Source organism: Vipera berus, assembly GCF_964194415.1.
Source record: "Vipera berus genome assembly, chromosome: 1".
NCBI lineage: Eukaryota > Metazoa > Chordata > Lepidosauria > Squamata > Viperidae > Vipera > Vipera berus.
This window is the reverse complement of record NC_138202.1, coordinates 117328276-117472454: the sequence shown is the minus strand read 5'-3', so window position 1 is coordinate 117472454 and position 144179 is coordinate 117328276. Positions and strand designations below refer to the sequence as shown.

At 40.6% G+C, this 144179-nt stretch overlaps 5 protein-coding genes, 1 long non-coding RNA gene and 1 pseudogene across 11 annotated transcripts in view; 3 read left to right on the top strand and 4 right to left on the bottom strand.

Moving 5' to 3' along the window:
- LOC308667429 (snaclec purpureotin subunit beta-like) overlaps nt 1–494 on the top strand; it is a 7941-nt gene extending 7447 nt beyond the window's left edge. Inside the window, exon 7 of the mRNA XM_081326639.1 lies at nt 261–494. Within this exon, the coding sequence (XP_081182765.1) occupies nt 261–288 (28 nt within the window). The 3' untranslated portion in view covers nt 289–494. The remainder of the gene's footprint in view (nt 1–260) is intronic.
- Nucleotides 495–8593: 8099 nt separating this feature from the next.
- Nucleotides 8594–36321, bottom strand: OSBP (oxysterol binding protein). The gene is made up of 14 exons (XM_081312664.1): nt 35413–36321; nt 24739–24947; nt 22487–22737; nt 19014–19212; nt 18787–18889; nt 16096–16150; nt 15381–15512; nt 14928–15173; nt 13908–14028; nt 13327–13430; nt 13029–13124; nt 12544–12722; nt 11255–11475; nt 8594–10923 (listed from the first exon to the last, which is right to left on the bottom strand). The coding sequence occupies exons 1-14, from the start codon at nt 35763–35765 to the stop codon at nt 10781–10783; spliced, it is 2412 nt and encodes an 803-aa protein (XP_081168790.1). The 5' UTR covers nt 35766–36321; the 3' UTR covers nt 8594–10780.
- An 8275-nt stretch (nt 36322–44596) lies between these two features.
- On the bottom strand, nt 44597–64845 carry PATL1 (PAT1 homolog 1, processing body mRNA decay factor). 5 transcript variants are annotated; one of them, XR_014026733.1, is made up of 20 exons: nt 64703–64845; nt 60316–60427; nt 59579–59793; nt 59394–59471; nt 57147–57341; nt 56733–56834; nt 55736–55825; nt 54635–54840; nt 54445–54534; nt 53400–53583; nt 52469–52592; nt 51072–51169; nt 50837–50896; nt 50291–50439; nt 49424–49583; nt 48275–48430; nt 47065–47156; nt 46596–46745; nt 44986–45842; nt 44597–44865 (listed from the first exon to the last, which is right to left on the bottom strand). XR_014026733.1 is itself a non-coding variant. In XM_081329873.1 (19 exons), the coding sequence occupies exons 1-19, from the start codon at nt 64715–64717 to the stop codon at nt 45821–45823; spliced, it is 2298 nt and encodes a 765-aa protein (XP_081185999.1). In that variant the 5' UTR covers nt 64718–64845; the 3' UTR covers nt 44597–45820. The 5 variants fall into 5 exon arrangements, 4 of the variants coding, with proteins under 4 accessions (XP_081185999.1, XP_081186000.1, XP_081186001.1 ...); XM_081329873.1 differs by having other exon boundaries at nt 44597–45842; XM_081329874.1 differs by having other exon boundaries at nt 44597–45842; nt 59394–59468.
- On the top strand, nt 64716–85420 carry LOC308671267 (olfactory receptor 10V1-like; annotated as a pseudogene). The gene is made up of 3 exons: nt 64716–64807; nt 80142–80273; nt 84729–85420. The product of its transcript is annotated as an olfactory receptor 10V1-like (transcript).
- A 6759-nt stretch (nt 85421–92179) lies between these two features.
- Nucleotides 92180–95737, bottom strand: LOC308659983. The gene is made up of 3 exons (XR_014024659.1): nt 95580–95737; nt 94567–94745; nt 92180–92570 (listed from the first exon to the last, which is right to left on the bottom strand). It is a non-coding gene; the product is annotated as an uncharacterized lncRNA (long non-coding RNA).
- Nucleotides 95738–95847: 110 nt separating this feature from the next.
- On the top strand, nt 95848–136402 carry STX3 (syntaxin 3). Its single transcript, XM_081314159.1, has 11 exons — nt 95848–96166; nt 117966–118043; nt 118905–119004; nt 119770–119844; nt 120751–120818; nt 121395–121503; nt 123216–123289; nt 124118–124252; nt 126025–126135; nt 131025–131139; nt 133663–136402. Exons 1-10 carry the CDS (start codon nt 96137–96139, stop codon nt 131106–131108), a joined length of 864 nt encoding a protein of 287 aa, XP_081170285.1. The 5' UTR covers nt 95848–96136; the 3' UTR covers nt 131109–131139; nt 133663–136402.
- Nucleotides 136403–140245: 3843 nt separating this feature from the next.
- Nucleotides 140246–144179, bottom strand: part of MRPL16 (mitochondrial ribosomal protein L16) — a 4256-nt gene continuing 322 nt past the window's right edge. Inside the window, exons 2-4 of the mRNA XM_081312798.1 lie at nt 143561–143626; nt 141704–141852; nt 140246–141524 (exon numbers count right to left, since the gene is read on the bottom strand). Of these exons, the coding sequence (XP_081168924.1) occupies nt 141039–141524; nt 141704–141852; nt 143561–143626 (701 nt within the window). The 3' untranslated portion in view covers nt 140246–141038. The remainder of the gene's footprint in view (nt 141525–141703; nt 141853–143560; nt 143627–144179) is intronic.

Below are 144179 nucleotides of genomic sequence, written 5' to 3'. Positions count from 1 at the left end.
AATTCCATCTCTTTTTTCTTCTGCAATGATGACCAGCGGTATCACCATATTCCTATCCGTTTGTGTAAAATGCTTTAAGTTTTGCACTTGGGAACAAGATTATTTTATTCTGCACACTGGGGCATCTAGGAGTCATTTGCTCCAGTACAGGAAGGATTATTTCTAAATACACAATTTGCATAGCAATATATTGCACAAAGCTGATGTAATATATGTGTTTGTGGTTTGTTTGACTGTTAGCTTTTTTCTTTCCTAAACAGAGGATGCTCTTCCTGTGAGGCAATATGAGAGACAAATTCACAAAATGCAGAAGGCTTATTTCTACCCTGTAGGATAATTCTATGATGTTTTGCTTTTCTATAGCCACTTTCTAAAGAAACTTGTTTCCAGGCAAATCAAATTGTCCTATCCTGTAGAAACAACTGGATTTTACCACTATAGATTCTTTTAAAATCATTTTTATTGAGATGCAAATAAAAATTGTTTGTTGCTGATTCTATGGCTGCTTATTGCTATAACATGTCATTATTTGGTTCAGGTACTTACAACTTTATACTGTGGACTACTGCTAATCCTGCTGAAGATTAAGGTGTAAAATTACCCAAGGATTTAATAATAGCAGTGAACCTGAAATAATAGCCATACATATTAAGTTCATCCTTTTTAATAATCCCAGAACACTTGGATTCCAGTGAACTCATTGAAAGTACTTCTAAGGCAATTTATATAAACTAATTAAGTATCTAAATGAGCAAATTAACAATTGTTCTGTTTATTCCGTAATCCATTCCATTATTCCTGAACTCTTTGATGGATGATAAATACCTTTCTTTCATGTACAAAAGTTCAGATAACTTTTTGTGTGTGACGGCAACAGTGGACTCAAGACAATTTTGGAGAGAATGATTAGTACAATATTACGTTGCCAAGAGGATTAATACCTTTTACATGAAGCTTGACTCAAAACACTCCAAAATACTGTACCCAGAACTCAGTATTACCTTTGAAAATTTCTATGTGTTATTCTGTTCCGGATAAGTTGCCATTCACAGGGATGACAACCTGACATACCACTCACAGAATCCCTTTTAAATCCTCTGAGTTGTTACTTCCTAAGCTAAGCTACACTAAGCCATTGGAAATTGGCAGATAGTATGTGAAATAAGGTTGGAAGTTTTAAAAAGAATCTAAGCATCTGCATGCTGACTTGTCTAACATTAAGGCCTGGTGAACAATAGTACTTTTCTGGAGAAAGATGTACAGAATCTTCCTGCTGTCTTAAAAGAATCCATAGATGGTGATATGTAAACTATAGTTGAACTTAACATGCTATAAGAATCCAGCCAATGTTTATTCATGATCATTGATAAACTACCTATGTTATTAGGTGTCATCAAATTGTTAACTCAGTGACAACATAGATTTTCTTCAGATGATCGCTCCGTAACCTGATCCTTTAGATCAGCAGTCCCCAACCCCGGGGGCCATGGACCAGTACCAGGCCACGGCATGCCAGCAAACAAGCAAAGTCCCATCCGTGGGATGCAGGCAGTACACAAAACCATGCACTCTCTGGTCTGTGGAAAAACCTTCTCCACAGAACCAGTCCCTGGTGCCCCAAAAGTGGGGACCTCTGCTTTTAGATCTTCAAATGGTGCGCCCATCACTGTTGTAATTGAGTCCAACCACCAAATGTGTTAATCCTTGGAGTTTAGTATGTAGAAATTTGTACAGGCTCTCTGAATTGCCCAAAGCACCTTTTCCTCAAGAGTAATAGCAGAGTTTTCCCCGTTTCATATTTCATCTCAAAGATCAAGAACTGTTCAATAAAGCTCTTGATGAGAAGTTGGGCAGTTGAACTATGGAGTTGACGGAGGCAGAACTTAGAAGAATTAACTTCTAGTCTGCCACAGACGTTAAATCAGATCTTCCTACACGTAGGAAGAGGCTCAAAAAATGTCCATAAAAGGCTCGGGGGGGGGGAGGAGAATAATAACCTGACGTTTCCCACCGGGTTGGATTACAGCTCCCATAATCCTCAAACGTCGTGGAGGGCCCTGTGTTGGGGAAGGCTGGAATATGGGACAGGGGCAAGAAGGCGAGCATCATCCTACCGGAGCCTCTTCTCAGAAATTAAGCCCTTCGGAGTTGCCGGCAATTTCTCCGCGGCGTCATCAGAAGCGTCCGAGCACCAGACCTGGGAATCCCCTGTGCAAAGAGATGCTGCTTGCTCAAATTTATTTATTTATTTATTTCAATTCCATTTTATATCCCGCCCTTCTCCGAAGACTCAGGGCGGCTTACAAGCTTAGCAGTAGCCTTCATTCTATGTATATGCCTGCTTATTAGGGCTTTCACACACACCCCAAGCGGCATTATTACAAAGTCAGCTTAATTGCCCCCAACAATCTGGGTCCTCATTTTACCTACCTCGGAAGGATGGAAGGCTGAGTCAACCTTGAGCCTGGTGGGATGCGAACCTGCACTAATGACAGGGACTCCGAATCAACCATCGAGGGCGACTTCTAGCAAGGTAGAAAACCCACAAGTTCAGGCAGTTTGGCTTTTGTTGGGATTCACCGTTTTGAGAGAGAGAGAGAGAGAGAGAGAGAGAGAGAGAGGGAGGGAGGGAAGGAGGGAGGGAGAGAGAGGGAGAGAGGGAGAGAGAGAGGGAGAGAGGGAGAGAGAGAGAGAGAGAGGGAGAGAGAGATTTCGAGACATGGAAGATTGTGAGAAATCAGGCTACCTCAGATAACGCCCAAAACACACTGCTCCAAGCATCGCCATTAATCAAATCGATTGGAAGATATTCGGCATTGAGGAAAGGGGGGGGATGAAAAAAAAAGGCTCCTCGCTACCAGAAGTGGGGTTCGAACCCACGCAGACTCGCGTCTATTGGAACTTAAGTCCAACGCCTTAACCACTCGGCCATTCTGGTAATTCTGATGGAAGGGTTTGGAAGTCTTGGGAACAAAGCGACATTGCAGTAACATTTCCCGCCAAGCCGAGCGAGCAGCTGCCGCAACTCCCTCCGCCCAAGCTCGGCTTTAAGCACTCCGGCGCGCGCAAGCCGCGCTCCTCTAACGTCGGCCCTTAGGGCGCTAGACTTCGCCTGCTTGGCAACTTCGCCCCGCCTAAATGAGGAACCAGAGGAGGCAATCCCCTCCTACTTGGAAGCGTCAGCCAATACGCTCCGCGCTTCCCGAGCGGAGGCCTCCCCACCCTCGGGAAATAGGACACGCCCTCCCGGGGGCGACGGTCTCAGTGGCCGCGAGATTAGAGCAGGGGTCTTCAAACTTGGCCCTTTTATGACTTCTGGACTTCAACTCCCAGAATTCCTCAGCCAGGCACGCTGAGTTTGAAGACCCCTGGATTAGAGGGTGGGGTCCGTCGGTGGGGGATCTCTCTTCCGAAGGGAAAGAGGCAAGCGGGGTCCTCCGGCTCCTTTCCCTCTTTCCCCCTCCCCTCCCTGATTAGGAGCATCCTTTCTTGCCCCGCAAGTCCAGACAACCGTTTCATTCCGGTCCCTTCGCATTAACCAATTAGCTTCTTGGGCCCCTGGACCCGATCCTTCTTCCCTCGTATCCATTCAGACAGCAGAGCGTGCGCGTGGGTTAAGCAAAAGTTGCGAGGGGGATCTCGAGACGGTTGAGGTCAAGCACGCTTTGCCTTGATGGTCGTCGCGGTAATTCTGGCAGGGGCGGAGCTGGCACCCTGCTCGCTCCCCCCCTCCCCCCCCCCCGATCGGCCCTGTCGAAAGCATTGGCCGCAGGAAGCGCCGCTTCCCAGGCCCTTCACCTTCTAATGCAGGGCTCTGCAACCTTGACAACTTTGAAGACTTGTGGACTTCAGCTCCCAGAATTCCTCAGCCAGCATAGCTGGCTGAGGAATTCTGGGAGCTGAAGTCCACAAATCTTAAAGCGACCGGACCGGTTGCGTGATTTTAGTTTCCGGTAAACGACAAAAACATTTATTTAGGGTAAAAAAAGTTATTTTTATATTCTCATTCTTAACTTTATTTCGGAAATTTCTATTTTATTTATTTATTTTTGGATGACCACCACTTTGCTCCGAATGAAACTGCAGTTCTAAACATAAAATAACTGCTTTGTTTCCTTTTTACATCCCAATAAACATGTAGGAACTTACACATTTCAGAGACAAAAGACAAAAAGAATTTTCAGAGCTTTGTGGCAGACTTCTGAAGAACCCTCAGATTTGCAAGTAATAGGTTTGAGTTTCACCAGAGGCTTTTTTTTGTGCGTGTGTACACAAATGAAAAGTATGTAATGAATTTGTTACAATAACCTAATGATTAATTAGGAAAGATTGCTTTGGAAGTAATCTTCCCAGTTTTGTTTTTTAGAATTAGGTATAAAGGTGTTAGCCTTTTTTTGTACCAAAGAAGTTAGAGATTGGCTTGAGGTTCCAGTCCACAGATAAGCCAATGTAAGTTCCAGGAGGATCCCCATGGTCACTCCATATTTTGCTCCTGACTTAACAGGCTGTGTAGCTATATTTCATCAGAAGATTCAAAAATTTACAGCATCCTCATATAAGGGAGTCCAAAGTAGCTTTAAGTTCTGATAAGCAGACTTAGTGCTGCAGCATTAACTACCTTATTACTGAGTTAAGTAAGGTCATGAAAATCAGTAAGATGGTCCAAAGTTGTGTCTGGATTGCCAAACAGTTTGCCATCTTATGTAGGGTCTTTTATTACATTTTTTTAAATAGACATTTTTGGCTTTTCCAAAATTGCTCTCACAAGCAAAATGTTATATAAAGTCTAGTACAGAGATCCCCAACCTTTTGGGCACCAGGGACTGGTTCTGTGGAAAGAGGTTTTTCCATGGACCGGAGGATGCGTGGTTTTGTGTGCTGCCTGCATTCCATGGATGGGGCTTTGCTTGTTTGTGTGGACCGGTTGCTGGCATGCCGTGGCCTGGTACTGGTCCATGGACCAGGGGTTGGGAATACTTCTATTCTTCAGCAGTACATAATTTGCAATTATTAAAATTTGTAGAATTTGATTAAAATCACAATTTTCTTGATGAATTTTTGCAATGAAGTGAGTATAGATCCATTTTCTGGTTCTAATGGTATCATTTGCTCACACATCCTGTCTATATGCACAGTTCTAATGGCATTGGGCTATTTCTAATATTTCCCAGTGGCGTAGCGTGGGGGGTGCAGGGGGGGCCGGCCGCACCGGGCGCAACATCTGGGGGGGCGCGCTCGCACTCGCAGCTCTCTGCCCCTGCCTGGCTCACTCACTCTCTCTCACTGCAGTGCTGGCTGTGCGAATCCGATCCGAGCCGCCGGGTCGCCACCCACTGTGGAGGGGGGGGTGCCAGGCGTGCGGTGCGGTTAGGGGGCGCAAATTACTTGCCTTGCCCCGGGTGCTGACAACCCACGCTACGCCACTGGTATTTCCCACTCTGTCAGAAATTCAGTAATCTCAAATACCTTAACAAAAGTATTAGAGCTAGAAGTTTTTGAAACTGGATGAGGCAACCTCCCAACCTGTACCCACTGTTGGATAAATGACCCCAACAGAGAAAAAGGCCTATCAACTTAAAAGTATTTTCAAAGAAAGGTTAAAAGTTGTAATTATTGCCTCTGAAGCTGTGGACTTGGAGTTCTTGATTTTCTAAATATTCAGTGTAAGTGGTCAGAAATTGCTTTATGTTCAGAACTGAAGAACAGGTTGCAGAAAAAAACTTAGTAGTAGTATTTCCTAATACAGTATTGCTTAACATTACAAGTTTAATCAGTTTGTATGCAGAATTTTAAATTTTTCCACCCTCATAAATACAATTGTCCGCAAAGGAGTCCAGATTTTCTTTAGAATCCTGAGATTTTACTAAGTCATGCTTGTATTTTGCCTGAAATGTGAGGAAACTGGTTTTTTTTTCTTTTACATTGTAAATGCAGTCTAATGTTTTATATGTAAAATTTATGCTGTCTTTCTAAAATCTATTTTACAAATGCCTTCAAATTCTGTATTTAAAATTTGGGCTTACCAGTTTCATGGATAAAGCAGGATATATCTCCAGATTACAATGAAGTATATTTAGAGTAGTATGTGCTACAGAGGCTTGCAAAGGTTTATTATTTTTCTCAGAACAAGTGTGAACCTTGTTTATATGGAACCTTTCGTATCTCTTTGGGAAAATGTTACTAGGTTGCCCTGCAAATATGCAGCTACTGGTGCAATGGGGTCGATTCAGCTTTTGTACTTCAGCCAAGAGGCGACCAGTGCTCAAAAAATAGAAGCATGTGCCTGACACTTAAACCACATACAGTATGAAACAGAATTGACATCTCGTTCTCTTTCTGGGTGTCAAATCCCCAGCTGCCTATATCACTTATTAATCACCCTTGATCTAGTGTTGGTTTGAAATGGACTTCTAGCAGATACCACCATCCAAGGAAGGCCCCAGAAACAGGTTCAACTTGTTTTATCACCTGAAGCAAAGAACATAGTGCCCAGTACTTGCTGTTTGAGGCAAAGCCCAGAGGAATCAAGTTGCTGCAGAAGATTCAGAGATGGGTGTGAGGCATTATTGAGGGCAAGAAGAAAAATGTAGCTACCAGGCAACACTTGAGCCACACCCATGCAATTTAAAGCATCCCACAACTAAATACAGCAGCAATGAAGAAAGGCACCTGGGGTAGTTTTTTAAAAAAAAATAACAAGGAAGGCTTAACATCTTTAATGTTACAGATTGGAATCAGGGAGAGCTTTAGAAAGGCTTCTTTCAGTTGCAGGATTTCAGTTTAGAAAACTCGCCATCGTTAACTTATTATTTTAAGGAGAGAAACTACAAATCATTTGAAAAGAAAGTAGGCCCTCTTTGATTTCTATGGTTTTACATATCGGGACTTAGAAAAAAAAATCATCTAAGCAGTTCTTAAAAGTAGGAAAATGCAACCTCAGATGAACAATACATATTACACCATGTCATCATTTATTTTACAAAAAGAAAGTCAAAGTATATCTTATAATTCAATAGCTTGTAGAACTACCATCAGCAGCAATAAGTTATCATTTTCTGTATGACTTTCAGTCTCTCTCACATCGTTGTGGAAGGATTTTGGTCCACTCTCTTTACAACATTGTTTTAGTTCATTGAGGTGTGTGTGTGTGTGGGGGGGGCATTTGTTTATACACAGCTGTGTATAATCAGTTTGACTGGGCCAGTGCAACACCTTGATTTGTTTCCCCAGCCATTCTGTTGTAGATTTGCTGGTGTGCTTGTCCTGTTCCATGACACAATGTCACCAAGCTTTAGCTGTCAGACAGATGGCCTCACATTTGACTCTAGAATACTCAGTGACTGCAAGGTGCTCAGATCCTATGGTGGTAAAACAAGCCCAAATCATCACCCCTCCTTTTGATGTTTGGTATGTTTGTGCAGATAGGCTGTTTGGTTTTTGCCAAATGTGGCACTGTGCATTATGGCTAAACATGTCCACTTTGGTCTCGTCTATCCAGAGGACAGTGTTCCAGAAGTCTTGGGATTTGTTCAGATGCAACTTGACAAACCCAAGCCTTGCTGCCGTGTTCCTTTTAGAGAGAAGAGGCTTTCTCCTGGCACCGCTTCCAAACAAATCATACTTGTTCAGTCTTTTTCTAATTGTACTCTCATGAACTTTACACTTAACATGCTGAGGCCTGTAGAGTCCAAGATTTAACTCTTGGATTTTTTTTGCAATTTCTGCACGGTCTGACCTTGGGGAGAATTTGCTGTGACATCTACTCCTTAGGAAGATTGGCAGTTGTCTTGAATGTTTTCCACTTGTGAATAATCTTCCTCACTGTAGAATGATGGACTTAAAACTTATTTGGAAATGGCCTTATAACCCCTCAGATTGATGGGCAGCAACAGTTGTTTCTCTGCTGATGTCTTTCTTCTTTGGCGCTCTCAATACACACCTCAGTGCTGCAGACTAGCAAACTTCTAAAACTTCAGCTTTTGTAAAGGTAGTCACACTTGCTGTTGATCAGTTGATCGAGGGCACTTGGTTAGCAGCATCTGGCAGCTATTTAGTTTCTTCACACCTATGGAAGCAGTAAGGGTGTACTTGGTTTTCCCACACATGGCTTCTCCATTTCGGCTTTCTTTTTGTAAAATAAATGATGACATAGTGTTATATATCATGTGTAATTGTTCATCTGAGTTGTATTTACCTACTTTTAAGAACTGCTAAGGACCAGATGATTTTTTTTTACTATGTCTTGATATCTAAAACTAGGTACAGATAACATTTCTTCTTAATCAGACAAAACAAGTGAATGAAAAGCACTCCTCCTGCCTGTGTATAACTGATTTTAAACAGGCCTGATCACCCAGTTGTTTTCATGGTAAACTTGGATAATATGTTTGTCCACTGAATTTTGATGAAAAGTAAGACCTAGAGGTATCATTAGAGTTAGAGAAACTAGGTTCTTTCTTTTAGGCCCCTCCAAATATTTTTCTCTTACCAGTTGTTGATTAATACAAGTTCACAGGATCTGCCTGTGTGTATATATCTGCCATGAGTAGAGATCTTTTAAGAGGCAAGATATTATCCCTAGAGGTGGGCAAAAAAGGAGCAAGAGTCAATACGCTTGTACGATACTGCCAGTCATTTCTCATTAAGTATTAATACTTTGAAACAGGTAAAAACTATATTGCTACAGTGATAAAAATGGCTTATTAGTAGCTTTGACAGAACATTAACCTATCTTTTCTTCTGCTCTTCCTGTCCATTGTTCATTCGTTGGGCCCAATCAAGAGCAGAAAGTGTTCACTGTCCAAATTTCAAGGGGGTTCCCTGCCAGCCATTTTAAGATGCACAAGACCCAAATGCTGAAGGAAGCCCTAAGTACAGCGAATTCCATGTTTTTTGTCCCCCAGTCTCAAGGACTAATGTAAACTGGAAAAACTAGGAAGGGCAAAGGATAGTTCAGATGGCGTATGTTATTTTCAACACAGAATCCACCTGAAGAAATTTTAAAAGGTTAAGGCATGAGGCCAAACCACCTCAAGTTTTGATACTTAACAGAAAGGCACAGATGCATCTTTGTGAATATTTCAGGTTTTATTATTTAATTTAGGGTTTTTTTGAAAAAAAAAAAAAAGACAGTAACCCCCCCTCCCCTCAAAACAAACCCAACCACAATAGAATTGCAAAGATAGTCTCTCTCCCGCTTTTTTTTAATATTTTAAAAAAAGCCCACCATTCTCCCACTCAGGGAGGTCCTGGCCTCCGTCCGCTGCAGGAAAAAAAAGAGGCTTCCAATAGGGACCAAGCCACAGTGTACCCACTGCACCCCCAGACCCAATTTACTTCTGCTGAGCAGCACAGTGTTTTGCTGCCTGGAAGGCAGGTCTCATAGCCTCATTTCTCCCAGCCAGCAAGCACCACTGTTGCCTCTTCTTCTTTACAGGCTAAAGTTGAAAGGTAGAGGGATAAAACAAAATAAAACGAGAGAAAACACAAAAGGAAGGCACCTCAAAGTGTGATCCTTAGACAAGGGCAGGGGCTGTCTTTGCCCCCGCCCCATCCCAACCTACATGTCCACCTCGTCTGGGCAGGCTCTATGCGCTTTGCCACTTCTACTCAGTGGCAGCAGTTTTTCACTCAGGATCTGGTTATGGCAGCTGTGACTAAACGGCCCAGACCAGTTTGGGCTGTTCCCAGTCTCCTCATTTTACAAAGGAATCAATGAACTCCTGGCTTGAGCTGGCATAGAGTGAGGAGCTTTATGAGTGATGCCACTCAGCTCCAACTTTGCCTATGTAGAATTATTCATTATTTTAGAGGCAAGACGATCTGTTTTTAGGTAATGGTTCCCGCGCGGCATTTCCGTGGATTTGGGGCCCAGTGGAAGTAAGCAGCAGGGGACTAGTGTTATCAAATAGGGGTCTAAAGGAATGGAAATCAAAACAAAAATTAGATCTCTCTCTACATATATATAATATACATATAAACAGATGTGCATTGAGCCAGAAGTTGCTTTAGAACAGGGAGGCTCTGCTCTATCTTGCATCGTTGCCCATCCAAGTGCCCAATTTGGGAGAAGGTGCTAGGGCCTGGTGTGAAGAGTAGACCTGAAAAGGGAAAACTGCATCTTTGACTTTGCAACACCAAGTGATCCTCAAAGAAAAAATTGAACTCTTTGAAGATACAGCTAATTGCTTTCCTATCTATGTGAACTGAAAGCCACAACAGACATGGTTTCCATCTTTTCCCTCCCTTCAATATGGTTAGGAAGTCTTCCTTGTCCTAAGGATGATATACAGAGTTAGGGCAGAAGAAATAAGAAAACAACCTCCTTGGTCAAAATGATAGGTCTTCTTATTCCTTCTCAACCAGCTCTGGGCAAACATAAAGAGTCTTGGTCTTGCTGCTTGCCACTGCCTATGAACGTTGAAAAGGGGGTGTAATTGTTACAGCACCAGAAAGCTGGAAAAGAGGGCAGGTGTCAATCCGTGCATTCTCTTCTTCCTCCCCAAACTACCTGTATGAGCAGGGAAATGGAAGATGCAGTCCTCTATATCTATTTTTCCCTAGCCATCCAGGAATCCAGACACCAACTTCAACTTCATTCAGCTAAGGCAATCCAGCCAATCACCACTGCTGGATTCTGGTTTGGGTGATTGAGTCAAAACAATTGATTAAGACAGACAAGTCAGTGAAAAAAGCACGAGCCAAGAAGTCACATGATCAGCTGCTTCCCTCCACTCTTCGTCCACTACCTCTTCCTGGGAAGAGTCCCGCTGCTTCCAGCTCAGAAGATATCAGGGCACATGTGCCAGTCCTGTTTCTCTTTGCTTTCCCAGTATCCTCCCCTGTATACGTGGGACACCTCCTTGGTGTCAGGATCCTTTTTCCGCTCAAACCACAATGCCTTGTAGGGATCGTACGGGGTTCCTGCGCAAGGGAGGCAGCAGAAGAGAAGAGTGAGAATTGTCAGATTGATGAAAAAAAAAAAGGTGTCAGACAGGCTGTTTCTCCTGAGAATACAACACTAAAGCTTCCATCTTAGGCAATGGCCACAGTTTAAAAGCAATTACACCTCCACACAAACAGCATCTTAGCTAACAGGACTAGAAAAGATTTTGGCCCAACACGTGGAGGAAGCACTGCTAGTGGGGAGCACAGAACAATGGACCAGGTGGACCATTGCGCAACTGTAAGTATAAGGTAGCTTCCTAAATTCTTAAAACGCTTCCTAAATGGAAGAGGCCAACGAGACACTTACCATCCTCTGTCGCCCTCATGGCTTCAGCTTCGCGTTTTTTGCGGGAAAGGCGCTGCTTCTCCTCTAAGCGCTGTTTCTCTGCATTGGCCTCATCCCAGCGCCCATTCTCCATGAGTCTCTGGTCAGGCCGGAGTCTGCTGTCCGTGGGAGCGGTCCCGTGCTCTGGGGCATTGAGAGTCAAAGCCAACTCTGAGAAATAATACATGTTCTCTGCATTCTTCCTGTACCAAAAGAGGAGAAGAAGAACAGAAGCGCTAGCAAAGCTCACAGGTAAGGCAATGACACATATTCATCTTCTCTCTCCCACCCTTTTATCCCTCGCACAAGTGCCGTTTCATTGTCACTCTCCGCAGAAGTAGCAACTCTTGACCCTGGGAAGTTAGATGCATCACCCATTGCTTCAACAGAAGGAAAACAGTGATCTGTTGCTCACCAATCAAGTGAGTAATGAGAAAAGTTACAAAAAAAAGAGATAACCTTTAGATTAGATTAGATAACCTTTATTGTCATTTTTTTCCCTGTGGGCACAATGGCACACATGAAAAATGAAATTTGGTTGCTTGCTCTCAAAGTATACACATACATAACACACATTTAAAACATACTACATACAACACATGTATAGACCTACACCCTTATTAATCACTGTCCACCTTGAATACATAAAGCATCTCAGATGTGTCTTAATTGCTTAATGTTTAATGAATCGGACCATTTTAAGCTGGATTTCAAGTCTATGAGTATACCTATCCATAACTGACATTTGCATTCAAAACGTTATTTCCATTTGAAATAACTGTCAATGGTACATTCAACAACTGGTGAATAGGCCTTAAAGCAGGGGTGTCAAACTGCCGGCCCGCGGGCCGGAGCGTCACGGAGAAACCGCGCCCATCCCATTTTCGGCAATGGGAAAAAGTTCCGATACGTTGCGCGACGTCATGTGACTTCGCGAGTTTGACATGCCTGCCTTAAAAGTGTAAGGGGAGAAAGAGGATGGATTATTCTGGGCTCTCCATTCTCTGACCTACACCACTGCTAGCAGACACCCCTCTCCACAAACTTCATAATGCTCCATCATTTATTTTAACAATCTCTTTTGAATGTATTTGTTGAATATAGAAAACAATACTGTCTAGTGGTGTGATTTAAACGCTATCGCTATCTATTTCTCCCCCCCCCTTTCAACCAAAATCAACTGAATCCACGGAACTTCCTCTTTAGTCAGCAGAGAAAGCGTCTTGGCTCCCACAGCTCCCTGTAGGAAGCAAGCTCCTTCCGTTACTTACGGGAGTGGGTTCCTCTTCCACAACACCACCCTGCTGTCCTCCGTTTCATGTGTTCTTAGACGGCTGTCACCACCGTTCTCCATGCTGGGATTCACCTTGAAGCAGTCAATCTTCTCATCCCAGGTGCCCAACAACATAAAATGCGCTTTTCCTGAAGGATCCAATACCTCGCCCGTGACCTGTTATTAGGAGTTCAGGAGAATCATGGGGCAGAGTTCTACTTTTTGCTGCTACCTTTTCAATAAAGGTAAACAGGAATCTACATACAGGATAAAATGTGTTTGAAGAGTTTCCAGACTCGCACATGAACTGAAAAACACTCGTCCTGACTACTCCCCAGAATATTGAGCAACTTTTACATACAAGAAGGATGTGTCGGCCTGGCTGCAGGAGGAGTGCTGTCCATGGAGCCCATTAATTTTGCTAGCATACAGACCCATCCTTGCCACCCCACTTGATAATAAATAAAGCATAGTGTTTCCTACCTTTCTGGCCACATCTCTGGAGAAGTAACTATAAGGAACAAATTTGAGAATACATCTCTCATTCGTTTTATGGTTCAGAATCTCGATTTCACCAGACTGGGAAGCAAAAAAGAAAGGGACAAAATCAAGCAGGCTCAATACTACCTATGAAAAATTCTAAAAGAGTTATATAATTGTTGTTGTGGTCATCAAAAGATGAAGGAACCACTCTCCAAGGCTTTGGCTTCTAGCACTATGCTCCAACCATTCATTTGACTGCAACATCATCCCACCAAAATGTTGCCTTACTGTAACTCACCTGGTCTATCCATAATTTGCCCACAATTATGTTGTGCACTGTGGTGGTGACTTTTTTCCATGCATAATGATTGCCGGTTGCATGGAAGATACAATGGATGGTACCTAGAGATAGGAAGACGATACATTTAAGGTAGTCCCACAGTGTTGGAAGACTTCTTGTTAAGGTTCAATGGAAATTATATCATGTTCAGTGGATGTAACTATTAGGTATGGACATGGAAGACTTTAATTCTTATCCAAGGGCTCATAAAATGCATGCATGGAAAGAATAGCAACCTGCTATTCTTTCCATGCATGCATTTTATGAGCCCTTGAAGTCTGCATGTATTCTAAATATCTCCAGCACTGAGATACGCAGCACAGATTAATGCATCCTAAATGCTGCACTTAATGGCAAATATTCAGCGTAAAGGCTTGCTATCTTTCTCACACAGCCTAGGTCTAATTAGCAAAAAGCTGGAAACACACAGACTTTGTACTAGGTTGGGGAGCAAACATGATTATATTAGCTGTTAGTTTTATTAATTGGCTGTGCCCTCCTACAGGCCACAAAAGGGATAGTCAGTGACCAAGACTTACCAAGCGGCATGATTGAGAGGTATTTGCCACGGAACTTGCTGGTGATTTTAATTTCCTGCCGAAGGGTCCAACCATGTCTGGAATCGGCATGGTGAGCAGCAGCTGGAGGATGGTGGCTCACCTAGCAAATAGGACACACAGGCAAAAAGGGCACAGTCAGTCCTGGAATGAAGGGCTCAGGGCTATGCATCAGAAGAAGAGATGAAAACAGACTCCAGCAATGTATTTTACTAAGTCTCGAGGCACTTTCATATGAAAGTAAACTCCGCTGGTGACAGAGACAAGCAGGCAGGCAAGCAGACATAATTTACCATATTTATAAGCCAATTCAATCAACTGTAACTCTGGGTAATGAATATACACAGCGTTATATAGTAAAGGTAAAGGTTCCCCCGCACATGCGTGCTAGTCGTTTCCGACTCTAGGGGCCGGTGCTCATCTCCGTTTCAAAGCCGAAGAGCCAGCGCTTGTCCGAGGACGTCTCCGTGGTCATGTGGCCGGCATGACTAGACGCCAAAGGCACACGGAGCGCTGTTACCTTCCCACCGTAGTGGTCCCTATTTTTCTACTTGCATTTTTACGTGCTTTCGAACTGCTAGGTTGGCAGAAGCTGGGACGAGTAACAGGCGCTCACTCCGTTACGCGGCACTCGGGATTCGACCCGCCAAACTGCCGACCTTCTGATCGACAAGCTCAGCGTCCTAACCCACTGAGCCACCGCGTCCCTACAGCGTTATATATACAGAGTTAAATTAACACAAAGTGCAACCAAATAAAAATAAACTATATAAGAGGCACCAGGACAAAGTAGGGTCTGTGTGTCTGCTGGAACAGCATGGCTTTAACTTGCCTCCCAAATAAAAAGAGGGAGAAGGCCATCCTCATATCCATGGGTAAGGTCAACCAAAGAGTAGGAGCCACCACTGAGAAGGCCTATCACTCCCTTACTATACAACACTAGAAGTGACAGAACTGTCCTGGAATCAAGGAAGAGGACAGGAGCACGCTCTGCTTTTTTACCTGCTCGCAGATGGAACGGTAGCCATTTTCTTCTAATCGGTCTAGCTCAAACGTTTCCCCTAAGAGAGGGTTGAATGGCTTGCTAGTGCGGAAGACAGTCGTGGAGTAGGATGATACAGTAAAAGCAGCCACGTAACAAAGCTGCTCCAAGGAGTTTTCACACTTGGCAGCCCGGTCCAACAAATCATGGTATTCCAAGTCCTCTGTGAGACGCTGCAGCATGGATAGTGGCTCATTGAAATTAACCTGGAAGCAGAAGAAACAGGTGCTAAGCAAAAAAAAAATCCTTTCTGGGGATAAAGTATCTGATTCAAAGCTAGATATATCAATCACGCCCCAGTTTGTGCATTGAAATTAAACTGTATGTTGCAGAATGAAGTTTGGCACAATTATGCTTCTTGCGACTAGCTGGCTTTCTACCTTTCTCCAAAAAACAAGATGAAAGCCACTCACCGGCATGGGGATCTTGGAGAGCTCCTTGCCAATGCAATTCTTCATGATGCTCCATAAATTCAGGCTGTAATTTGGTTTGTGTGGAATCCGAGTTCTCTTCTCCTTCTTAGTATCCTCTCCCTGATGTTTGCACTTCAGGAGAAAAAGAAGACTGTTGTAGTTATAGTCTTATGGAGAAGGGATAACATGCATATCAATTTCTGAGCAAACTCCCAACAATTTCCACTTTACTTTGCTGAAAGTTTAGAAGTAAAGTTACTCTAGTGTCAAATATTCACATCTAACATATCAAAATGAAGACAGCTATCCCAACAAATACTGCCTCTGGAGCCCTAAAATCTGCATGCCAAATAGCAAAAAGATGGGATGAGTGAAGCTGTGGTCAAGTTTACGCTTTTTTCCCCCCTGGTCTTCAATAAGCTGTATCTCAAGTTATGCCTTAAATTCTTTCACTCTTACGCTAGAATGAGAAGCCTAGGTTGGAGACGGGCAATATGAAGCTTCAAGATACTTTGGATTACAATTCCTGTGATTTTTGCCACTAATCACGATAACTTAAAACTGATGGGATTTGAGAGTCAAAACACTTGGAAGCCGTTCCTTAGCCCTGATCTAGGCCTTCAACTACAGTGAAACCTCGATCACCCGATAGAATCTAATAAAAAGAGCCACGTCCCTTTCCCTCCTCTCAAACCAAAAAACAAAAGCAAAGTACCTGCTCATCAAGACTGATGTCACTGCTGGCACCACTGATGTTGCTGCCTGTTCGTCTAAAGGAGTTAGAAAGACACACCATAAGAAAAAAAGGAATTGGGATGCTCCAGCTGAGATGTTCTGGCCAAAAAGCTGTTCAAAAAGCAACGCAACAAGCCACTGGCAGAGCTACATTACGCTACTTATTTTGGCAGAATTGGAAATCATTAAGAACACTGTCAAATATGAAACATTTATGATTCTTGTGGGCAATTAGGGCTAAAAACGTTTTCAAAGTCAGAAGGGGATATGTAAGCGCTATACAATTCCAGATAACTATTTTGATATAGCATTTGTTATTTAGGAATTGGTTAAATCTTCCGGTTTTACTTCCCCCAATTGTTTATCATCTAAAACACTTTATCAGCATACTATAACAAAAACGGAGCAACAGTAGTAGTAAAAAAAAATTGAATATAATTCAGAAAAGTGTATCAGCTAATATAAAACGAATCAGCAAAAGTCACAAACATCTAAAACAGACACGTCAAACACAAGGCCCGGGGGCCAGATCCGGCCCGCGAAGTGGTTTTATGCGGCCCGCGAAGCCATCCTGGAAACAGGGAGGGAACGGCCCCCACTGCCTTGGCCCTGGCCCAGAGACCCCCCCCCCTTCTGCCAGAGACCCTCAGATCTGTTCCACTCCTGCCCAGGTCCTCCCATAGGCACCCTTGATGCCAACGATGTAGAGCTGGCCACGCCCACCCAGTAAGCCATACACACTCTAGCCACGCCCACCCAGTAGGTCACGCCTACCCAGGCCAAACCCACCCGGCCCCCTGAGGGCAACCGCAATGCTGATGCGGCCCTCAATGAAATTGAGTTTGACACCCCGATCTAAAACATTAACTTTAGCATCCAAATATTTAAATCCTTGCTGCGGACAGAATTGAAACGTTACAAAAACAATAAGAGCCTGGGAGAATTGAAACGTCTTTAGCTAGAGCCAAAAACATAGCCAGCTTCTTGGGAAAAAGAACATTCTGCAACTGGGTGACCCCATCCAAGACGACTCTCTCTTGAAGAGCTGTATTCTGAGCTTCTGACTGAAGGAAGACTCAAAGAGAGGCCTCTGCTGACATAATACACTAAACACTAGATCAGGGGTCTTCAAACTTGGCAACTTTAAGACTTGTGGATTTCAACTCCCAGAAATTCTGGCAGTTGAAGTCCACAAGTCTTAAAGTTGCCAAGTCTGAAGACCCCTGCACTACATATCTAATCCAAGGAAGTTTGTAGATCAGTAACAGGCCTGAACAACTGAGTGGTGATGGTGCAATTCTGGAAACACTACTGATCACGACTAGTCTGGACGGAGAAACCATCTACTAATGCTGTTTATGAACTGAGTTTCAATTTATTATCTTGCTACCTTTAGTGATTGGTTTCCCCATACCTGATATGCATCTTTCCCATCTCTGGATTATCTCTTCTGTTATTTCACATAGTTAGTGATCTATGTGACAAGTAAAGCAGAATTGTATGGGATATCACAGAGCTGAGACAAGTGCCCCAGCACCATCTTTTAATCATAGTCACCAGGGAAGTGTGAGGTCACCGCAATGCTATACAGATAGTCCTCACTTGATGACCATTTGTTAAGAGACTTTTCTAAGTTATGAAAGCACTGAATGAGGAAAAAACCTTGTTGCGGCCATCGCAGCACTCCTGCAGTCAATTGATTACAATGTGGGCTGGTCAACTAGCTCACAATTACAACAATTGCGGCATCCTCCAGTCATGTGATTGCCATTTGTGACCTTCACTGCTGGCCTTCACTAAGCAAAATCAGTGGGGAAACCTGCAGGAGATAATAAATGGTGATCACATGACATCCCAGTTTAATAGCTGCATGGGACTGACTTAATAGAGATAACTGGAACTGCCTCAACTGCTATCATAAGTTGATGTAGTCACATCTCATCATGCTTTACAACTATGTCGCTTAGCGCCCCCCCCCAAATCAATCAGACTCTACAGTCAATGGTATCAAAGTCTCTGAGATTATACAATGAATCAGCTGAATCACACATCCTCTCTTTCTTCCCCAACCATGGTCTTCTTACAAGGAAACCATGGTGTGTTTTGTTACAAATCAGATAAAAAAAACTTGGATGAAAACCAGATTCACTCTAGAATGTCTGGAATTGAGCGTCTCAAGTGTTTTATCACAATAACACTTGTGTAAGGTCAGTGCTTATCAGTTGCTTTATTTATTTATTAGATTTATATACCGCCCTTCTCCCGAGGGACTCTCCCACTTAAGATTTGCAACCACAAGAATTGGTAGGAGACAAATCACAGCTTCTTTGATCTTTAGGTATCTCCCCCTCCAGGTTTCTAGTCAAGAGAAACTAATGTGCTTTGGGCATAAAAGAGAGAGAGAGAAAAGATGATAAGGGAAAGGACTGCAGCTAAGTGTATTCAGTCAAGTTTCAAGAATGACTATCTGAACAACTTTACATGCAGTTTAGTGGATGATATCTCTCTCTCTCTCTCTCTCTCTCTCTCTCTCTCTCTCTCTCTCTCTCTTCACAGTGCTCTGGTTGCTCACAAGAGTCAAGAGATAAGGGAAATATTTCTATGGATCTGGCATTTAAAATGCCAAAGGCTGAAGGGCTAGAAGCTCTCAACTGAACAGGACATCACTCACTTGTGTCCCATGCTTTCGGGCATGGTGATGATCTCGGGAGCATCGAAGAACTCGTTATCATCCTCTTCATCACTCATATCACCCTTTGATGAGCAACACTGATCTGTAGAGAATTACACATCAATGTTACTTTTTATGAATTTAACTATCTGGGATTCTAGAACTTCAGCGGAAGACATATGACAAGAGACAGGCTGGAAGAACAGCTTGCCAAGTCTGACTTTTACCTTTCGAGGAATCCATGTTGCCAGGTGCATTGGCGGGTAGGACTGTAGCTCCACGGAAAGCTCTTTCCAGGTGATTGTGTTGCTTAGCCAGCTGTTCTAGTGTCTCCTCCAAGCGGATACGCTGGTCGCGCTCATACTGTAGAGATTTCTGCCATTTCTTGCTATGTGTCTGGGCCAGCATTAGGAAGTCTCGACAAGCCTAAATGGAAGAAGATGCGGTAAAATCATTATGCCGCTTTCAATATCATTCTCCTAAGGTGAAAGCTATACAAAATCTTGCCGTACTATTCTGGCATCAATTCCTTTTTGTATTAATCTGCTTCCTCTAAAGGATGTTACTGGGAAGAGGTCATTTTCTCTGCTTCATAACAGAGCCACCCAAAGTTAAAATACACTAGAATGCCAGTTATTACTACATTCAAGTGGCCAACAATGACCTCTTGTTGGACAATAGTAACTATAGAAGAGCTTACTTCCGTCCACTAGAATTTATTGGACCTAATAGATATTTAACAATTACCCAACAATTTCAAATATACGTGAACAGTTACACTTAAATATGCACAGCTACAATCATTTGGTTACCAAAATTCCAATCAAAATATTTCATATGGCTCTAAGTTCATTAATCACAAGAACATGGAGACTAACATTGACAGAAAGGGACAAGGAAGCATAAAGAATAAGGAGAATCCACCAGACAATATTCAACATTCAGAAACTTTAACCCACAATTTTTATCATGCACCTTGGAAAAGGATTTTTAGTGTCCCTAAATGTGAAATACCTAAGATTTTTAAAAGTGTCTTTAAGAAAAAAACCCCACTGGAGTATTTGTCTATTTGAAAAAAAGCATTCTGGATATCTGAAAATGGTGTTACCAATGAAGACAATTTTAAATATTCAGAATTTATAATAAAGTTGTATACAATTATGCTTGGTATGGAGAGAGGATAGAAAGAGTATTTCTCGCACACCCATGATACTAAAATCATCCGATGAAGTTGAGTCATGGGTAATTCAAGACAGATAAAAGCACTTCTTCCTATAGTATAAATTTAAACAATGAAATTCATTATCATAAAAACTAGTGATGACGACCAAAGCGGATAGATTTGAAACAAAATTAGACAAACCCAGAGAACTTGGTTCTCAAAGGATGATGTATGCTACTACTACATTCATGTAGTAGTGCCTGACTTGAAAATGCTTGAGTTGAAAGGATTGAACAGGGACACCACTGTTGCCTGGGGGATGCCCAGTTGGGGACTCCTTTCATGTCCCCATTAAGTTGCCCACCAAGGTGGTACCCATCTATCTATTTGTGGTGGTCCACTTTCAAATTGCTGGGTTGGGAAGAGCTGGAGCATCTGACTGGAGCTCAACCAGTCCTGCAGCAGCCGCCAGGTCTTGAATGAGACCCTGCTGAACAACAGCCCAGCATCCTGACCTCGTGAGCCACCACGCTCTTTTTAGGTTGATGTATGATAGCTACACATTACCTAGACTAGTTTAATCTAGTGGTTAGGGCACCAGGTTAGAAACTGGGAGACTGTGGGTTCTAATCCCACCCCAGGAATTAAATTCAGCTGGGTGATTTGGGGACAATCATTCACTCTCAGCTCAACCCATTTCACAGGGTTGTTGTAGGGAAAATGGAAAGGAGGAGTATTAGACAGGTTTGCCCCCTTATTTATAGAAACAATAAAGGCGGGATATAGACAAACAAACAACGAGGCAATAAACTTCATAATTCCAGGTGGAGTGAAGGGATGGGAGTGGGCAAATGAAGGAAAGGACTACTGTGCTCACGTCTTGCTTGCAGGCTTCTCACAGACATCTGACTTCTAGAGGAACAGGACTCTGGATGAGTGACCCGGCAGCCCTCTTAAGAAATCCCAGTAATACAAACATACGTGGGTGCCTTATTAATTTCTGTGAAAAGAAAGGTGTAGCTCCCGAGACATATTACATTTTGCTCCTAAACATGTACCAGGACAGTTCTCACCTTTTTATCTTCACATTTTGAATCCACTCTGAGATTTTTCTGCATACCTGAGGCCAACTACAACATTCCTAAAGGGCTAATTTTCATTCAAGCTATTTTTGATGCATAAAACCGTTTTGAAGCGAACATGCCCATTGTTTGAATATTGTGATGTCACTCTTTCTGCAGAGATCAGAATTCCAGCCTTGTACTTAAGGACACACCTGCTAGCCACAGGCAACAAGGAATTCCATTACAAGCCAATGAATGGCCTTGCCGAAGAGATATACATATCACTCAGTCCATCTGCCTAAAAGATGAGGGTAGGGGACGCTTTTGATCTCAGTGAAATCACAGGCCGATTACAACTGATTATGTGCCACCACATTGTTATCGGGTCTTAGCAATTATCTCCATGATGTTTTGTCCCTAACCTAGTCATTCAGCTCTTCCAATGGTGCACTCATCACTATCTTCTTAATCAGGGTAGTAAATAATTTTGCAAGCTGGTAAGGCTTTTTTTTATTTCTGTAGCATGCTTTCAATAACAGAAGGTTAGCCTACAAGATTTAATTACAGCAACTTCTACTGACTAAAAATAATACCAAAGACTGTATCTATTTGATCAGGAAGAAGAGAATGTAGCTGTTTAAGATTTTTTTTGTTTTAAAAATTATAGGTTCCTTTATTCAGACATATAAATCAGAATGTTGGTTGTACAGGCATATATCCAACCTCCCACTTTTAAAAGCATCTCCTTTGTACAAATGTTTTTTCTCAAGGTAGTTTCTCTAAGAGTTATAGCAGCGCTGGACCATAAAACTGCTTTTCAGACGTTAATGGGGGTTTGTTTAGCTCAACTTCTTATTTATATTTCCTTTAAGAAGATAAGGGAGATTGCTGCATGATGAACCCTGCACAGAAATTTATCCCACTGTGTTCAGTGAAGCCAAGCCTTTCCAAGATTCTGTTGATTCTGCCGTTTCTCAACCACCCCATCCTCCTTCAATTTTCATGCCCTCGTCTGATGGCAACAACCAGCAAACAGGAAACAAAGAATGCAATTGTGCTGTGAACCCTCATGATAAAAAGGTCACCAAATCTTCACACTGTGCTGTTAGTCTTATCCTAATTTTTCAGAAGATCCTTTCCCCCATATTAGTTTACTCATCTCTTCTGTTTCTTCCCAGTATCAAAAAAACCTGAACTTTTTCTTCTGATTGGAATATAGCATATGGCCATTGCAGGGAATTCAAAACAAGCAGGAATTGTGTGTGTGTGTACACTAACGCTATGTCTCGCCCCCTCCAGCTAAAGGCATTTACCAATCTACCCAAAGTCAAGGCAACTAAAAACGCAAAAGAAAATGTCATTGTGGTGCTCTAACCTGAATATAATTAAGTAGCCAGAGCATTTGAGCTAGAACATACCTGAGGGTTTTCTATTAGCTGCACAGGAAAAATCCAGAAAAAATCAAACCACTTACATTAATCATGGCATTGGAAGTGATACGGAAGAGCGTGGCACGCTCGTTGATTTGTTTGATCTTCTCATTGCTCTCAGCAGGTAGCTTCAGAGTCTCCAGTTCACTAAGCGAGCGCTGCAGAGCGGTTCCATGTTTGGCAATCAGATCATTGCATGTGCTGAGATCCTCCACCTTGCTGGAGAGGGTGCGCAAAGTATTCTGCAGTTCTGTCTTGTCCGTTTGGGATACAGATTCTTCATCACCTGACTCATCTGTAAGGAATAAGCTGAAAATGTAGTACCACAGGAGCCTATTTCTAAACCAGGCACACCTTTAAATTCTCTTGCTTTTCCAACATGGGCACTGTCTTTATAAGAACATAGGGAGGTGGTCACATAACAAAGGGGGACAAACTTTCCAATCAACCCTGTACAGATACTTAATATGATTGGGAAAATATACCTTACCCACGTAAGCAAAATAATTTCTATAGCCTCAATAAGCAAGCAAAGCAATTCAAGGCAAGAATGATAAAAATAAGAAAAAGCAATGACAGACCAGTAAAACAATAATAACACAAAGTTAGCAACCATAAAAATAAGGGTGTTCAAAAAGGATCGGGAAGCTCTATGCTGCAAAAGAGCCAGGATCCTTGATTATAGAAACACCTTTGAATATCAGATACTGGACATAGGTTTCAGATAAAGAATATTACTTCTGTGCTCTAGCTATGACTTCAAGAGTATAATGGCCAGAGTCTGTTCAAAGACAGAACGGTGGATTAGTTGGACCTTTGATTTTTTTTCTTAAGCTCTTCTTTAAAAAACAAACACACCCCAGATCTCTAAAAAAAAGTTGCATCACTCTTCTTCATCCTTCTCTACAAACAGTGACTCACAAACTGGAATGATAGTGAACTGTGAACAAACTGTGAGCACAAATATTTAAGAGTAAAGCATAGACATAGCATGAAAATAAATAGGACAGTACTGTGTTTGGAAAGATTTCAAATACTGTATATTACTCTGTAAACAAGGTAATGGCCATAAGAATTTGGAAGATCAAGGAGTTCCAGGACTAGCTTGCAATGTACTACATTTTTAAATAAGTACAATAATCTGTAGAATTAATGGTCCTATTATCGCCTTTACCTTAGACTACATGGAAAAATAAATAGTGGACTGAACATTCAACAGAGCTAAAGCAAAGCTAATATTGGCAACCTTCAGGGCAAACTCAAAAGATATTACTGGGCAGATGGCATTTTGCTTTGAAAGCTGCAAAAATGTTGTTCCAGGAAAATCTGCCAAATACCTTGTTTGTTTCCACAGCCAAGTTCTTAATACTACATGAAAATCCAAAAACTGTATAGGAGCTAGTGGAACATTTTTCATGTGTTTTTCCTTTCACAAATACAAAATAAGTACAAAATTCCAAAACTAGAGGCAAGTCAGCAAAGAATGCACTCAGGGCATACCAGGCAAGGAACAAATGTATTTTTAGAAATAACGTATCTAGTACAATCCTGTAAGGAACTGAGGATGTAAAGAGCAACTTCTTAATCACAAAATTTTCTTCTATACTGGAGTATCCATTTGACACTGACACTGACATTTGGGTATTTTCCCTAATCAGATATAAAGGAGTCAGGGCATTAGATGAACTATAGAGTCAATTCAATGGTACCGATACAAAATAAGTCTAACTTGTCCTGGGAAATCTGATGCTTAAAAACAGAACAACAATTTTGAGAGGTATCTTATATTCACAATAATTCAACGTGGCCAATGGCCTCAGTATGCCCTACACACAAATCAGAGGACATTGAGCAATTTAACTGAACAATAAACGGTTGGTGTTTGGCAGAAATTCTTGCTACAGGGAGCTGGATGCCTGAACAGGACAAACTGGAAGAACATTCGTAATTCCCAGCTGAAAATAAAATGGGAGATGCTATCTACAAATATTTTAGTTCTTAGTCACATATACAAGATAAACATATACATGATATATCTATCTATGCATCCATCTACTCATCCTTGAAACCACAGGAGAAATCGGGTATTAAAAATAATGGAGTAGGATGAAAAGGATTTGATGAGCTTCAGCTACTTTCCATTGGCAAGTCATAAATCATACAAATTCAGAGCTACTCACTGCCCAGTTTTTCACATTACTTCTCTTAGATGTTTCCTCCACAATAAGACTTTTAATATTCCTGCCCCTCCTCCACACCCTGCTTCTATTTCTGTTGCTCTTAACTTGTGCTTTACCTGATTCTGCCAGCATTTTAACTGCTTTTGCTTTGGCCAGCTCCAGGGCTGTGACCCAGCGCTGCCGCTCAACCTCTGAGCTGGCCTTCAAGTGGTAGGTTTGTGCCCCTCCATTGGAAATAATGAAATTACAGGAGTCCTCCACAGTGATGTTTGCTGTGGCCAAGTTGATGGTTCCACGGCAGGTGTGTCGCATCTCTGCTTTGGATCTGTGGGCAAGGTACATAGAGAGCATAGGAGAATGAAGTAATAAAAGCATCAGCAGTTTAGTCTGAGACAAAGAGTAAGAGGATGGGAAAATGTGACCCACACTTCACTAGAGACATATAGCCTATTAAGAGCAAGCTAGGAACATTATTAAAGGTAAAGGTAAAGGTTCCCCCGCACATGCGTGCTAGTCGTTTCCAACTCTAGGGGCTGGTGTACATCTCCATTTCAAAGCCGAAGAGCCAGCGCTTGTCCGAGGACGTCTCCGTGGTCATGTGGCCGGCATGACTACTTTACTTTACTTTACTTTTATTAAATTTATATACCGCCCTTCTCCCAAAGGACTCAGGGCGGTGAACAGGGCATATATAAATAACAAATACAAACATTAAAAAGGAATTAAACAAGTGCCCAATTAAAAAATACAATAACAATAAAAAACCCATTAAAAAACCCTAACGTCCCCCATCAGACTAGACGCCAAAGGCGCACGGAATGCTGTTACCTTCCCACCGTAGTGGTCCCTATTTTTCTACTTGCATTTTTACGTGCTTTCAAACTGCTAGGTTGGCAGAAGCTGGGACAAGTAACAGGCGCTCACTCTGTTACGCGGCACTCGGGATTCGACCTGCCAAACTGCCGACCATCTGATCGACAAGCTCAGCGTCCTAACCCAGGCTGTATCTAACTGGTCACTCAATTAATGGAAGGCTCTGTGACTTGGCAGATATTTTTGTCGGCAAGAAAAGGGAGGGAGACAATTTTATGCCCACCCACCCTGTAGTCAAACAACACATCATTTCCCACCCTTTTCTGAAAGTCACCAAATCAACAAAGACTAGCTGGGTAGGATGGTGGTGAAAGGCTGCAAGACATGAGGGAATCACGAAAATTCATCTCCCTCCATCCTCAATTAATGGATGCTCTCACTGAAAAAGTCACTCTATGACACCAACAGAACCCCAGCCATTTCCCTTAGGTATAAAGATCTTTTGTGGGACCAGGTCATATTTATTTCTGGGATATTTCAGACCATAGTAAGTGGGCATGGTTTCAAAGCAGATGGAACTAGGGTCCCTGGCCACTGTGAGTTCTTTGTTTTTAAAACAGTGTGAAGCCTATTTTAGGCTTACATGACTGTTTCTGTATCCATTTCCATTTCACTTCTGTGGTAAATGGGTGGAGGTTCTGTGGAATAGGGGGGGGGGAAGATGAGAGGGCAGGGCAGGGGAGGGAAGAGGCTTAGGCTGCCTGATGTCCTGGGGCAGTAAGTAATCTGCTACCGTTCCCACAAGAAGAAAGAAGTCTAGGGATTTCAGTGATTATAAATTGCTTAAGATTAATTACCAGATGTTGTGAACTTTCACAGAACTGAAACAATGAGCTGCCAATAAAAAAAAATGGGCTCCTAGTACATAAAGCAATGAGACCCAGGGTAGGAGCAGAATGCTAAAGCAGTTTTGCATATGAATATACAGAGTTTAAATTACATGATTAGAAGGAAAGTGGAATTAATCTGAGCTTCCAATTATTGAGCATGATGTTAATGCTAGCCATATTTCTTCCCCTCAGTATGTACATCTGCCTTTCTGATTTTCTAAGCCCTCCTCCAATTAATTAATTGCACAGCAACAGTTTTGTGAGGTCGATTAGTACTATTTACATTTTTCAAATGTGCAGCTGGGAATAAAAACTGGTTTAAGACTTTATGAATATATGGCAGCAACAATTCAAATTTGAAGTAGGGTAGACTCTTCAGTTATCAAGTAAAATGGAGAACAACTCTTTTTTATTTCATAGTTCTAACAAAGGTTTTGAGTAGTTATACATTTTAGAATTTTCCCTCTCATGAACAAATATGATTATATTTGTTTAATAGGTTCCTGGATAGTAACCCTACAGGCAGTAATTATATGACACTAATATGACTGTACACACCTACAAGTATCACTTACTCAAAAGGAAAAAAAACCCCATACTCTTTCATAGATATATTTGTCCACAGAAAAACAATGAGTCATAGCACACCCTTCCAGACAGTGTGAAATGGTACTGCCTAGAAATAATGTGTTAGTAGACATTTCACATATTTGATCATCCTAGCTATAGCCCCAAATTTCAGCAGTGTGTTACTCAGTACCTCCGAAATAACCAGAATGAAGCATCTCAATCTATCTAATCCAGCCTTTCTCAAAATGGTGCCTTCCAGAAATGTTGGTATTCTTAATTTCCAAAGTTTCTAGTCCTTACTTCTGTGCTATAATCCCTAGGCATTCTGGGGGTTGCAATCCCAACCCACTGGAAGAAAACATATTGGGAAAGGTTGAGCTAATTGCACAATAATTACACCTGGTGTAAGAACTCTAGCCAAATGAGTGTGAGAATTATGATTTGTGTAGGTTCAAATCCAGAACTATTTACAAGCTAGTGTTAATAGTTTTCACAAACTGTGAAGAGGACCTAAGTGGAAGTACACACATGCAGAGGGATCCATTTTCCCCCCCTACTGAACTGCAGTAAGTCTGGTCTGTATCAGTGGTGGCGAACCTACAGCACGGGTGCCAGAGGCGGCACTCAGAACCCTCTCTGTGGGTACGCATGTCACTCCAGCCCCGCCACCCCCCATGGCCTCCTCCTCACCAGCAGTCCCCCCCCAGAGGAGAGTCGCCCCGGGCACAGCCTGCATGGAGCAGCGCAGCCAAGGACACGGCAGCCAGGCAGCGGGGACAAGACTCTGCCCTCGTGCAGGGTGTGGCCGCCATGACGCTGCTGGGCTGCCTGGGTGATCTGCTGTGGCGGGCCGTGGTGGCGGCGGGTGGCCCTGTGGGCAGGAAAGGCGGGGGCAGAGTAGGGGCGAGGTGGTTTTGGGGCACCTGGTCTCTAAAAGGTTCGCTATCAATGGTCTATATATTCAGTATTGAACGTTGTGTGCATAACCACTTTTATGTATAGATGTATTTGTTATTCCATTTGAGCAGTTACATAATAAACATCATTTGTCAAAATGTACAAAATGATAAATATTTATTTAAAACATCTTTGGAGGTCTAGCTATGAACTGACTTCAGGGGAAACAAAGGTGGATTTAAGATGCCTTTGCTTTTTGCAGAGCCAATGACCATGGCAGAACAAGGAGCTCGCAAATAGATTAAGGCCTCAAATTCCTCCCAGGATAAATTGAAATTGCTGCTAAGTGCTTCATACAGATGTTCCTTGTGAGGAGACCATAAAACAGCCGTCTCCCGAGGGTTTAGAGCTCTGATTGCTGGGACAGTCTGCTTTGCCACAATCCTTGGTGCAAAAGGACATTGGATTTGCTCACAGTCATGTCTGAAAATGTGAAAGAAGTTATTTCACATATTAATTTTGTTCTAGAAGATGTAATGGTTAGGTAGGTGTTTCTGTTCTTTGAATTGGTAATAGAAAGTAACAGGGAGAAAACAAAAATGAAATACTGCATACTTTATCACAGCAAAACAAATCAAGATTAGGAAAGAAATTCTTCAAAGTTACAACAGTCTAAAATAATATGGTTCTCACTGTGCATTTTAAAAAAGCATTTTATAGCTGGGAACTTCAATCAGAGAACTATTTAGATGCAAATGCTCGCTTATATGCTTAATTTCTGATTTTTATTCTTGTTTTATTTTTTGTTAAATACATGGATTTCAATGATAACAAGAGATGAATACATATTATAACAATATTTTTACTAGTGGATAAGAATATTTTTTCCTTTAATTTTCCCCCCTTTTGCATACAGTATAAAACACTCATTATCAGGAGTCACAAAAATGCTCAGGTTCTTTCCTAGCACAGAAAATTGTCCCAAGATTCCCTTAAAAAAGAAAACAAAAAACAACCAACCGCCATTACATCTCTTCGTATGTTTACTGTGATGCATATCAGTCACAAAACCCAGGAATGAGGACATTTTAAATAGGGGGGGGGAGCAGTGGTGGAGGAAAATTCGCAGCTCCAGACTGAAGGAAAGAGAATATTGTTGTGGCATCCAAGGATACCGAGAGTGGGACTAAGCATAAGTTATCTACTGGTAAGTAGAATCTCTCTAATGCAGGGGTGTCAAACTCAATTTCACTGAGGGCCGCATCAGCATTGCAGTTGCCCTCAAGGGGCCGGGTGGGCGTGGCCTACTGGGTGGGCGTGGCCAGCTCTACATCGTTGGCATCAAGGGTGCCTATGGGGGCCTGGGCAGGAGTGGGACAGATCTGAGGGTCTCTGGCAGAAGGAGGGTCTCTGGGCCAGGGCCAAGGCAGTGGGGGCCGTTCCCTCACTGTTTCCAGGATGGCTTCGCGGGCCACATGAAACCACTTCGCGGGCCAGATCCGGCCCCCGGGCCTTGTGTTTGACACGTCTGCTCTAATGGAAATCAGTAACATATCTATAGTTACAAATACATTTATTTGTGCTTGTGTGCATGTTTGTGTGTGTGCATAGATATGTGTATAGCAGACATGTCAAACTCGTGACGTCACGTAACGTTGCGAGACGTATCGGGATTGTTTTGCCATTGCCAGCAATGGGATGGGTGCGGCTTCCGGATGATGTGTCCGGCCCATGGGCCGGCAGTTTGACACCCCTGGTGTATAGGAAGGGACTACCTGATAAATATGGGTGATGAAATCCAGCAGTAAGGAAGGACTAGTTTGGGGAAGTCTAGTCCAACATATATTATGTATCCACCTCTATGTTCCCCCCTCCCGTGCATGTCCTTTGACAAGAGTTCCAGAGCTAATCACTGTTTCATCTATGAGGTCACAATATTTGTGAGAGAGGCTTCATTTGTCAACCATACTACAATTCATTCCTTTCCTTCAATTCTCGCAAAACTGGCTGTAGATATTGCTGTGCCTCCTTGCCTTCCAAGTTTGCAGAAATAACCAACCACACATACCTTTGACATTCACCCAGCTCCTCCCCGCTCCAGCCTAAACGGAGAACAAAGTCCTCTTATATTGACCTGGTACCAGACAGAGCCATCTCTTTCCCGCTCAGAAGCTGAAGGACACAGAAACTGCCAACAAGTGTCACTACAAATGCCACTGGATTTCTACCTCCTCATCTAGAAAGTCTAGTCTGGAGAAAGCGACAAGCCATGCAGGCAGGCCTCCTTCTCAGCAACTTCAGACCACCAGGGAGATATGACCTCCTATTGCCAGCTATTCTTATCCACCTGAGTCTGGTTACTTCATGAATAATAAAGAGCTTGTGGTTAACAAGCAAGAGAGGTCTGCTGATTAAGGGATGGCATTTCATGTTTTCATGTTCCTTTCTACGGGGAGTCCTTGACTTACCACTGGCGGCCATTCAAAGTTACGGCAGACCCCCTTAAAAACTAGGTGCGAGTTGATTTTGAAGTTAAAGTAGCTGCATAGACCCCATGATCACGTGGTTGCATTTTGGGCTTTTGGCAAGAGGCTTATTTTTACAGTTGTTTGTAGGGTCCTGCAGTCACGTGACTGCATTTTTTAAAATGGTTTTTTTTTGCCAGTTCCTAGGGTTTACTTCTAGTTTCTGCCCCCCCCACCCCCCAAAAAATGCCCATTGGGCATAATGGATTTACTTAAGAGCCATGGTATTCGCTTCATAATCATCACAAAAATACCAAAAAATTGGGTCTGATGTCTCAACTTATGACCATAATTCTGGGCTCAGTTATGGTTATAGGTTAAGGACTTCCTATACTGAAGCTACACCTAACAGGAATTTACATGAGGATACCAGGAACTTACTGAAAAATAAATTCTGGAAGAAGGTATTAATCAGTTTCATACTGCTGCCAAGCAAACTACATGACCCTTTTCATGAAATCATCAGATGACACCATCAGACACACTGTGGAGTTTAATGAGGAAAAGCAGAACCCCTGGCTAGCCTAAATTTGGTTTGGAAACCAAAAGAATCTGCCAAATATCAAAAATACAAATATAAAGATGTTTGATAACCGAGATCCATAGTTCCAAATACAAGTAGCCCTCAACTTACAACCGTTCATTTAGCGACCGTTCAAAGTTACAGCAGCACTGAAAAAAGTGACTTAGGACCATTTTTCACACAATCGTTGCAGCATCCCCGGGATCAAAATTCAGGCACTTGGCAACTGGCATGCATATATCATGGCTGAGTGTCCTGGTCTAATGGTTACAGCACCAGACTAGGAAGCCAGAGAGACTGTGAGTTCAAGTCCCACTTTAGCCATGAAAGCCAGCTGGGTGACCTTGGGCCAGTCACTCTCTCAGCCCAACCCACCTCACAGGGTTGTTGTGGTGGGGAAAAGAAGAGAAGGAAGATGTGTTGGATATGTGTGCCTCCTTGAGTTATTTGTAAAAATAATAAAGATAGGTTACAAATTAAATAAAAAAATAAATTTGTAACCTTCCCAACTGGCTTCTGACAAGCAGAGTCACCGGGGGAAGCCAGATTTGCTTAACAACTGTGTGATTCATTTAATAACTGCAGCGATTCATTTAGCAATTGTGACAAAAAGGCTGTAAAATGGGGCACAATTCAGTTAACAACTGTCTTGCTTAGCAATGGAAATTTTGGGCTCCATGGTGGTCGTAAATCGAAGACTACCTGTATCTGCCCGAAAGACATTTTCAAATTTAGAGATTAGGTTTTCCTTTGGTGCCCCTCTTCCCATGCAAGATCGCTCAGGTGAAATCTAACTGTAGTTCTATAAATATCTACTCAGATTTAAATCTCATTGATGTAAGTTTGCAGATTTATGTTGTTTCCCTGCAGATTAACTTTGAAGCAATTCTCACTGAATCATTTGAATTTATTAACAAATAAGACTGAATATAGCCCAGCTTTACAAATTTTCAGGAATGTCCATAACCGAGTTCTTACACTCACGAAAGCATTTCTACTTGAGATGTATAAGGAATAATATCCCTGCTATTTCATTAGTAAGCATTTATAACTGAAAACTGAACCTGTTGCACTGCTCAGATAGCTGGAGGCCCTTTAAACAGTACATTATCTACTAAGCTCAGGAGATGCTTGCGTTTTAACACATCTCCTGGAAAACGGTGCCTTAAATATATTGAGAAGGACATTTACAATATGCAACATAGGTAATATATCCTGTACATAGCCCCAAATATTGAACTTAAAGTCATAATTCTGTTTAAGGAAAAAAACAGGCTTCAGCTCAATATGCTTACCATATAATTATGGTAAGAATTAACTTATCTGCTTCTATCAAATACAGCTTTCCTTTAACCATGCCATTTTTAAAGAGAGAAAAATGTTCCAAGACCAATAATGTCCAACAACCAGTTTCATCACCAAAAAACCTATTATTTTTTTGATCACATTTCTATTCTGAATTTTTCTCAGATATTTTAAGTTGCCTGACTTAAGACTATCACACATCAACAGTCTAGCAACAGAGTGACAACAAATTCAATGTGTAAGATAGAATAGATGAGGGGCAGATGATTCCATCCCTTCATTTCAGAGTACCTCTGAAGGTTTTCATCTACACTACAATGCCTGCTTTATAAAATGTTTTTAAAACAGAGTTCGATGCTTGGCAATGGAGAAGGAATTGCTAGCTACTTGGCTGCTAATAAAAATACACTATATTATTATTTACAGATCAGTAGTCTAGATAACACACTGATTTATTTCAAATGTCTTCGTGCATTAAACCCCAAATGAAACTGATGATGCGTAAGACTGGGTTGAAAATGGAACATCACACATAATTCAGTGGAAGAAATACTTCAAGTGTTAGCAGCTCTGCATTTTGAGAAAGATACTGGTAGCAACTCTTCTCTTGTACAACAATAAAATTGGTAGGTAAACTCAGGACAAAAAGAGAAACTAGTCTTCCTTTTCAAAGGAAAACACTAAGATTTTAGAATTCTTTAAACAAATTAGAATAACATTTATCAATACACAAATAAAGAAATCCTCTATCTTCAGAAATGCTCTTTTGATATATTACAATAATCTTTTTATCCTTTAATAAAGGAGTAAAGCCAAGGTCAAAACGCTCCACCATATCCAATGTTTTTCTTGTAGCTCTGTAAGGCACAGAATAAGATAAACATGTGAATTTCTCCATATATTTTCTGAATTGCTTCCCCTCTAACGGCTGGTCTTTTCCTCTGGAGTTTTCCTCTGGAGTGAGAGGATCATGTTCCTTTAGATCCTTATCCTGTCCTGTCCTGTCCTGTCTTGCCTCCAGATAGACACATTTCCTTTTGGTCCTTCTGAGATCAAAATGACCTTGGAGAGCAGATTCCTTGAAGCAGACCAGAGGGATTCAAAGTCAAATTTAGTATTCTGAAATTGGAGTTCTCTACCTCTGACCTGAGGGACTTGGGAGAATACAACAAACTTTCAAATAGCAGATTACATACTTCATTAAACTAAATGGTTTAATTTACAGAGAAATACACACAATCTGATTATATAGTGGCCCACAAGATTTGAAAGTGAAAACTTTGTTGCTTAATTCATCTGTAGTGATATACACTAATATTTATATGAAATATATGGATGGGTCAGGCAGAGGTAACCCAGCAGTATAAGTTACAAAGAGCTGTTTAGAGAGACAATACTGGTAGGAACTTGCTTAGAAAAAACCCACACTGAATGTCCAGAAGATAAATTAAACACAAGTATACCACAATTTAAAGGAGAGGCATTTCAAATGAGATTGTTTCAAAAAGCAAAATCTTTAACAGCTTGGGATATTACACTTTTTATCCAGTCCTCTTCAAAGACGTTGAGGGCAGTATTCAGAAGCTTATCCTATCCCTTCACCTCAATGGTATTTATTTAATTTTGTACTGCTCTTCTTGGAGGACCTTAGTTTATTTCCTCCAAAACCAAAAATGTAAGGGGAGAGTATTAAATAAAATTAACAAAAATAACTCCCAACCAGTGCTTTTTTTGTAAAAGGAAAAGGTGCCGGAACTGACACGTGTCATACAACCCGCCTTGCCTACCCTACAAGGTTCCATCCAAAAAAGGTGCCGGAACTCCGTTCCGAGCGTTCTATGACAAAAAAAAGCCCTGACTCCAACAATGCTCAATGACAGGAAGTACAAAAATTAAAACAAAGCTAATTTATCAAAAAGACCACAACACAAAAACAAAAGAAGTAGCAGACCAACTTATAAGACAATTTGGTCCGAAAGTTGTTAGCCCATAATGCATGCGTGAACAAACATACCTTAATGGGTTTCTAAAGAAGATATAGTACTGTGGAAGCCAGCCAAACTTTCCTTCAGGAGAGAATTTCATTATCTAGGTTTTAGGTAGAGAGAAGTCTCAGATAAACTGAGTTGAAAATAATGTTTTGCCTGCACAGTCAGTCATCAGTTTAATAGTTAAACAAAAAAATGTGCGTTGTCCAAAGTACATTATGCCACATCTACAACCTCAAAAAAGGTACTGGTGTGTGACATGAAAAGTTTGTGAATAACATTTCTAAACTACTGAAATGAATTTCTCTCCTAACTTTGACAAAACCTAGCTCTGAAGAGGTTTTTTTCCTTAGCAGCATGCCTGTACACAGTTGCTTAGATTTCTGGCACGAGGAGACAACAACTGCCATATCTAGTCCATAGCTCTTTAAGGAGCTTGCAATTTGCAACTGGGTTACAGAGGCCACTAAATGTGAGTTAACTCTTCCTATTCTTCATTCAGTGCAGCTGATGTTAAGAGTCATTAATTTCCAACGTGCTTAACTAAAACACACACACACACACACACACACTCACTAAGACTGATCTTCAAAACACATCCATCTCTGGTGAATTGAAGGTGCTGTAAATCGGTGGAAGAAACGAAGAGGAAAGAGGGTGATGGAAAGAAAGAGAAAGAAAGAGTACAAAATCCCTACAACCTTCTCTAACGTTAAGTGTGGTCCTCCAAACACTGGCTAGATGGAATGGGATTTGGGCACCCGGCGAGGGTGTCTGGCTAAGCCAGGGGTAGGCAACCTCGGCTCTTTTATGACTCATGGACTTCAACTCCCAGAATTCCTGAGCCAGCATAGCTGGCTCAGGAATTCTGGGAGTTGAAGTCCATGAGTCATAAAAGAGCCGAGGTTGCCTACCCCTGGGCTAAGCAAAAGAATGGAACCCGGGGCTTCCAAGAAATCGCTGCCAGCAGCCCCAACTAGCGCGTGCCCGACGGAGAAAGGGCCAGATGTTGGCTTTCAACTACGGCTGGAAGAGCACAGCTGCCACCCCCCCCCCTCCTGCTCCGCCCCCGACATTTCTGAGGCCGCGGCTGGCTCCGGATACCCTCGTGCTACGTGGCAGGAAAACGCAGGGCGCTCGCCAGCCTCCCTGTGGGGCGGAAGCGGAGGGAGTATCAGCCCGGAGGAGGCAGAAGGGCAAGAGGGGAGCAAAGCTCGAGCAGCCCTTATGAGGAAGGGGCAGAAGCAGCCTGTACTGGCGGAAGAGGACTCGGCCTCACCTGTAGTAGCTGAGAAGCCCATTGCTCAGCACGAACCATCGCCGCTGATACCCTTTGATGTAATTGGTCCATTTGAAAAGCCAGCCTTCCCGAGCCGCCCCGGAAGTTGAGCTCGTTGACCCGGAAGCGGAAGAAGAGCTCCCCCCTGGAGCGCTTGTCACCCCCCCTGGGGCCGGTCCCCCAGGGCCCAATGTCCCTCCTCCGGCGTCACCTTTTCCAGCACTTGGCCCCGGCGATGGCAGCGGGGTCACAGGGCCAGGTCCGCAGGTTCCTCCTGGGCCGGTAGCTACGGGGGCCCCTGGAACGCCAGGCGCCATGCCTGGGCCGGGTCCCGCTGCTCGCAATTCCGACATCGCACAGCGCAGAGCCGCCGCCTTCGCAAGCCCGAGCCTAAGCGCCGTCTACTAACGGGAGCCGAGGAAGCGCCGGAGGCTGAGCGCCTCCCTCCCTCCTCCCTCCTTCCTTCCTTCGCCCTCCACCCCTACCGCTCACCCAATGGAAGGGCTAGCGCTCTCACGAGCCCTCCCTATTCTCAGCGATCTCCACTCCAGGAGCTGAAAAGCCGATTGGTACTGCCTCTGGCTACTGCTATTGGTTGTCCAAATCGGAGGGGCGGGACTCATCGGTAAAGTGGTTCGTTCATGCGCTCGCTCAGCTGTCTTGTTCGCTTTCTTTATTGCCGCTGTTATTGGCCGCCTCCTCTGTCTTCTTCTCTTAGGAACCAGTAAGGTGATTTGGAGGAGGGGCCTACCATGATGTAATTGTAGAACGGGATCTCCTCGTTGGAGAGGTGTGAATGGTGTTTTGGCTTTCCGCAATCATGGGAGTTTATGGAGAAAGAGGAAGAGAAAGCTCCACATTAAGAGGCCAGCAATCTGCCTATACTGAGAAGAGACAAGGATTACTGCATTCCGGGAAAGTGCAACAGCATCGCAGGCTCCCTTAAAATCCTGGCCACAGCCTTTAGCAAATCATCCCGATTTTAACATTTACTTAATATTAAATTCCATTCTTTTCACTTTTATCTAATATGAGTCACGACTGTTTTGGCAGATCTTCGTACCTTTACTGAACTGGTGTCAAACGCGGTCGACTACAAGCAGACGAGAGTCCTCGAATTTCAAAAGGGAAATTAAAAATAGCATCCCCAATACTTGCCCTATTTTAATCCGCGGGTCCCCAAATCTCTTAAATTTATGCTGCTTGTACCCGATCAAAATCGATTTCGTTCGTTTCAGTTACAGCTAAGCTCTGCATTTTAAAAATATTGAAAGCCTAAGTATTACACAGTGGCTTGGATCTAAACATAGAGACTTGTGTTCGCTGATGAACAGAGAACGTGGACGTCATCTGTTGTAATCTCCCAGTGTATTTTTCTGTTGTGTGAATCTCTCTTCTTTCCAGAGAGAAAGGGAACCACTGCTGGGCATTTGGAAACTTTGGTTTTAAAATCCTGAGGCTGAAACGGCTGGGAGTAAGAGCTGGATTGGGGTCCAGAAATAATTTGAGCTGACAGGTCACGGGCAAGGTGGATGGAAATTGGGGGTAGTAGGGGACTCCCATATCCTATCAGGACTGCTTGGTCCTCCTTCACCCCACTGTCCTCACCTTTGCCTAGGACCTATCAGCTAGTTGGCAATTCTTCGTTTTCCAAACATTTGTACTGAAAGGCCAACAGCAGAGTTAGGGGGTCCGTGGGTATTTCTTGGCAAGGTTACACTATTCTAAATATATCCAGCTGCCCTGGTTAAATGAGATCTTCAAGTAGCCAGACTCACTGGCTTTCGCTCACTCTGTTACGCGGGGATTCGACCCACCAAACTGCTGACTGACAAGCTCAGCATCCTAACCCATTGAGCCACCGTGTCCCTTTGTATTATTATACCTAAAACCAAAAACTGTCTTAGGGGAAGAGGAAAACACTTCTTTAGATCAAGAAAACCTGAACATGACTTTATTACTTATTTACAATACTAATCCAATTTATGTAACTGCCCATCTCATAAAAAGTGACTCTAGGCAGCTTACAACACTCAGATAAAAATAAACATCATAATCATCATCATTGTCTTCATCATCATCTTCCTAGTATTATTATTCTTCCCTTGGATGCAGAGTCTGCTTTTCAGATTGACAAACTCCATCTTGCACAATCAAATGCAGCATCCAGATTATGTCTGCATTTTGGCAGAGATGGCTGTAGATCCATTGGTTGCAACAAGTGACTGACCAGCTAGTCACCTGGGCCTTGTCAGTTTGGTCTCTGTTCAGCTCAGGACTGCCCTGGCAAGTGGGCAGTATCCAGCAGCACCACTAGGAACAGATAAAAATAAACAATATTTTAATACTGATTTTACAGGGCAGGTCATGTGGGTTAGGACGCTGAGCTTGTTGATCAGAAGGTCAGCAGTTTGGCAGGTCGAAACCCGAGTGCTGCGTAACAGAGTGAGCGCATGTTACTCATCCCAGCTTCTGCCAACCTAGCAGTTCGAAAGCACGTAAAAATGCAAGTAGAAAATTAGGGACCACTACGGTGGGAAGGTAACAGTGTTCTGTGTGCCTTTGGTGCCTAGTCATGCCGGCCACATGACCACGGAGATGTCCTCGGACAAACGCTGTCTAGCACACGTGTGCGGGGGAACCTTTACCTTTACCTTTATGGTGCAGTTTGAAGGGTGTGAGTTTGAGGTCTAAGTTTACAGAAGAATATTTAATGAAGTGTATCAAAGGGAGTTTTAAAAATTCATATAAAGTTGGCAGCAACATCTTGATATTCTCACAATTTTTTGAATGGCTGGTGAGGCAAGAATTAACTTTGCTCCTTGTTCCTCTATGTGCTCAGATATTTTTTCTTTTTCCTTTCTATTAATTTGCTTGGGAAATATATTAAGTGGACTGGATTTCCCCAAAGTGTCTGTTAAACAATGGTGTCCAATCCTCTGACACTGAGCCTGATTAAATGACAAGTTGTAAATTTTTGTGAGGAGGTCAGCACTTTCCTGTTGTAAGTTATTAAAGAACTCTTGGGTTGATGCCATCAGAACCCAGTGATTTCTTAGTACAGACTCTCAAGATGCACTAAGATAACTTCTCTTGTTGCCTGTACAGTATTTGCTTTCGTTGCTCCAATTTGCTTCCTGAGAAAGTCAGTCCAGTTCAAGTATCTACCCTACTTCAGTAGTAAAGATACGTGGGAAAGATTCAGTTTCCTGCAATGCATTTATGTTCCCTGAGGATATTTTCCTTTCACTACTTTTTTGTTTAAAAGCCTAGACAACTCATTTACTGGCTTTCTGCTTCATTTATTTAACTAAGTTATTTTTTTATTCTCCACATGTATAAAACTATGGGAAAAATATGCTTTATAACACATACTACTCTACTTATTATAATATTCCAATTATTTGTTATTAAAATGATAGAATGTAAAAGAAGGCAAGAATTAGATGGAACAAATAACTACTGTAACTTTTTAAAAAGTGTGTGAAAACTTTCTAGTAACATATCCTCCCTATCCCTTCCATCTGTATTCCTAACCACTAATCAAAATTTAAATATTATTTTCCTTCCTTCCTTCCTTCCTTCCTTCCTTCCTTCCTTCCTTCCTTCCTTCCTTCCTTCCTTCCTTCCTTCCTTCCGAAATAATCTTAGTTCAAGAGAGGATAAAGATTTTCCTCAGGATCTTTCAGTGGAGATAGATGGTTCCCAGATTGACTCAAGAGCTCTCAACTCCCCATTCTTCAAAATCGCTCTTCTGTGATTTAGGCAAGAAATAAATGAACTATAATGGGTTCCACAATGTAAAAAAACAGCCAACGCAGCTTTTTAATATTGTCCAGGAGGTAATAAAACTTAAGGAGACTTCCTTCAGGAGATGGAAAGGCTGATTGAAAAAGGAAATAGAGAACAAACAGACATAAAAAGAGGAAGGAAAGGAAGGAAGGAAGGAAGGAAGATTAATCCATAATTAACTGAAGCATAGTTTACTAAATTAACGAAACTAAGCTTCAGTTAATTATGGATTAGTATATTTATTTTTATTCAAATTATATAGCTGCTGAGCTCACATTCATATGGTAAAACCTAGCTTAGTCTTTGAGAGAGTACACTATATTAGCCCACTCTTTGAAAATCTAGCCAGCTGTAATGAGGAGGAGATTGAGTATATAATCAGGATGGCTTTCCAGGTCTGTATGATTGTCAGCAGCTTCTTTCTGTTTTTGAGATATATTGCAGTATATATGGTAGCTGCACTGAGGGGAAAGAATGAAAGGCAAACATTGGTAGGCTGTGGTCACCTTGCCATCTTTCCCCAGTTTCCTTTCGTAGGATTTCTTAAACAATTCTTATGTAATTCAGAATCTAAACATGGATTCTTAAATATTAACTACGATCTGATTATCTTAATCTAAAACTCCTTAAAAACTAAGGCTGCAACTATTCAGAGAATTAAAATTACACAAGGGATAAATTATTTACATAGCACAACATTTATAAGAATGGTGGCCACTAACTTCAAGATAATCTTTGTAACTCAGAAAAGGGTATAAAGTCCCATTGTAATTTTTTAAAAAGGATAAAATGGGGGGGGGGGACTGGTGTAAGCAGTTCAGGAGAAAAATCCCTTTGCTTTCTGGTAATTAATTGAGTGACATGGTTGCTAAGTGAAATATCACATGACTGTGATGGACTTACGATATCACTTCCCATTTGGTCAATAACTTGTTAAGCAAGATTTCATGATTGTGACTTGCAGTTTTACTGCTGGCTTCTCCATTGACTCTGCTTGATGGAAGCCAGTTGTGAAGTGTGCAAATGGTGCACACATGACTGTGGAATGCTGCAAGTCATAGAGTGCGGAGACACTGCAATGGTCATAAAGTTACTTTTTCAGCACTCTCATAATTTCAGTTGTTAAACAGGGCAGTCATTAAGTGAGATCTAGTTACATTATTATTTATATGCTGTCCAACTCCCAGTGATTCCAGTTAAGCAATAGAACATTCTCTCAGAGCTTCATAGAAAAGTTTTTATTCTCACCCGATTCAATCATCTGTTATCAAGGTTTTTGGGAGGTGCAGTAATCTTCACTTTTAGCACCAAATTTGTCTCTGAATGGAGAGTATTGTTGAATCTTTTGTTTTGCCGAGTTGTCCCTTGTACTATATAGGACATTCTAAATGAATATTATCCATCATTAACAGTTCCAGTGGAAAAGAACACATCTGCTGTTATTAGCCAATAATTTTTGAGAAATCTTCAAAATGTGACAAAATATTGCTCAATATAGTTAAGCATCTTGAGATAATCTTTATTTATGTCATTTTACTGTGGGCACAACAGCACACATCCAAAATGAAATTTACTTGCCCGCTCTCAAAGTGAAACACATACATGACACACACCTAAAACATACTATATACAACATATGTATAGACCCACACCCCTACATATACATAACAAATATTATATAATGTCCATCTTGAATATATAACAGAAGGAGGAAGCCTGAGAGGTCACAAGGTTAATGCCGTATGGAATGAAACTGTGGTTGAATCTGGATGTTCTGCTATGGATACCACGAAGCCTCCTCCCAAAAGGTAACAAGGAAAACAGGTTGTGAAGAGGATTGTAGTGTCCCAGATAATCTTACGGACCCTGTTCAAACAACGCTTCTGTGCTATGTCCTGGATGGGAGGGAGGGAACTGCCAATGATCTTTTCGGTCATCCTCACCACTTTCTGCACCACCTTCCTGTCTGAAGCAGTGATGCTTCAAAACCAGACTGTGATGCTGTATGACAGGATGCTCTCAATCGTCCCCCTGTAGAAAGTGATCAGAACAGGAGAAGGAAGATGAGCTTTTCTCATGCGACGCCGAAAGTGCAGGCGCTGCTGTGCCCACTTCACCAGTTTCTCACTGTTGAGCGACCAAGCCAGCCTACTTGTTAGCTGCACACCCAAGAATTTGATGCTGGTAACCATCTTCACAGGTGAATCATTAATGCACAGAGAAGTGTGTCTGTGCCTGCCTTTTCTGAAATCGACAATGATCTCTTTGGTTTTTCCGGTATTTAAAACTAGGTTGTTTTCCTTACACCAGTTCACCAACCCCTCAACCTCCTTGCAGTAAGCTTCCACACTGTCATCATGAATAAGGCCCACTACTGTTGTATCATCTGCGAACTTTACAATATGATTGGTGGTAAACCTAGCACAACAGTCATGAGTCAACAGGGTGAACAGCAGCGGACTTGGGACGCAGCCCTGAGGAGAACCTGTGCTCAAGAAAATGGTATTAGAGGTATTTGTTCCAGCTTGCACATATTGGGACCTGTTGGTAAGAAAATCAAGAATCCAGTTGCACAAAGGGGCGTTTAAGCCTAAAAGGCCCAGTTTGTCTACTAGATGCTGGGGGATGATTGTGTTAAAAGCCGAACTGAAGTCGACAAGCAACAAAGGCACAGGAGTATTTCTTTCCTCTAAGTGCTTCAAGCTCAGATGGAGAATGGAAGAGATAGCATCCTCCATAGAGCGATTTGGTCGGTAAGCAAACTGAAGTGGGTCAAACGCTGGCGGGAGGCTAGATACAATAAAGCCCTTTATCAGCTTCTCAATGCATTTCATAATGGTGGATGTCAGTGCAACTGACGGTAATCATTGAGGCCTGTAATTGTGGACTTTTTTGGCACTGGCAAGATGATGGCCATCTTAAAACACGATGGGACCACTGCCTGCTGCAATGAGAGATTGAAAATATCTGTGAGAACACAAGCCAGCTCATCTGCACAATCTCCAAGGACACGTCCAGGGATGTTATCTGGGCCTGCTGCTTTCCAAATGTTAACTTTCTTCAGTGTTTTCCAGACAGAGGTGACATCAAAGCTTAGCACTTGCTCATCAGGATGGGGCACAGCTTTCCTAGCAGGAGTGCTATTTGATGTCTCAAATCTACCAAAAAATGCATTCAGTTTTAGGAAGTCTGTGTCATCCTTGCATCTCGGTGGATTCACCTTGTAATCCGGAATGGTCTGGATTCCTTTCCACATTTGCCTGGTGTTTGTAGGGTCTTGAAAAAAGTTGTGAATTTTCTGGCAATGGGCTTGCTTTGCACCTTTTATGGTACTTTTCAGATTTGCTCTGGCTGTTCTAAGTGCCAGCATGTCGCCAGATTTAAAAGCCACATTCCGTACTTTCAGCATCTTGCGGACCTCATAAGTCATCCATGGTTTATCATTCGCCCTCACAATGCTTTTATGCCGTACTTTCTCATTTCCCCAATACTGTAGTAGCGTGGCCCATATAGGAGCAATCTGTAGCATTATGAGGTCTTAGTTATTGCCTTTAAATCCCCTCAAAGTTGCCAGAAATTGTTATTTTAATGTGTCCACAAAGTTGCTACATACAACCCCTCCCCCATTTTAATAGAGTAGAACATTAGTAAGAAGCATTAGTAAGCAAAATAGGCAGCACTGGGACATTGATAGCATTGCCTAAGGGAGGCAGGGAAGGAACAGTGCTGGAAAGCTCAGGGAACTTGTGAAAGTCTATTAAGAACTGCAGAAGGAGGGATCAATGCTTTGTTAGGACTAGGGCAAATTCTTGATTTAAAAGATCAAGATTAATCAATCTTTAATTAGTGCTCCTTCTTCCTTAGTTTAGTTTCAATTACATTAAAAACCTTAAATTGAATTTAACTTCTCAGCTAGCTTTTCTTACTTTTTGGGGAAGGAGCCTCAAGTTTAAAATCAAAGGTCAGGCATCCTGTTTTAAGTCATCCTAACTTGGCTCTTCTCGCAGGCCTCTATATTTAGAACCATTAAGCATGCTTGGGATGGTATGCTAGTCGTATATGGGTCTACCCTTGCAGGAATTGAAAGATACCCATTTTTGGAGCCATATTCACCCCAACCTTTCTCCTCTATATGTACCCACCATTCATCCAAAAAAGTTCTGTTGCAAACAGGCTTTTCAAAGGTTTTTTTTTTTAAAAATTTTTTAATGAGCATTAAAGCATTAAAAAAGCAGGATGGATGAAGTTTTTTACATGGAGATTGCAGTTTTTGGTGAAGAATACAGCAGTTAACACTTTCCTTCTTAGCAGCACTTCCTTCCCTAAATACAATGGCTTCTTTTAAAACTGCTTCCAACAGATTCTTACATATAGTAGATCCGGCACTAAGGTAATTAAGTAACAAGTCGTCAGCTATCAGAAGGTACATTCTCATTCCATATTGGGAAGAAATTTAAAAACGGTGATTTCAGTCATTGAGAGAAGTACTGAACTCTCTCCTTCTCTGGATAAATCCAAACAGGCACTTGAGAACCTTCGTTCTACTGAGGTTACGTGAACTGGGATTCCTGCACTGAACAGAGGATTGGAATGGATGACCTAATGGCATCTTTGCAATTCTATAATTCTGTGATTCTCCTATTATATAGATCTGCATAGAAAGCTATGGGTTATGAATGTGTCTGCTCCTTTTGGCACAATAATCCAAGTGTTCATTTCTGCTGCTCTCAATACCGGCAGCATCCTGTTCCAGACATAAAAGCACAATTGGCAGCTTGTCTGTTAAGACAATTTAGCATGGTCCCGATCCAGGCTGCCATGAACATTCTTTGTCTGCTAGGCTTTCCATGTGTCACTTTCAAATAAGAAAATCTAGAAAAGGATAGGAGGAGCATCTGTACTTAGCAGATTTTCAAAACGATTACTAACGGAGATATGGAAAGTTAGCAAGACAAAACAATGAGATACGGACCGTCTGAATATGTGAGAACTGGTCAAAACAGGCATGTTGTTCGATAATGCACACAGCAAGAACACCAAGACAAATAATTTTATATTTGCTGTTCAGTCGCTAAGTTGTGCTCAACCCCTCGCAACCCCATGGACCACAGCATGCCAGGCCCCCTTGTCCTCCACTGTCTGCCAGAGTCTGCCCAAACCCACGTCCTCTGCGTTGATGACATTTCGTATTACCTAGTCTATTTTTCTCATTCTATCAATGTAATATTTTCTGGTATATGTTAGGAATCCTTAATGCACCTGTTAATCTTGTGTTATATTTTCCTAGCATCAGGGACATGTAGTTAATCGCGTCTCCCCAAACACACTGGAGTTTGGGTAACAAAAGATGAAACCAGATATATGGATAAACCACACCTATACACTCCCCACAAGTATAGATTTTTTTTTATTTACAATACCCTATAAAAATGTAAATTTAGAAATTTTCATTAATCATAACCAAACCAAAAAGTAAAAGCACAATAATAATGGACCACTTGATCGTGTATACTGAAGGAGTAACAGTGGGGGAGAAGGCTCAAGGAAGGGGTGAAATGTCCAGTAGAATGTGGTTTCAAGAGGCAAATAGGGGAAGAGAATACTGTGGAGAAGCAGCCAGTTAGTAACAGGAGGTCACTCCTTAGAGCAGGGGTAGGCAACCTCGGCTCTTTTATGACTCATGGACTTCAACTCCCAGAATTCCTGAGTCAGCTATGCTGGGAGTTGAAGTCCATGAGTCATAAAAGAGCCGAGGTTGCCTACCCCTGGCTTAGAGGATACCTACATGTGCAAATTGTTTTTAAAAACAGAGTAAAAATTAAAAAAAACAAAACTCACCACATTCCAAAAATAAAAATAAAAATAAGACAACCCAGCAGGACTTAGTAATGTACGATACCAAAATTCAGTAAGATTAATCTGCTCTAGAGGAACTCATTCCTGGCATCTTCTTGGTTAGTCTACAGGGAGATCTTGGTCAGCTTGAAGCAAGGTGCAGGTCAGAGACAAGCTTAGGTAGAAAATGAGTCTTGGGAAGACTAGACACGTGTGCAAAGATGATGTTGCTGCTTCATCACAAGGTTCAGAAAGATGACTACTTTGTAGGGAATGGGCAGCACTACAAGGCGGCATCTACCACAGGAAGAGCAGAAAATAGACTCAGTGGGTCAATCAAGGAGGAATTCCCATCATCTAAAAACACTCCAACGTATCAGAGGCACGGAAACATCAGGCCTCTCCACTTCCACAATAAAAAGACACCACTACCCCTTGGCTCTGTGTTCTTAGCAGTGATACAGGAAGGGTCTCTTCTGTTTAATAGTCCATCAGTAGTGTAGTGGGCAGAGGGGTCTGTGTAGGGAGGAGAAGCCGTTGCAAAAGTGCTAAGGAAAAGGATGGCGGAGCTTGGGTAGAATTCAATTGCGACAAGGGCATGCAGAAGGGAAAGCACCACCCCAACCAAGCTCAGGGCAAGAGAGCAATCTTCTGTGCTGGGCCAGAGACATCATCCCATAAGGATTTATATGAAGAAGGCACTGCCTCCTCTTTGCCCACTAAAAGATGCTGGAGTGACAGCAATGATGGGACGCCAGCATGACGACACTCTTGAGGCCTCCTACCGTATTCCTTGGATCAACCTGGGAAGAAGGGAATAAGAATTGTGAGGCGGGCTGTAGCAATGCTAGCCAGAAAAGTGAACAGTTCAGTCTTTCAGTATACACTTTCCAAGCAAAAACTGACAATCTGATGAAACGAATTAAAACACTTGTTTATTTGATGTAAACGGTACGGTAGAACCCCTCTTTGAAATAAAGAGGATTATTTATAAATAATGTGAATAAGATTACATTTTTCCACTGCATGAGCTTACAGTCTAAAAAAGACCACAATGAGGAGAAAGGCATGAATAATCATGATGAATGCCAGAAATTTCCATTATATACACCTCTCTACATCTTATTTCAAATAGGCTAAAAATATTTTGCAAAAATACTTCAACCTGATTCAATGTTCTGCTCATATAATGACATTTAAAGACGTTACAATTATTGGATTTGGTATACCCATATTTCTCTTTCCCGACTGTTTTCTTTTTTATTCTTGTGCTACTGAAATACTGCGGGAATTTTAAGAAAAGTGGACTGAATAAACACTCGTAACATCCAAAGTGTCTCTCCTTCTTGCATACACTCCTTTATTTGCTACTTTAGTAACCCACCTTTCCTTCAGGAACTCAAGTGGCAGATCTCCTCCCATTTTTCCCCACAACAACAATCCTATGAGGTAGGTTGCACACTAAGATGGAGTGATCAATATCACGTTCTCCAGTCTTGTCTTCACTGCTATTCTTTATTTCTTCCCTTCATAGATGGATAATAGGACATACTTACTGCAATTTTGTCTCTAGCACATTCAGCTTTTGTGGATCAACATAGCGAGAGAAGAGCGATAAAAGATTAGAGGGAGTAGACACTGGCTTAGCCAAGACCGCCTGAGGGATCCGAAGAAACTCCCTAATTGCCATGATCATCACTTCCGTCCTGCCAAGGACAAAGTAACAACGGTTATGAAAACAGGGACTTTTATTCAGTGTTAGATACAGAAATTAAACTGTGGACAGTGGAATTGCCCTGGAAAAATGTTGCATTAAGCAAGCCGGCTTTATATTTTGAACAACTTTCTAAAGTCTAAATCACTGTTCCTCAACCTCAACAACTTTAAAATTTGTGCTCTAATGCCCAGAATTGGCTGGGAATGCTGGCTGAGGAATTCTTGGAGTTGACATTTACACATCTTAAAGTTGCTAAGGTTGAGAAAGACAGGTCTAAATGTATCCAATGCATACCATTTACGACTCACCACTGATTATCTTGTGTGAGTTCTGTAGCAGAATCTGAACTTTGCAACTCCTCTCCTCGACTTAAGACCAAGTATAGCAGAGAGAGGCCAAACTAAAGAATGGGGGGGAAAAAAACGAAACAACAAAAAATTACACCGGCACACTGCAAAGCAATTCACATATCAACACTCTCCAAATTGAAAGAAAGAAAGCATCCTAGCTTGCTGTCTGGGAAAATGGGCATTCGTGGCTGACCATGATCATTTTGTGGCCCTGAAAGATTGCCTACTCTTGCACCAAAGTAATTCTCAATTACAGTTAAAAGAAAGCAAGAGTGATAAAAAGCACGCAAAACTGTCAGTTATCTCAAGGAGTATTACCCCTTAATATGGGGGGGGGGAAGTTACACTAGCTCAAGAGCTTCATTGAACAGACAGTACAAAAGCATTCCTATCGTAATAGCTATACCCAGGCTACATTGCAGACTAAGTATCATAGATTATCTTTCCTTCATTCTTCAGTCATTTCTGGGGGAGGGAAAACTCTGACATTAGCATTATTCCACATTTCATGAGCATTAAAAGGACCGCATTGGCTTCTAACACAGGTAGCCTTGACTTATGGCCACCTGAAATTATGACTGCCCCCCAAAAGGGGGCTTACAACCCAGATTTGATGTTCCAATGGTTGGGCCCCCTCCACAGTCACAAGACTGAACTGCAGGTGCTCAGCAACATGGCCACATTTATGGCTGTTTGTAACATCCCATGGTCACCTGACTTGACGGTATTAACCTACATCAGGGGTAGGCAACCTTGGCTCTTTTATGACTCGTGGACTTCAATTCCCAGAATTCCTGAGCCAGCCATGCTGGCTCAGGAATTCTGGGATTTGAAGTCCACGAGTCATAAAAGAGCCAAGGTTGCCTACCCCTGACCTACATTTCCTTCCAGTTTTCGGCAAAACCATGTCTATAGTGAACAATTAGTTCACTTAACGACCGTGGTGTTTGCTTAATGACTGTGGATTCCCTTAATGGCTACCACAAAACCAGTCATAAAGTTGGATTGGTCACGTGACTGTTTACAACCTATGACTGTAATAGACAGGCTCCATCACAGCCATATGCTGAGGATTATCTATACATCCTGAAAAGAAGTAGCACCCTAAATTGGAACCAACAGGCAGGTACGATAAGGAATAGAGCAAAGCACAGTAAGAATTGGAAACCTTGTTCTGGAGAACTGCTGTGAGGTGGAGGTTGGCAGCTGTGGTCACTGTTGCACTGTGAGGTAGGTTCATTAGCTGTTGTAGGATGCTGGTGACAGTTCCCAATGGAAGATGATAAAGAACAAGGGAAAAGGGCCTCAAGAGGCAGGGAAGCACCTAAAGAAGGTTATGTTAAAACACATGTCACTTAGACAATACACACACTACACAAAGAGATGGCCTGGAACAAATCTAGAGTGCCACAGCCATTTCTATTTTTTTTTAATCTAGTAGAAATTATGGCACATTTTTTATTTGCTAAACAACAGTATGTAAACAGTAAATTTCAGTGAAGTAGTTACTGGAAAAGAAATGGGGGAATTAAACTATATTACAAATGGAATGAAATTACAGCAAGGTTATTAAATTTTCATTCAAACCAATGTCATTAATGAATCTTGCCACTTTCATGGGTAGCTATCTTTTGGACTACAGTCCTTCTGGATTAAACGAGCTCAAATACTCAAAAGTTTTAATATCATATTTTAATACAAATATTCTAGGTACCGGTAGTTTCATTCAAATATAAGTCCAACCATTATTTCCATGTATTTTATTATAACAGTGAAACACCTCAGTAAATTCTCAGGAACAACGAATCTAAAATACAGAAAGTTTCTTTTCATTTCTCAAGAGAATACCTGAAAGTGCACAAAGAAATTTCTGAATGATAAAATTCAGGATTACGAATAACCACAATGGTGTCCTTTGGATGTCTGGGACAGAATTTTCTTGGATAGCAATGATTATGGAAGTTGTAATCTAAAATGTCCAGAGGACACAAAGCTTATCCCAAACATCTGAACAATTTGTTATGGAAAAATACTTCAATGACACCATTCCTCCAAAAATTAGATTAGTCTCAAGCCTGTGGGCCTATTGTAAGATCTGGCTCTTCTCTCAGACATGGGGGTCAGGAGGTGGTTGAACCATGAGTTGTGTGAATTTGTTGCTTGACTGGCTTATCTTCTGTGGACTTTCTCCTCATTGGTTTTTATTTTTGTATTTTGTTTTGATGTTTTTATTGTTCTAGCCACCCACAGCTGCTTTATGTGAGGCATCATCACCATCACCACCATCATCATATTTTTTTCTTCAGGTTGCATTTACCTCATCTTGAGCATCTTTCTTGATTAGAAAGGGCAAATTTCTGGCTGTTGCCATTAGTATCTCAGCCGCTTGTTCACTGGACAAGAAAGGTAGGATCCGTGCAACGAGATGTTTTCCTTTACGTATACACATAATCTGTACAAAAGGGTCATCACTAAGTCTGATGGAAGAGGATATATAACTTTCAGTTAGACAGAAACCAAACATGTAACGGTCTTCATATTTTCCAAGTAAAGCAAGCAGATCTCAGGATCTTGGAATGATTTTTGAATTTACAGCATGAAATGTATGCCTTTTGGGGGGTTTTTAATGGTGAATGTATGGATCTATGCAAACCCATCCTGAAACACAATAGAGAGGTATGGAAAATTTTTTAGTCTGGACTGTGTCTCTGATTTGACATTTTTATCTGTTTTTATGTTCTTTCTAGTTTTTTACATTTTCCAGAGTCCATTGGAGTTGGGTAGCTAATAAAGTCAAATAAACTATCACTGGGAGTTGTGTTGGCCATATTAATGTCAAATATCACTTTTTTTTTGCTTTTATTTTACTGATCACTGTAAGCTGAGCTAGCAATTAAGTGATTTGAAAGAGACATTCAGCTCTCTTTTGAGAAGTGACAAACTGGGAGGAGTTGTTACAATTGTTATGGCAGCAGCACTAAGCCTAAGTCCCAAAATAATAGTAGTAAAGCATGGTGGAAGATAGGAGGAAAAAGGGGAAATCAAACCCCCAAAATATTACATGTTTTTGTACTTTCTGATACAAGGAATCTCTACTAAAGACAGAAGTTCCTTTCATTAGAAAGGAATTCAAAACAACATTTTCTTTACTGAATTGTTGGTATTCTACCAGGTAGGCTCTTACCTTTCTTGATTGGGCACCTTTCCCCTCAGATTGTCATACATGTCACAGATTTTCTGCTTTCTCTCCTCCATCAAGGCCAACCTGTCCCCTTCCAAACTCAAAAGGTAGCGTCTCTCATAGTCTTCTACATCCAGGAGGAGGCTATATGTCTAGGTAGCAACACACAGATTTTAGGCATGCCATCTAACATTACAACACTTCCAAAGTTTGAAAATGGTTTTAAACTGATAAATCAAGTCCACGCTTTATTGACAGTAGATAAGGAACAGATTTCTGATTTAAACAGCAAGCCTCTGGCTTGGCAAGCTAGTCTATTCCTGTAAGATCATTTCACTTATTTAGAAACAACACTAGAAGAACAAAGTTGATTCAATAAATGAAAAATTACGGTTAAGCTATTGGAAGGATGCTCTTCAAGGAGACGATTGTGGAAATTGTATCTTAATTCAAATCAGAACTCATGTTGTTTTGCACTATGGAACTGATTTCAATTAATCTGCTACTGTTACCAGCTGCTGCTGGATGAAGAATGAATGCCAAACTCACTTTTTCAATAGTGAAGAGAGTCTGGCGCCTTTTATCTCGAACCTGCTTCTCCTTAGTTTCCTAAGGAAGAGATAGAAATTACAGCTGAGTGGACATACATTATTCAGAAAATTTCTCTCCCACAACCCGGGAAGAAAATTCAAAAATCCCCTTGTCATATTTGAAAGGAAAAACATGAAACAGTATGACAAAACACCCACTAAAAGACAAAGTAATTGTCACAAGAGAAACTTACATCTTCCTCTCCTCTTAAAGTCACAATAGCATCTATCATTTTGCGGGGGTTGTTCACACTGGAGACGGTCAGCTTCCCTAGCGAGCCCTCAAACTGCACTGCAAGTATGGAAGAAAAACAAGGCAGAGGGGTCTGATGAGTCAAAACTGTCAGTCTGACAACACTATGATCTTCACATGCACTTTTGATGTTCTAGTCCTCCTGCAAGCCAGCTAAATAAAGCAAAGAATGGACAAGGCGGCTCCATTTTGACTTCACTAACAGCTTGTATCTAACCCTACAAAATCCTTCTATTCCTTGGTATGCATAAGCTTGTTTTCCTTTACTGCCTCTACAATATTATGCTAAATCTACTGCAGCGGAATTGTAAAAGTGCTATACGCTGGAGTAAAATTAAACACCATGTGTGTCCATGAGGAGAGGAATATTTTTCCTGAATACAGGAAGCAAGGAAAATAGTAAGGAGCACATCTTTCCTGTGTCCAATGCATAAATTTTCTACTTGCAGATCTGTCTGAGAATAAATTACCTTAGCTGTGTTATCTCAATCCCCCTCCATTCCATTCATGAACTTTCTGTATTTTATCTCCCACGCACTGCATAGATTGTGTTTCCCAAAAACAAGACCCGGTCTTATTTTTTTTCCTTCCAAAAGAGGCACCAGGTCTTATTTTCAGGAGATGTTTTACTTGCTTACCTTAGGACCGCCGCAGCCAGGCCTCCCATGCCCTGACACCTCCTTTGCTGTCCCACTTCTTCTGTGGCCGCTCACCATCACTCGTGCGCATCGCCCCCGGCCTCCATTTCGCTATCAAAGGCCTTCCGGAAAGGCCTCTGTGCAGCTGAGAAACGAGCTTCTGGACAGCAAAACTAAAGCCAGGGGGCGCTGCACGAGTCAAACTGGGGCCAATTTCTTAGCTGCAGAGGCCTTTCCAGAAGGCCTCTAATGGCGAAACAGAGGCCAGGGGCGCCACGTGCATCAATCCAGAGGTCATTTCTTGCCTGCCGAGGCCTTTCTGGAAGGCTTCTGACAGTGAAACGGAGGCTGAAGATGACACGTGCGAGCGATAGCAAGCAGCCTCAGAAGTGGGCCGGTGAGGTGAGGCAGGTGTTGGGACGTGGGAGGCCTGGCTGCAACTGTCCTAAGGTAAGTGGGTGCGGGGCACAGGGGGGGGGGCAGGTCCACCCACCATCCCGACTCTAGCTTGATTTTTACCCATGTGCCTTACCCCACCTCGTGCAACCAGGTACACTGGAGTAGGCGGGGTCTAATTTTGGGGGTAGGCCTTATATTGGGTGCATGTGTAAAAATCAAGCTAGGGCTTATTTTCGGGGTAGGTTTTATCTTTGGGGAAGCACAGCATAGACTAGCTTCTTCCTATACAACAGAAACTCACCTGGCTTATAGGCATGCTCTAGTTTCGCCACTTGTGGGGTGATTAGTTTAGTGCGTTCCTTTTTAGGACCATCACCATGCATCTCCTCAGCTGCAGACAGTTTTTCTAGTTTCTGAAAATAGTTCTAAGGCATCGAAAAGTTAATTAGAAGCCAGCTTGAACATCATGAGTTTGCCCTATTTTTGAACAAAATGAGAATCCACTGTCCCACCCAGACAACAAAGGAGAAACTTTGTATAAATGGCCTGCAAGGCGAAGAGGAATAGAAGCAGAACAGAACAATTCCCCTCCACCACTCCCACATATTGCATCTGTTTTTGTCACATTCTTATCTATCCAAGCACCCTTCAGATGCTACTGTTCTGTACCAGCCTACTACCGGCCCTGCAGAAAAGGCAAAAGGCAAAAAGGCAAAAGGCTGGAACTAAGCCTGCCAAATTTATTGACACAAAACAGAGCAAACAGAACAAAACAAAAACACGAACCATGAAACAGGAGCTATTCAAACGGTTGCCTTCAGCAAACCAGCCCTCCCACATATTCCCCTTTTAAACAGTTCAAGGCGTGGCTTCTCTCTGCCTCTTTCCGAGGTGCCCCATTGCCTTCCTCTGTTTACTCTTGATTGACTGCCTCCTGCGTCGGGCGTCCTTGAACAGGGCCAGCTGTGGGTCATCTTCATCCACGCTGTCAGGCTCACACAGCTGGGTCTGCGTCGTAACCAGATGGGAGGGGCCTGGCTGAGGGCTCTGCGAAGCCTCAGGGCTGTTCTCTGCAGGCTCTCCAACACCCCCTCCTCCTCCTCTGAATCGTCCGACCCAACTGCCGAACCTACAGGCTGACCCTGAATCACAACAGCTACTGGCTGCATCTTCCATTAGGCACAGCCAGGGGCTATAGAACGGTCACTTGTTCAAATACACAGAACACCAACCTGATAGTAGAAGTCGTCTAAATAAGGATCAGTGCTTTGCAGTTGCATCATTTGAATCTTGGATACCCAATCTTTCTCCCGTTGCAGCATAAGATTAGCATAAGGGTCCTTCCTGATCTGCTCTTGATGGTTATTTCGGTGGCTCCCTCGGTCCCCAGCTGACCCATTTAGATTCCTGTGTTGACTAAAAGAAATGCAACATAATCTGGCAAAATACAATTAACAGCTGTATTCTGTATCCTTTGAAGAAAGTACTCTGTGACAGTAGCCTGCAACTTATAAAATACAAGTCAGTCCTAAGCAGAGCAGCCTCTTTTAAGCAAATTTCTTCACTTGTCATGAAAAACAGCTCCAGATTAGTATAATGTTATATAATTTCAGTCAATAACTTATGTTTTGATAGGGCAAAACAATACTCTCAGGCTGAGTACTTCTTTCAATGAATAGGGCAATGAAGAAACAAAAGTATAAATGGCAGATAGTGGGACAGGTATCCAGGCAGATATTTTCTCAAGAACGCAGGTAAAGCCTTGTTGAAAAGAGCAACTCATTTTGTCAAGTCCAAAAGTTCACTGCTTGCTCTATAAAAATGCACAAGAGGAATACACCTCCCTGTCTGTTCTTCATGTCTAGTAAACAGATGCTTTGCTTATGGAAATTCAATTTTAGCTATTATAGCTAATAACTAACAAAAGTCTACAGATTGTCTAATACAGTACTCTTAAGGCTCTGGATTTTCTCTCTCCTTGCAATGTATTTCTGAAATTTGTCATACAGCTTTCAAAGAGATTATTCACTTTCCCATAGTTGCTTCTGCCACCCCTAGCTTTAATGATAGGGTTTTATCTAGCCTCTTCCCCTTCCCGGAATTCTTGTTTTACATGTTTATAAACACAATCACTGCACTGCAAGTGTGCAAGTTGCTTGGGACACAAAAATGTGTTACCTTGATGCACGTGGAACGCTGACCTCACCCTTTGCACTGTGGAAGCAATAAGGCTCTCCTTTATCTTCATGAAAGCACACAAGCGTATTGAATACTCACTTCCTGCTCTGCTGCTGTCTCTGGTGTAAGAGTCGTCGATGTTGTGGATGAAGGTGAGTTGTATCCGGCCTGAACATCTGTGGCCGAGGTCTGGAAAATAAAAGATCCTTCTCAGAAAGGGCCATGGAGTGTTCACAAACACAGCTCAATCTAGTAGTATGTTAAAAGGATGGTGGAAGAAGTAGGTTACCGTAGATTCTGTAAGTGAGCTCCAGGACATGGGGAGTGGTGTTGCGATGGTGGTGTAGCTGGTGCCCCAAAAAAGGCATGAAAGCCACCGGCTGGAGGCATCATCTGTCCTACTCGGCCCTGGAGCAGTTTTGGATTCATGGGTGCAAGAGGGCTGCCAACAAGACCGGACACCCGTGCAAACTGGCTGGGAGACATCCTCCCTGCCTACAGAGTGGAGAGGGAAAGCAGAAGCATCAGATCTTCAACCACCCATACAGACTTGCTAATAGTTCCACTGCTCCTGAATGCATGAATCAGGAAGTGAGATTCAAGGTGCTGGTAATGACCTACAAAGCCCTTCATGGCATGGGTCCGGAATATCTCAGGGAGCACCTGCGGCCGGCATCAACTTCCCTCCGCCCAGTGCGCTCCCACAGAGAGGGCCTCCTCAGGGTGCCACCGGTCAAAGAATGTCGACTGGTGGCCCCCAGGGGGAGGGCGTTCTCTGTGGGCGCGCCGGATTTATGGAACCATCTTCCGGTTGAGCTCCGGATGGCGCCCGACCTTCGCTCCTTCCGGCGCGATCTAAAGACTTACCTGTTCGAACAAGCCGACCTGGCCTGATGGGTGATGGGTTTGGGTTTTATTGTTTTTTATGTATTTTAACTTAACTTATTGTTATAGTTTTTGGGCATCTTGTTTAATCTTTTTTAACTTTTGTATTCTTGTTTTTTAACATGTATTGCCCTGTTCACCGCCCTGAGTCCTTCGGGAGAAGGGCAGTATACAAATATAATAATAATAATAAAAAAATAAATAAAAGTGATAGAGGCACAAGCAGCAAATACAAAGAGGAAGAACTTGGTATAGCAGAAGTGAAGGTTTCACTGGAATGAAGGGCACATAGCTCTTTTCAGGAAGAAAGCTGCATGTAAGAAAGGAAGAGAAACAAAGGACAAAAAAGAGGGCAAGGCCAGGATACACGATGAATCTGATTTAATTTAAACATACAATTAACAAAACATTCAGGGTTTCATGCATCTTTGGGATTTCAGGTTCCGCTTCTCATGCAGAAAATGCTGCACCCAATAATGGAAATGAGAAGTAGGCTGTTGCTTACCTGTGCTCCTCCGAGTAGCTGTGCTCTCTGGAGGTGGGTGAGAACAGGAGTAACATTAGGAGGGAACGGATGGCCTAAGAGGGACTTGTTCTGGTAAAAGAAATGGAATACTTGAATTCTTGAGGTAAAATTTAGTTTGCTTCTAGATACATTCAGGAGGAGAACAAACAATACCAAAACTAGAAATGCCTGAACAATCAAAGAGAAGCAATAACACCACTTATTCTTTTTATATAAGCAGTGATTTAACAAAAGCACCCAGAATAATTATGTTAAAATACCAAAATAACTTGGACAGCACCACAATGAAAATGTAGTTAAAACTTTGTAAATATCTAGTACAGCAACTATATCATACAGACAGGATAAAGAAAGAGGAAAGAGACAGAGGCTAAGCAATTCAATAAAAAAGGCAATATTTTCTAATAACAAAGAGTGCCATACTTTATTGAATGGTCAATATGATCTGCAGATCACAAACCCCTGAAGGGCTAAGTATGGTTTACAGCCACTAGCATGGAGTTAATTCTGAAGCCAACAGCTTTATTGTAAGAGACCCGAGAGTCTTTATCCGTAAATTGTTATAAAAATAAAAGCAAGGGTACGAGTATTTTTTTCCATATTCACTATTTGCAAGAAAAGCTAAAGTCTTACGTCCATCTTCCCAAAACTAATAGCTTTCCGAAGTGTTAGGATTACAATTCCCAAAAGTCCCGCTCCTCTTGAAGACACCACGTTATGGAAGTTAGACATGTAGGAAGACTGCTCTGGGAGTCTCCTTTCATTGACATGTTCTCTGCTGTCCACAGAGACTTAAATTGGCTCAAGATCAGAAATTATTATTTCAAAACAGGGCAGGGTGACAATATAATTAAGATTACATTTAGGAGATATCACCATCAGAAACACGGGAAGGATCAAGTGATCCAGGAGACAAGGGGAGGCAAGGCTCATTATCAAAGGCCAACAACATGCAAAACTAATGAGGCAAGACTACCGTTACATTGCAGAGCTGGTTCGGAGACATCCTCTCACTGAAGGGACTTGGATAACGCTGCTGAATTGGGACTCTGATGTGGACAGGCTTTGGACACAGGATCTGTTGGGCAGAAAGGAGAAGAATGTAGAATAAGCATCCGGGCAAGTTGTTTAAGATTCAACTACCAATTGCTTCCGCCAGTTCCAACTTTAATTCCCAGATACCAAGCCACTTTCACAAATGGAAATAGGACTGGAAGGTTCAGGTTGGCATTGACAGCTGGCCAAAAAAGAAATACATTCTCCACCGAAGGAGAGCTAGCATCCAGGGTATGCTATCCATTTTTATATTGCATTCTACTTTATTCTGTTCTTTTAAGCATCCTCTAACCTAGATCCATGCACCTTCTATTGCAGAAGGGGCCAACAATACCTGTTGGTTGAAGTTGGGCATGGTGGGCTGCTTAGGGGGCGTCCCAATAGGAACAGCCCTAACAGGAGGACTGCCGATAACCGGGGAGCATGACCGCCTGGGTAGTGCTCGCTCTGAGAGATCTTGCTCCTCGTCTCGGGACTGCGAAGGCCTCTGTGGCAGGGCATATTCCAGCACAGATACGGAGGGCACTTCCTGAACAGGAAAGAAACACATCTGGCATTCCCTTTAAATACTGCTCAATTAATCTCTTCCTCAGGTAGCAGGTAGACTAGCGACTGCCAAACGGTAAACAGAAGTATTTGTGCATCAAGCAAGAACAAACGGTGGAGGAGAGACATTCTTGTTAACTAAACATAGTACATGCAGTTTGTACATACTAGATAGTTAGAAACATCAGATACTTTTCATCCGTGCCAACAGCTCTTTAGAGAAAAGAGAGCGAGAGAGATGAGAGGATGATAAAACACCCCATCGAATTTAGAAAAACAAATTTGTAAGCAGAAGCAGAAAGACTAGCCTGTACTGACAAGTGGTCTTTCTATCTTCCAGCTTCCAGACGCCTTAGATCTCACTCCCATAATTGTCTGTCAGCTCAACTGAATGGGGGACCAAGTTCTGAAAGGAGGGTACAAACTATTCAGCATGAAATTCCTTTAATCCTCATTTAAAGGGTCATTACATTTCTGATAATTAAAGTTTGTCTAATCTAAATGTTAAAAACTCATTTTTAACATATATATTTTTTTACAGGTTGTCCTTGATTTAAGCCTACTATTTTGTTTGTTAAGCAGTGACGATTGCTAAGTGGCCACATCACGTGACCACAACTGATTTTACGACTGTTTTTTGTGGTGGTTGCTCAATGAGCCTAGTACAAGTAGTCCTCAACTTACTACCGCAATTGAGCCCAACATTTCTGTTGCTAAGCAAGACAGCTGATAAGTGAGTTTTGCTCCAATTTATGACTTTCCATGCCACAGTTGTCAAGTCAACCACTGCAGTTGTTAAGTCAGTAACACAGCTGTTAAGTGAATCTGGCTCCCCTTGTCAGAGGGTCACAAAAGAGGATCACATGACCCTGGGACACTGCAACCGTCATAAATATATGCCAGTTGCCAAGCAGCTGAATTTCGATCATGTGACCAGAGGGATGTTGCAGTGGTTGAGTGAAAAACATCAATAAGTCACTTTTTTCAGTGCCAATGTAATTTCCAACAGTCACTAAACAAATGGTTGTAAATCAAGGACTACCTGTAAATGGTGATTTCCGAGGGGGGGACAAAATCATAAATTGTGGTCACGTGACTATGGGAAACGGTTGTAAATGGGCCTGGCTGCCAAATGCCCAAATGTGGTCACGTGAGTGCAGGGGACGGGGGTGTATATGTTGGAATTTCAAATCCAGGTCTTAAGTCCTTTTCTCAAGGCCTGTTGTACCTGCTAATGGTCACTAAGTGACCAGTTGTAAGTTGACAACTATCTGTAATTTATTTTTGCAGAAAATTTTAGATAATCTATTAAAATGCTTTAATTCAGTCTGATTAACCACAAACATCTAAGGCAGAGGTCACCAACCTTTCTCAGTTGGCAGACCGGAGGGAAAGGGAGGGGGAAGCATTTTACACGCGCATATGTGTGCACGCATGGGGCCACAAGCATGTGTGTGATGCAAATGGGGCGGGGCTAGCGCTTGCATGATACGTGCTAGCCCTGCCCTGTTCTTGTGTGGTTCAGCGCCCCAGTTTTATGCCCCGAGGCACAGTAGCGGCCCGTTTTCATGCCCTGGGGCTGTGGCACTACTGCGAGTGGGGGGGGTGTGTGTGCCCACATGCGTGCACGCTGGTCAGCCTGTCCTGTGGCCTGGTGGCCACCAGACCGTGGCCCACAGGTTGGGGACCCCTGATCTAAGGTGCCAAAATATTTAGCAAGGGCTGCCCTCCAAAGTCTCTAGCTGCTCCACCTGGACTATTAATAGATGAAACAAAGAGATAAGATATGGCATGTTGTTATGATCTTTAGGGCGCTTTGTTCCTTTTGCAAAACTTCAACAACAGAGATTTCTTTCTATCCTTTGGCCATCCCCAGTTATGATAGCATTTTGATTAAAATCAGATCCTTCATCAGCCAAATGGCTTCTACGTAGCTCTTGAACATTGTGTAATGGAAATAAGGAAAGACAGACACCTGAATGGAAAAAACTAATATGCTTGACAGTTCAGAAACACAATAACAAGAGCACTGAACCTGAGTGAGGAGTGGTCCTCTAATACGCCTCAAAACTGAGGGCCCATCCCAGATGCTTGAATTGAGGCCACTTGGCTGCTAGAAAGAAAGGAACAAAAAATTACAGAAAGGACTTTACCAGCTCTGTGTGAACCAGTAAAGATTAAATCCCATTTCCCCCATCATTTTCATCACTTGCTACACACCTGTACCTGAGGCCTAGTCTGCACAGCCTGCATAATGGCTGGATCTTCCAATTCATTATCAATCACCATTTTGCTAAGCCTCTCTGCCAGGTTTTCCTCATGATCGCCCAACAGGTCCATCTCATCGGTAACTCTGTGATCCACTTGCTCTGTTGAGGATGCAGGCTTTTCTTCCAGCTCAGCCAATCTTTCATGTGCTTCCTGCCAGTCATCGTCTACAAAGAAATGACATGGAACAGCATTTCCCTCACATTTCTCCTATACAGTATTCCCTCACTCCTCATGTTATTTATTTATTTATTTAATTGATTTTATATACCGCCCTATTCCCGAAAGACTCAGGGCGGTTTACAGGGCGAGTTAAAACAATACAAATAAGTACACTTTAAAATAGAATTAAATAAGACTAGCCCACAACAAATTAAAATTAAAATTAAATTAAAACCCCCTCAGTCCAGGCCAGCAAGATCAAACAACCAAGTTTTAAGGTCCCGGCGAAACGAGCGAAGGTCTGGGGCAGTCCGAAGTTCTACCTTTAATCTCCCAGGCAGAAGATCCACTCCTTGGAACAGAAAGGGGCTTCCCCAGAAATGAACATAAAACCAATTTAAAAGTTACTCCATGGAGAACACATGAGACTGTTTACCTTAATTATGATGTTACATGTTTAGGCAGAAGGTATTAGAGAACCTGTCACAGAAATAAAAAGTCAGGGTATATTAGCTATATGAACTCACCAATTGCCCCAGCTCCAAATGTGTCATCATTGAATTGATCGATATCCTCATCTTCCTCAGCCAAATTATGAAAAGCTTCTTCATCTTCATCTAAAGGGCAGTCCTCAAGGGCCTTAAAATAGAAGAAAATCTTAGTGAGTTTAGCCCACTTCTGCAGGAATCCAAAAATATTACTCTAGAAGAAAGTCTAAAAACTGGTTTCCCCCCAAAACAGAACTGGAACCCCAGGACCTATAATTTCACAAGTTGAGATCTTATCTCTGCACTTCCAAAGAATATGCAGCTATCACCGGATAATTTATAATCAAGAATAACTAGGAGTGAACCTAGTGGGGGAAAAAATCTAAATCCATGCTGCCTATAATGCAATTTACCTCCACAACTGACAGCTACATTCTGGCAGCCTTTTCAAACCTGGTACTTTCCATGTGTTAAGCTATAGCTCCATCATCTCCAACCAGTATAGTAAGCCTTACAGGCTTGAGACTCGTTGGATCTATTATTGGGGAAGGCTGCCTCACATTGCAAATTAGGAAAAAGTGGCATTTCATAAGGTGAATGATTTGGGGTTCCTTGGGCAAAACATTTTGCCAAGATACTGACTGATTCACATACCATATACCAGTAGGCCAAACCAAGACACGTTAAGGTATTGTATGATATATGGGCCCAGTCATTATCTTATCCCTTTTAATTTCATTATATCTATACAACTGCAATTTTACTAAGTATATTTCACTCCTTTCTATGTTGTAATATTACATCATCAATTCCTAATATGCATACAAAAATATAATCTTCGTGGGTACCATGAAGTTAGCATATGTATTTATGTGTATGTGTATATGTGCATGGAGCACATCTTCTAGAACAATTATGGCAAACACTGTGCAGAGGAAATGTCATAGCTTTTCCTGCTTGAAAATAATTTGGTCTTATAAGTAACAAACTGGATTCACATATTTTACTAACCACAATGTTGTTTATTTGGGTTTGATTTAACACTTGTGTATGAACCAAAACAAATGTGGTTTGCAATCCATAATATATAATTTAGCACAATGTGCAAACCCTGTCAACTATGGCTTCTACAAACCATTATTAAATAAACTATATTTCAGTACAATGCATCAATTAAACCAATTCCCTGCATAACTAACTTGATAGTTGAATACCACTTGTTCCAAAAGACTTTGTTCTCCCCAATTGAATCATTCTATATAAATACATTTGTAAATTTAATATTTATGCTTACACTTCCTTTTTAGCAAGGCACATGTTTCACGCAGTGAAGGATTGCAATAATCACTCAATTCAAGATATTAGATTAAAATATATTTCACTTTCAAATCATAACAATCTCCCCCCCCCCCCGCCGAGAGAAAATGAGAATGAAGAATTTATCCTTAGCTTGTACAGAAATTTAAATTATTACAAGGAACAAATCAGGTAGGAGTTTGTCATGAATGAAGCAATTACTTCATATGTGCTTTATGTACTCAATTCAATTAAGTGTCCTATGAAATCTTAAATATTATATGTTGAAGGAGTTAAATATAGCTTATATGAAACGACTAGTATGCATGTGCGGGGGAACCTTTACCTTTACCTTTATATGCATGCTAATATACAGCAAGAAGTTGTTTTTTAGCTTTTATCCTGGATACCAGGATCAGCCTATGATTGCAGAACAGAGTACAATACTGAAATTAAGGGGGTATGTGTATGTGTGTGTATTACTATAACAGCATTTGTGTTAAAAGTCTGCTTTAAAGGCAGAATAAAAACCCGCAATCTACAAAATTACCTTTTTTCAAAAATAATTATTTACCACATTGCCAATATTTGATTATTTATTCTGCAAGTTTTTCTTACATTATCTACCAAAACATTTCTAGATCTTTGGCCTAACATGTCCAAAGGCTGTTTTATTTCTCATATATATAAACAGTAATGTTCTATTGCAGAGAAGTTAAGGAGAAGGGGGAAGTAATGATGGAATGGGGAGAACAATGCAACTTTCATTTTCTTATTTAATGGGAAATGGATCCATTTTATTAATGCCACCAGTCTAGAGTGCTTTCAGCTGCTCCTTATAGTAACTATTTCTTCAACCACACATCTAGAGATAAAAGAGTGAAAGTGTGAAAACAAGGGTGTGATTAGTACTCACTCGTCTCCTTGTTTTTACAGTTATTGTTACAGAACAAAATGCTTAATGGAATTTTAAGCATAATTATAATAAGTTAAGTGATCATGAGTTCATGTTCTTAAACTGATCTGGAAAAATTATACCTGAACTATCTAAAGGTGTTATATGACTTGGGCCACTTTAGTAATTCTAGAAATACAGGTTAAGTATAATGTGATTTTCTATGATTTAGTGAGTTATATGAACCCACCCATACATTTATAGTGAACAGCCTGAAACTATGTGGCATGGCACTTTGGGGTGTCACAGGACACTAAATGTTTGCAACATACATTTCCAAAGCTGGATATTTGGGCAGTCTTTTGACCAAAAAGTTTGGTCAAAAATTACTGAGACACTAAGGGTGTGTAAATGTGAAAGTTTGGAAATCTCTAAAGCATAGGCTAAACCTTTCATAGGCACACACAATCACGGGGAATGTATAGGAAACAATGAAAATGCTGAATCTACTGTGACTGCTGCCTCTCACAAATGTTACATTTTCCACCTTATAGTTTAGTATGTTGTGCTAAATAACCTTCAAACATGAGTTAGTATATGATATTCTTCCCCTTTATTATGGGGAAGAGTAAAGTTGAAGTTGAGGTAAAATGGAGATTAAGTGTTATATGGAGCTTAGCCCATTAAATTGCCCAGAGAAAAGAGCTTCATATAATACATCTGAATCCTCAACAGCCATGCTTGAACCACCAAACAAAATTCTAGCATCCAAGTTCAAGCTAATTCATTATGCCTATATGTCCTATAGCAGGGGTCTTCAAACTTTGCCCTTTTATGACTTGTGCACTTCAACTCCCAGAATTCCTCAGCCAGCATGCCTGGCTGAGGAATTCTGGGAGTTAAAGTCCACAAGTCATAAAAGGGCAAAGTTTGAAGACCCCTGTCCTACAGGGTTTGGATTACAACTCCTAGTCTTTTCAGCTAGTATTGGCTATGCCGACTAGGAACACTGATGGGTATAGATTCATGTGGAGGTCATCAGGTTGCAAAGGTTACTGTATTGTAATATTTTCCTGCAGGTCTGAATCTCATAAACATCATTAAATTCAATGCTCAGAACAAGAGGAACATATTCTCTCAAAATGCATGGGTCCTGTCCTCCATTGGCAACATCCAAATATAAACAGAGATCAAAACAATAATGGAATTATCAACTAAGGTCCATTTCTTCCAAAAAGTTCCAATTTTCATACTCATCTGTGCAGACAAAAGATTACTTCCACACCACTGTAAAAAAACATCACCCTTAAGCCACATTTGTAATTCAGATTATTGAACTTTTCAAGGCACTGGTCAGTTGCTTGCTTACCTTCACTTCTAAGAGATTACTCCTTACCTCCGCGTTTCCCAATCAGTAGATTTTCCTCCCACAAACCAAAACCTCCCTTGCCTTCCAATCCTGAAGCACTATGTCACAACCTATTCATTTACGTGGATTATATCTAGCTGTGTTCCCTCCAACAATTTTCTCAGGAGAAAAAGGAATAAGTCTCTGCCGGAATACATGCCGGGGTCTCTTAATTCAGCTCCACGTGTTTTAAAGTTTTATCAGTCCCTCGGGAACAGGAAATATACAAGAAAGCGGGCAATGCCTAAAAGGCCCCGGCCAACCAAAGAAGCTCCAGCAAAGCTAAATTTCGTGGTGCGGCAAACCGGCTGGGGAAGCGACCAGCCTTCTTCCGAAAGCATCGGCCGCACTCCAGTTAGATCAGGGGTCTTCAAACTTGGCCCTTTTATGACTTGTGGACTTCAACTCCCAGAATTCCTCAGCCAGCAAAGTCCACAAGTCATAAAAGGGCCAAGTTTGAAGACCCCTGAGTTAGATCCTGCCTTTGCCACCTTGGTGCGCAGCGATGAGACCGCCGACCGGAACTCGGATGAAGCAAAGAAAGGACCAAGAGAAGCCCGATCCCGCCACCCCCACCCTAGAGTTCTGCTCCCGGGGCTGCTCTGCCTGGCCAGGCCGGGCTAAATGGCCCCCAGGAGGGCAGAGGGGGCTTTCGGCTGGTAAGATCCAGCCTCTGCTCGGCAAATCCCCGGGAGCTCCCGCGACGGGTCAAAGGTCACCGCAAGGGTGGTCCCTGGCCGCCTCCCCTCCCGACGGAGGAGGAGGAGGAGGCCCCGCTTGCGCGGGAGACCGGCAGCCCCCGCCGTGCACTGCCGTCCCCTTCTCACCTGGTAGCGGAACATGGTTGGCGGGGCGCGGGGGTCTCCCCCTCCCCGCTGCCCGGGAGGCTCCGCGCGGACCCTGCTCTATCCCGGGAACCCCGCCCCCCCCCGGTACGTGCTCCGCGTCTTGACGTATCACCTAAAGTCCACCACACAGATTTCCTCTTGCGTAGATGAATTCGGCGCGCATGCGTATTGGCGGCCGCCTTCCCTCCCGGTCCCGCTATTGAAAAAGAAAATGTTGTTTTTTTCCTTCGTCAGAGGGGGGGGGGGGAGTGCCGCCTTAAAGAGCCAGGCGACCATTTCTTTGCAGGAAACGGGCTTAGTCGGCTATGTAGAGAAAGTCTCCGTATCAATTGCTACTGCTGAGGATCGTACTGTATATACATTGAAGTTTTGTTAGGGCTGTTTTCAGAATATAAGAATGTGATTTGACCCTGGCAGTATAGCCTGTTGGAAAGAACATAAAACAGCTGTGGGAAGTCAGCCCCCCCCTGAAATATTTTTTGAAATATTCAAAAGACAGAATGTATTTCCTTAAAGCGTTTAAAGGCAGAAACCAACCCACCCACCCCCGTCCAAGTCTCTGTCCCAAACAGAAACCAAGTCTGCAGAAATGCAGATGTGATAATCTTGTCGGAAAGATGAGTCAGGGAACTCGGATTAGGAAGAAAGATCCCTAGAATCAACAACCCCTCACACCTAAAATCTAAAGAGTCATCAGCCACAGCCACGGGGGAGCAGGATATGGCCTTTGGGAGATAATAGGATTAACCCACCACCATCAGAATACCAGAAAGGCACACTCAGAGTTAGGTCAGAGTTCATGCCACAGAAAACTCCAAACAAAAGGCCTCCAGAGGGTATAAAAACCCACTCCCTACATATGCTTTCTCTCTTTTCTTCCAGAGCCATCTTTCTGTCTGGCTCTCCTCTTCAATAAACTGCAACCTTCTTTCTAAAGCAGTTGCCATGTTGTTTATTCCCGGCTTGGACTGAACCATGATGAAGATTTTTCCTTGGATGTCTTTTTCGGGGCTCCTGCGGCTTCCTTCTGCAGTAAATGGCACACAGTCTCCAGAAGGGTGGGAGGGGAATGCTTTTAATTTCAGATATTCCCAATGGATGTTAAAGAACATCTCAAAGTCTACTCAAAATCAAATCCGGATTGCTGCCCAGCGCTAAGTAATTCATAGAAACAGAAAAGAAGAAAATGCCTTTTTACCATTCTTCCTCTCACTTGCGTGAGACTGGCATAAATCTTGCTAATTTCCCTTGATTTCTTTTTTTTAGAAATATTCACAGTTTTGCCATTCTATCAAAGAATTTGGAGAAGGAGAAGGAAAAAGCCTTTCACTGTGCCACAAGTGGACTTGTAGAAACAACCAAAAAGGCGCACTAGTCCAGCTCCTTTCCGACATGGGGAGGCATTCCAATTAGCCCAGGACAAAATGGTCAGGGAGGGCAATGACCAGGGATGGGAGAGGAGAGTATAATAAGGTGGCTAGACAGCATGCTGTGAGCCAGTGCAAGACAAAAAACACAACTTTTGATGTGTACCAGAAAAAAGGCCAAAGTTGCCTTTTCAATGGGCTGGGGTGGGTAGAAGTCAATGGGTGCTTCTGCCCTCCAGAAATGATTCATAGTCTGTGTTCTCACTGGATCAATCTGGCCATGCAGATCAGCCCTAAGTATGGTGCCTGTCTGATTTATTATCTTACTAAATTATGTTACATGAAAGTCTCATTGATGAAAATCATGGTGGGAGGTGTAGAAGTCAATCTCTACTCTCAAATTTAGTGATGACGGAAGCATATAGAAGACTGCAACTTGCTTTGTAAAAGGAGCCAGTGATAAAATAAAACCACAAATAAATGGATGAAAGGAAAGAAAGAAATATGTATATGATGCTTGACTGAAATTAAATAAAGGGAAAATGTGATAGATTTGATAGTGGTTTGATCTTGTGGAATGGAACTGATTTCATGAATAGTTATAATGATAAATATACTTCATTTTTTAAAAAAAATATATGGTTATAATTATTGATTATGAATGGTATCAAATTGTAGTGGAAGCATATAGAAGTAGAAATACACAGAGAATTGTATGTTATGTCTCAATGAATGTTGATAATGGAAGAATTAGATATGAATTTGAGGCAAAAATAATTGGGTACCCAGTCACCATTAAGCCATGCTGACTGTCAAATATTAAAATTGCAGCCAGAATTTTAAGGGTAGGACAGGGAAAGCTGATATAAAGTTAATAATGCAGTACATTTAACAAATATTTAAAGTTTTGCCAGTCCCTTGCTCCCATGAATTTAAGAGAGAACATTGATAAATATAAAGTTAATAATATAACAGTATTAAAACTTCTATGAATATAGAGATAAATGTTTCCTGTATTAGAAAGTGGAAGAAAGGAAAAAAGTATCAGCAGTCATTAGTAAATAATTGTTCATGAAAAAAACAGAAATAGTTACAATTTCATAATTTGCTATGTTATAAATCCAATTTTATACATTCAGAAGAAAACATTATTGTTCAAATATGTTACCCTTAAATTATTATTGATGTTTTATGTATAGAAAAACATCAATAACAATTTAAGAGTAATATAAATATTTGAAAAATAATATATATATAATTGAAGTATATTAAGCATATATATTATTGAAGTATATTAAATTTTGAACTACGGTGTTTTCTGTCCTGCTGATTATGATAAAATATTCCATTAAGATGGGTGCCTCATAAACAATAGTGCGCTGGTAGATTGATAACTATGAAGCCAGACGTGCATTGCTAGAAACAGGATTTTTACCAATGTAAGTATACACAAAGTAGTGTTGTTTGGATATCTGGACATGCAGAAAGAACATGTGAAGATAATGTAAGTTAAATAATCAGAGATTGAATTATAAATTGGAACACGTCAGGACTCACTATGCATTTGAATATTCAAAACCTACTAAACTGATTTACAAGCCAACTCCTTTTACATTTCAGTAGCTTAACAACTAGAGGATAAATCAGAGCTATGGACAGTAACTCCTATGAATTACATCAACAACTGGGGTTTCAAGAAAAACAGAAACTTTTTTGTATATCCATACTGTATCATTTCTTTTAACACTGATGATCCTTTTAAAAACTGATGGTTGCAGTTTTAAAGCTTCCCAGTTAGCAAGAAGGAAAGGAAACATACATTTATTTAATAAGCATCAAATTAATTGTTATACTTAACTGGCCTAAAGTATGAGGATTAGTGAATCAAAACTAACAATTCCACTAGAGGGCAGTGAAGTTAAATAAAAAACAAAACTATCAATAAATTATAGTAGCAAAAAAAGCAAATGTCAGTAACTTCAGCACATTCTCCATTCCTGTCTGTGGGCATGAACTTGTGCCCCTGTAACCGTTCTGTATGCCAAGTTCTCATGAGGCTGTCTTTGTTTCTATCATGAGCAACTTGTAGCTGAGGTAGCTTGAAATTTCCTTAAGCTGTTCCAGTGGTGAACCCATGTTTTCAATCTTCCCCTAACACAATTTCTGCTGTGGAAACTATCCACCATGCTTCCTCAACAAGATCATTGATGGCACAGTAAGGGCTGAGACTTGTCCAACTCCAAAGGGCGACGTTTAGGCTGCTAGGAATATGCCTTTCTGCCTCTGGTCACTCAACATTTTTGTTTTGGGTGCAGGTCAAATTAGACCCCTGCCCTCCACAGAGATAATTACCTGTGTAATACATGATCAGCACTTTCCAACATGCTTGTTAGGGCTTATGCAGGCCTCTTATACTCAAAGGATCCTTGTATGCACATGATCGATCACAACTCTTTTCAAACCCCTCCTGCATTTGCAACCTATCCATTGAGCTATGGGGAGGGGGGGCACGAGTTTAGCACTCTTTCAAAAGAGTGTTAGACTCCTGTTCAGAAATAGCCTGGCATAAACACATTAGGGAGAGATACAAAAGTGAGAGAGATACAAAGCCAGAGGAATCCACCAAATCACTTTTCCTTAATTTATTGTTAAATTTATAAGGATACAACCACTTGCCAGCCAGGTTACTGCCTCCAATTTTCCCCACAACAATCCTGTGGGATGGGTTGGGCTGAGAAAGAGTGACTGGCCAAAAGTCACCCAGCTGGCTTTCATGCCTAAGGCAGAACTAGAACTCACAATCTCCTGGTTTCTAGCCTGGAACCCTAACCAGTATGTATGTTATGTTACCAGTTATGGAAAATGCCACTCCTATATACAGAGGATTGCAAAAGGCCCTCTGGAAGAGCCATGTTTCCACTTGCTTCCAAGCGGCTATGAGGGTAGGGGCCATGCGTGCACATGAGGCAAGCTATTTGAGAGGAGGAGACTGTTGCAGAGAGTGCTCACCCATCAGTCTGTCTCCTACCATAAGGTGAGAATGCATCTGGGTGAGATGGAGACAAACCAATGGAGAACATCCAAGCCTTGAGCTATGTAGGGCTCTATAGATAGAGCCAGACTTGGAATTGCACTCAGAAACTAATAGTCAATGCTGCTTCTGTAGCAGATGGAAGGATTGCTGCTGACCACTGAGAACATGTGCTGTTGTGTTCTGCGGCAGCTGAAGTTTCCAGGAGGTCTTTAAGGGCAATCCTGTGTAAAGTGAATTGCAGTAATTTAAGTACCTGTGACAAGGGCACAGGCAATCATCTCCAGTGCATCTTATTCCAGGTTAGGGTTGCAGATGTCCTCCTGGCCATTGTCTTCACCTGCTTTTCAATCAGGAGCTGTGAGTTCAAGCAGCCCCACATTACCAATTGTTTGTTCCAAGGCAGCAAAATAATATTTAGAGTCGGGGATGATGCAGCTAATACGCAAATGTCAGTTAGTACAATAAAAATGAATTAATCTGAAGCTTGTGGAAGAGAGCTATCTATACAAGCAGCCCATTCTTGAGTTACTTCCCCAACCCTTCCTATCTTTCAAGGCTAAGCTGATGTTTTTGAAATGAGTGCAGCATGCATTCTTCAAGGCTATCATTCCAGTTAGCCTGGACATCGTGAACAAGTAAACTGTCCCTGAGGAATGAAATAAATCTCTCCTAGACCAAAGTAATCTCTCAACTGCTTTGTTTTTTCCCCCTCTTAGGTTTAGCTTATTTTACCCACTGTAATGTATTTGTTTTAATTATACATTTTTTTCTTCCATTTGTTTTAACTTTACTAGTCATTCAACATCTGCAATTGAAAGAGTTGATTGTCACCCAGAAAGCACTTCTGGGCACAGGGTCTTTCGGGCCAGCTTTTTCTTCCACTGTTTCAGCCAGTCCCGTAAGATCCAATCAAGTAGGCATGTTCCAGGTCCCATCTATTAAGCTATGCCACCTGACAGGATGCAGGAGACTTTCTCTGGAATGCTTCCTGCCCTCTGGAATAGGATCCTCCCCTGAGATGTTTATTCATTTAAACATTTGTATCATTTATATAGCTGCCCATCTCGCAGAAGTGACTTTGGGCGGCTTACAAGATTAAGAATAATCCTGACTGCTGTCCTTTAAATAAGCTTTGAAGACCAGGCTTTTCCTCCAGGCTCTGGATTACATGGGGTGTGTGCCTGCTTGAATGGGATTGTGTTAATATGGATGAGGTTTTCAATTTTTCCTCTGGCATAATGTTTTCTTTTTAATCATCTGGCTGTTGGGATGTTGTGAGTTGGGTGGCTGTATAAATTATAAATGCGAATGACTTTCTAATTTCTAATCTCTGTGCCTCTGCCTGTGTGCTGTTCCTGGATAACCTGGAACTTTGAAGTGGAAACAGGCTATTCCTGACCTTGAGATTTATCTCTTCAAATTCTCTTGCAAAAGTTAGTTCTTGTGAAAGAATGTAGATCTGGCTGTGAGGAAGGAAAATAAAGGAACAAAACGTTAAGAGAAGAAAAATGACAATTCAGCCCCAGAAAGTCGAAAGTGGGAGAAAGAAACTGAAAATAGTCCTGCCTTGATTATTTTTGATATCAATAAATTCTGACATAAATTCTGACAGGCTTGCAAGATTCTGTTATCCTGCTCTACAACAATAAAGAACATTCCTGGAATCCATGCTGTTTTTATTTCTTGATCTTGTCTACTTCAAAGGGCTGGCAAATCTCACATCTGCTTTTTTACGCAGATAGCTTGCAGTATGGTTTGTGACACCTTGTTGAAAGAATTAACATTGCAATAATTATTTTGAGTTTGTTATCAAAAAATATTTTCCTTGGTCTTTTATCTTTGTGTTTGTAAGCTATAAAATTATATGGGGAGAGAGAGAGAGAGAAATTTACCTACTTAAAGCACTTGCTTTGCATGGAAAATGAAAAGGAATAGACAGGAAATAATAACTGTGAAATTGTTTGCTATGCCCCACAAAAAAAAGCATATGCTTCTTTCACTGAAATGGAGCAATTACAAACTGAAAATGAAGAATTAAAACACAGCTGTGACATTTGTCCAGGCAAGCTACTCAGAATTTAACAGTACTTATGGCATCATGTTATCAGTGTCCTATTTAATTGGACTTTTGACCAAGGTTCAACTTTTCTGGCCCAGTTCAACCTGCACATGAACCTTGTCCCTGTCTACTAAACAAAGTAGAGAATGGGAATGTCACCAGTTTTCCAAACAAATATACTTCAATGATCAGTGAATAGGATTAAAATCAGCTACCATCATATCTTTGCTATGAATGACCTAAATCTCAGAATCAAAATCCTCATAGGATGGATCTATACTCTTTCAGAGCTGAACATGGAGCTCTGCAAGACATCATAGGGAAAACAGATCAAGATGGAGTCCATTGTCACTAATACCCAACCCTACACTAACCATAATCATCACCACCCAAAAGCTTGAGTTATATCCCTAGCATATAATTTGGAATAAAATTCAACAAAAGCCTTTTTAATAAGATTTTGCTGAAACACCTCTTTACCCTTATATTCTATCTTATCTATATTACGTGATTTTTGTTTTTTCCTTAACAGATAAGCTAACCATCTACCTGGCTTATTAGCATTATAAAAAGTATTATGTTTAACATATCGTAAATTAGTTGCCACTTGATCTGCCATCAACATATCAAACTGCCCTCTTAACAAATTAATTGCTTCTTTCAGCCTCTTATTAGATGAGTTCAAAATAAAAGCCTTCTCTTTCATCTTTATTTCCTTCTCTAATTCTTTACGCTTATATTCCAGTCTACATCTATATTTATTATTCAAATATATTAACACTCCTCTCATATAAGCTTTATTTGCATCCCAAACCATTTTGATGGGTGTACCCTTATGCATATTTATAACAAAAAATTCATTCATTTGTTTTTTGCATTCTTCCACATTTTTTTCATATCTAAATAAATTTTCATTTAACCTCCAAGATCTCCTATCTCCCTTCCCCTTGTCCAATTCCATCCATACTGAGCTGTGATCTGATAAAGTTCTTGGACATATCTTGATCTTCTTAACCCTAGGAAAAAAATCATTAGTAGTTAATACAAAGTCGATCCTGGAAAAAGATTGATGTCTATCAGAAAAAAAAGTAAAATCCCTTTCTTCCATGTTTCATTCTCTCCAGACATCTCTCAGTTCCAAATCATCTTTCATAACAAAAAAAAGATTTAGGCAATCTAGCATGATTTGGAGTACTTTTAAAAGATCCTTTTTTATCTTTCTGTGTGCCCAGCACTCCATTCCAGTCTCCCATTAAAATACACGATTTATAATCCCATTGAATTATTTTATTATGTAAAAGTTTGTAAAATTCTCCTTGTTGTTGATTAGGTGCATATAATCCAATTAAAGGGACGCGGTGGCTCAGTGGGTTAGGACGCTGAGCTTGTCGATCAGAAGGTCGGCAGTTTGGCGGGTCGAATCCCGAGTGCCGCGTAACAGAGTGAGCGCCTGTTACTCGTCCCAGCTTCTGCCCACCTAGCAGTTCGAAAGCACGTAAAAATGCAAGTAGAAAAATAGGGACCACTCCGGTGGGAAGGTAACAGCGTTCCGTGCGCCTTTGGCGTCTAGTCATGCCGGCCACATGACCACGGAGACGTCCTCGGACAAGCGCTGGCTCTTCGGCTTTGAAATGGAGATGAGCACCGGCCCCTAGAGTCGGAAACGACTAGCACGCATGTGCGGGGGAACCTTTACCTTTTTACCTTTACTAATCCAATTAAAAGTATTTTCTTCCCTTCTATTAAAAGTTCAATTATAATATATCTTCCTTGTTTATCTGCTTCAATTAGGTTAGCTGTTAAAGTCTTCTTTACATAAATAACTACACCGTTTTTCTTTTCTGGAGCAGATGCAATAAACTGTATACCCAGTCTGGAATTTATCAAATATTTTTGATCAGATACACGAATATGCGTTTCCTGCAAACATATAACATCATTTTTAAATTGTTTCAAATACTGAAATATTTTCTTTCTCTTTTGTGGTGAGTTTAAACCATTAACATTCCATGTTAGAAACTTTGTCGCCACCTTTTGTGACTTGAAGCTTTCAGAGCGTATCTTGCAGATCCACAAGCATCTGCCTCTTTGGTCTCGCTCCTCCCACTGCTTCACTATTAGATTCTTGAGTTGTAATTGTAGAATATTGTTTCTGTTGCTCTTGTTGTTGTTCCTTTCGTCTGGTTGCAGCCCGTGTCACTCTTTGAGCCTTTGATTCTTCTAATGGGACCAAGGACTGCACAATTTCCAGAGTTTGCTGTGCTTCTTTTGGAGTCAGCGAGGTGGTTTCTTCACCTCACTATATACCTTCTGATTGTATCTGTCGGACTCCTTCTTCCTTCCCTCTTTTAAATTCTGGGGATGGCGGTGGGTCTGCTTTCAGTATATTACAATAAAAATCACGTGCCTTCAGAACTGTATTAAGACAATATCTTGTACCAGCATAATTCACCACTATCCCAGTTGGTATCTCCCATCTGAACTGGATCTGTCGTTTTTTTAATTCATCTGACAGGAAAACAAACTCTTTCCTTTTTCTTAAAATTCTTGATGGGATTTCTTTCAAAATTAAGACCTCTTGATCAGCCACTTTAAATCTGTTATTATAAAAGGCTTGTAGAATCGCATTTCTCATCATTCTCTTTGTAAAATAGACAACCACATCTCTTGGTAATTTTCTTTGCCTAGCAATCCAGGAGTTAACACGAAATATTTTATCTATTTCCAATATAAAATCTTCAGCTCGCCAACCCAAAATAGGCGCCACAGCTTTTGCCAATATCTCTTCCAAATTTTCTTGTGGATTTTCTTTCAAACCTCTTATCCTCAAGGCAAACTCCATGTCTCTATATTGTATCATTACCACCTCCTCATCAATTTTATCCATTTTATTCTCAGCTTCACACATTTTAGCCTCCAATATCAAATTATTTTGCTTAACTTCTTCCACGCGTTCATCCAGACTCTCAATACAAACTGTCAGTCCCTGAAATGCCAGCAGAATATCCTCTCGTATTTCTTTATTTTTCTCATTAATAAGCTCTGCCATTTGCTCAGATATTTGCTCAGATTGAAGTTTTAAAGCATCTTTTAAATCTTTTAGTGTTAATGTGGGTGTAGGTGCTGCAAGGGGTGGCATCAATGTCTGAAGTCCAGATTGTTGAACTGGTGATGCCCCCGCAATTTTAGAAACAGTAAATCTAGGTGGTTTGGAAGCCATTTTAACACCCAATTAACTTTTGTTTCTCACTTTCACTTTTCCGCCCAAATTGCAACTTTGTTGCTTTACTGTTAAATATCCAAATCTTTTAAGTCTCTTTTAAATCAACTTCAAATGTTTTTAAAAGAGTCTTTTACAGCTTTAAAACTCAACTTTCTGTCTTCCTCCTTGATCTTTTATATTATTTTCCTTATTCTTTTGTTCTTCCTGCTTTCTCCAAAAAATTTATTCCAGCGCCATCTTCCTCCCCTTCTTTTAAGTTAAACTGGAGTTAAAGATCATATACTTGCTGTTTCAATATTCTCCTGCTCAGCTCTGCCTTTGTCCAAGTAATCCAGAATACAATATTGAGTGCAGGGATGGTTGTAGCGTCCTGCTCTGTTTTAAAACCTTAAAACAGAGGAGTCCCCGAGTCCAAAGTTAATTCAGGCTCCGAGGGAGCTCTCACCCTTCGACCCCCAGATTTAAATTCTGGGGTCTAGGGGAGCTCTACCTCTACCTGAATGCTCACCCTCCCCTCTTCTCCCAAGGGGAGGATTCCCAAACCACGAAACAGCTGATTGTCGCTGTTTTCACGATTCGAATGGAGCAACGGGGCTGACGGTCAAAAATGACCGCCATTGATGGAGCCTTGCCACCCGGAAGTCTGGAAATGGACTATTCAATCATTTTTCTGACCCCAAGATTTGTCTTGCTGGGCTTTATCTTTACAAAGTCTTTGTGCCTGTTTTCCATGTAGAGCAAGATGCAGTACAATTAGTTCTCGACTTACAACCACAACTGAGCCCAAAAATTCTGTTGCTAAGCAAGACAGTTATGGTGAGCTTTGCCCCATTTTATGACTTTTCTTGCTACTATCACTGCAACACCATCCAGAAAAGATTACGTAAAAAGTGAAGGAGCTATAGTTACAGAGACCCCTGAAGATTATCTATACCTACAACCCTAGATTCAGGCCTGCCTCGGACAGAAACTGATTGGCTACCCAAATGGATGACCTGTGGAAGGATTTGTGTAGAAGCAACATGCCCTTCTTTTTCTCATAGATCTCTTGGAGGCTTTTGATCTTGTCATCCTCAGTATCCTTCTGCACTGCTTGCAATACAGAATACAGTTGCTTATAAAACTTGGTTTAGACTTCACCATTGCTGCACAGCAGGGAACGCATGTGTCTGTCAGTCGGAGATGATTTCATAGCTGTTGCATTTATAATTTTGTGAATGTCAACATTCTGGCTAGGGGGTGAGTGTGCCTTGCCTGCTGCCCCTCTCAATCAATCAATCAATCAATCAATCAATCAATCAATCAATCAATCAATCAGAATAGAACTGGAAGTGATCTTGGAGATCTTCTAATCCAGCCTCCTGCTCAAGCAGGAGACTCTATGCAATTGTTGTGATTCAGGATCAGCCTGTGGGTTTGGCAGTTGGGTCGGACGATTCAGAGGAGGAGGAGGAGGGGGGTGTTGGAGAGGTTGATGAGGGGGTTGGAGAGCTTGCTGATGAGAGCCCTCAGCCAGGCCCCTCCCACCTGGTCACGACGCAGACCTAGCTGTGTGAGCCTGACAGCGTGGATGAAGATGACCCACAGCTGGCCCTGTTCAAGGACGCCTGACGCAGGAGGCAGTCAATCAGGAGTAAACAGAGGAAGGCAATGGGGCATCTCGGAAGGAGGCAGAGAGAAGCCACGCCCTGAACTGTATAAAAGGGGAATGCGTGGGAGGGCTGGTTTGCTGAAGGCAACTGCTTGAATAGCTCCTGTTTCATGGTTTGTGTCTTGTTCTGTTTGCTTTTGTATCCATAAATTTGGCAGGCTTAGTTCCAGCCTCTTGCCTTCTTGTAAAAGGGGTTGTCCCTGCCTTTTCTGCAGGGCCGGTAGCAGGCTGGTACAGAACAGCAATTTGAGGCAAGTGGCTGTCCAGGCGCTTCTTAAAAACCTCCAGTGATGGCGCACCCACAACTTCTGAAGTCAAGCTGTCCCACTAGTTAATTATTCTAACTGTTAGAAAGTTTCTCCTTAATTCCAGGTTGCTTCTCTCCTTGATTAGTTTCCATCCATTGTTTCTTGTCTTGCCTTCTGGTACTGTATCTTCAATGTTTGTTCAAGTTGATACTTTGTAGCTGTTTGTTTGCACTTGGGTTCCTCTGAGGTTCTGAAAATGAGCTAGGCAGGGTGTTTGTTTTAATTTAAAAAGGACTCGTGATTTAATTAATTATTTTTTTGTGTGTGGGGGGAGGGCTTATTTCTACTTTGGAAAGATTTAAACTGTTGTCATTAAATTTTCTTCCTGCCTCCAGATTTCTTCTTCTATCTGAGGGGGGGGGGGGGTCTTCCTTCACTAGCTTAACAAGGAGTAGGTTGTGGTCCACTTTGTCAAATGCCTTATTGAAATCTAGGTATACTACGTCCACTGCGATTCACTGGTCTACTATTTGGTCAGTTTATCGAAGAATGAGATAAGATTGGTTTGGCATGATTTGTTTTTAACAAACCCATGCTGGCTGCTAGTTAGGACTTTGTTTGCTTCTAGTTGTTCGCAGATACGTTTTTTGATTATCTTTTCTAGGATCTTCCCAGGTATTGATGTTAAACTGATTGGTCTGTAGTCTCCTGGGTCTGTTTTTTTTTTCCTTTCTTGAAGATGGGGACCACATCAGCCCTTTTCCAATCCTTGGGTATTTCCCCGGTGCTCCAGGATTTGTGAAAGATGTGGTGCAATATATGTACAGCCCATATGAAGAACTAAACTAACTGATGGTGCTTTTTCATTGGTATGTTGGATTTAAACAGAGTTCTTCCAAATGCAAGAATGTTATCCCAGCCATTAAAGAAGAAGTGATTGGACAAACATTCACATCAAAATTCTCTAATATAAAATTGGTTTAATTCGGAAATGGCAACTTACTCATGAGTTTTGGGCCTAAGTATTTGTGATGAGAGTTGCAATCTAAATTACCAAGGAGAGATAATTGCCTTTCTATGTGAGCAACAGGGCTTGGTCTCTGATGCCTGACTTTTTTCAATCCACAACCATTACTGATGTTCATCAGAGAATTGTGATACTTTTTGCCTGTCACATAAGAGACTTCCTTATTTTAACAAGTCTCCGAGGTATGCTATAATGAAAGAAATTGCCTACAAAGGAAAAAAAGTATAACCTACTACTTAAAAACTTGCTTAATTGTGTCATCCTTCAAACCCAAGAGGTTCTTAGTTAATTACTTCTGAAAATTTATATAAAAGGTTGTTCAAATTATCATCAGAGATATTATTTGGAAAGTTTGGATTTAAAGGTATTGCCAGATTTGGAACGAATTTCAAGGTTATATTTAGTCTTTAAATGCAACATTAGGTAAAACAACATTCATTACCTTAATTCCAGCTGAAATTAGAATTTGCAAGAACTTATTGCTTTGTTGTTATTTAGAACAAAGGAGAGTAAAGTAATCCATTTGAAATGTTTTCACTGAAAACTTTCCACATAATAAGATTCTCCATACAGTATTTTGTGTTGCTATCCAAACCAGTACAGCTCTGGTTGACCAGAAATTGAATTTAAAAAGTTACACACACGTTTTATAACTTGGTTGTGAAAAGGGTTAAAAATGAGTTGTCAGTTTCTTTGCTGAGAAACTGTGTAGAACTAATTAATATCTATACTCCCCTGTTATTCATAAATGAAACCCAACCTATTTGAATTGTCATGCTTTTATATATTTTGTATTGTTACAAGATTTTTATTGCAGAATTGCCTGAACGCATCCACAAAATTTAGTAAGGCCAGATGGCAACTTGTTCTTTTGATTAGTGCTATGAGCGTTTAGAGTTACAGCTCATGAAAACATTTTGGAAAATCAATAAACACATGCTGCATTGTTGCAAATGATTGTTACCAATATGAATGCTGAAATGGAATAAAGATCCATCTTGGGAGTTCTTTAATAGGCAATGGCACTGTCTTATCAGAGATACATTATATTTAATCAAACATGGCCAATCCTATAATGTACGACATTGAAAAATCTTGACTGTGATAAGAATTCTGCTTGTAAAAACAAAACTATTTTCTGAGATCAGCATTAACCAGATAATAATACGCCAAGTTGCTGTTGGTAGCTTTAAGGGGAAAATCCCTCAATAGTAAAGATCCCCCCCCTCCCCGGACTCTTTAAGAAGACTTCAAAACCAGAAGCTGCAAAGAAAAGAAAGTGGAAGCTGATGTTACATTTCTAAAAATACTGGTAAGAAATGACAATATCTCTTATCCAGTAACCCACACTTCATTATCCAAGACTATATAGAATAAAGTAATTGTGCGTACCGGCATCTCGGGATATTCAGAATATTCCATCTCTTTCTATGGGGGGTGAGTTATTACCCCCCGTAGATAGGGCTCGCAACTTGGGAGTCCTCCTAGATTCACAGCTTTCTTTAGAAGATCATATAGTAAATGTGACTAGGGGGGCCTTCGCCCAGGTTCGCCTGGTGCGCCAGTTGCGGCCCTATCTAGACCGGGATGCCTTGCGTACGGTCACCCATGCGCTCGTGACCTCTCGTTTGGACTACTGCAATGCTCTCTACATGGGGCTGCCCTTGAGGACCACTCGGAGGCTCCAACTGGTACAGAATGCAGCCACGAGAGTTGTGTTGGGAGTTTCCCGATACTCCCATGTTACACCCCTGCTCCGCGAGCTGCATTGGCTCCCAGTTGTCTTCCGTGTGAGATTCAAGGTGCTGGTAATGACCTACAAAGCCCTTCATGGCATGGGTCCAGAATACCTCAGGGAGCACCTGCGGCCGGCATCAACTTCCCTCCGCCCAGTGCGCTCCCACAGAGAGGGCCTCCTCAGGTTGCCACCGGTGAAAGAATGTCGACTGGCGGCCCCCAGGGGGAGGGCGTTCTTTGTAGGCGCGCCGGATTTATGGAACCATCTTCCGGTTGAGCTCCGGATGGCGCCCGACCTTTGCTCCTTCCGGCGCGACCTAAAGACCTACCTGTTTGAACAAGCCGGCCTGGCCTGATGGGTGATGGGTTTGGGTTTTATTGCTTTTTATGTATTTTAACTTATTTGTATTCTTGTCTTTTAACATGTATTGCCCTGTTCACCGCCCTGAGTCCTTTGGGAGAAGGGCGGTATACAAATAAGATTATTATTATTATTATTATTGTATGTGCTTTTGTTGTTCATAAAGCAAGTATTTTAAAAATGGAATAAGCCAGCCAGCCAATCTAATGCTACTAATTTAGCAAAAAAACAGTATTCTTGCCCTCCTAATGCCTGATCAAAATGTTCTGCTTACCTAATAAGAGGTATGTAAAATACATACCTGTGTGACAAAATTTACCTTTAAAAATATTTGTTATGTTATCTTGGCCTATAAAGAGTAGTTGGTTAAGCATTTAATAAAAAAAATGACTACCTCTCAGCCAACATAAAATACAGCACATTTAGTCTAATATTGAAAATCTTGGTGGTTTAATTATCTCTTGGTGAATTTCTTAAGTTCAACTTTAATTTCCAGAGATGTCATTTGCAAACATTTTTGTTCTTTCTCCTATTAACAGACCACAGGACTCAAATGAAGAGTGAAAATCAAACTGTGTGTCGAGAATTTTATTTCCAACCATTCACAGCCATCCCAGAGGTGAAATGGTTGATCTTCTGGACTTTGCTGATACTCTACTTGCTCAGCTTACTTGGGAATGCGTCCGTTGTTTTCATCATTTGCACTTCAAGTTCTCTCCATACCCCAATGTATTTTTTCTTGGCTAACCTGGCATTTCTGGAGATCGCCTACTCTTGTACCATTGCCCCCTTAACTTTGGCTCATCTTGCTTCAGTGAGAAAGATCGCCATTTCCTTGGGCGGGTGTGGCACCCAGCTCTTCTTTTTTACCTTGCTGGGGGGCTCAGATTGTGTCCTGCTGGCTATCATGGCTTATGATTGATGCATGGCAATTTGCCGCCCACTAAACTACCCTCTCATTATGAGCTGGAGAATGTGTGTGAATCTTGTAGTTGGGGCATGGGGCACGAGTGGGTTCCTTGGTTTCTAGTTGAGTCTCCTCATGCTAACCCTGCCTTTCTGTGGCAAGATAATCACTAATTTTTTCTGTGATTTTCCTGCTCTAATGAAACTGACACGTGGAAACATCGATGTCCAGCAAAATATCCTTTTAATTACAAGTATGATTCTCTTGACTTTCCCCTTCATAGTAATCAGCATGTCCTATGCCTTTATCACAATGGCCATCATACGCATCCCTTCTGCCTTAGGGCGTCAACGAGCTTTCTCTACTTGTTCCTCCCATTTAATGGTTGTTCTTATGCAGTATAGCTGTACCAGTTTAATATACCTGTGCCCTACTTCCAGCTTCTCAGGGGTGCAAATTCGGATGGTGTCTGTCTTCTACACTTTCATCACACCTGTATTAAACCCCCTGATCTACAGCATGAGGAGCAAAGAGTTAAAAGAGGCAATGAATAGGTCCTTGAGAAGAATAATGCTACCTCAGAAGAAATGAGACAATTCTGTCAATAAGGGAGAAAAGACTCACCAACTATAATAAAAATATGGTGGAATCAAGAAGACAAGAAACTGAAGGATGGGTAGACTATCTACATGCTTACAACCTCTGTATATTATCAGTATCTCTGCAGAGCCCAATGTATGAAGTTCTTTCCAACTCCTTTATTGGCAGTAGACCTAGAAGGTGCCTGTGCTCTATGGAATATACAGTAATAATGTGCATATATGTGTGTGCTACATGCACATAAACTTTCTCCCAAAAGCCAACCAGGCTGCATACATGTTGCCTCTGAGTACATGTACATATGTGTATGAGAAAGACAACCAGGGGCCATATATGTTTTTATAAATATGTTTTATTATTTTCATAGTCACCTTAATATTAGGTAAACAGTGTGTTGTCTGGGTTTACATTTAAGAAACATTCACTATCAGTTGATTTCTATAATCTATAAACCATATAATAATTTTATTTCCTCTTTTTCCCATAATGTTCTCTTTTACCAACCTTTTGTTAATGCAATTTTTGTTTTAATGAATGGTGATTGAGTATAAAAGTTTTCTAATATTTCTACAGATAATAATCAAATCAATATATTCCTTTTCTATCTAGTCATTCTGGTTGTCTCATCATAGATCCTGTTTAGAGTTCTTGTTTACATTTGTTTTTCCCACAATGTTCCTAACATTCTTACTGGTTAAAACTTTCTCAAAGTTAATTACATTTAAATATTTAAGTTTATTTTTTCTCATGTACGCCAACCCAATACTTTTACCTTTCTTAAGGAATAAATAAGACTAAAAAAGAAATAAGAATAAGAATTAAAAAAAGATAGTATGCTACTTAAAATCCCTATTTCCTATAAGCTAATACATATTTATTTCCAAGAGTTTTTTGTTCTTTTTTTACCATAATCAAAAATATATTTTATTTTTAAATATTCCATTTAATAAATCTAGTCCTCTACTCTTTTAACTTTTATTCAAAACATTTTAATGCATTGTAATTTTCTTAAAGTCAATCACTTTTAGACATCTAAAACATTTCCTTTATATAAGCCATTCCAACTCTTTTATATTACTCATAACAAGAAATAAAATAAAAATAAAAATAAAATACTATTTCTTTAACCATATTCGAACAGGTGTTTCTCTCTGATAGGCCCCATCGTCTATTTTCTTAATTTTCACTTTAACCTTTTTCTTTTGTCCAGTATCTTTCTTAATCAATATGTTCTGCTGAGTCAAAGAATCTCTCCATATTCTTGTAGGTGTTACTGTAGATATAAAAGGTAAGTCAAGTACAATATTTTTGTGAGAGGCATTTGCCCATTCATTTTTGTTGAAAATCTTTTTCTTTCTCTTTCTCTCTGCTTCTTTTATCATTTTTTGTCCCTCCAGTTCTAGTGTTTTTCCTGGCATCTCTGCAGTCCATTTTGTCTAATCTTTTTTCTTATCTTCAAATTTGTTTTGTGCTGTTAAAGTATAAGTTGTCTTTTCCAAATCCAGGATTTCTTGTAATTTTTTCCCCCACTTGGGTTAAATCATACTTCTTTGTTTTGTTAGGTTCCATCTTTAAGTCTCTATCCTCAAATTTGTATTCAGTTGTCTGTTTTATCTGCTCCTTCTCTGTTATTATTTCCTGGGGTTTTTTTGTTGTAAAGTTAAATTGGAGATGAATTGGTTTATGTTTTCAAAGTTATTTTGGATTTCTTTGTGGTTTGAAGTCATTGTTGTTTGAATTAGTTGCAGCATCTCATATGTCTCCTCTTGAAAGGTATTTATTTTTTCTTGATAAGTCTCTGATTTTCCATAGTGGTCAAGAATCGAGGTTTTCTTTTCTCTGCAAATAGCTTTAGAGTCACAGTTTAGTAGATATTTATAATCCAAAAAGGTTCAAAAAGGTTTCCTGAAATTGTCTGCAATACAAATTGCTTTCTTTTTTTTGTCACAGCTGTTCTCTGTTGTTATAGCTTTGAAGGTCACAAACACAGATTAGTTTTTTCCAGATTTTACAAAGTCCTATATAAAAGCCATAGCTGTCATAATCTTTATCCACCACTAGATGTCAGCACCAGTTTATTTTTCAAATTATCAAAATAGAAAATTGCCTTTAAAATGAGAATCTTAACCATTCAGTAACTTCAAACTTATCCAAATTTAGGTTTCATAGTCATTTCATTTCATTTCAATACATTTTTGTCCTCCATAAAAGGTTTAATTCACCCAGATTGTTGGGGGCAATTAAGCTGACTTTGTAATAATGCCGCTGGGGTGTGTGTGAAAGCCCTAATAAGCAGGCATATACATAGAATGAAGGCTACTGCTAAGCTTGTAAGCCGCCCTGAGTCTTCGGAGAAGGGCGGGATATAAATGGAATTAAAATAAAATAAATTAAAAAATGGTAAAAGATTACAATTATTAATGAATTCAGAATGATCAGAGTTCCAAACATGAGTCTTAGGAAAAAATAAACATGGAAGAGAAAGAAATGAAAGAAATAGAATGAAAGTAGATTGAGTACAGGAAGAGAAACAATGGCTCCTGTATGAAAAATTATTAGAATACAAGTTATTTCCCAAGAAGAATCAATAGAAAACAATAGAAAGAAGCTGCCTTTATTCCATGTCCTTAATTTCTTTTGCTTACTATTTCTTATTGTTTTTCTGTGTTTTACACCATATTACTTTATCTGGAAGTAATGTGATGCATATACATTTTTTTTAAAAAAAATCATACATAATGTATTACAATATTAGATATTGAATACTGTTTATAGTTTTGGTTTTGTTAACTTGGTGCACTATTATTTAGTGCTTGTAATTTACTGAAACTCTGACCTGCTGAATTTTCTGTTTTATTTTACGTAGATTTTAAAAAGCAAGTAATGGATAAAATAAAAGTAACTCAATTTTACATCATCAGAAGGAAACAAATTTTCAGCCGCCAGTTCAAGTAACATTGACAGTGGTAATAAGCTATAATCTAACATGGTATTATTTAGTACTCTATGTGGAGAATGCTTACATAACAGAACAGCAGCTTGTTCCAGATATTCTTTATTACAGTAAAGGTTCCACTGACTTCAAAGAAACATACTTCCAAGGGAGTCTGCATTTTAATTAAAGTAAGAAGAGAAAAGTGCAGAAATAGAACAGATTTGGAAAAGAAGCTGCGTGGTTACCTTTAAAACACAAAACCATTGCCACAAACAGAAAAAATAAATAAGGCAACATAGTCAAATTAATAATATTCAGTTCTTGGATTCACATTAATTTCCCAAAGCTCCATCTCAAATATTCCTGCTATGGCTATGCTATTCAATTAAAGTATGTGATATTGACTTTATTTGCAAAAGAAGAAGTGGGGGGGGGAGGGGGAGAAAGGATTCTGCCTTCCATTGGCAGCTAGGAATTGATTCAACCTGTTGAAAAATACAAAAAAAACTGCATCCTTGTGATTTGTTTTCTTGCTTTCTATCTTGCACGAAACCTTACTGTGCGATGTACATGGAGAGTGAAAATGACACCAGACTGACCTATTTTTACTTTCATCTCTTTTCAATCTTTCCAAGGTGCATTTGTTGATATTTTTCCCCCTTGTTTTGTTCCTGCTCAGTCTTTTGGTGAATTCTGTTTTTTTTCTCAGCGTGCACAATGAACACTCCCTCCACACACCCATGTATTTTTTCTTGTCTAGCTTGGCTGTGTTGGAAATGGTCTATTCTTTTGTCCTTGCTCCCCTTACCTTGGCCAACCTCCTCTCTGCAAAGAAACCCTCCATCTCCTTGGCCAGGAGTGGCACCCAAATGTTTTTCTTTATCTTCTTGGGAAGCAGTGACTGTGTCTTGCGATCCATAATGGCTTATGACCGCTATGTGGCCATCTGCCACCCTCTGCGCTATTCAGCCATTATGAGCTGGGAGGTGTGCACTGCCCTTGTAGCTGGGACCTTCACCATGTGTGGCCTGTTTGGCATGCAAATCACTATCTTGATATTACGCCTCCCATTCTGCGGCAACCATGAGTTCAATCACTTTTTCTGTGATTTCCCCCACTGTCTTGAAACTAGCCTGTGGGGATACTCATGCTCATCAGGCTACATTCTTCATCACCTGTGCCATTATCCTGGCTATTCCATTTGTCCTAGTCTCGACCTCTTACACCTTCATTGTGAAGGCCATCTTGAAAATTAGCACCACTTCAAAACGGCAACGGGCTTTCTCTACTTGTTCCTCTCACTTGATGGTTGTCATTATGCAGTACCGCTGTGGTGGCTTGATATACCCGGGGCCTGGCTCCAGTTACTCAGCAGAGGAAGGTCAAGTGTTGTCTATATTCTATACCTTCGGCACAGCCGTGTTAAACCCCCTGATCTTTACCATGTGGAACAGGGAATTAAAAGATGCACTGACCAAAATCCCTGAGAAAGAATCTCTTGTGCTAATGAATGGTGTAGTAATCCCAACTAGCACCACCGTGTGGTAAAAACAAAATACAACATGTGGCAAAAAAACAGTGTATGGGACTGAAAGGTTTATTCAAGGTTTATACAAACTAGTCACAAGCATTCTGACTTAGTGATGAAACTGGAATTTTAGTTTCTTTGAGTACCAGTAAGAATGTTACTTGTTGAGTCTGATTGGTCTTCTGAGGAGCTTATTTTATATGTGGAAGTCAACATATTATTTACAGGTGGCATTTTATTTACAGTTTGATAAGCAGGTCTTTTCTCTTCTTGTTACCAAATTCAGAAAAAAAAATGCTAAAATGGGTAGGAGACCGAAAATATATGCTTGAAAAGCAGCTGTCTAAAAACTGAACAAATAATAGGGCTAACTGAGATTCAGTATGTAGATTTGTTAATGGTAAAAAATAAAATAAAATAAAAAGTTCAATCACTGCTAAAATTAGTGTTTTAACTGTATATATCATGTTATTTTTTCATGAGATTTAGTGCCAATGTATAATTTTCTACACTATATGCTTGTTTTTTTTTACTTCCCCCCCTAAAGTTAAACATTGCTTGAAAACTTTATTTACCTCTACTTTTTGCAGAATCATAAACTTTCCAGAGCGGATCTGGAGAAATTTTAAACCAGGAAGCTTTGAAAGCTCTCTATCAGTTAATTCACTTCAAAAATAAATGTTAAAGTTAGTGACAGTAGGTTTTTCTTTTATTAGTACATTTGAATCTCAGCTTTTAACTCTTTCTCAGTTGTTTGCACGGCTAAATAAGCACTGGTCTTTTTTCTGTTCCTAAGTAAAGATAGCATCCTCTAATCATAACTGCCTCTGGCTCTACCAGAGACTGCTTCCTGAAGAAGCTGAAGGTCAACAAGCTAGTTATTATTTAATCCAGTGTTTCTCAGTCTTGGCTAGTTTAAGAGGTGGGGGAATCAACTCCCAGAATTCCCCAACCAGCCTGGGGAATTCTGGGGGTTGAAATCCCCACATCTTAGAACATAGAATCATAAGGCTGGAAGAGACCTCAGAGGTCTTCTAGTCCAGCCCCATGCTCAAAGCAAGTGATCCCCAACTTTCCGACTTTGCAGATCTCCGAGGGGCGGGAGGGAGAGGCAATGGATACATGTGAGCTGTGGGCAAATGCGCACAAAAGCTTCATTTCCATGAGCAGCAAGCACATATGCATGCCACTCGCACAAATGGAGCTTTGTGTGCACACTTGCGCACTGCTTGTGCAAGCGAAGCAGTGTAGTGGGTTGCAGCCCAGGGTTTGGGGACCCCTGCCTTACACCATCCCAGTCAAATGGTTGTTCAATCTTTTATTAAAACCTCCAGTAATGAAACACCCACAACTCCAGGAGGCAAGCTATCGCACTGATGGTTCTCAGTGTCAGAAAATTTCTCCTAGGCTGAATCTCTCTTTAATAAGCTTCCAACATTACTTCATGTCCTGCCCTCTCGTGCTTTGCAGAAAAAGTCAGCCCCCTCTCCTCTGTGACAACCCCTCAAATATTGGAAGGCAGTTATAATGTCCCACCAATTCTTCTCTTCAATAGACTAGATCAGGGGTAGGCAACCTTGGCTCTTTTATGACTCGTGGACTTCCAACTCCTGAGCACAACTGGCTCAGGGGTTCTGGGAGTTAAAGTCCATGAGTTATGAAAGAGCCAAGGTTGCCTACCCCTGGGCTAGATGTTCCTAGCTTCCTCAACCATTCGTCATACAATTTAACCTTCATACCTTTTATCATCTTTGTTGCTCTTCTCTGCACGCATAGGTCTCAGTGCCTTTTTTGTATGATGGTGATTAAGAACTGTATTAAGTATTCCAAGTGTGGCCTCTCTAATGTAGTATAAAGTGGCATTATCACTTCTTGTGATCTTGATGTTATCCCTCTGTTGATGCAAGACTGCATTGGCTTTTTTTGGCGGCTTTTTTTTGGCTTTTGCTGGCTCAAATTTAAGTGGCCATCTTAAAGTCATCTCAAAGTCACCAAGGTTGAAAAACACTGATTTAATCTCTAGAATAATTTTGAACTAGAAACTGGACATATATTTTCAGGATTTTCTTGCCCAGCTACCAAATAACTGCAGTAGTGTTTGATTTTAGGCATACTAATTTGGAGGAGAGTCAGGCAAGGCCCAGTCTTTAAGCAAAGCGGAAAGACTGTCTTCTTACTGAGGAAACTAGAAGTCTGGCAGGCAGAGCTTTCTAAATGTTTATTGGGATAGAATCAAGATCACGTGAAGTGTTAATACCACTTTACAATGCCTTGGTAAGGCCACACTTGGAATACTGCATTCAGTTTTGGTCACCACAATGTAAAAAAGATGTTGAGACTCTAGAAAGAGTGCAGAGAAGAGCAACAAAGATGATTAGGGGACTGGAGGCTAAAACATATAAGGAACGGTTGCTGGAATTGGGTATGTCTAGTTTAATGAAGAGAAGGACTAGGGGAGACACGATAGCAGTGTTCCAATATCTCAGGGGCTGCCACAAAAAGGAGGGACTCAAGCTATTCTCCAAAGGACCTGAAGGCAGGACAAGAAGCAATGGATGGAAACTAACCAAAGAGAGAAGCAACCTAGAACTAAGGAGAAATTTTCTGACAAAACAATTAATCAGTGGAACAATCTGCCTCCAGAAGCTGTGAATGCTCCAACACTGGAAGTTTTTAAGAAGAGACTGGACAGCCATTTGTCTGAAATGGTATAGGGTTTCATGCCTGAACAGGGGGTTGGACTAGATGACCTCCAAGGTCCCTTCCAACATGAACATCATCATCATCATCATCATCACCACCACCATCATTATTATTTACTAAGGAAGCCATTAAAAAGAAATCCAGCCAGGATCATGTAACTCTGGGTGGATCCCAATCAACAAATTTCATGTGCCTTTTTCTCCTGCCCTTGAGGCACAACAGGTGGCCCTATTGTTGTGAATGAGAGGAGTTTTATTCTTGTAATGGTCTCCTGCTGTTTGCTTCTTGGCAGAGTTTGCCCTCACTTTGTGTGCTGAAGAACTCTCTTCAGTCTGCTGAGATTTCGTCTATTTTTTGACATCTCTAAGGTTTGAATAGACACAGATTTTTTAAACTACAGTTGTAGCACTGTCTTAGATCCCGAACTGAGTGTGGGCTGTTGCAGATGGAAAGGGATAGAAAGCAACTGTCAGGGTAAGAATAATACCCATTATTAGAGTTTGGAACATTGGGGTGAGATCAGGGAGACCCAAAGTGAAGCCCCACTTGACATGGAATTCCTTGGCCCATTTTACCTCAGTCCAGTGAGGGGAAAATAAAATTTGGAAAGATACTGCCACGTACCCTCAAGTTTCCCCAAGAAAGATAGGGTACAAATTAATAAGTAGATAGATAGGTCTAGAATTAACACATTTTTTCTTAATGTTTTTCCTAAAAAAAAATCCAGCTGGATAAGTTGTTTGTGTCATACAGGCTTTTGGAAGGCTGAATTATTCTTGAAAGAGTCCGCGTGGTACATAAGCGGGAAGGAATATTTAACCACAAATGTGCTAGACAATCATGAATAAGCCACTGTTGCTCATCTCCCAGCCCTAGGGAGACAACACGAGCCTGTCTTGTGAGGCTACTGCATGATGTACTGGAATGTTAAGTCTCTGATCCCGCCCAAATGCTAAAAACATGTTCATGTTTAATAAGTCCTATAAAAGGTAAAAGGAAAAGTACAGCTGTACCATTTCAGAGGGCTATCGGTGCTGATTGGCAGGGAAATGGTTAGGATCTCAGATGGCTAAAATGGCTTTTTTACCCCCAACTGTACAAAGTCTATTTGTCAGCTGGCAATGGAATGCTGATCTTCAGGATTCCAAGGATCAGTCTTGATTCCCAAGTAGGTAGTGCCTTCTAATTCAATGGATTTTTTCCTTTATGCAGTGTTTGTGGTTGGGGAGTGGGGAGGATTTTAGATGCAGTGTATGCCTCCCAGCATACACAAAGGACAGCACAGCAGGAGGCTGATGGTGCAGATCAGCAGAGGGGCTGGACAGCTCCGGGCTATGACTGCTCACTCAGGATAAGCCTAATGACTTAAGCTGTTGACAGCCCCAGGCATGGTCAGCCTGGTGGGAAGCCAGGATCTACACCCATTGTCACCTGCACTGGCAGGAAGCCCAGGTTTGAACTGATTGGATGCCATCCACCTGGGCAGGTACAAATAGACGCCAGGCTTCCCTGTTTTCCCCAGTTCGTTCTGTTCAGAATAAACTCATCTTTACCCCAGCTCTGTGTCCGTCTCTATGTGAAGCACGCAACTTTACATTAGATACCCTTTTAGGTTTTCATTTTTCAAAGCTAGGGACGTCTGAAAAGAAAAGATGGCACTGTGGAACACAAATTGGAAAATATTTGCTGGGAGAATACAGAAGACAACATACTTTCCTTTAAGGCAAATGCTTTTCAAGTAGGGTATACAGTTCATTTAGTGAGCATTCAAAGTTACAATGGCACGGAAAAGAAAGCAACATGACCATTTTTTACACGACTGTTGCAGCATCCACATGGTCATCTGATCAAAATTCAGACGCTTGGCAACTGACTCCCTTTTATGACGGTTGCAGCATCTCCTGGAGTCATGTGACCCCCTTTTGCAACCTTCTGACAAGCAAAATCAATGGGGAAGCCAAATTCACTTAACAACCGTGTCATTAATTTAACTGCAGTGAATCACTTAACAACAGTAACGAGAAAGGTCGTTAAATGGGGCAAAATTCACTTAACAAATGTTTCACTTAGCAACAGAAAGGCTGGGCTCCATTGTGGCCATAGGCTGAGGACTACCTGTAATTTTAAAGGAACCAAGCAAGATTGTGATGTGCAGTATACCATTTCCAGCTGTCACAATTTTCAGAGATGCTACCACTTACCCAGAATTATTTTTTCTTGGAAGAAGGTAATTGGAGGTCTTTGACACATCTGTGGAATTATAAACTTTCCAAGAGAATTCTATTCTCAATCCATTACATTTTTAAAAGAATTCATGTGATTCTGCAGAGACTAGTTTCTTATATATTTTTTTCCTAACTTTAGCATACATTTCTAGTTCCAGCTATAAACAGACCATATTCATATCTTTTGTTGAATCCTAGAAAGGGAAGAATATCCATTTTCTCATTGGCTGCTCCAGCTCCTATTGCCAGTTGAGTACTCATGTATTTTTTGCCATCTGTTCTCATTTCTCAATCTCCAAAACAACAATCCTGGGTGATTACTTGGGTTGGGAAAGTGAGTGAATGGTGCAACATCAACCAGTGAATTTTCATGAGTGGGGAACAACTCGAATATGATGCCAGTTCTACATCAACCCAATGCCACACTGCTTCTCTTCCAACCACCAAAACATAATCATGAATATCAGTGACTTAACACAAACATGAGAATCGCCTTTTGAGAGATAAAATTTTAAATTAGATATCATTTAGATAACTTTATTCAGAGAAAACTTTAGCTCTGAAGAATTAAGAGAATCCTTGAGAGATCGCATAGTCCCACTTCACATTCATACAATAGTTTAACTAACCAATGAATACCGGTAGTCCTCAACTTACGGCCACAATTGAGCCCAAAATTTATGTTGTTAATTGAGAAATTGGTTAAGTGAGTTTGCTCCATTTTACGACTTTTCTCACCACATTTGTTAAGTGAATCACTGCAGTTCTTAAATTTGTAACAAAGTTGTTAAGTGAATCTGGTTTCTCCGTTGACGTTGCTTGTCAGAAGGGCACAAAAGGAGATCACGTGACTCCAGGACATTGCAACCGTCATAAATCTGAGTCAATTGTCAAGCATCCAATTATAAATCATGTAACTATAGGGATTGTTGCAATGGTCATAAATGTGACAAATGGTCATAAGTCACTTTTTTCACTGCCATTGTATCTTTGAACAGTCACTAAATGAAGTTTTGTATGTTGAGGGCTACCTGTATTTATACAAATAGCTATCAGTACCTTTAGTGTTGCTGGTGGATTTCACTCAAGGAAAGATTGTGTCATGAGACAACTTCTTTTAGGAAAAAAAATAGGAGGAAGAAAGAGTATTATGTATGTTTGCTGCCTTATTTATAAAAATAATAAAGGCAGATTAAAAATATAATAAATATCATATTAGGCAATGTGCATGACTAAAACATACACAGCCATTGAGAACCACATCTCTTATCACCTAATATCTCTGTGTCATCTATCCAACAAAGCCCTGAACGAGCATTTGTTCTAAAGCAAAACATTTTCAGCTTGTAAGAAATGTAGGTACCCTACATTTTATGTCCAACCAGCCTGCCTTTGGAGACCACAGTCCTGAATTGTGAGGTTCTTACTACACCATGGGATTAACCTGTTGTGAGAGAAAGCAAATTTTAACCTTGGGACTCCAATGACTGTAAATATCAAGCAGAAGTTTCATAGATCAAGAGGCATGGGTAGGCCACTAGTGTTTCAATCCCACAACATTGTAAAGGATGGCAAGCAGCAAGACGGTTTTGCCTGAACATTGCAATTTGTTAACCAACAATGTATTCTAGCAAGTGTATAATTGACACATGGTGAGGGAGAACATTAATTTATCCATTAGTTTGCACCAGAGAATCTCCTCTATCCACTGAGTGTCTCGCTGACATTTAGAATTTTAATTTTCCATGGTTCACAAGAATTCTGAAAAAGTAATGCAATCATTTTTTTTCTGCAGTTCAAAACTCTCCATACTTGAATCACAAACAGTAGAGACCAAAGATGTGTGGAACAATTATTCTTATTCTAATTCTCCTTTTCAGGTTAAATAATGGCAGATTTGAGACAGACAAAAAGAAATAGTCTTTCATATACACATAGACCATAGTTAAGCTTTGGAATTTGTGGCTTTCACATTTTGATAACTGGAAATGGAAGCCAATTTGATTGAAATAGAAACCAACAAATGGCGGACTTTAATCAAAGAGCTGTGACAATTAAAGAGTTGATGGCAAGATGGTGGGAACTGTGCTCTTACAAATTAAGTGGGTTGCTTAGTGTAGCATGTCATCAAGAATTTTTGTTGGATACTGTTTGATACCCTGAACACTGAATCCCATCTTATGTGTTTCCCATTTCCACAGGTGAGAATGGACACTGGGGTCCTCATTCATTGCTGCATCTGCTAACAAAAAAAAAAGAATGTCATAAAGCTGAAAGCAACTTTATTTGATTGTCTTTACTAAAAAACTAAATGGCAAAAAATGGCTTGGATATTATTACGGTACTTTCAAATTTACTTATTACTCAAATTTATATGGCCACCCACCTCACAGAAAGTGACTTTGGACAGCATACAACAATCCAATAAAAACAGTAAATAAATATGACAACTATTAGTTAAAACCATTATATAATAATTACTGCAAAGAACTAGAAATTATAAAAGCAGAACTAGAACAGAAGAAAACAATAAACGGAAGTAATTCAATAATTTAATTTAATTTAATTTAATTTATTGAGATTTCTATACCGCCCTTCTCCCTAAGGGACTCAGGGCGGTTCACAGGGCATATATAAATAACAATACAAAAATTAAAAGACAATTAAATCAATGCCCAAGTTAAAACAAGAATGATAAAACAAGCCTATAAAAAACCCATATACCCCCATCAGGCCAGACCCGCTAGTTCAAATAAATGGGTCTTCAACCCGCGACGGAAGGATCGGAGGTCTGATGCCGTCCGGAGCTCAACCGGCAGTTGGTTCCATAATGCCGGAGCACCCACAGAGAAGGCCCTCCCCCTGGGGGCCACCAGTCGACATTCCTTGACCGGAGGCACCCTGAGGAGGCCCTCTCTGTGGGCACGCACAGGGCGGAGGGGAGTCGACGCCGGCAGCAGGTGGTCCTCGAGGTATCGCGGACCCATGCCATGTAGGGACTTAAAGATCATAACCAAAACCTTGAACCTTACCCGGAAGACAACTGGTAACCAATGCAGCTCACGGAGCAAAGGTGTAACATGGGAGTACCGGGAAACTCCCAAGACAACTCTCGCGGCCGCATTCTGTACCAGTTGGAGCCTCCGAGTAGTCTTCAAGGGAAGCCCCATGTAGAGAGCATTACAGTAGTCTAGGCGAGAGGTCACGAGCGCATGAGTGACCGTACATAAGGCCTCCCGGTCCAGATAGGGCCGCAACTGGCGCACCAGGCGAACCTGGGCAAAAGCCCCCCTAGTCACGGCCACTATATGATCCTCCAAAGTGATTATATTTAATAATAACAATATTAATAAGGGAGTCATCTCAGGAGTGCCCACCTGTCCCCTGAGGCATAATGAGGTTGGGAGGCCAACTTTATTTCTGGGCACAGAAAATTTCATAATATGGGCACCATAGCATATAAATAACACTGTGTTTCTTTTCAAGAGGGAAAGTTATGAACCCACAGTGCTTTAAGTGGGACACAATTTTCTTATTTCTTATAAATGAGACAATATCTTATGATGAAATAAGTGAACCAAGGGATAAATACCAAATGTATAATACTGAAAAAGGAAGCAAAAACTATCAAGAAGCTTTATGTAATTCAAACAGTTTAAAATTACTCAACAGTCACAGAAAAAAGGTGATTGACTTATTCTCCAAAGCACCAGAGGCTGGACAAGAAGTAATAGGTGAAAGTTTGTCAAGGAGAAATCCTACTTAGAAGGAGAAATTTTTGGACAGTGAGAACAATTAAACAACATAATAGCTTGCTTCCTGGAGTTGTGGATGCTCCATCACTGGAGGTTTTCAAATAAAGATCATTCAGTTTCCATATAGGAGAAATTTCTCTACCAATGACTACAAAATTCTGAGATTCAGAGATTTCATAAGACTGAATTTAATATATATTTTTGATGTGGTGGTGGGAGATATAAATTATCTTGCAAGCTCAGTATTCCATCTCATGATAACCCTTTCTATCTGGCTGCAGGTGCCCCACTTTAAACAAGGAGAAATTCCAGGACAGGATTCAGTTTTAGACTGGGGGGGGCGGGGAAAAGTTAATGGGCTGGTGTCCCTTTCTCCCTCTTTTTAAAAATATTTTCCTATACACAATTACCCACAGTACAATTTGATATAATGTATATGATGTATGTAGTTTTGGTATACTTAAATACAGTTTTGCTACTCACCCATATTTTCATGGAAAGTTTGCAAGCCAGATAATTTTAGCATGTACTTATATATAGGATTATTCACTCTTCCTTTTTCTAGATGGCTGCTTCTTTGCTCTCCCATGACATCTCTCAGCCAAAGAGCAGATACACTACAGGTAGTCCTCAACTTATGACCACAAGTGACCCCAAAATTTCTGTTGTTAAGCAAGACATTTGTTAAGCGAATTTCACCCCATTTTACGACCTTTCTTGCCATGCTTGTTAAGTGAATCACCGCAGTTGTAAAGTTAGTAGCATGGCTGTTAAATGAATCTGGTTTCCCCCATTGACTTTGCTTGTCAGAAGGTCACAAAAAGTGATCACGTGACCCCAGGACACTGCAAGAGTCATAGCTATCAGTCCGTGGTCTAGCAACTGAACTTTGATCACGTACGCATGAGGATGCTGCAATGGTTGTACGTGTGAAAAATGGCCATAAGTCAATTTTTTTTCAGGGCCGTTGTAACTTTGAACGTCACTAAATGAACTGTTGTAAATCAAGGGCTACCTGTATCTCCATTCTAGCAAATTTCTTAATACGTTCTGCTATCTCCTCTATTCAGGGCTTTTTTTCTCATAGAACGAGTTCCAGCACCTTTTTTGGATGGAACCTTGTAGGGTAGGCAAGGCGGGTTGTATGACATGTGTGAGTTCCGGCACCTTTTTCTTTTACAAAAAAAGCACTGCCTCTATTGCAGAGAGAATCATCGGCCTGGACAGACCTCAGCATGAAAGGCAGCTGGTGCAATTCTTCTTACCTTGGGCTCCGGAAATTATTACATCCCTGGTTGTTCAAAAGCCTGCGGGGGAAACAGTGGCGTTCCCTCTTCTCTTGACCCATTTCTGCCTTCCCAACCCTGGTTCTCTTTTAAATACCTCCCAGATACTCAACCTTTTGGCTTGTTCCTGCAAGGCTTGTGTTTCCCCCCCCCCTTCCGTTAAAAGTCAACGAAGCCAAACCGCACTCGCGGATGTTCAGCCGTCCTCACCTGGTCACGGTGCGACTTCAGGGACTTGCCGTTCGGCTCTTTACTGCTTATAAAACAACCCAACCTAGAACAAGAGGAAGTCGCGGGAGTCATAAAAACGTGTCGTCAATATTCTCCCGGCCGAAGCCACGACTCCTCGTTGACAAAGCCGCTTGTCCGGGCCGAAGTCTCTTTAAGAGAGCTTTCTGCCCAGGTAAAAGGGGGCGGAGCCTCCGCCCTCCCCTCCCCCCCTTTTCGTTCCCTCCGCGTCTGTCACCGAGGATTAGCAGCTGCAGCCAGCTCAGCGCCGGAGGATCAGGCTCGCCGGGAGGAGCGAGAGCCAGATTGAGATTGCGCGGGGTGAGGTGGGCTGGGGATGCCGGCATGTCCGCTCTCCCTCCCGCCCTGGTGCAACTTGGACGCTCCTCCTAGAGAGTGAGCAAAGGAGGCGAAAAAGGAGGAAGCTTCGCTTTGGGCTTCGCGCTGGGATTCCACTTCCTGGAGGAGCCCTCCCAGTGAGTGCACAGATCTCCTGGGTTCCCTGCTTGGCCGGGGGAGAGGAGCCGTGCGCGACCACAATGAAAGACCGGCTGGAGCAGCTGAAGGCAGTGAGTATCGCTCCCCCACCCCCCCCCCACCCCCCACACACTGGATCTCCCACCCGGAGGATCTGGAGGGTGATCCTGGGAGGAAGACGAACCTGCCTGCTCTCAATGGAAATTCCCTTTAACTCTTGCGGGCTTTACTTCTGGGTAAACCTACACAAGGTCCGGCATCGGGAATTCATTGACCCAGAGGGAGAAAAGCGTCCAGTCCCCTCCAAATCCAGCTGGATATAGAGTCATTTTGTACCTTTTCCTAGGTAGAAGCAGGATGAAGGGTCGTTATCTATCTGTTGGTTGATTTCTCCGTGAAAAAAATAGCAAAGGGGTTATAGCCTGGTAGGTTTTAAAAAACTTGCTGGAAAAGTAAATATAGAAGGTGCGGGAAGAAGAAACACAGTGGGCTAAAGCTAGGGATTCAGGCCAATTCTGAATGAAAACAAACACTTCTTAGCACTGGAAGGTGTGCAGTACAACCTGCAAGACACACAAATCCTAGGGGGCAACCACTGTTACCAACCACCTGCTGTGTTTCTGAGTTGATGAGAAGAGGAATCTGGTTGTAGCAGTCTAAGTCCCATTAGGAACAAACTTAATTCAAGTAGTTGGAGAAGGAGTGGCAAAGTAATGCCTTGGTAGCCTTCAGAAGCTTGAGGAGTGCCACCCATTTCTTTCCATGCCTGAAGAACATAAATAGAATCAGCAGCTTCCTCCTATTTGATTTCCCTCCTTGTGACACTCAGGTTTTATTTGGTAAATGTAACCTTGCCACCAAACTATGAGCCTGGCTAACATAGCTGCACTTGAGATGTCATGAAAGGGTTAGGCACATCATGAGCTTAGGTTCCCACTTTATTTTATCTCTAATACTGACTTATTGAATGACTTGCAACTGTTGAAGGTCACACACAAGTTAGAACAAATTTTCTTTTGAAGGTTCTTTAGAGCATAAGGAGCAAGCCTTTTGTTAAAATGTGGTGCGACTAACCATTGTATAGTTTCCATTTTTAAACTGTTGAGCCATTTGCAAAAAAAAATGCATCTAGATTGTAAGACAAGTTTGCCTGTGATTCTCAACAAGTGCATAATTCTTGTGTAAGTTACCTGTTCTTAGCAGGGGATGCTACTATAAGGCTGGTTGTTCGGCTTTGGTCACTGGCACAAGGACAGCTTCTCATTGGCTGCATGGCCAAAATACATTGTTAGTTCAGTATGTGTGCCAGGCTTTGCAGAGGCCCAGATATTTTAATCTTCTGTGAAGGCCTTTTGCACTGTCAAATTCCTAGACTGCTTGTTTTCTAAGGATAAAGTTAAATGTGATAGTTATATTTGCTAGGACACAGAATTAGCCATTTTCTGGCACACTGAGTACTGCTTGTCTCTTAGAATGAACCAGTTGCTTAGTGTTGCAACGGACGCTGTGGCTCTGTCACTGGAAGCAGGAAGCAAGTTAGGATTATCACAAGCATGGCTTAATTTATAGAAGAAGAGGTGTTCAGGTCATTTTTTGAATTTTCATTTTTTTCCACTTGCAAAGCAATAGTATATATAATCATGATTTATTAAAGAAACTACAATTTGTTGAATCCTCCCAGTATATTTAACCAGAAAAGATTGTTTATATGCCACAGTAGTTGAATTCACATGTGTGATAAAACACAAGGAAGCAAATCACATTTTGGCTTGCTATGGTGTACACATTCCAGTCCTCCATAAAAGCAAAGGCTGTGTCATAGGAAGGATGGTACTGGAGAAGTTACTTAGTAGGTGCTACTAACGTGTGTTTTTTTTATATTTCACATGATCTGAGATTAAGTTCTGACCATGTGACTGCAGATAATCTGCAGGAGATGAAAATAGGAAGACAAAAAAAAACCACAGGAGAAATAATGCTGGCCAGCAGAAAAAGAATCTGTGAATTTTCTTATGTTGCTTAACTGCAATGCTCAGGCATCCTGGCCAATTATGAAGGAGGCTGAAAAATTTAGTTCAGCAATATTTAACCAAAGTCTTCTAATTTTAGACTGTGCGGGGTCAATTTAATCTGTGAGTTCATTTGGATCGAGAACTTTCCTTGGGTGGGCTTAATTTATTACAGTAAATTTGTCTTTTTTGATCAGGCTTGTTTTCCAGTTCAGCTGATAATAGATTAAATAAAACTGTCAAACAGATGAAGTCAGAACTGAGATCTTAAAGGAAGCCATACAAATGAAGACTAGTAATAGTTACTACTCATCATACAAATTAGCAATAATAAAAATCCAGCTTTGATCCAACAACTAAGTCTGTGACAGAGACATATAATGTGTTGTCCCAAAATAACATTTGCATCCTTAAAACTCTGGGTTCAGTTTTCAAAGCTCCTCCAAAAATTGCAACAATCTGTAAATCTTCTTGTGATAAAAGAGGAAATTATTAATTATGCTGGGAGTAATCCTATTCCCATAACTAAAAAGTATTCATTTGGACCACTTTTGGTAGTATGACCCTTAGCACAGCATTAAACAGCCCATAATAGTGCTTCTTAAAAAATACCCTTGCTATAATGAATGAGAAACCCTACTTTAAGATTTAAATAAATTAAATCAAGTTGTTAATTACCGTATATACTTGAGTATAAGCCGAATTTTTCAGCCCACTTTTTGGGCTGAAAAATTCCACTTCGGCTTATACTCCAGTCAACAAAAAAACTTACCGAGGACTTGTGCGCGGCCGAGGCTTTGGTGCTTCCGGGATCGCGCGCACCTCTCCCAAGCCACCGCCGTCCGAGACCTGCCGAAGTTTGGGGAGGTTTGGGGAGGTGCGCGCGCACCTCCCCAAACCTCCCCAAACGTCGGCAGGTGTCCGTTCCTCCGCGCCCTGCCTGCCTGCTTCTTTCCGCTGCGGAAAGAAGCAGGCAGGCAGGGCGCGGAGGAACGGACACCTGCCGACGTTTGGGGAGGTTTGGGCGCCTCCCCAAACCTCCCCAAACGTCGCCGGGTCTCCGTTCCTCCGCGCCCTGCCTGCCTGCTTCTTTCCGCAGCGGAAAGAAGCAGGCAGGCAGGGCGCGGAGGAACGGACACCTGCCGACGTTTGGGGAGGTTTGGGCGCCTCCCCAAACCTCCCCAAACGTCGCCGGGTCTCCGTTCCTCCGCGCCCTGCCTGCCTGCTTCTTTCCGCTGCGGAAAGAAGCAGGCAGGCAGGGCGCAGAGGTCCGGAGACCTGCCGATGTTTGGGGAGGTTTGGGGAGGTGCGCGCACACCTCCCCAAACCTCCCCAAACTTCGGCAGGTCTCCGGACGGCGGCGGCTTGGGAGAGGTGCGCGCGATCCTGGAAGCACCGAAGCAAGTCCTCGGTAAGCTCCGGGCGGTCACTTGCTTCGCGTCTCCTGAGGGAAGGGGGGGCGACTGGAGCGGGCGTGTTTCCTCGCCTGCTGGGCGCCGTGATTTGCCCGGGGAACGCGCGGGCCCCGAATGGCAGCGTGGAGCGAGGAAGCTGACAGCCAGGGCTTCCCTGAGAGCCGCGGCCACACAGGGTATTCCTGTGTATTCAGGCTTGCAAAATGGCGGATCGAGCCTCTGCTGGCGGCAGAGGCTTGCAGAACGGCGGATCGGCTTATACTCGAGTCAACAACTTTTTCCAGTTTTGGGGGGTGAAATTGGGGGTCTCGGCTTATACTCGAGTCGGCTTATACTCAAGTATATACGGTACTTTTACTTGAACTCTTTCTTGCTGCCTTTTGCCCTGAAGATTTGCTATTCTTTTGAATTATATTGATTTGGGGGTTAGTAATCGAATTTCTTGGGTGAGTGATATTTGCTTGCTATCAAAATAGACATTTAATATTAAATCTGTGACCGCTTATTGTTTAGTTAGTTAACTTGTTTCTCTTCTTTAGAGCAACCAAAAGTATTGTGAGATTTACTCAGCTTTCAATATAGCATACTACCATGGATCTTCTGCTTTTACTGAAAATGTGTGAAACAAAAGTATCTGTTAGTAGTTAAGGTCAAACTAAATTCCTCTTTTTAAAACCAATTGTGCTTTTTGCTTGTAAGGTAAATATAATATTTATAATAAAGTGGAATAATTATATTAATTCTTTACAAATTTTAAATTAGGCAACCTGAATTCTGCAGAAATTCTGGACATTTGCATTTTGTTTTCAATGTGTGTAATTCATTTTTCCTGGTAATGTCATTGAGCAATATAACTGACTGCTGACGGTAGGAAAAGCAACTGAAGTTCTTTCTGGTAAAACTTCCCAGGCATTTCAATAAATGTTTTTTTAAGTGCTGATTTTAAAAAAATAAAACAATGAATCGTCATCTATTTTGCCCTTCAGCAGAATTTTGGAGCAAATATGGTGGTAATGTTTTAATTGGGAGGAGGTAAACTCATTAACTTTAATCTAAAAAGGTATATAAGTGTTTTGAATTGTATTACAGGGGTGTCAAACTCAATTTCATTGAGGGCCGCATCAGCATTGCGGTTGCCCTCAGGGGGCCGGGTGGGTATGGCCTGGGTGGGTGTGGCCTACTGGGTGGGCATGGCCAGCTCTACATCGTTCGCATCAAGGGTGCCTATGGGGGCCTGGGCAGGAGTGGGACAGATCTGAGGGTCTCTGGCAGAAGGAGGGTCTCTGAGCCACGGCCAAGGCAGTGGGGGCCGTTCCCTCACTGTTTCCAGGATGGCTTCGTGGGCCACATGAAACCACTTTGCGGGCCGGATCTGGCCCCCGGGCCTTGTGTTTGACATGTCTGTATTAGAATGTAATGGTAGTCCTATGAACCTGGAATTTTGATTCCATTCACTTTCCATAAGTTCTTCTTTCTGAATAGCTGTGAGGAGGAGTGATGGACTTATGAATTTTTTATTTCAGGAATCCCTAACCCCTTGTCCGTGGTCTGCTACTGGTCTGTGGCCTGTTGGAAACTGGTCCACGCAAGTGGTGGGCAAGTGGGCAAAGCTCCACTTGTGCATGCATGGGATTAGGTTGAACGTGTGAAACATCCCTTCTCCCCTGCTGCTGCTGCCGGTCTGTGGAGCCAGAAAGTTTGGGGACGGCTGTTTTATTTCATTAAGTGGGAAACATTCCAACTGCTAGGCAACCTTGGCTCTTTTATGATTCGTGGACTTCAACTCCCAGAATTCCTGAGCTGGCTGGCTCAGGAATTCTGGGACTTGAAGTCCACGAGTCATAAAAGTGCCAAGGCTGCCTACCCCTGTGCTAGACCATGCACAGAAAACAATTAGATTCTTAAAAAATGAATGAGATCATTAACCACTTTGTCCAAGATATTGTAGAGGAGAGATTATAATGAAACCAAGAGTTAAAAGAAAAAGATGTTGAATGTGAAAGTCTAACTTTTTCATTGGTTTCTTGGAGGGAAGTTGGAAGAATTGCAAAACTACTTAATTCTTTTTGTGTCATAAGGAACTCTACATTTATAGTCGTGGTTTTTTTTTATCAAACTGACTTGGGTTGTGTTGTACTCTGTGCCTCAGTTGTCTCTGTAAAATATCTTTTTGTCATATAATATCTGAAATGTGGTTGGCAGGTAGGGGAGTGATTATCAGACAAAAATTGGTCTCCTGGTTAAAGGGTTAGCCTAGGAACCAGGAGTCTGCAACTTGGTCCCACCTTAAGCATGAAAGCCAGCTGGGTGACCATGGGCTAGTGGTCTCTCTCTCAGCCCAACCCACCTCACAGTGTTGCTGCTGTGTGAAAAATAGGCAGAAGGAATATTATGTGTGTCCTTGCATTGAGTTAATAAAGCCAGAATAAAAAAATATCTATTAAAAAAGTAAATCAAGCTAACATTCTTTAATCTATTGTACCTCAGGCTCTTTAATTCCTATGGTAGGCAGTGTCATTCTTAAATATAGATTGCTGGCCCTACAGTGAGGTGGAGTAAAACTGTTTTGTTAGTAGAAGAAATTATAGTCCTTCTCTCTGGTGTTCCTTTTCAACCTTCAAGTTCTCTGCCTCATTAGAATTAAGGGATAAACTTGACTGAGCTTGTGCATTAATTCATGGCTTGCTTAAATCTGACTTACTGAATAAATCACAGTGGATGGTTTCATGCAACATGCTATAACATACTAGCAGTGAATGTTTCTACTCCTTCAAGTACTGTGGTAGTGTTGAAATATAAGTTCACACAAATTCAGTTTACTTTGTATAAAATAAAATGTGCCACTTTTTCTTTTGGTCCAGACATTAAACTGTCTCAGGCTAGGCTGACAAATCTGATATTTGTCAGAAATAGTAAGGGAGAAAAAAAAACAAGACAGGATAATATAACCTGCAGGAATGCCTGACCACATTGTGTGAAGCTGAGATACATATTCCAAACTTTAAATTCTTATCAGCTTCATTTCCTTCTTTAAGAATTAAGAGGTATTTTTTTTCTCATCCAGACCTGTTTTGCTGAAATTCGGAACTTAAAATATTTTTGCCCCTGTTTTTGGAGAGAGTTTTCCATCCTCCATGGCTTTCATTGGGGTATGTCCATTTCTGGAAGATGAGACCCTGTTTCAGATTTTCCATTTGGACCAGATGGAGGCCCAACAAGTGTCTCTCCTTGCTGCCTCAACTTCCCATTTCCAGCATGGTATAGTTAGCTTTTGTACTGAGCGGTGTTCCATACAGATATGTCAGCTGTTGATCCCCATCCAGAGATCCAGTTTCTTTACGCAGAGTTAGGTGCTTCCTGAGCAGGTTTAGAAAGGGCAATAGGTAGTAGGTCTACTTCATTCAAAGAGGTTTGTGGGGAGGAATATTATTAATTCTTTGCATCTTTGGGGTATTTTCCCCTCACATCTGACTTTTCTCTTAGCTAGCAGGTGGGTGGTGGTGGGGTTATGTATAATTGTCCTTTTTGTTGCTGCACAGGCCTACCTCTGCTGTATGATCTCATATAGAGATATACAGATGCAGTTTAGTAGTTTAGTGGATGATTTCTCTCTCTCTCTCTCTCTCTCTCTCTCTCTCTCTCTCTCTCTCTCTCTCTCTCTCTCTCTCTCTCTCTCTCTCTCTCTGAATGCTTTCCTTGGGGCATGGTATCTGTTAAAGACCAGATGTGACCTCTCCCTATAACTCTATCTTGCTTTCCCTGGCACAGAAATTAATCCAGTGAGGGAAACCACCTTTTGTTTTCTCCTCCTGAACTTGAAGGGGAGAACTCTGTGGTTTCCTTTATTTGAAGGATCCAAAGTCCATGAAACATTTTGAGGGAATGGACCATGGTTATGAGGACCTTGCACAAATGAAGTACTTGTTTTTTTGCCCAGGCTTCAGAAAGAGCCTGGCGAAGGGAGGAAAGAAGTGACAGATTTAGTAAGGATTATAAAACCATCAATCAGGAGAAGAGAAGATAAAATGCTCAGAGGGAAGGGGATTAATTTTATTTTTATTCCTCTGTGAACTCAAGTTCCAAACAGGCAGTGATTTTATGGAGGATTGCAACTAGGGAGGGAGTTCCCCCCCCTTCTTGATGGAAAAGGTTCCAGGTGGAGGGAACATTCAGAAAGAGAAACATTCCAGCATGGAGTTTTTTCCTGCTTTCTTGGCACAACTGCATATAACATTCCTTGAGTGTTATATCCATGACAGAAACAGAAGCCTGTGTCCTGCAGTGCTTTTGATTGTAGTCTCATCTGAGTGAGAACATTGGCTCTGAATGGTATTCGTCCAAATATCAGAGGGGGAAAAAAATCACACTACTGGATGCTGTTTCTGTGTCTGGGGACCTGGGTGGTTTGGAAAAACATTTAGTCTCACTATCTAGGCCACTTAATTTTCTCTCTGTGTAATGATTTGCATGCTGTCTTCACAAGCATGTAAGTCTTTGATTATGTCAACTGAAATGTGAAATAATGTGCCCATAAACATGTTTTTACTTCTCTTTAAAGAGAAAGTACCGTAAAATCATTTTGGGGCATACCTTACCATTCTAGATATATTACTGTGCCCCTCTTCCTTTTCCTATTTACTTCCTGAAGTGGATGTATATAGCTTGAACACTACAATTTGAATGTCCATTATAAGAGAAAATCTTAAATTGGATTATCTCTTTACAATTTAGTAATACAACAAGGTGAAATGTGAAAAGTCCCTTTCTTTATTACACAAGAGTTGTAGCCTTAATTGGAGGCTTAAATTATTTCAAGTTACCTGCTATTTACCATCATCCTTTTTATTGAAGAAAGTTCTAGATTGACCACAGCCCAAGGTTCATCCAGCTAATACATCACTATCAACAATAATATCTTCATATGTTTAAAGTATTATGACTTGTGGGCAGACACTGTTACTGTGTTTTAGTTTTTCCCCCTTAAGTTTTGCTTGTAATCCGAAGTGCTATACTTCTGCTACAGTTCAAAATTTATATTTTAAGAATAAAATACTGTGCAACTATAACAATTATATTTACCACATAAAGAATGGTATGTTCCTGATATGGCTTTTAATATCAGATCTAGAACTTATGTGAATTCCTCCTGTTTCCGCCCACCTCCCCCTTTGCATGAGTGAAATCTTTTCGGAACTATATAAATCCTAAAATCATGAGAATATCTGATTTTCTGTATAAAAAAGCAAAGCTCTTAAAGCTTAAAACCCCATTCCTGGGAAAAGATCATCAGACAGAAAGTATTTTTTTAGATATATATTTTTCTTTAACAGGTGAAGTTTGTTCTGTCAAGAGTAGCTTGGTTTTACTGCTTTGGCTCATCAGTGATATCACATGGATTCAAAAAATTTCTATGAATCAAGCAAAAAATACAGAACTTGTTAAATCTCCAGGCAGAGTTTGGAATAATTTGGTTGGTTATTCAAAGAAAACCCTTCAGAATAAGATTTAGAAATAAAGAGAGGAGGCATTTCGTCTGACTTTGATTCTTCACCTTATGATAAATTCCGTCTCTGAATCTAAATGGCAGGACCCTTATCCTCTTTGCTACTTTGGAATGTGTATGTCTTGCAAAACTCCCACAAAATGAGCAAGTTACATTTTTATTAGACTAAACCACAAGCTACATAAAAACAGAGCTGAAACTATAAAGGAAAGAGTGAGTCAGATGGACAGGGGTGTCACTGCTCAAGACAGATTTATTTTTCAACATATTTAGAAATCTTTTGCTCCTCTCTTTGAAATACTTAGTCATTAAAAGCAAAATAAAGCTTCTTGATGGATCTACCTATAATTAAAAGGCAAATGTTTCAAACATGCATTAGGGGGTAAATAATATCAGACTCCTGATGTTTTAAAGATGTCTAAAAAATGAAAAAGGTCATTAATTGGCACTGATGGAACTCCTAATAGCTACCAGTCAAGTCTCCTGTGGAGGCCATTTCAAAGCTGACAGTATCTGAAGCACCCTTTCATTTCCAAGGTCACCTTTTCTTTGGCTAAAAATTAAAATGAAACAAATTCTGATAAGTTTTACTGTAATTGTGTTATCCTTTTCTAAAAAGTTTATGCATCATTTGTGAATATTGTCCTATTAATTTAAACCATAGGTTTAGAAAAATTATAGCATCTGTAGAAACCACAATAAATGAAGGTGCTTAATTGACCCTGACTGACCTCAACTAGAGTTGGACCAAGTTAATATTATATTTGGATGGGAGACTATCAGGAAATCCCAGGATTGCAGTCTTGACTTGGAAATTAAAAAATAAATAAATCCCAAAAGTGGCAGTGGCAAGTGGTTTCCATCAACTACCATGAAAACTGCATGAAACTCCAGGAAATGAGCTTGATTTGAGGGCATCTGTTTTTATTTTTTTCCTCACCAGCTGTCAGTAGGTTCTCTTCAGAGGCACAAGTCACTCCAGCCAGATGAGCTTCCGGCATATATGGAAGCTTTGATCTTGGAAGGCAAGCCTCCTACTCATCTGTAGGGAAGAATGCTTTCTACATACCAAGAAGTACTTACATGCATTTATTTATATCCTGCCTTTACTATTTTTGTAAATATCTCAAGGCATGAACACACCTACTACCTTCTCTTCCTATTTCCTTCACAACTGTGACCCTGTGAAGTGAGTTGGGCTGAAAGAAGGTGATGCCCAAAGTCACCCAGCTGGCTTTCATGCTTAAGGCAGAACTAGAATTCACATTCTCCTGGTTTCTACCCTGGTGCCTTTACCACTAGACAGTATTTTAAATTATTTTTTGAAGGGATAGTGACAGCAAATGGTTAAAGCAGAGTTTGCAAGAATTAGTCTTTTTATTTACTGGTATCACTGCAGTTCAGCACATGTAGAGGCTCCTATATGACAAATCTGATCACAGGCTCTTGCTGGAACAGTTCTGGAGTATACAGAAGTCAGCTTGCAAACAGACTAAAGGAACAGTTTGGGTGTATGGTGTGGAAGTGAGGGAAACAGAGATTATTGACTTTTTAATTTGCTTGCATAACAACCCTATGAGACAGCAAGTTGCTCTAAAGCACATGGTTTGTTCATTCATCTAAGCAGGAACTTGACATTTGGGCCTCCAACCTAAGTTCTGTTATGAAAGTTTGTTAGAATTGGTACTGCCAGTAATAGAATCAACCCTTCTGGGTAAGATAGCTAGATAGACAGATACACACAAACCCTTTTACCTCTCAGCATATTCATTTATGGAGAAAACAGGCACAATTAAATAGCATATATGTCCCTATCAGATAACAGAATGCATGCTGTTCATTGTGGTTTCCTGAGTTAAAAATGTAGATGTACTTCCTTAAAAAGGTTGGGTTATATACAGTATTATAGGGTGTATGGACAGCAATTCCTGTGTGAACTGAAAAATGTGGAAGTGGCAACCACCAGGGATAATCAGCATGATCTGTTAAATGAGCGTGCTGCTTCTTCCCATCTCCCTCTGAATGGGGAATTGGCTAGATAGCTGCTTCAGTAGCTAAAGTTTGGCAGGGTGTAGTGAGAGTAAAGGACTTCTGGATGTATGTCACGGTTGAAGGCTGCAGGGAACATATGCCTAAAGTCTTTGGACCGTGACAGTAGAGTAATACTGTTTGAAGGGTACAGGAGGTTCTATAGGACATATGACAAATTATTTATTTAAAAATCTTAATCACCTAATAGCCAAAGGTCCCTGGACACTTTACAATAAGTGTACAATAAGTACAGTTTGAATAAAAACATCTACAATAATATCAAATGAAATGGAAAATGAAATGATATATCAACCAGATAGAAGCAAGACAGTATCATATCATAGAACTAAGGAGAAACTTCCTGAGAGTTAGAACAATGAATCAGTGGAACAACCTGCCTCCAGAAGTGGTGAATGCTCCAACACTGGACGTTTTTAAGAAGAGACTGCCCAGCCACTTGTCTGAAATGGTATAGGGTTTCCTGCCTGAGCAGAGGGTTGGACTAGATGACCTCCAAGGTCCCTTACTACTACTACTACTACTACTATGTCGTCGTCTTCTTCTTCTTCTTCTTCTTCTTCTTCTTCTTCTTCTTCTTCTTCTTCTTCTTCTTATTATTATTATTATTATTATTATTATTATTATTATTATCATCATCATCTAAAATCATAGAAGTTAAAAACAAGAACCAAGGCAGTGTCATCTAAAACAAGCACAGTTTAAAGGCAATTACAAGGTGGGAGGGAGGAAATAAGTCTTCAACTGGTACTTGTCAGCCCCATTACATAAACCAGACAATGAAATCAACTCCCTAGGATGTCTGCAACTCTTTTTATTGAGACCGATTAGAATAGCAGCAACATACAACTCTGATTTTGTTGTACCTCCCTTCTAGTTTAGTGAATTAAAGAGGTGTTCATCTCGGCTGTTTCTGACTGTTACCTGGATGTTCTGGATTTTAAAAATGCCGCTTAGGCCCTCTTACCTTGGCCTGCTGATTTCCCTCAAGATCATTTTCCTTATTCTCTACAGGACCAAAATGAGACTAATGTGGGCACTAGGCAAAGTACTCCTGCTTCCTTATTATTGTCATGCCAGTTGAATCTCTGTTTCTTTTTGGAGCAATTTTGTTTCCTGTTGTTATCTTCTTTACTGTAAGTAAGCTTTCTTCGAACAGTATAAATTTAAATGTTGCTAAAGGAAATGCCTTATGACATTGGTGGTAAACCTATGGCACACATGCCAGAGGCGGCACTCAGAGCCCTCTCGGTGGGCACACATGCCGTTGCCCCAGCCCCGCCTCCCCCAGCGCCCCCTCCTTACCAGAAGCCCCCCCAGAGAGTCGACCCCAGGCATGGCCTGTGCAGAGCAGCGCAGCCAAGAACATGGCAGCCAGGCAGCAGGGACAAGTTTCCACCTTCGCACCCCGAAGCGCACAGATGGTGGTGCTGGGTGCGGGTGGAGGGCATGGCTGCCATGGTGCTACAGGGCCGTCTGGGTGATCAGCGGGCGGTGGAGGCGGTGGGTAGGCCTGTGAGTGGGCGGGGTGGAGCAGGGGGTAGAGCGGGGGTGGAGCAGGGGCAGGCGGCAGAGCAGGTAGGCGGGCCAGGGGGGCGGGGCGGGTTTTGGGCACTTGGTCTCTAAAAGGTTCGCCACCACTGCCTTATGATGATTGGCATCAAATAATTACCTTATAAGTCTTATCTTTCTTTCCAGAGTTATATGGATGCTTTGTACAACTTGATAGACGATAGCTAGACTGACATATTGTGTAAGGCATGGTATGGAATCATGATTTATTACAGTGTTGGGCAATGTGTAGCCTGTGGGGCATATCTGCCTCCCGCCCAGTGCCAGAATTTAGTGGTAAAAATTGCAATATTTTGTGCTTTTGTTTTACAATTAATGGGTGGATCGGGAGCAGGGGAATTTGAGGGGAGCAAAGTACTCCCATTTACTTAATACCCAACCCCCCTCAAAAAACAGCTATCATTTTAATAAAATGCATAATTAAATTTGGTTTTGAGGAAACCACAGATAGTAAACTGTAACTATTGTACCAGGAATTCATATTAATGACAAGTTCATTCCACCCAGTGTGCTATGAATGGCTTTGAGAGGTGGCAAATGCCAAAATTAATGTTAACCCTCAGGAAAGTTCATGCGAAAAAGTGCAGATTAAAACTTATTGTCCTTTTCAGGAACTTCTTGTTTTAACCAGCTGTGGCACATGTGTCATAATACTTGAAACTGATGGAAATTTCCATATAAATGTGGTTAGCACTGTAACTGTAAGCAAGAAGATGCAGCCAGTGTTTGTTTGTGCACATCAACAGCAAATTTGTGCATAAGCAAAAGAACCAAGGAACCTCTCGGTAAAGGATGCTTTTCGATCCAAAACTTTTCAGAAGCCTTCTTTGAGTAAAACTTTTGAATGGTAGTTGTCATCAGCTTGATGTGTAAATATTTAGGTTTGTTTTTCCTCTCTTAACTTGTATGCAGTGACTAGAAATTTTAGAATTTTATTCTACCAACCCAATAGAATGTGGGAAATAAATTGTGGATCCTGATTCTGCCTGCCTGTCGCCTAGCTAAATAGAACAGGATCAAATTGTTGCATGGGAAGAAGCCAGATTTAGAAAAAATGAGTTTGAAAATGGATCTGTGCAGAGAAAAAAAATCCCCAATTTTCCTTAATGCATCTTTGTGGAAGAGGCAGTTGGACAATAACTTAGCATGTTGCTGAGGATTCCAGTCTAAGACATCCCCTTTCCCATCAAATGATGTAGAGCTGCACATTTGCAGTATGCCTGGGCTTCCCAGTATACATCAGTAAATGAAATCACAACATTTTATTTCATTATTCAGAAGAAAGTAGAAACACTCCCAACTGCTAGTAAAGTGGTTGGAAGAATTCCAGCAATTGTGCACTACATATTTCCCTTCTGTGTTTAAAATGCAATTTTACAAAATGGCTAAAAATTGGGAATTGGAAAGTGTGGGTTGAGATATAGGAGCAAATAACTTTCCTTTTTATTTTGATCATTATATTCCTGAAAGTAAAGGTGCTTTTTTCCCCTCTAGCATGTTTACATGTGAGATATCTGAGGAATATGAGTGGGTAAGATTGCGCTTTCACCTGACAAGCTTTTCAGTATCCTAATCATGGAAAGCAGGAAGGCTAGGATTAGGGCTACACATGTTTTTAAATATCTTCATTGTTCCTGAATGAAACGATTTCCCCAAGGGTAGAAATGTTACTCTGCCTACAGAACAGAGTTTAAATAAAGTGTTCTACATTTTGAATCTCTGTGACATTAAAAGTTATAGCTTAATAAGGATGGAAAATATCAGATATGTTAAAGGCAAAGCATTCACATCCCTTGAAAAACTTTGCTTTTAATTAGCCTATTTTTAGAAACACAAAATAACTCGAGTGCTTAGTGCAATAATGGAAATACCCACTACTTCTCGTTCATATTTCCCATTGTCATTGTTTCTCAACTTCAGCAATTTAAGATGTGTTCACTTCAACTCCCAGAATTCCCCTAGCCTGCTCAGTGTTGTTTCCTTGTCTGGTCATTATCCCATTCAACATTCTGGCTGGGAGAATTCTGGGAGCTGAAGCCCTCACATCTTAAAGTTGCTGAGGTTGAGAAACATTTACACTGTTCTGTTCAGCCTGCCATCCTACATCCCAGTGTATTGTGGCTTTTTCTTCTAACTCTATATCCACCACATGTCGTAATGTGTAGACTGGTTAAATATGTATTTGACATTGCCTGATAACAGGGAGAGTTCTGTAGTTTATACCAAAAAAACTCAATTTCAAGAGTTGGCACAGAAGGTTTTGCTTTTAAAAGCAGCATCTCAGAAGTGGAATGTTAGACATTATCAGTACTTTTGTCCTTCAACAAAATTGGTGTGGGAGACTGGAAAAAAAATGGAAGGATGAACTAAAATGTGAATTTGTAAAGCTGAATAGAAATATTGGCTGCATTGGCTTGCAGATTCAAATACCCCGGTGTCTCAGTAGAACTGCTGTGTATTTGGTTGGAAAAAGTCAGTAAATATAGTCTGTAATAATCATTAGCAGAGACATGGCTTTAAATCAGGGGTCTTCAAACTTGGCCCTTTTATGACTTGTGGACTTCAACTCCCAGAATTCCTCAGCCAGCGTGCCTGACTGAGGAATTCTGGGAGTTGAAGTCCACAAATCATACAAGGGCCAAGTTTGAAGACCCCTGCTTTAAATAGTAGCTCCAAAGGAGGAACCAAAGGTTTGATGAATATTTTAAGCTAATAGATAGAAGTGTTCCAAATCCTTTTCTCTGCATTTTTTGTAATTCTGGGAATACAGATGTTCATTTTAGCTGTTCTGCTGATTTTTCCTCATGCCAACGTATAATCCATCTTTTCTCAATAATCTTTTCTGATATTATAAATAAACTTGGGATCAGTGCTCCATCTGGATAAAGATACTGTCTCTGAGTTGCTTCCAAACACTGGAATGCACTCCCTTAGAAGTTGTGCTGGGCCTTATGCCTTCTGCTTTTAGGAAAAGAAATAAAAACTTTCATTTTAAGCAGATTAGTTTGAATTAGTAGTCATTTAAAACATTTTAATAAGATTTTAATCATATAAGTTATATTTTGTTAGTTATCTTGAAAGCTATCTAGGTTGAAACGTGCGTATTAATTGTGAATGACAACAGCTCTGACTCTACCATTTCTGTAAGCCTGACTGAGCACAACAAACCAAGAAATCAACTCTAGAGAAAAGTTAAAACTACTTTTATTGAGATCAGCTGTAATAACAGGACATCGGAAATCTGATTATGTTTTCCCTCCTTCTATTACTTATAGTTCGATGAATTGGGGAGATATCTGCCAGAGATACTTCCATATGTTATCTGACTGTTGGGGACTTAAAATATGTTATATTTCTTGTCAACTTGGCAAGAAAGCTTGCATATCTCCTTCAAGGTATTCTTCCTTATGCTCTATAATACAGTTTTAGTTGATTTGCTGAGGATAAATATATTTATTATGTGCACGTTAATCTATCACCAAGTTTGGTACCAAAGAATTTAAGGAGAGCGATGGTGTTGAAATATATACAGGTAGTCCTCAGCTTATGACTGAGTTGCTTAGCAAACAGAGGTATGACAGATCTCCCCAGAGTTATTTACAACCTGGTTTTGAAGTTCCAATGGCTTTCCTTCACCCCCTAGCAGTCATGTGATCGTATTTTGGATGCAGTTACCTGATTTTACAGTTATTTGCAGCATCCTTTGTGACCATGATTTAACATGATTTTTGCCTGAAACCAGCATTTACTTCTGGTTTCCAGCAAAATGCCCATTGTGTACAATGGGTTCACTTAACCATGGTATTTGCTTAATGACCGCCACAAGAAAGGTGGTAAAATAGGGTGTGGTCTCATGGTAACCTGCTGAATGACTGACATGACTTATGATATAATGCCACGTTTAATAATTACAGTTGTAATTTAAGGAGTACCTGTAGGTGATTTCTGTACTTGGCAATGGATTAAAAATATTTTAATAACATATTCATAGAAAGACATTCTGGTGGTCTTTCAATCCTACTGTTTAGCTCCTCAAAGAAAACAATTCAGTGGCATGTAAGGAACAGCCTCCTCCCTTGAGTTTCAGGTGCGATGGATGGAGCCCAGGTATCTGTTTTCAGTACTAGGGATGAATCACAGTTGACAGCTGCAACTTCTCCACACCCCATGCCCTGAGAGCGAAATAGCAGTTTGTGTCTCTGCTGTTGTTGACATCATTGCGTAGACACCTTCTATTTTTATGACTGGGAATGCCCTTAGAGAAGGATGTCCTTAAAAATGGGAAATCCTAGGCAATCCAGTCTGGTAACTACTAGAAGACATAGAAATTTAGAAATTGGAATTAATGTACACAAAATGGGTTCCTTATTTATGGGTGTGCATGTGTACATTGTTTGAACATTTTGCATGTTTAGTATTTAATATTTACTACAAATGTGATTACGTATCTGGAGCAAAATGGTTGTGTAGGCAATCTATCTCATTTTAATGGATCCTAAAATGCCACCCCTCAAGTGCCTACATGTTGCCAGAGTTGCCATCCTTCTCTACTCAACTTGGGGTCTTCTCTCTGTGTACAACCTAGTGTGGAATCCCCCCCCCAATCATTAGCTTAAAGGCTTTCTTTGTCAAGCATGTTGGTGTAATGCAATTAAATAAGGACAGCAGCCATCTGGTCTGCTTTTTCTCGGGCTGGGGAATGCAGCATGCACATGCTCCTGCAAAGGCCGAATTGGGGCATTTTCTCCTTTCCCACCCTGCTGAGAGCCAGGGGCACTGATGATGCTGGGAAAAGGATGAGACTCTCATAGCCTTTGCTTTCTGTATTACAAAAACATATTTCAGAGGGATAAGAATGTTGAGAATCTCCGCAGTACCACTGTGTAAAACAAATGTAGGTTAAGATGAAGGAGGAAATGGAAAGTTTTTAGCCTCTCTCGCATCAGCTTTGCAAGAAAAGCCTGGAGAAGGACAAATTCTCCAAAGGGGAAGGTGATTATATGCAGGTAATTGGTATATTCCTAAAAGTGGTGAGAGCAAACAAGTCTCCTCCTCTAAACGCAGTCTGCTAATGCTGCTTGTTCAGTGTGAGGCACATTCAGGACTAGATGGGAGATTAGCTGTGCTCCTTTTGGCCCAGATGACTCAGTGACTGTTCAACTAATGTAACCTCTGACCTCCATTTTGTGAGACTCTGAAAACAATTCATTGCAGATACCGGACTTCTGCTGTTTAGAAATAAGACTTTTTATGCCTCTCTGGGTTACTGCATTTCTCTCCTCCCTTTTTTCCATAAAAGTAGATGGAAAAAAGGAACTATTGAGTTTGCTTGTTCTTGGATTCTTTAGGCATCGGATAGTCATTGGTGAGAGGACATCTTGCCTTTCCCTTCTATTTCCTGGTCAACAGCACAAAAATGCTGTGGTTGTGGTGGTGGCAAATTACGAACTCCATGAGAGCGGCTCAATATCTTTCTCCCCTTTACCTTACCTTCCTGCTGTACTAATGTTTTCTTTCAGCAAAACACTCCAAAATAGCATGGAATACTGTATTGTTTTACCATGAAATGAGAATTGCTGGCAAGTCCAGTCACAATATTACTTTAAAACTTATTTCAAAAGGGCTAAAATAGCACGTGGTGAATTAAGTGAGATAAGAGGTTGGCTGTGAAATATTTAATTTTTGGTCACCTATACCAGCCTACCTGAAGAGATCCTGTGTTTAATATACTTCTTGCATTAAAAAAGTACAAGTAGGAAATGTTTCTTCCTTGTTCCTTTCTTTGGGGCTTCAGTCTTCTGTAAACACATTGTTTCTGGCTTGTAGGCAAGAAAAATATGTGTACTTCCCATATTTATTTTGTCATACAAATGGAAACATTTTGAAGTGGAACTATTCATCTGAAAAGAAGTTTGCGCTCTGGAGGAGGATTTTACAAACCCTCTGTTTCCAGTAATAACATGGAAACCTAGCCTAACTAAGCAGCAATTCATAATTATATTTGATTGATCTTTGGACCTTTGAATAGAATAGAGCTGGTAGGGGCCTTGGAGGTCTTCTAGTCCAGCCCCCTGCTCGAGCAGGAGAACCTGTACCATTTCAGACAAGTGACTGTCTAGTCTCTTCTTAAAAAACTCTAGTGATGGAGCGCCTACGATTTTTGAAGGCAAGCTCTTCCACTGGTTAATTGTCCTCAATGTTAGGAAGTTTCTCCTTAATTCTAGGTTGCTTCTCTCTTTGGTCAGTTTCCAACCATTGTTTCTTGTCTTGTCCTCTGATGCTTTGGAGAATAATTTTACACCTTTTTCTTTGTGGCAGCCCCTCAAATACTGGAATACTCCTATCATGTCTCCCGTATTTCTTCTTTTCTTTAGACTAGCCAAACCCAAGTCCTGGCCTTTAAAAGTTCGTGGCTTTGTGCAATTTGAATATCCAGTCAGCTGTTTTTGTGACTTAAGATCTTTTGTCCTAAGAGCCTGGCAACCTTTTACAACCTTCCTACCTAAGATAGAATAAATTGCTATAAAGATGGAGATTGTTTAGCTAATGTTCCTCAATGAACAACATGAATAATGAGTAACAGCATGAATAACAATCACAAGATTGCATCCCAGGCACCGAAGTAGGCATATACTTACTTCAAGTGCAACAAAATCAGACATAGCAGATGTATTGCCATTGAGTGAAGAACAAAGGAGAAATTGGGACAGTGGTAGGGCACATTTTGAGAAAAGACTAAAATCTTTTACCTGCCACCTTTCCACCAGTAGATTAGGATTAATATTTTGCTATCTTTTTTTATTCATTTATTTTTTCTCTAAATAGTTAAATGTGAATGTTCAATGGTGTTTTGAATGTATGTAAACCATAGTATATTGTAGTGAGATGATATTACGTTAATGTTGAAAATAAATAATGCCATATGTGATCTGTCTTCTCTAATTTTACCTAATGAAAAAACCTGGCCTCAAAGTACTTGTGGATGAAATGTAAGAAATTGTGTTTTCCCCCCTCTTAGAATGCAAAATGCAAAGTAGGAGGACTGAAAAAAAATGTGGAAACTAATTCTGTAAAATGAGAAAATGTGTACAGAAGGAAATGTCCAAGTTTGTCTTTATCCAAACTTGATATCCAATATCAAAAAGTGTGGATTTGAGATACTGCTCTGTGCAAAAATCTCCCAAAACAAAACACTTTCCTGTAAATGGCCCTTTCACGGTTGTTTAAATTTCTTAATTGAGCAGATTAAAATCACGTGAACCCTCTTCCCCAATTGGTCATTGGTTTTTGTGTGCATGTTTCCAAAAAGTAAATGAAAGCCACAATAAAGGATAACTACAATAACAATAATTCAGGTAGGCTTTGTATTCCTTAAATCATGGTTAGTTAATGCTATGAAGTTATTGTAATTCAGTTAGAACAGTTAGAACAATTAACCAGTGGAACAACCTGCCTCCAGAAGCTGTGAATGCTCCAACACTGGAGGTTTTAAAGAAGAGACTCGACAACCATTTGTCTGAAATGGTATAGGGTTTCCTGCCTGAGCAGGGGGTTGGACTAGATGACCTCCAAGGTCCCTTCCAACATCATCATCAACATCATCATCATCATCATCATCATCATATTATTATTATTATTATTATTATTATTATTATTATTATTATTATTATTATTATTTATTGTAGAACTGAACTGTTTCTGTCAACTGTCGTCTCTGGCTTTGATATTAGTGGCAAAGCAATGGCAGAACAGATTTAATGCAAGATCTGTGCCAATTCTCTCTAGGTTTATTGTCTTTTCATTTTTTGTTAATAATTTTATTGATGCATTTAATAAGCACAGTAAAAACTAATACAAACTAAACTAGAAGAAAAGAGAAAAGTACAGAAAGTACAGAAAAAAGAAAAACGTAGAAAAGAAGCAACAAAAATAATAATAAATAAATGGCTTTTAACCTTCATCACGCTGAGCATAAGCTAATATACTATTTTTTTATCCTCTTTTGAAGCAACAAATAAAAAAAATATTTTCTCCCCATAGATTTTTATAATTTAGAAATCATCATCTTTTTAATCCTATTTCAGCAAAAAACCAATTAGGAGTTAGCAGAAATATCCTTTTTGCTCTGCACAATCTTGACCTTTAAATTATTTCTGTGACATCCAGGATTTGATCTTTCATCATTCTTTAGCATTTAAAAGGAGTCTTCAAAGCTTTTATCAGATTACTTTGTAAATCCCATAAAGAGGCTTCATCCAGAATTTTTTGTTGTCGCTGTTCTATGTCAAGGTCCTTTTCTTGATTTGGCTTTTGTATTCCCATTTTAATAATTTCAGTTTTGCTGTCTTCCTTACCTTCAAACGCTATAATGTCTAAAAGTTTATCCGTTGAAATCTCTATTCTTTCTATTAGTTATTAATATTTCAGTCCAGTTTATAAAAACTTTTTAAAATAAAACAAAGTTATATTGTAGCCAGCTTAGTCATTTTAATTCTTTTTTGTCTGGTTCTTTAGTTCCCTCTAGTGTCCATTTGCAATATTCATAAAGCTTCAGTTTCTAACAAGCTTCATTCCATTTCAGTCCATGAGTTTATTACGGTATTTAATTTTATGTTTTTGCTTTGTAAGTCTTAAAGCAAAAATAACCAATATTCCAAATCTCTCTGGACTCCCAATCTGTTTAAAACTTTCTTAAATCAAAACCCCTTTTGGCTAATTGCATATTATTTTAAATTCTTAAGTCTCTGCTTAAAATTTCTTAAATCTGAAGAAGGTAAAACTCACTATGTGTCAAATTAAGCTTGCTGTTTTGAAGGTCTCTAATATCCATAAAGTGGTTAAATTGAACATTTACAAATGTATTTAGAAAGTGAGTTGGCTGGCTGTATGTCCTTATGAACGGCCCTACCACTGTGGAGAAGATGTTGTCTCCCCTAGCTTCTAGTGCTGATAACTGCAGGAGACTGTTTCCTGATCTCCTCATGAGGTGTTGCCATTCAGAGCACTTGTGAGGATCTCCCAAATCTCTCTTTCTCCAGAGATTCAATGGACCGGTCTACTTGCTGATCTTTTCTTCTTCATGGTAGTTGTCACCTCCACTTGTTGTCAGTCAACCATAACTCACACTGGGAGCTGTTTCATTGTCTTTTTATTATATTTTCACTAAGTGGGCCAACTTGCATGTCTTTGTGTGGCTTAAGAAAATTAATATATTTGATTATTGTCATTTTGTCAATGTGAATATTGCCGATATAGATTCTGCATTTTTCCTTCACCAGGCCAGATTCAGGAAATCAAGAACCATATGATTCTAATTGGTGTTACTGTATTTGTTTCTTTGCAGAAGCAGGATGATGACGCTGAAGATGAATTGGAAATTGCTATTGACAACACTGCTTTCATGGACGAATTCTTTTCAGAGGTAAACATTGCTGAGAAAAGAAAAAGTAGCTCTGAAATTAAAGCTGGGGCTTTAGAATAATAAAAGTGTGGAACATTGTGAGATTTATTTAATTGTGCTGTGAAAGCTCTTACTGGAGGAGATGCAAAAAGTTAGGGTTAGGGTTAGGGTTAGGGTAGTTGAGTAGTTGTTGAGGATGATAATAATTATAATGATAGGGTGAGGCAAACTGTTGTGATGCTAGGAGCAGCGAAGAAAGTAGGTCTGAATTCTGCATTGGTGCTCATGAAGCCATAAAGAGTGAATGTGAACATAATCTTAAAAATATTACCTTTAAACATATATGCCATTTGTATAGATGAGCGTGGAGTAAATGGTCGGTCCCTAGTGCATATATATGTCTAGATTGGCCATCGGGGAAACTGATTCTACTGGTAGATCAAAATACCTTATAAGAGAGCATCTTTCAGTTGTACGAACCAGAAGCAAAGCTCACACTTTTACCGACATTGGTGAAAATAATAGAACACTTCAACTGAATATTGATTCCCCCCCCCCAGCTTGTAGCTGGGATGGTGTGAGTAAATAGAAGATGAATTGCACTTTTGCTTGATGCAGAAGAAAGGTCTGCCTTGTTTTGTAAAATATATCCTTCAAATCACTGCCTGCAGAATGAGGCAAGAACATCATACAATTGCCTCCAACGATAAGAAAGCACTCTCCACCACTCGCATGATGGTCATTGCTGCTGCTATTGCTGTTTCTGTGTGAATTCCTGTAATGAAAATGAGCTTTGAGCCTTCAACTGACTTGACAGAATTTGGTCTTCCCTTCTTGGCCTCTGGCAGTGATTCCTTCTCAGCATCTTTTCATAATTTGCAGATTGAAGAGACTCGGCAGAATATTGACAAGGTTTCAAAGAACGTAGAAGAGGCAAAAAAGCTGTACAGCATTATCCTGTCTGCTCCTATCCCTGAACCAAGTGAGTAGGGTGTATTGTTTTCAGATATGCAGTGTTTTAACAATTCTGAGCCTAAATCTTCCTCAATTTTCTCTAAAACATTATATCTGTGTCAGGTAAAAGTAGAAAGATGGTTGCAGCTTCTGGAAAAAGCTAAATTATTTGCCATCTTGAATGGATTCATCTAGACTGGTGTGTGTGTGTGTGCTGTGTGTGGTGCAAAGGAGTGTTGTGACTCAGGGCCAGCCTGTGGGTCCGGCAGCCGGCTCAGATGTCTCGGATGACTCAGATGAGGGGGAGGAGGAGGGTGTGGAAGACGAACTGGCTGATGATGGCTTGGAGGCTTCGCAGAGCCCTCAGCCGGGGCCCTCTTCTCAGCTGCGTGAGCCCGATAGTGCGGAGGATGATGACCCACAGCTGGCCCTGTTCAAGGACGCCCGACGCAGGAGGCAGTCGAGCAGGAACAAACAGAGAAAGGCTGTGGGACTCCTCGGGAGGAGGCACAGGGAGGCCACGCCCTGAACTCTAAATAAAAGGAGTGTTTGGGGAAGGGCTGGTTGCTGAAAGCAACCCTTCCGTTTGAGGATTCAAGTTCCAGTGTTTTTGTTTCTTGAGTAATAAATCTTGGCAGACGCTTTTCAGCCTCAGACGCTCTCCAGTCTCTACTGTTTGAACAGGGGTTTGCCTTATTGCAAGGCCGGTAGCAGGCTGGTTCAGAACAAGGAGAAAGGATCTTTACTGCTATTCTCCTACTGGTATTAGAGGAAATCTATTTGTGTTCTGTAGAGACAAAGGATGATCTGGAGCAGCTGACGGCAGAAATCAAGAAAACGGCCAATGCTGTTCGAAACAAACTTAAAAGTAAGAGACCTCTTCCTGGAAGAGGCTGGGTTTGTTTTATTTGTATCGCTTAAACAATTATTAAATTTTATTTGTGTTGCTTAAATATTTGTTGCTTGCTTAGCTGCCTTTACATGCCAGATGCGAATCTTGTGAGCACATAATTAGTTCCATAGACATCTTCCCCAGTCTCTCTGCCCTCCACATGTGCAGAGCTGAAAGCCAATCACAGTGAAAGATGCCCACCTTCGGGAAAAGTTTGGTAGCCATTACATAAAGGGAGGGTACTGTTCCCTTTAAATGTCAAAATCAAATCCATGCTCAAAGCTAAGAAATCACAGTTAGGTTTATTCTTCCTACCTGAACAACCTACCACTCCAAATGCTAACAAGTGACTTAAGATTCACAGGAATATAGTACTGGAAGTCATATTGAAGAGCTTTTATTCTTCCCAGTTTTGCTCTGCATTTTGTTTCCTTTGTTTTGAAATACCATAAATTCTGTCAGTTTACACTATAGTACAATACTGTACTAGTGTCTATTCTAAAATTACTATTTTTTTCTTAAGCTTTTCTTTGATGTGTTGAAAAACTGAATGTTTATTTATATGGCACAAAGAGTGATTTTTAATCCATGCTTATATCCCTATTTAGATATCTTTTAAGGTATATTTAAAGTTTCTAATCACTTCTCATTGATAAAACTATCCCAACCTGGAGATACCACCATGAAAACAGTTTAGATAAAATTATAAAATTTCTAAAAAAAATTCCCACATTTTAAAACCTTTAGTTTTAAATCCCTGTGAAGCAGGTCATAACAAACAGAGTATCAACAGATACAACCCAAAGAAGGGATTAACTCTGCAGAATATAGCCAGTGTTCCTTTCAGACTGCGATACCTCCTCATTTTTCTTGGCTGCATAGGTATGGAGCAGAATATTGAGCAGGATGCGGCTCGATCATCAGCTGATTTGAGGATACGGAAGTCCCAGGTAAGTGGAGCTCCATGGTGGTTGGATTAAAATGACTTCGCCAGCTGTTAGCAAGGGGTAAGTGAGTGATACAGAATGATATAGATTAGACAGAACCATATTTTTTGATGAGGACTAGCATATTCAGATTCCTAGGCACATTTCATGAGAAGCTCTAGGGCTTAACAGTTCCAACGACCAAATTAAGCACTGAAACCCAGCTTTAATTAAAAGGGAAGTAAAGTGACAATTTAAACATAGCAAGTGAATTACTAGATACAAAATACCTTTTAATTTTGAAGGATTGCGGGATTGGAGCTGTTTTTAATGCTTTGACAAAACTCTGATGATTTTAAATACCTTGAAAATAGTTTTGGGGAACAAACAGAAGTAATGGTTTTTCATGTTTTTCAAAATAAAAGGAAAAGGGAAAAATAAATTAGCTAGAAGATACAGTATTTAGTAACTATTTTAAGACACAAATTAAGGCATATTTAAATTTTCATTTACCAAAAACAAAACAAAGGCTGTAGATTTTATTTGAAATAGAATGAAAGCCAGGGTCTCTGAAGCATGACTTATTTTTCTTATCACCAGCATTCAGTTCTTTCCCGAAAATTTGTGGAGGTGATGACTAAATACAATGAGGCACAGGTTGACTTCCGGGAACGGAGTAAAGGGAGGATCCAACGGCAGCTTGAGATCAGTAAGTCTTTTTCTGTTTGCCTTAGATATCACCTGAGTAATGTAGGATCTTGAAAGATTGGAAGAGAAATGATTCTGCCTTGTTTTTAAAAATGGAACTCTTCTGACAGAGGCATTACACGGACTTGGGTTCCTCTAGAATCTTGTTGTTGAACTCTCCTTATGATGTTTCCAATCACGGGATATAAAATACATCCCATTTGCTCCCTTTTCAAGGGTCCAAGTTGAGAAAATGGCTCTACACCATTTATTTGATATTGGTCCTTCATCTGTCATGAAATCTGAATGACACTGAATTTTGATACTCATTTCAATATGGCTGGACAGGTATCAGCAAGAGAATGCCATGCAAACTTCATCTCAATACTTAGTTACCTCCATGCTAAGCTGCTGATTTTTGAAAATCAGTTGGCCCTTACTCCCATTTTAAATCTACTCTACCCTTTTTAGCCTTCAGAAGTAGGAATACCTTTAAAATGAAAATTGAAATCCTCAAGATGTTGACCTGATAGTATTAGTATATTAGGTAAACCAGGAAAGTGGATAGTTTCAGTTATAGTAGCAGCAGGTGCACAACTGGAAGACTGAGATGGGTTAAGGACAGATCATTATGGAGAAAAGCTATGGGGTTTTGTCTTTAGTGCATTTATTTTTAAATTCCTGCTCCTTTTTGCGTTTGTAACCCAAACGATGGCAGCTCATACAGAGAGTCCTCATTTTATAACCATTCTTTTGGTGACCATTTGAAGCTACAATAGCACTGAAAAAATGACTTATGATTGGTCCTCTCATTTACAACCGTTGCATCATTTTATTTATTTATTTATTAAATTTCTATGACCCTGATCTCCCCTGAAGGGGACTCTGGGTGGCTATCATCATTCCACTGTCACGTAATTAAAATTCAGGTGCGTGGCATGTGGTTGCAACATCCCAAGATCACATGATTGCCATCCGCAACCTTCCCAGCTGGCTTCCGACAAGCAAAGACAACGGGGGAAGCCAGATTCACATAATGAAAACATACAAAACATACTTAACAACTGCAGTGATTCACTTATCAGCCATGACAAAAAAAGGTCATAAAATAAAGTGCAATTCACTTAACAATCACCTTGCTTAGCAATGGAAATTCTAGTCCCGATGGCGATTGTAATTTGAGGCCTACCTGCACATAGTAACATACATCTCCGTTCATGCTCTCAACTAAGACACCTCTTGACAGCATCAAAACTATTCACCCATAAAGACATTAAATTAACTAGGTGACAGCACACATTCTTGGCTCTCTTCTTGCTCAGTGCTGAACCATTTGCCAAACCTGTGTATTTTCATATCTGCTTTACTTTCATCACATATATCCTTTTGCATTCATTTACCAATCTGCCATTCTGTTCACACAAAATGCGCTTTCATTGAAACTTGTATGTTTTCTCTAAACTAGCCAATGTATGATAATCACATTATTCCTCACATTAAAGTTAATATTTTACCCAATTTTCTTTTTTTATTATTTTCATTTTATACACTTGGATATGCTTTTATGGAACAACAAATTACAACAGAATAATGACAGTTTATATGGCATTAGTGCAATTAAGCATTATATTTCCTCCTACCTATTGTGTATTAATTCTTACAATGGGCATGAACATGTTCATTCATATTATAAGAGTTGACATTCTGGCTTTCTCTTTTTTCCTTGGGATACAGCTGGGAAAAATACAACAGATGAAGAACTAGAGGAAATGTTAGAGAGTGGGAATCCTTCAATATTCACCTCTGGGGTAAGTGTGTATGTGAAGCAGGCTGGGGGGGTGGGGGGGTGTTCATAAAAAAGAACTTTATGATCCTAAATGCCAGGAAATGCTGGTGGTTTGCAAGAAGGATGGTTTGGGTTTTTCCCCCCTAATGGTGTTGAGTGTTATTGATTGTAGCAATAGAAGAATCAATGAGTTGGATGGGAAGTGAAAGGGAAAAATATATATACAGGTAGTCCTTGACGTACAACAGTTCATCTAGTGCAGGCATGTCAAACTGCCAGCTCTAGGGCCAGATGTGTCACTCTGAAACCACGCTCATCCCATTGCTGGCAATGGGAAAAAAAATCGCGATACGTCACGTGACGTCACGACATGTTTGATATGCCTGCTCTAATGGCTGAAAATAGTGACATAGGACTGTTTTCCACACTTATGACCATTGCAGCATCCCCATGATCACATGATCAAAATTCAGATGCTTGGCAACTGACTCATATTTATGACGGCTGCAGTGTCCTGAGATCATGAGAGCATCTTTTGCGACGATCGGACAAACAAAGTCAATGGGTAAACCAGACTCACTTAACAACCGTGTTAGTAACTTAACAATTGCAATGATTCACTTAACAACTGCGACAAGAAAGGTCATAAAATGGGGGCAAAGCTCACTTAACAAATGTCTCACTTAGCAACATAAATTTTGGGAACAATTTTGGTTTAAGTTGAGGACCACCTGTATATCTCGGAAGGAAGAAGCTAAACAGGGGCAAAAGAAAGCATATGCTGAATATTGTTCAGGATCATTGCAGAAAAAGCATTTCTTCCATGCAATGGTCTCTGGATCTTCCCTAGATCATGGATTCCCAGATCTCGAAGCAAGCGCTGAGTGAGATTGAGGGACGACATAAAGACATTCTGCGACTTGAGAATAGCATCAAGGAGCTTCATGACATGTTTGTGGACATTGCCATGCTGGTAGAAAATCAGGTAACTGAACCTTGGTGGAATGATGCTGGAAAAATAGCCAAGAAAATTAAAAGAGCCCTTGTTTCAGAAAAAATAACATCTTAGGGGACTGAGATGATAGATCCTTGCAAAGAAACAGGAAAGGGAGAGGACAACGAGTACATTTCCTATCAGTCCACCTCAAGGTCTTGTCATATTGCCAGTGCTCCAGATCCGTCGTTTTCTTTGCTGTTTGGAAAAACAACAACAGCAAAAATTCAACTGGCATTATCATTTTCAGATGAAGCAAAATATGAATATAGAAAGCAATGTGTGTTCCCCAAATAAGGCTAAGGCTTATTATAATACTCTAGGGCTTGGGAAGAAAGAGGCATTCAATGGCACCGTTAACATAAAATAATGGAGGGCTTAAGCATGGGATACTGACATCCAAAACAGACTGTTCAAAATATAAGGAATTAAGAAGGTATGCAGTGGGGGTAATGTTGGTCTAAACCTGGGAGACCTGCTTCAGTTACTCAGTCAGCCACTGAAGCCCATTAGTAATTTGGGGGCTAGTCATTATCTCTCAGTCTAACCCAATTTCTCAATCTTGGTCACTTTAAGCAACATGCTGGGTAAGGAACTCTGGAAATTAACGTCTACATACTGTAAAGTTCCCAAGGTTGAGAAACACTGGCCTAATCCATTATACATGGGGTTACGGGGATAAAGGAGAAGAAGTTACTCCTTCCTGAAATTCTAGACAAAAACTGGGGCATAAATTGACTGAAAAAAAGAAATAGCTTGAAATTGAGTGAATAGATGGCAAAATAGTAGATAAGATCCAATTAAGGTAAGTTTAAGTATGCTTTTGGAATCATATAATTCTAATTAACACTCCAATACTGGACGTTTTTAAGAAAAGATTGGACAGTCATTTGTATGTATAGGGTTTCCTGCCTGAGCAGGGGGTTGGACTAGAAGACCTCCAAGGTCCCTTCCAACTCTTCTTATTCTGTTATTTACAGCTGAAAAGACACTAGAGAAGGCAAATTTAAAACTTGAATACTTTCCATTTTTAATGTGACAGAACAGATCCACTTGAATTTATTTAAGCATGGCTTTGAATGTTAAAGCTGATACTATAAAAGTTCATGGCTTATAGATGTGCATGATGGATTGGTTGGCTGTGCATATACTATATAATGGGAGACTAGTAACAGCTGAGATAACTTGTGTATCAGAGGTAAGATTTATCTACACTTTTGCTTGCTGCATTGCACTATTCCATCTATAATTTGATTTTTTTTTCAAAAGGCCCTTTCTTATTTCACATGATGATAATGATGATGACTAATATAATCCTTGTTAGAATCAGTTATGGGTGAGAAGAAGTCTGCTTAATAGTATTTAGACTTTGATGCCAGTCTTTAAGGGTCTTTTCTTGTTTTTTGCTCACAATGCATTGCTGAGGAGATGGCAATCAAGTCAGTTTATGGTGAGTATATTTTTAGACCATGAACCTAGTTTGGGAGGGAGGCAGAGAATGTAAGGGAATTTATGCTTGATTATTGTGGCTGAAAGTCCTTGGATCTGAAACAAATTCTTACTCAGAGAGGCTCCTCGCTAAGATGAAGAATTGGCATGTGAGGAGAGAGAGCATAGCTCTGCTATGGAAGGATGGCTGGATGAGAAAGAAATCCAAGAGAGGCAGGATGCTTGGGAAGCTGTGGGTAACGTTCGCAGTCCTTTTCCACAAAACTTTCTAGCATGCTCACATTCCTTCTCTTTCCCTTTTTTAAACTTCACAGGGTGAAATTGTAGATAATATAGAACTCAACATGATGCACACCATGGACCACATAGAGAAAGCACGTGAGGAAACCAAGAAGGCTTTAAAATATAAGAGTAAGGCACGCAAGGTGAGCCTCTCCTATAGACCTCCAGCTTGGCGCTCTCAGCCACTTTGCCAGTTTACACTTTTCGCTTCTGCCTCTTTCTTTGGCTTCTGCCATCTTCTTCCTCTTTAAGGGAGCCATGATTGACCGCATAGAGAGCAATATGGACCAGTCAGTAGGCTTTGTGGAGAGAGCTGTTGCTGACACCAAAAAGGCTGTAAAATTTCAGAGTGAAGCACGAAGGGTGAGAAGAATTACAGGAACCCAGCCCCATTTCTCCTGCTTTAGACCCTAGTCCTAGTGTTTATTGAAGAGCAGATGTCTTTCTGTCAGCTTTGTTTTTAGATTCAGACCCAGTTTTTTTTGTTCCTGCTTTTTCTGTTCCTCAGCCTACCCTGCAGCCACTTCAAAACCCATCCATGTTGTCAATAAATGTTATTATTTTGCTAAGCACTGCTTTGTTTCATGAGTGGCCATCTTATGTTCGTTCCCTTCAACATGAAGAAGATCTCTTCTTTCACAGCTCTTTTTAAAATATTTTAAATGTCTTTGAAGTATGTGAGGCTTGAACTTCTCTCAAGCACTACTCTAAATATCTTCTGCTTCTGCTTTAAGTTGTCTTTCCATTCTGTTATTGTGGTTTATGTGAAGGCTTATCCCTGCTACTTTTGGTAAACTATATAGAGGGTGTAGCACATGGCTGTCGAAAATCCAACTTTTAGTAAAATTCTCCCTCAACTTTAATAATATATGGTAGGCAGAGGTTCAGTCACCTAAGAGTGCTTTTGAATTGGGAGTCGGTAAGTAGGAAATATTGAAAGTTCTGCAATTGGGAAAGGATGAGGTCTGCTTAGTTGAAAGTGGCAAGGAGAACTAGTTTGCTTCTACTGTAGTTTTCGTTTCCTGCTGTAAGAAAGCCAGAAACTGAAAATAGTTGAAACCCATTGTTCAGTCTAGCGTCACAGAACAGTGTTTCACTTTATTTCAATTTTTATGGCTGCTTCTCTCAAAATACATGGTTCTGAAAGGCTTGTGAGAAATGAAAAACTATGTGAAAGAACAAAATGTTTTCATGATGAAAGAATTAGCTGGTTTGGGGGATGTGGCAGAAGAAAGCCTGAGAATTACAGCTTTTTGCATTTACCATGCAGTGTATGACATAAATTAAGACTGAAATTATGTCTTACCAGGATCTGCTAGTACTTTTATATAGAAAGGACATTAAAGCAGATTTGTCCAGATTTGTAAAACTGAACTTTGAAAAATGAAACTCTAAATTGACAATTACAGGCACTCTGCTGGCTGATGAGGGAAGGATCCTCATTATGGCTTTGGTAGTTGGCTAAAGAAATAATCCACATTGGATTATTGGTTACAAGGCTGTGAAGAGCATTGAGTTCTAAGGAAAACGGGAGTTTAGGAGCACATATAAGCATGCAAGTAACACCTGTGGGTGACTCCTTAAGTTGATCCCAGGAAACTCAACTGCTTTAAGGAACTGATGAATGGTGCAGAACCATATGCACATCAGAACATCTTTTTTCTTTTGATTCCAAAGTCCTACTCTAATTTAGCACATCTCTGATTCAGATGTTCAGGTTTGGATTGCAAATCCCATTTTAAATGCAGACTGGACTGGATCTGTATCATATTGTATATTTTTCTCAGCAGGTCCTGGCCAGATCCAGCCTATTTAGAAACTTTAGCAACTTTATCTGATTTCTCTCACGATATCAGATTTGATCCCAATCTTTTCAGTTTTCAGAAATATCCTGCTGACAGAGTCCAGCATCGATTTACACTAATTCTTCCCAAAATTCTATTGGATTGGAAAAATGATCCAATTTAGAACTTTTAGTCTACTTTACTAATATAAACAGAAGCCACCAAGTCCTAATGAAGCTTCCATCCTGTTCCCTGTCATCCTGATCTTTCTGAACCCAGCCTAAGAATTTAAAATAAAATCACTTATACACCAGAAATTGTCTTCTGGTTGGCTCTGATAATCCAATCTATTCTAAAAACTGAATAGTTGGATGGAGGTTTCTAAAAACCTGAAAACCTGGTTTTTTGATCTATCAGGCCTGGACTGAAGGGGTTTTAGCTTTTAATATTGTTTTAATTGTTGGGCTTAATTAATTTAATCTATTATAATTTTATACTATTTTTATATTGTATTTTATGTTGCCCTGTAAACCGCCCTGAGTCCTTCGGGAATAGGGCAGTATAAAAATTTAATTAAATAAATAAATAAAGCCGATGTCACTATTTGTTCATTGGCACATTCTCACTTATTGCAATGTAACTTAACCTTTGAACTTTTATTTACATGATTACTTTTTTAAAAAAACAACAAGTTTTATTGGTTTTTCAGTTAAAATCTACATATTTAGAAAGCATCATGATGACTGGGTAATCAGAGATTCAGTAACAGAGTTTTCAGTACATAATTCAGGTTACATTATCAAACCATCCTTCTCAATTTCCCTTAACATTTCATACAACCAGTTTAAACTAGTAAATTTCTAGAGATAGCATGGTCAGTTGAAAAATTTGTCAATTCAATTTCATTGAGATATATCTATGTCCTGTTATCAAAGTTTACCTAATTTTAATTTTAATTATATTATTCAAATTTAGCCTTTAACATCCCAAATAATACTCACAACCCAAATTTCCCTTATTTCATTACAGCAAAAACTATAGCATCTAACATATACACAGTGGCTGAGTAGCTATGTTCTACCTAATAAACATCGTCTGTTTCACATCCTAATACATCACACGTTACTGACAGGACCACAGCCTATATTTATCAATCTAGAACTATTTATACACAACCAAATTCTGTTTTAAATTTTAGGTAATTCTTAATTCTTGAATAGAATAATCAAACGTCTTTTAACATCAAACGTGGGATCTATAAACCAAATTTCCATTATGTCAATGCACAAATTATAATGTCTAAAATAAGCCTAATACATAAACACATTCTAGTTCTATCTCATAAACATTTTCTATTTTAGATCCTGATAGATCACTGATTACTAAAAGGATAACCTTTAATGGTTTTCTAAGAACTCACTTTTTAAATCTAACTCGGGCTTTCTTTTTTTGCCAATCAGGTTTCCAGGCCAAGGCCTTTGAATTGCCAGATAGGTCTCCCTTCGCTCCAATACATATTATTTGAATCGAAGGAGGCCATCTAGCCATCAGTGGTCCACAAAAACCAAACCATTTGTAATCATTATGTTGTTGCCCTGTTAGTTCTAGTCTCTGTATTTGCTCTAAAAATTTTATCTTCAGTTCGGTTTGGATTCGTCTTCCGTCTGGGTTCATCTGCTTTAAATAGAGAGTCTTATCCAATTTTGTAATTAATGCTTGGCTATCCAGACTTTCAGGAAACTGTCTTTGTTGATCTTCCACATCCTCTATGTTAGCATCACTATCTTGCACATTAAGTTTTCCCATAGTATGTTTTTGGTCCTTAAGGTTATTTGCCATAGTGATAGTTCCTTGTACTTTTAAAGTTGTCGGTTCTTTGGATAGTTGTTGCTTATATTCCTCTGTCTCATAGTAATATCTTCCAATTTTATTATGTTCTGAAGTGTAAATTCTTTAGTTGCAGTCTGGGTTTCAATTTGTGACTTAAGGTTGGCATGTAAATTATTAAATCTGGAGATAGACATCTCAGTGACTCTGTAGATTGTTTCAAGTATGAGGTTATAATTAAGCAAGGTTTGTGGCTGATCCTTCCCCATTTTGTAATAATTATAAATAGTCCTTAGCGGAAGCTATTTTTCAAACAAAAATCAGTAAGAGTCCTCCTCCACAAGTCTAAGCCAAATTCATCTCCAGCTGTTTCAGGTTTTTATCTTAATGCCAAGGTCAGTCCAAAATGTAAGCAAGCTTGTTTGCCAATAGTACTAACTAAATATCCTCAGAGTACTTCAAAAGACAGTATCTTTTTATTTATTTCTTTTTTTGCCCCCTTTTTAGACTAATAGGTAGAATAGTCCATTTCTGTAAATATAGGAACTTTGGGCCAAAAGTAGAAAGGCATTAAGTCCAATAAATCAGTATAATTTAGTAGAAAGCTGTTTCTTTTCTCTCCCAATGTAGACAAAGACCGCTCTTGAGGAGGGTGGGAAAAAAAAAATCCCTTCCCTCTCTCCTTGCAGGGGGAAGCAAATTCAAGAAGCTTTTGACAGGGAACGTAGACAATTAGGAAAACAAGAAGGCAATTCTCACCCAGTTTTCAAGTGCTTTCAAGTGCTTTGTTGTGCTTTTGGCTTCGACAGGAAACGGCTAAATGATGGGCCATGGGAGTGGCCAATACTTTCTTCTTCGGTTCGGAGAGTAGCTCCAAGCCGAGGGGAGGGCCGTCGCCCTTCTACCCCCAACTGGAGAGACCTCTCCCCCACTCATCACCCCTCCAGGGTGACTGTCAACCCCTTTACAGGGGCCCCCCGATGAAGAAATCCAGGCGACACGAGGAGCGAATCCCTCGCACGTCTGGGAGCACCAAAATTCCAGAACCGGAAGCCTCTTACATGATTACTTGAATAGAACTGAGTGTGTATACATTTGGGAACATAGTCAGTGGTGATTAGATTATTTGTTGATTATGCATATAGATTGTCAATTCCAGTAAATCATAGAATTACAAGCATTGGTCCTATAATGGTATGTGGAAATGACTTTGAGAGACAGGAAGAAAATCCACAGCAAGGGGAACTGTTGGATAAAAGGCAGCCTAGCCTGTAGAAGAAATGGAGACATGGCAAACATCTCAGAAGGGACACTTTCTATTTTTTTGGGTTGTAATGCTTTTCATCCAATTTGCTCAAAACTTTCTTCCCATTTGTTGGCACACTGTGGTTAAATATTCCTTTTTTTCCCCACCTTTCTAGAAAACAATAATTATCATTGTGATAATAGTAGTCTTGCTGGGAATTGTAGCTCTCATTATTGGACTTTCAGTCGGACTGAAATAAAAGTAACCAACTGGGTTTCTGGCACTGAATCGTAAGTAGCCTGAGTAGTTGAATTATTCTTTCAGTTCTTGACTGCTTTTTCAGGATTACTTTAATCTGTCATTGTCAGCAAAGATTTTTAATGTTTTCCTCTCAGTCTGAAGATCATAATACTTGGGGTCAGGGCTGATTGGTTTGTTTAATCACAGTACCCAAATGTATCCTTTGGTTTATAAAAAGAACTGCACATAATCCAATATGGGTCTTTCCATAATGTGTGGGACAAGGGTGTCCAATTTGCAATTTTACATATGCTTCTGAATTTTGGCTTCCCAGCACTGGAAAGTAGTAGAAAAGAATGACCAGCTTCATGTATCAAACTAAGCCACAATATTATTTGTGTGGTTTCGGCTTTGTACCACATGCCCTCTCTGCCATTGTTCTTTTAACAAATAATGTTATAGCATCATTATACATGAACTAGGTCACCATGGCTTAGTCAACTACTCTTAAAATAAACCTTGCAAATGTTTGATAATCTGGAGAAGTTTGAGTCTTTCCTCAAATATGATGTATTCTTCCTGAATAGGCGTCTATTGTATATTCCAGGGCTTTTCAACCAGTGGTATGGGTACCACCTGTGGTACATTGGCACCAAGCAGGTGGTACGCAACCATCCTAGAAAAGTGGTAGCAGGGGAGGGGAATGAGCTGAACTGGTGTCAGCACTGCACAAGCCTGAGCAAGAGACAGCTGGAGCTGCAGGGCTGTCAGGGCTCCACGGAAGCACCAGGATAAGCGCTAGGCTCCAGCTGGAGCTCGGTGCTGATCCTGGCACTTCTGAGCCCAGAAGAAGTGCCGATCAGCTGGAATGTTGCAGCATCTCCAGGGTCTTGTGATTTACATTCAGATGCTTAGCAACTGATTCATATTTATGATGGTCACAGTGTCCCAGGGTCATGTGAAGTGACCAAAACCTGCTGCAACCACCCAGCAGAGGCAGGGGGGAATAAAAACCAAACACCCCCCACCCCACCCCCGCTGCCAATCCTCAACAGAAATGCTCAAACAATGAAAACCTCAGACAGGAGGAAAAGCGCTGCCGGGCGGGCAGGCAGGCGTCTTGCTCAGCTGTGGCTTGGGAGGGCACTTTTTTCAGTGCCATTGTAACTTTGAACAGTCACAAAGCTAACTGTTGTAAGTCAAGGACTACCTGTACTTCATCACTTTTTTCCTTTTTTTTTGGATTATCAAGTTTTTGACACCTTGCTAGGCAACTGGTGGTAGTCGGATGTTGCTATATCCTAAAAGTGGTACAATGGGTGAAAAAGGTGAAAAGCCCTGGTATATTCCACAGAAATAAATTGTATTTGAGAATGGCATTAACAGTACTGCTTGGTCCTCTGGTAAAATTACAAGGCTAGAAATTGGTTGATTTTTATGTTTGGTTAATCTATGAAATTTTCTCTTGATAATATAGGTCCCTGATAATAGCTGTTTTTTCCCATATTAGTCCCATCACTTCCCCTCACCATTGTTCTTTGAGCACCTCACTCAGTGTAACTTTTTGTTATACCTCAAAGATGATGGTTTTCTCTTCTATCTCCCATTGCCTTTTTGTAGATTAAAGCTTAAGGGCAAATAAGGAAGTCCGTTGTGGGGAAAAATATATAATTGGGTTTTAATTGGAGTTTAATAGGGGTTTTATTTTATTCAAGGACTAAATTTAATTATTTTAATTGCTCTTAACTTTTGTAATTTGTATTGTTATTTTAAATTCCTTGTGAACCGCCCTGAGTCCTACGGGAGAAGGGCGGTATATAAGTCTAATAAACATAAACATAAACATAAATTTTAACTCATTTAAGTTAAATAAGGAAGGCCATTGTGCAAAAGAAATATAATTTTAACTCATTAAGTATACTGAAAGTTAGGTAAGGGGATGATTCCCATCATGGTCTACCACTCTATAGGAGTTTCATAGTGTTGTGATTCAGGGCCAGCCTGTGGGTCCGGCAGCCGGCTCGGATGTCTCGGATGACTCAGACGAGGGGGAGGAGGAGGGTGTTGAAGACGAACTTGCTGATGATGGCTTGGAGGCTTCGCAGAGCCCCCAGCTAGGGCCCTCTTCTCAGCTGCGCGAGCCCGACAGTGCGGATGATGATGACCCACAGCTGGCCCTGTTCAAGGACGCCCGACGCAGGAGGCAGTCAAGCAGGAACAAGCAGAGAAAGGCTGTGGGACTCCTCGGAAGGAGGCACAGGGAGGCCACGCCCTGAACTCTAATAAAGGGAGTGTTTGGGGAAGGGCTGGTTGCTGAAAGCAACCGCTCCGTTTGAGGATCACAGTTCCAGTGTTTTGTTTCTTGTTCTGTTGTTTGTGTAATAAATCTTGGCAGACGCCTTCCAGCTTCAGACGCTCTCCAGCCTCTGCCGTTTGTACAGGGGTTGCCTTTCTGCAAGGCCGGTAGCAGGCTGGTTCAGAACACATATATTGATATATGACTACAATAAAGTGGGCTGCTCTTTCCTTTTTGAGGCCTAACCTTTCCCATTTTGTTCCTTTCCATCTTCCAGACATTCCCAAGCTTCTTCTAAGTCAGTAGCAAGACCTCCCTTCTTGAACTTCAATGCCATGGTTTGTGCTTTCCTTCCCTACCTTGCTTGGATGAAGTATGAATGGTGCTTGGAGTGCATTTGCACCCGGGCTTCCTATGAGAGCCGGCTGTTCCAGTTCCATTGCCTGAAGACCCTAATGTACCTTCCTGCAGCCAGAAAATCCAGAAATCTCATGGCATTCCAGACAGAAGTTCTTGTCTGATCTGCTCCTTATCCATTCCTCCTTTCCTTCCTGATTTACCTCCTGGCTTCAATTGAAGGATTTCTTGTGGAATGATCAACAACACAGTGGAAATGAACCTTAAAGGAATTTGGGGAGCCTTATTGCCTACCTCACTGCTGTAATTTAACCCTTTCAAAAATATTGTACAGATTATTGGAGATGTCAGACTATTGCTTTCAAAAAAATCCATGTTAGAACTAAGACTTAAACCACTAAGTAACGCCTAATCTTTACCCCATTTTACTCCACCGGCTGGAGCAGATTTTGTATTTTTTACAGAAAACATGAAATGATAGCCCAGAGGGAGTCCTTCGATTCACATGAGCACTTAAGGGTAGCTATGAGCATGAGTCTGCAGTCAGTTAAACCATTCTTGGAAGACAAAACAGATTTAGGCAAACAAACAAAATTCAGGCACTCCACAATGACCAAGGTGTTCAGTCCGTGTTTGAAATCAGGCCAATATCTGTGTTTTGCCTTAGAGGTGAACTATTAGCACTCGCACCCTTGAAATCTGAGTTGCTTGTATTTCATTAACTACTCAGCTCAAATGTTTTGGTATAGCCACAGATATTCCATATTTTCGGAACTTAGAACTGATCTGAGTAAGAAGGAAGACCTGTCTTTAAATACTCATTAACAAAGACACTCCCTGGGATATGTGTTACTTCATACTGGACAGCTCCTTTCACTTGTGGAATGCGATTATATTTCTGAGGTACTGTCAAGTAGTGGTGTATGCAAAGTATTTTGAGTTTGAAACAATCCAGTTTTGAGTGGTTGCTCTGAGTGCACTAACATTGTTTGACCTTGGAACTAAAAATGAATATGTCACCTTGAGGGAGGACCACTTCCAGTACACTTTAAACAGTCCCTTTTAACCCAAAATGTTTTTGTACTGCTCTATTAGCAAAGTTTAATTTCTTTCAAATCAAATACTGAAGGCACAATTATATTTCCTCTGTTTTTCTGGTATATATAATTGTGTTCACAGTCTATCTGTTTGAGGACATGAAGATTAGGGAAATGTGTGTGTGTGTGTGTGTGTGTGTGTGTGTGTGTGTAAGGGTTCTTTCTGTTTTAATATTTTAAATTTTGTACTGACAGTTTCTGGTTGATAAATGTTGCACCCATCACTGAACTTGCTGTTTGTAACCTGACCAAGGTTTGTAGGGCAGAAAAACTGGTCTGGATAAATACATTGGGTTTAGTTGATGTGGCATGGCAGCTGAGACCCATATCTATCTAATCTCGTTATAAAAATATTTTATATTTTTATGCTTGGTAAAATCCTTCTGTTTTGTTAAAGATGAAAGAGAAAGAAGCTTTCTTTCATGAATACTGTTATAGCATTAATGTTTTTTCTGATAGAAATTCCCATTAATTTTTTAAACCTTTGTTTTGTATATGAGAACATTTTGCCATGATTAAAACTTGTGTGCCCTTTGGCCTGCTCAAAAACACCTGTTCCACTCTTACGGTGGTATCACTCATGGAAATGGAAAGGTTTGTGTATTGTGTATTGCTTAAAAATGTGAGATTTTTTTTTAGTTGAGGGGGTACGTTTTTGTTTATTTAGAGAAACTAGTTATATCATCAGAAGAGTGCCAGGTTTTTCCCTGGGGGAAAAGTTAACACAATTGTTGTCTTCAAAATCAGTATATTTGCTGCATGGAAATCTACCTCAGAGACTGAATCAACCAGATTCTCTGCTTACACCTGATTTTTTATGTGAGGCTGTAGACGACTCATTTTTATGGCAGATTTGGGGACTCTGACAGTAGTGTTTTATGCAGATTTAGAGATCAGCAGCATATTCAAATTCTATAGAGATAATTTGCTTTCTAATTACTTAAATGAGACATAATAGTCCTTTGATTGGAACTGAAGAGAAAGTGATTTCCATTTTGTCTGGGAAGATTAGTAGACTAGCTACTAATTCCTAGCAAAATCTATCAATTTCTCCACCAGTTCCACCGTTCAGGTCTTAGTTTGTCCAGCCATGGTGGGTAGATAAACAATTTATATAACATTATTTTAAGGGTACACCGACAGAGCTAAGAAAGTGTGGTGGTCTCTCTTGGCTTTGATGTCTGTGGCTTGCAAATGGGGGTGGCAGTGAAATGACCATTTATGAAAACTATCTGTAAAGATGGGAACTGCACTTCAACATACTAAGCTGCCTATGGACAGCGGAGATTCTAGGAAATTGTTTTTTGATGAAACATTTTAAAGAAATGAATAAATGAATTATTGGAACATCGGTCTGTAATTTTTGTGTCTGTCCACTGAACTCCTGAAGCAGTGGGTATCATCATACAATTAATTTTGAGGAACATGTGCTTCTTTTGGCCTGTATCATGTTTGCCATATGGTTGCAGCATCTGTAGGAAGGTATGATAAGAATGACTACGAACACAGAGGTACTCCCCTTATGTATTTTTAGGATACCAACCTGAGCTGAATATTTTCCTCTCATTGCCAGTAATTATAGAGAGATGTCCTGGTAAATGAATGCACAACTAGAAGTGATGTTTTGGATAGTGCCCTTTCCATCTAAAGCAGAGGTCCCCAACCTTTTGAGCACCAGGGACCGGTTCCGTGGAGAGAGGTTTTTCTGCGGACTGGGTTGTGTCTGGTTTCATGTACTGCCTGCATCCCATGGATGGGGCTTTGTTTGCGCAGACCGGTTTCTGGCATGCCACGCCCCAGTGCCAGTCCACGGACCGGGGCTTGGAGACCCCTGATCTAAAGCAACTGTGGATTGTACAAGTCCCAACATGAACAGGGCCTAACAGTGTTATATAAAAAGAGCTTGGGGAGACAAAAACTCAATGAAGAAAATTTTGCAATGTACTGGGTCTGTGAAAGAATAGCTTGTATCTTCTTCACCTCCTCTGTGTTGTCCCTCAACCTTCTATTGTATAGTCTAAAATCACACTACTACAGGTAATCCTTTACTTACAACAATTTGTTTAGTGACTGGTCAGTTACAACGGCACTGAAGAAAGTGACTTACAACCAGTCCTTGCACTTATGCTCATCGCAGCATGCCCACAATCACATGATGGAAATTCGGATGCTTGTCAACTGGCATGTATTTACGACAGTTATAGCGTCCCAGGATCACATGACTACCATGTGTGACCTTCCCAGAGAGGTGCTGGCAAGCAAAGCCAGTGGGGAAAACTGGATTCACTTAACAAATACATGATTCACTTAACAACTGCAATGATTTGCTTGACAACTGTGGGGGGAAAGGTTGTAAATGTGACCCACTTCCATTGTTTAGCAATGGAAATTCTGGTCCCAATTGTGGCTGTAAGTTGAAGACTACCTGTACTATGTGACTTATATAAAATAAGCCCTCTTCTTCCTCCAATTCTATCACCGCCTTGTTTATTAATATATCTGGGTATTTTTTCCTCTTGCTGAGCAGAAGAAGATAATGATTATGTTATGCTGCGTCATCCTCATCATTATCCTGGCTTCTACTATTGGGAGCTTCTTTATGTGAACACTCATTCCTTGTTCTTTGCCATTTGTCTCAGGTAAGTTGTATGCAAATACAGAAGCTTAGTGTAACATTGGGATCCTCCAAGTTGGGCTTGTATTAGTCTGTATTTCTATTTTCCACCTAGACTAGTACGTGCCTAGTTGTGGTGAAAATGCTTCACCTGATACTTCTCTGCAGCAAATAATTGTTTACAGAAAAACAGACATCTACATCTAAGTTTGTGCAATCTAGGCAAGTGGGGTTAAATATCATATTCCTAAACCGAATTAAGTGAAAAGATAAAATACATTCTAATTAACAGGAGGGAAACTCTACATATTAAAGTAATTAACTTCCAGGATCTTTATTGGGTAATATGTTCAAACACCACTTACCATCTCTGTATTTTTTCATTTCTCTTTCTTTTCAGGATGGATCTGTAAGATGATTTTGGCCTTTCAGGCTTCCCCAATCCTTTATCTCCTATTCTTCCACTTTTTGGAGATGTCAAAATGTCTTAGTTGGTACAAAAAAGAGGAAGGAGGAGCCAGAATAAAGCAATGATTAGAAACCTTAGCTTGAAACGGGGAGTGAACATTAGAACATAGGGGTCTTTTTTGTAACAGTCAATCAACCTCAACTAACCTAAATCTTGACTGATCGGTCAACATTAATACTTAGGTTTTATGGGAATTCATTACCAGTTATGCTGGCTCCTTCTACCCCAGTGTAAACTTGTTGGAATTGAAACCGAATTCTTGGGAGATATTTGAAATGATTCTTATGGAAGATGACAATAAGCTACATATTCCCCTGCCTTATCTTTGCTGTCAAAATTTACATGCACCTCCTTGCTTTGAAATGTGAGGTGCTTTCCCTGACTATGTTTTCTGCTTCTAAGACTCTCATATTCCAGCTGTAATGATATGAAATTAGATATCTGAACAAAGATCTGTCCTATATTTTCTCACTTTCGGAACAATATCCAGAACAATCTTGGTAAACCTTGTGATGCCAGTCACAGATATGTATACATTTCTAGCTCGTTTAATTGTAGGATGGTAAATTCTGACCCAAGCTGCAGCCATTGGTATTGGAGGCAAGGCTCTAATGTTCATAAAGATTTGTTTGGACATAAATTCTATCAACATATTTTTACATACTGAATTAATACATTTCTTACATACTGAGAGAAAGTTTGCCTTTTATTTAAAGAATTAAAACTTATTTATTCAAGCATGTAATATTTATTGCTTTGGATCATGGCCCTGGTTAGGGTGAATAAGCGTAGTTAGCATATTAGTCATTTTATCCTGGTCCAATGATACCCGTTTAGCTTCCATTTGGGTAAACTTCTATTTTCCCCTTTGAAATGAATTCATCATTGGATAAGGAAAGGGAGATATTTGTAGCTATATAATGAACTATTCTAGTTAATTCCAGATTTAAGTTATTCTGCTACTGGTCCAAAAGCATAGATGTTAACAAATGAATCCTCCTGAATAAAAAGTTTATTTCATCTAGAATCATGTGTGATGGACTAAGTCAACGAGGAATTGCTCAGATACAGTAGTATGTGGAAAAAAACAAAAAACAAATTTGGGTCTTAGAACCTCCTAGGATCTTCCCAGGTCAGCTCCAAATACTGGAATAACTTCTTTTCCATCTAGATTTATAGCAGGGATAGACCCTAAATACACACTTTTAAAAATTTATATACTACTAAAACTTTTTGTGTTTGTTTGCAACATTCAGTTACAAAGTGGTACATATTAATTAGGGCAACAATTTTTGAATCAACGTATCTCAAATGGGCTAACTTACCAAATGCGTCCAAAATCCTGGGCCCATGACTCCTGTGAGATTGAAATGTGGCAAATTTGTGGCTACTTAGTGCTGCTAGTCAGCTGCAGTTACAATACTGTCATTTGCAAAGCTCCCTGTCAACTTCCTACAAGTCAACGGGGAAGCCAGCCAAAAGTATAAACTCAATCTGATTGCCCGTACTCCCTTGCCAACTTCCCACAAGCTATGTCTTTGCTTGTAGGATGGTGGCTGAGAGCATCAGCAACAGGGAAGCAGGCAGGAGAGGTACAGCTTCCCCATCCCTCCTGTGCTCACGCCACACCAACCACTCACACCCCCTTCCTGACCCATGCTGCATCTTGCGCACGCTCCCCAACCTCTCCACACATTTGCGCACCCTGCTCAATCCACACTACACTCATCCGTGTCTTCCCTGATTCACCCACCTCTTGTGCACTCTCTCCAACCCATGCTGTATTATGGCTGGCTCTGAACCAACTGGCACCTCTCATACACCCCTAAACACATTTCCCAACCCATGCAGCACCTTCATGCATCCTTCCTGTCCTGTGTAGCATGCAGCTGTGTGCCCTCATGCAGGCAGCCCTGTGCCCCCTCCTTCCCAACTTGCACCACTCTTCCTCGACTTGCTGAGCATCCCTTGTGTACACTCATGTCCTCTTCTTCATCCATGCTGCACACCTGTGCCCCTTCTCCAACCCACATAGTATCTATTTTTTAGTTAAGCCAGTGGGGATGCTGGCAGGAAGAGGGAGGAAAGAAAGAGGAGGGAGATTAGGCAGGAAGGACAGGGAGGGGAAGAAAGAAGGAACAAAGAAGAAAGAGGGAGGGAGATTACCCAAACTTCCTGCTAATGTCCCATAAGAAACTAGGGAAGTTGACAGGATGTTGGAAATTGCTCCTGCTGCCACTGATTTTCTTTGCCTGCCTTTGGTCCCTCTATTTGTCTAGGTAAGGAAATACCTCCGAAACGACGACCCAACAGATTATGGAATTGTCTAGTTTTTATTAAAGGCTGCCTGAGTAGTATTCGTTAGTTTTTTAATTAACAAATAAAGAGTAGCAGCAACAAAGGGCAGCTTCATTTTTACTTCTACATTGATCCTAGAGACATTTTTACTGTAGTAAACCACAAGGCTGTGATGCTATGTGGGAACGTCCTGAGGAAACAGGAGGAAGACTCTTGCCTAGGCTGCAGGCCTTCTGCCTGTCTCCCAAGTCATTTCCAAATACCATTACAAATGATGAGCAGCCATAATCAATGCTTTGCTTGGAAATGCACACTCACCCAAAGAAAAGAGTATGCTGGAAGGGTAGCAAATACTTCGCTGGTTTACTGTCTGGTAAATCTATTGAGCAAGATTGAAGCCATTTTGTAGATAGGAAATAATTCCCATAAAATGTTCTACAATTCCCAGCATGTCGAGCTGTGCGGCTCATAGGAAAAATGCCTCCAGCTTATGGGAGGATAATATCTTTACCAAACTCATTAGGCACCCAAATATTTCAATTGGATTTTGAGAATTTTGTCCCAACTTATTTCACAAATCAAAGATGTACAGAATTTGTCAGACGAAGGTCTAAATATCAAACACTGTAACAAGCTTCCAATGATGAGTTTATTTATCCCAAGTTCTACATCATCATCACCACCACTCCATCACCCTCCATGCGTATTGGACTTCCAGATATATAGCCACTTGTTTTTTCACCCACAAATATCTTTGCTGAGAAAGACAAAAGTTTTCAAAGAATTGCTACAGCAGAGCAGGTTCTAAAAGTCTCCACTCACACCCTGTCGGGCAGATAGAACTTTCCCCAGTAGCGACCCTTGTACATTAAGTCATTGGGGCTCAGATATTTCCGTATTCCCAGCATATTGGCAGTCATAATGCGCTCAAATGTCCATGGATTCTGGTTATTATGCCGCCTCTCCTCTTCTCTGTCCCGCATCTCTTGAAGGGTTTCCTTGCTGACTGCATGGGCTTTGAAAGGCAATTTCTTGGCCACTTGAGTTAGGAAGTATTTCACCTCAGCAAACTCACAGTGCCCACCAATTTCCACTATGATGCGACCTGATTTCACTGCTGTCACATAGTGATCAATTGCACCTTTGCCACCGCCCATACGGTGTCCTAGTCCTTTGCGAGTAATGGGTTTGTAAGGAGCAGGGACTTTCCACACAGCGAACATTGTCTTGGGATTCATGTGGCGATTAATACTCAGACGCATCACTTCAAAGTGAATCCAGCGGAGATAGCCACCATCCATTGCCTGCAGGCCAAGGAAAGTTGAGGGGGATTTTTTTTAATAATTCAAATATAAGAAAAACTATGATTAAATAACTTTTTTGAAATTGCAAGAGGGGATCTCCTTTTTCACTTCCAATTGCCATTGTCTTCTACTTTTGTTTTATACAACAATGAAATTGCACCAAGAAGATTCTTACTTACCACAATACCAAATTTTCCTTCAGTAAATTCAGTGCCTTCTGTAGAAGGACCTCGGATGTCACGTAAATTCCTGGGTTCTCGCCTAACCCTGATCAAGTTTGGTCCTCTCTCAACCATTTTCAATTTGGGTTTCTCAGGAATGATTATTCCTAAAAGAATGGAATTGTAGACTCAGGTTTTCTCAGAACTGCTTTTTAGTTGGACTACTCAACAGATTTGCTCAGATTTCTGAATTTCAGCTCATGAATTATCCTTGTGCCTCCTAACTGCCAACCTTCCACAACCATGTAAGAGCACTATCACTATCTTTTAAAACAAAACATTATTTAGAAATTACTTAGCCCAGAGACCAAGGCATCTTATTTGAGAGCATCTGGTTAAAGTTCTGATAAAAAATAACTGATAGGCTGATAGAAATTCTGTCCTTTTAAGTTTTATGTAAGAACCAACTTCGAAGGAACATAAAGAAGGAAGTACATGCCAGCAACTTAATCCAAAGCGATAAATAGAATCCACATACAGCAGGCAAGTACATGGTATTGACCAAAAGAGGGAGTACTAGAAGTGATTGCAAAAAATGTGTGCCTATTTCAGCTTTGGAACTACAGTAGTCTAAATTGGCCTTAAATTAGATTTCCCATACATTTCAGTGACACTCCTCAGAGTTATTTAAAGATATCACATGTATTTTTATTCCCTTCAATTAAATCTAAGTTGTGGCCAAGGAAAGAGCCTATCAACAACTTTATTGATTAGCCCTTGGGCCATATCAAAGTGCAAAGTTCCAGCAACAAACCGTCACCAAAACTTGATAAAAGCAATCCAAAATGGAATTTGATAAAATACAATTTAAAATGGAATTAAATAAGATACAATTTAAGATGAAATAGTAATAAAGGAAAGAGCCTATCATGTTGCTAAAGCTAAATTCAAAAGCGGCAGAAGATAGGGTGGATTGTCTACTGTCCATGGCTTTTATTGAGATAAACTGAGCAAGCAATCTCTGAGATTTTTTTAAAAAAAATTAGGCTCAAATCTACATTTGAAATAATATAAGAGGCTCTGTGGAATAAAGTTATGATCTAGGAGCAGGTTCTAATCCAGCCTGAGCTAAATAACTATCAATGGCATAGCTAGCATGTTACAATTAGTTTGATTTCAGGTCTGATAAAAATAACTTTTTAACAGATGTCACAGTATTGATTTGCAAAGTATTATAAAATGTATATAAAGATGACCATGTGCATTAATTGCATGACACCTCAAGGGCATACACTGAAAATATTTTAGAAACATATGCCCCAGTTCCATCAGAAGAAAATAACAAAGTAAAGGTGTTCAAATTATGTATGTGTTTATCAGTCTGGAAAATTCTCCCTTTTGAAATTCATGAGGCTCTATATTATACTTTTAGAGGCCTGCTGGACCTATTTTTTCACTCATGCCTTTCATTCATATTTATGTATGTGTTTGTGAGTGCCCTGTATATTGGCTTCACTTGTATTCTTCTTTCCCCGAGTTTTCAACTATACATTTTTAAATTATCTATATTTTATATTTTAATTGAGTGTACTGTTTCAAGATTTGTTCTTAAAATGAGAAATTATCTACAAACCCATTAAACAAATAGCATTCATAGGAAATTATTTTATCTTTATGGTATTCTGTAATATGCTTGACAAATGTTAGCAACAAGAGTTTGGAATGTTAAAGATAAAAAAATGTACGGGGGGATTGTGTTAGTACCAAACCAAAAGAATGGTATATTTCTCACTTATTGTATTACTATACACATACATTTAAAAACAATAAAAGTCAGACCACTTCAGTAACATTTTCCTCTATCCCTTAGCACACCTGTATAATCTGGAAGCGGATCATATTTCCTGTAACCAGCACTGACAATTTTGATTCCACCAAAACCTAAAAAAAAAGTACAAAAAGTTATTGCCAAAAAGTAATTGGCCCATACACAACTCTTCCATCTAACAAACCTGTAGCATATCCTGGAAACCTTTCTCTCATAATAGGAGTTGGCTTCAGTTATTCTTCCTCTGAAGATATTACCTTGTGTAGCCTATCATGCATGCTGACTGGGTATGATGGGAATTATAGTCCTAACACTTCTGCAAACCACAGCCGCTTATTTGAGACTGCAAAGAATTACACTCAACAGCACCTGCTATACAAATAATGGACAAAAACCAGTTACAATATCACTTTAAAAGAAAATCCTGAGGAATCAAACACAAAAGATTCAACAATTAATAGAATAAACTGCTGTTTCTCAAGACCATCGCCAACCCATCTCCCCAAGCTGGCAACTAAGGACAGAATTAAAGACAACGCGCCAGACCGTAAGACCTCATCCTTCTAAACTTCATTATGAACTACTCTTTATTATAAATAAAACTTGCAGTGGATAAGGACAATTTATACTGGTTAACGTTTGCTTCCTTTCACAACTATTACAGAT

Bases quoted from the DNA above. Each gene is read 5' to 3' on its own strand.
- OSBP (XM_081312664.1), bottom strand. From the start codon at position 35,765: ATGTCGGAATTGCGAGCAGCGGGACCCGGCCCAGGCATGGCGCCTGGC. The intron at 15,174-15,380 runs GTGAGTGGCTTT...TTCTGCTTCCAG, and splicing joins TCTCCAAGATCCCCATGCCG to GTTAATTTCAATGAGCCACT. The intron at 12,723-13,028 runs GTAGGAAACACT...TCCTAATAACAG, and splicing joins CCAGAGATGTGGCCAGAAAG to GTCACGGGCGAGGTATTGGA.
- PATL1 (XM_081329873.1), bottom strand. The intron at 54,841-55,735 runs GTAAGCAACAGC...TCCACTCTGTAG, and splicing joins AGCTACTCGGAGGAGCACAG to GCAGGGAGGATGTCTCCCAG. The intron at 49,584-50,290 runs GTAAGAGCCTAC...CTCTTCCATCAG, and splicing joins AAGGTGCCCAATCAAGAAAG to ACTTAGTGATGACCCTTTTG.
- STX3 (XM_081314159.1), top strand. From the start codon at position 96,137: ATGAAAGACCGGCTGGAGCAGCTGAAGGCA. The intron at 123,290-124,117 runs GTAAGTGTGTAT...GATCTTCCCTAG, and splicing joins CTTCAATATTCACCTCTGGG to ATCATGGATTCCCAGATCTC. The intron at 124,253-126,024 runs GTAACTGAACCT...TAAACTTCACAG, and splicing joins CCATGCTGGTAGAAAATCAG to GGTGAAATTGTAGATAATAT.